The sequence below is a fragment of the Pelophylax lessonae genome (assembly GCF_965119305.1).
Source record: "Pelophylax lessonae genome assembly, chromosome: 2".
Taxonomy (NCBI): Eukaryota; Metazoa; Chordata; class Amphibia; order Anura; family Ranidae; genus Pelophylax; species Pelophylax lessonae.
Window position 1 is genome coordinate 146,743,402 of NC_138769.1, and position 144,179 is coordinate 146,887,580.

Sequence of the window (144,179 nt, forward strand, 5' to 3'; positions counted from 1 at the left end):
TTGGATGTCTTAAAGGCATCCCACATCATAGGCAGAGCGGCAGTGCCCTCATTGAGCTTCCAGAACTCTTTCAAATGTGGGGAAACTGGGCATTCCACTGAGGGCTCTGCCACCCAGCCCAGGTGCAACCACCAAACACCAGAGTTCCTACCCAGCACAAGGGACAGCACAACCTGTAAGGAAGTGTGATCAGAGATCCCGCCAGCCAAATTTGCAGCATTAGAGAGCAAGGAAAATAGAGATGGCGAAGGCTAGATCAATGTGAGATGAAAAAGCCGTTACGTGAGAGAGATAGAAGTAGGCTCGTACCATGGGGTGTTTCCAACGCCACAACTCCACCAATGCCTCAGGTCTAAATTTTGCACTTGGGCTGGGTTTATTGTGTCTAAAATATAGTCTAAGGTATTATTGAAGTCACCAGCCACAAGTAGCTTAAGGGGCTCAAACGTGGCAACTTTCTCCAGGGCTGCATACAGAACCGCACTCTGGAAGGGGGGTGGGACATACATATTCACCACCGCCAACAGTTGGAAATCGATATCCAGAATGACAATGGCAAACCAACCCTGGGGATCCGTGACCACATGTTCAACAGTACAAGCCAGCTTTTAATGCAATAAAATGGCTACAACACTGGCATATGAGGAAAGGGTGGAGTGTATCGAACTCTTTCTGTTAAAATAGAGCGTCCTGTTGCCAACCATTTAAGTATCCTGGAGGGGAACTATGTGAGGACTTTAAATTTAAAATTGAACCCCCTGACATTCAAGAAAACTATTTTAAGATTACTTATATAGTAACATTCTACATATCAACGAGACAGTATTAGTGCATATAAAATAGAAAGGGGGTGGGGGGGGGGGAGGAAACCCAGATACAGAGAACCACACCTCACCAGAGGTAAAATAACTTAACAGTACACATTGTGCTAGACAAATGCCTATCCAGGAAGCAGACCAGAGGAGGACAACCCCAGTAAATGTCTGGACAGCCAGGAGATAAAAAAAGGGGAAAAAAATGAAAAAAATCTGAGAAAAAAAGGCTGTATTCCCAATACCCTGTTTGCTCCGACTAAACAAACCAACAGAATAGAAAAAAATTCCAGACACAATTCAGTTCCATAATTAGTGAAAAAAAAAGAAAACTGTTCCAGGGAGTCATCTGCTCAAACAGAAAGTAGGGAGGCATGCAGGTTAACAACAGTACCCAGTAAAGCATCACATCATCCCGCTTTAACGGGATAACAGCCTCAGTTCCTTCTAAACGGATAACATACATTATATGTATATAAAGAAAAAGAAAAAAAAAATAAATATATATATATATATGACTTTAACCACTTTACCACCGGAGGATTTTGCTGTCTTACGTCTGGGCCACTTTTTGCGATTCGGCACTGTGCGACCTTAACTGACAATTGCGTGGTCATGCAACGCCGTACCCAAACAAAATGTACGTCCTTTTTTTCTCACAAACAGAGCTTTCATTTAGTGGTATTTGATCACCTGTGAAATTTTCACTTTTTGCGCTATAAACAAAAAAAGAGCGAAAATTTTGAAAAAATAACAATATTTTTCACATTTTTTTATATGAAATTCCCCCCAAAAAAATGTAAAAATCTAAATTTTTTATCATTTTTGGCCAATTTGTTTTCTGCTACATATTTTTGGTAAAAAAAAAAAAAATCGCAATAAGCGTATTTTGATTGGTTTGCGCAAAAGTTATTGCGTTTACTAACTTAAGGGCCATACACACTATCAGATTATCTGAAGACTTTTTCCTTCAGATTTACCTTTTCTATGTAGTGCAGGGGCCTGCCGGATTGCATACAAATTGAAAGTGTTTAGGTTTGACCTCATATTATATGGTTTTGGTAAGTCTACAGACAAAAGTGTTCAGATAATCTGATAGTGTGTATGGCCCATAAGGGAAAGATTTCTGTCATTTTTGGTGGTTTTTTTTTTATAGAGTAATGGCGGCGATCTGCGATTCTTTCTTTGCGGGGCTGCGACATTGCGGCGGACAGATCGGACCCTTGACTGACATTTTTGACACTTTTGGGGGTACCAGTGACATTACTACAGTAATCAGTGCTATAAATATGCACTGTTACTGTAAAAATGACACTGGTAGGGAAGGGGTTAATTTTATTGGAGAGGGAGGGGTTAATGTATGCCTGGTGCTTACTGACATGTGTGGGGGGAGGTGACTGAGTGACACAGGGACAGATCGCAGGTTCAGCTATGCTGAACCCTGCAATCTGACTCTGCCTGTCACTTAGGAGATCCGCCCGCTTTGTTTACACAAGCGGGCGGATCTCCAGACTCGATTCCCCGACGATCGGGGAAGAGCGACGGTGATCACCGCCGCTCCTCCCCTGGCCCGACTCCCGCTGTGACTGAAAACAGCAGGTGCGAGCCTCCGGCGGCGCGCGCGCCGCCCACAAGGGGAGGAGTCCAGCGACGTAGGTCTACGCCGCTGGACGATAACGAGCCACATTGCCGCAGTAGCAGCAATGTGAGCGGAGGTAAAGTGGTTAAGGTGGCTAGGATAGAGCATACTATAAACCAGACCTTACTCCCACAGGCAAATGCGAACATCTGTGAAGGAATGTCGTTTCTTCTGTAGGTCAGGAGAGAAATCAAGGTAGAGGTGGACAACCGCGTTCCCATATCTTGGTGCTTGCGGGCCTCTGGAAGGATCATATCCCTATCCCTGTAATTGAGCATGGGGACCAGAAAGGACTGCCAATCTGGCAGGCCTGGGAACCATTGGGGACCCTGTGAGCTCATTCCACCACATACACTAGAGAGAAGTTTTGCAGGCCCAGGAGTGTTTTGAAGAAGTTTTCAGCAAATACGGCAGGCTTGGAGCCTTCCGCATCCTCTGGGAGCCTAACCACCCCAGACATTGTTTCGCTGAAGGCGATTTTCTGCATCTTCTGAGCGGGCCATGAGAAGTTTAGGCTTCTGCTGGAGATCAGACAGTGTTTGAACAGTGGGGGCTGTAGTGTCCTCCACCTCTGATATATAGCTCTAGGCAGCTCCGGGTCTGCTGCAGGAACAGAACTCTCTGGATCTGGGTCCATATCTGCAGCCAGCCAATTCTCTGTCTGTACTGCAATAGAAGCTGCAGGAGGGAAGTGATCAGCAAGATGGCCACCGCATATGTCCGGAAGCCAGAGGAGGCAGATTTCTTGCCTGATGTGCTTCTGTCTGGCATGGGCAGCTCCCTGAACAGGAGGGAGAGGCTTGCTAAGCAGGATGGCAGGTGGGAGCTAGGAGCTGAAGCAAGACACGTCCTCCATCGCTCACATCCTGGCCACCGCTTTTATTCTGCAATCTGATTGCTTAACTAAAGTTTACAACAATAAAAGGAAGATTTTGCAAGACCTGTTGCTTTAAGATGAATTTTTCCTCTGAGAATACTGAATAAGACTTTGTTTAGTAAATATTATAAATTGCCTTGCCTCTTGGCATATCAAAACTTTTTATTAGGAATGTGTTTTTATTGCAGATCTGTACTGAATGTACCAATTATTCGATTTCCCAGGCAGAAATACAATTTCGCCAGAACAAAAGCAGTTTACGTTCTTCATTACTTTCAGGATGTTTATTTGCATTGTTTTTCTTTGACATTTAATGCCAGTGGTTCTTATATTGAATGGTTTAGTTACTGCATTCAATATTCAGTTCAGGTACCATTAAAAAGTTAAGCCTTTTTTAAACCAAATTAGCAGCAGTGATACCTATATAGGGCTGTATTAATACTCAATATTCTAAAACAACATACCTTATAGTAAAGATTTCCACCAACCAGTCACTACATCTGCAAGTGTTCCAAATGTGATGGCGGAGGGCAAAGAGCAAACTATGTTAAATTTTTGGGGACTAACAGGCTTACCTGAAAGTGATTCTGTAGGATACCTATTGACCCTTGGTTCTGTCAAAGTCATAGTCAAGTGGGACTGTACCTGGGCTGTACTTGTAAAACTTAGGTTGGGGGGAAATTTTGTAGGTGGGTAAAAGCCCCTGGCTGGCTTGCTGCAACAAACTTCGTAGATAGTGGAGTTACACAGGTGGCAACATGTGGAGAAAGTTGTGCTCTATGCCAACGACATATTTTTGTTCTTCTATGACACCCACTTCTATCACCAAATTTAGAAGATACTTTGGCTTATGCATACATTTGGAAAAAACTATGCTATTACCTCTGAACCCACTTCTCAAGCCCCTAGACTCAACTCTTTCACATCAACCACTTGCGGACCAACCCACATACATATATTGCGGCCCGGCGGCTCTTCTGCACGAAATCACATACAGGTACGTCATCTTGTGCTTCCAGATTGGACACAACATAGCCAATCAGCAGGTCCAGCGGACCCGATGTCCACCAGGCAGGGCGGGCGTTCTTGCAGGCGAACTAGGCAGCCTCCTAAAGCACTTTTCTGCCTAGTGGGTGCAGCCATGGCCATTGACTTCCACACTAGCCTGGCCAGGGAACACGAGGGGCTGAAGAATGCCACCCTACACAAGGCTGGGGCACTGGCTGAATCTCCAGAGAAAGCAGCAGCCGTGGAAGACATCTTTCATGGTTACTGTAAGAGATGAGAGGAAAAAGCGCCACTGGAGTGCAGTGTAAAAGGATTTTAATGGTTAAGAACAAGCAGGGTTGGATAACTCACATCTGGGATCGAACAATAAGCAAACACTGTGGTGCCCTCCGTGGGATGGTCAGGTGGCTTGTCGCCTTCTCTGTGTCCTGGTGCGGTCCGATCATCCGGGAGGAGTCCGAGGCTGATCTCAGGCGGCTTCCGAGTCGGGACAGCTGAGGAGGTGCAGAGAGCTTTTGGTGGCGGCGGCTGGCAGCGTCTGACGTCACGGGCAGTCCGGGCTTAGTGGGTGTATCCGGTCATCACAACATGTTTCGGAGCATGCGCAACATGCCGTGATAGAGTATGCGCACTCCTTTGTCAAGTGTCCGGATATGGGGAAAGAAGAGGAGTTTATGTAGGAAGCAAGGGGGTGTGAGTCACATTTTAAAGCGGCAATGACTGCAGCAATCTAAAAGCGGCAATGTTCTTTGTGGACAACAAGGGGAAATAAAATACAGGGATAAAATATCCAAAAATAAAAATTAGTATTGTCTCCAAACAATACTGCAACAACCCATACCGTTATTGACCTTCCACTCTAGCCAATAGTATCCTCCACCCGCTATTATTTTCAAATAGGATAACCAATACTTCCATCTCCCATGATTGGTATATGACCACAATAAATTCACATATGCCGCATATTGTCTATTTAAAACATTCACTTATGTGTTTTAAAAGAATGTTTTTTATAAAATTGTTAATAGCTAAATTAATCTTTATTATCTATGCCTATTACACATGCTTCAGATCTTTTTAATAGTGATGCAAAAGATGGTCTCTTTACATCTGCTTTTTATGTCCCCAACGTCCTACATGGACTTTTTTATTTTTGGATATTTTATCCCTGTATTTTATTTCCCCTTGTTGTCCACAAAGAACATTGCCGCTTTTAGATTGCTGCAGTCATTGCCGCTTTAAAATGTGACTCACGCCCCCTTGCTTCCTACATAAACTCCTCTTCTTTCCCCATATCCGGACACTTGACAAAGGAGTGCGCATGCTCTATCACGGCATGTTGCGCATGCTCCGAAACATGTTGTGATGACCGGATACACCCACTAAGCCCGGACTGCCCGTGACGTCAGACGCTGCCAGCCGCCACCACCAAAAGCTCTCTGCACCTCCTCAGCTGTCCCGACTCGGAAGCCGCCTGAGATCAGCCTCGGACTCCTCCCGGACGATCGGACCGCACCAGGACACAGAGAAGGCGACAAGCCACCTGACCATCCCACGGAGGGCACCACAGTGTTTGCTTATTGTTCGATCCCAGATGTGAGTTATCCAACCCTGCTTGTTCTTAACCATTAAAATCCTTTTACACTGCACTCCAGTGGCGCTTTTTCCTCTCATCTCTTATGTACACATCGAGCCGCTTCGCTCAGCCGGATAGCAGCCTTGAGTGCTGCCCAGTATCAAACCCCCCCCCCCCCTTATCCACCCGGACCAGTGGATTTGTACTCCCCACCCCCCTCCCCCCTTGCACCGAGGCCAGCCTAACATTATCCATTAAAGGCACTGGAATTTTTACTCCATCCCAAGGCTCCTCCAGCGTGCAGTCCCTTTATGTGCCAGTATCTCATTGACTCTCACCTGACTGCCAGCCCCCACTATCTGCCACAACAGAGAGTTGCATCCCCTGTGAGCACCAATTTACATACTTTCTATCTTCATGGTTACTGTGGAGGAGGTCAGCTGGGAAGGCTGACGAAGAGAGCACAGCTGGGGAGGAAGGGGAGGACAGTGGGGAGGCGGAGGAGATGGACACCAGGACGGCTGGGGAGGTAGGCACCATCAGGTCTCTGGACATAGTAGAAATGCTACTTCTACTGCCCCAGGAAATCCACTTGCTCTGTTGTAATCATCTGCACCCTAGGTGAGACACACCAACACCCCGCACTTGTTAGTCCTTGCCTAGAGCGCAAAATAGTCAAGCACCGCCCCTGCTGCCAGGGCCCACCAATCGTTTCAGAGAGAGGCAGAATGGCGGTCTGCCTATGTAAACAAGGCAGATCGCTGTTTTGTGACAAGGAAAGATAGAGATCCTGTGTTTCTGCTAAGCAGGAACATGGATCTCTGTCATCCCACATTTAGAGCACCCCCCACAGTTAGAAAGCACTTCCCAGGGACACATTTAACCCTTTGATCGCTAAAGCTAGCCCCTTCCCTGCTAGTGTCATTAGTACAGTGACAGTGCATATTTTTTTAGCACTGATCACTGTAATAATGTCAATGGTCCCCAAAAAAGTGTAATTTACTGTCCGATTTGTCTGCCACAATATCGCAGTCCCTACTATAAATCGCTGATCACCGCCATTACTAGTAAAATAAATAAATATAAATTCTATTAAAATATCCCATAGTTTGTAGACTTGATAACTTTTACGCAAACCAATCAATATACGCTTATTGGGATCTCTATTACCAAAAAGATGTAGCAGAAAACATATTGGCCTAAATTTATGAAGAAATAAGATTTTTTACATTTGTTTATTAAATGTGTTTTATAGCAGAAAGTAAAAAAATACAGGTTTTTTTTTTTTTTCAAAACGTCAGTCGTTTTTTGTTTATAGCGCAAAATCAAAACTACAGAGGTGATCAAACAGCACCAAAAGAAAGCTCTATTTGTGGTAGAAAAAGGACATCAGTTTTTATTTAGGTACAAAGTCGCACAGCCGCGCAATTGTCAGGTAAAGTAACGCAGTGCCGTATCGCAAAAAATGACCTGGTCATGAAGGGGGGAAACCTTCCGGTGCGGAAGTGGTCCCTTTAAATTAAATACCTGGGACTAAATATTTCTAAACAGCTGTGCTACTATGCCCCCTAAATCTTCTTTCCTTACTCACTAGATTTCACTCTCAATGTAAAACCTTGTGTAAACTGACTCTTTCTTTGGCAGGCGTTAGAAATTTACTTAAAGTGGTTCTAAAGGCAAAACATTTTTACCTTAATGCATATCCTGTATCGGACCAGCGCTTTACCCATCTTCAGGTCTTCTCTCTTCCCTCTATGCATGGCTGAGAGCAACAGAAGTCATTGGCTCCTGTTGCTGTCAATCAAATCATGTGAACCGAGAGTGAGGGGTGGGTCCAAGCTGCACTGTGTGTGTTGGTCCATTGACGCACACAGCCCGGCTCAGAATCAAGCCTGCGCATCTGCCTCCATAGCAAGCTTTTGCTATGGGGACAGACAGAGAAGAGAAGGAGCTAAGAGTGCTGGCGGGGGACCCCAGAAGAGGTGGTTTGGGACACCATTGAACAGAGCAGATAAGTATAACATTTTATTTTTTTAAAAATGTGCCTTTAAAGCTACTTTATGTCTCAGTTGTTTTATTTTTTTGTTGGATTCCCCTGAACAACACACTGCTGTCTTTTGAGATCTGAGAAACAAACCCATTAGGATTAGAATAGATTATTTGTAGTATCTTAAAACTCCCAGCAGGTTTGCGGCCCTGAACTGATGGCTTTACTTTATAGCAGCACAGCTACATTACATGGCTGGCTTGGAGTGATGACACCTGCACATCCTCATATTGCAAACTTTAGGGTTTATAGCTGCTTTAGGGTAGGAAAACACATTGCATGATCCTTGCCTGTTTCAGTGCCATCTTAAAAGCATTAAAGGGCCCCAAGCAATGCCGTGCACTGGGGCCCACCTACACAATCACCCACGAGAATAAAAATGGAAATTATCGATAAGGTGATATTTATTGGTGCAGCAGTGCCAGGCTAATGCATACCTCCCAACAGTCCCGGATTCCGCGGGACTGTCCCGCAATTCTAAGTAAGTCCCGGGGTCCCGCGGATCTGGGCTGAAGTCCCAGATTCCCAGCACCTCACAGCTATGCCCCCCGCCTCCGATGGACAGCTCCGCCCCCCGCCTTCGGCTCCGGTTTCCTGCCTGTCGTGTCGGGTAGTAAGAGTGGTGGACAGCTCTGCACCTACCTCTGGCTTCAGTGCAGGACAGCTCCGGCTCCATCACAGGATGGCTCCGCCCCAGCCTCTAACACGGGACAGCTCAGGCCCCCGCCTCCGGCTCCAGGGAACAGCTTCGCCCCCGCCTCCAGCATGGGACAGCTCCACCCCCGCCTCCGGCTCCATCACGGGATAGCATCCGCCCCCGCCTCCAGCATAGGACAGCTCTGCCCCCCGCCTCCATCACTGGATAGCTCCGCCCCCGCCTCCAACACGGGACAGCTCAGCCCCCGCCTCCGGCTCCAGGGAACAACTTTGCCCCCGCCTCCAGATCCAGCAAAGGACAGCTCCACCCTCCGGCTCCAGTGAAAGAGAACTCTGTACCCTGCCACCAGTTCCTGCATCATGCCTGTCAGTGGCTCCTACTTGGTAAGAAGAGCCATGTAGTAGCTTGGCACACTGACAAGGAAGTGGAGTGAGGGGGGACTCAGTGACAAGGAGGAGCACAATGACAGGAGGCTACACAGAAGAGGGGGGGGCACAGTGGCAGGGGGAACAGAGTGGGGGAGGGAAATTCTGCTAGAAATGGAGATTGGGGGACTTGTGCTTAAAGAAGGAGGAGAGAGATTGGGTTGGAAGGGGGAAAGGAGGAAATGAGGATTGGTGCTGGGCAGTGGCGGCTGGTGCGTTGAGGGCACCGCCCCCCTATCCATGCGTCCGACCCCCTAATCTACATGCGGGGCGCCGGACGCATAGAGTTCAATGGGGTTTTTTTTTCTGAAGCACCTGATTAGAGCCAGAGGCTCTAATAGGCTTCAGGAAAGGGTGTGTCCGGGGCACAGAGCACTGCGCCCTAGCCCACCCATTTGTGTGACAATAGCGAATGAAAATTTGCTATTGTCACACGGATCCTCCTCCTGGCCAATCAGGAAGCGGGTCCGAGACCCGTTTCGTGATTGGCCAAAAGGCGAACCCAGGACTTGAGGAGATGCAGGGAGATGCGGGGGACTGAGGAGAAGCCGCCGCTGCAAATCAGGTAAGTGCATTGGGCACGCTGGTCTCTCTGCATTGAAAGGGGGCATGCTGGTCTCTCTGCATTGAAAGGGGGCACGATGATCTCTCTGCATTGAAGGGGGGCACGGCGTGCTGGTCATTCTGCATTGAAAGGGGACACGCTGGTCATTCTGCATTGAAAGGGGGCACACTGGCCATTCTGCATTAAATGGGGGCACGCTGGTCTCTCTGCATTGAAGGGGGGGCTGCTGGTCACTCTGCATTGAAGGGGGCACACTCTACCTTCATTACTGAAGGCCCCTTTCACACTTTTGTGACCTCAAAGTCACGCAATTTTTAACAGCGTTTTTTGCCGCAAAGCAATGCCTATTACATTATTCTGTTCGCGCCCCCCAAAAGGGGGCATTTGGGTTGGATGGAGCTGGGGTGGGCATATGGGGTGAATAGAGCTGGGGTGGGCATTTCAAGTGTTTGGAGGTTGGATGGGTGTTTGGGATAGATAGTGCTAGGGTGGGCATTTGGGTTGGATGGAGCTAGGGGGGGGGCATTTGAGGTGGATAGAGCTGCTGGGGGCATTTGGGGTGGATGGGGAGGGGGGGTGTATGGAGCTGGGTGGGCATTTGGGGTGTATAGAGCTGGGGGGTGGATGGTGCAGAGTCCGACCCCTGCATTCTGTACATTACATTCTCCTGCCTCCTGCATTTTGTACATTACACTCTCCTGCACTATATACACAATACTGTACATTATATACTTCTCACCAAAGTCTTCATTGTCTCAACAGTTGCTGGTTGTTATGCAGTCTCTGACTATTTTAATGAAGTTCTTCTTTAAGGTAGGCTGAGCAATCAAAGCATATTTTATGAGTACTAGGACGTCTGGGTTTTGTTTACCCTATCCCTTAAGCCCCTCCCACTGCTAAGCAATTGGCCACACCCACTATTTGCCGGTTTTATTTCTCTTTTAGTGTCCCTCATTGTGAAGTTCAAAAATTGGGAGGTATGCTAATGACAGCTTTCAAGTGCAGCGGCTGGGTCCAGTTAACACACACACGGATGGGAGTCAGACTCGACATGGCTTGTGAAATGACCACAGGGACCTGTGATCCTATATAGAAGGATCACAGGCACTCTGGGATCATTGCAGAGAGAACAAAGGTCAGCTGTGTTTACAACAGCTGACCATCCTCCTCTCTCAGCGGGGGAGCAATCGCGGGTGCCCGGTGGCAATAGCGGCTGGCAGTCCCATGGATCGGCATCTCTGCTGCCTAGTGGGGGCGGGAGCGTGCCGCCGGCGGTGCACGATGGCCCCTCAGCACCACGTGCGCTGACCGACGTAGGGCTACGTCATTTCGCGCAGCCGAGCCCGCCGCAGTATATCTGCTGTGGGTGGTCAGCGAGTGGTTAAAATCCTTTTTTTTATTGGTCTTATGTAATATTCTAATTTTCTGAGATACTGAATTTTGGGTTTTCACTAGCTGTAAGCCATATTCATCCAAATTAAAAGAAAGAAATGCTTGAAATATATCACTCTGTATGTAATAAATCTATATAATATATGAGTTTCAGTTTTTGAATTGAATTACTGAAAAAAAAAAAACTTTGAGGATATTCTAGTTTTACGAGATGCACCTGTAAGTTAACACAGCTTTTCATCTTCCATAGAAGGTATGTAATTCCTACCCAGGATTGGTTTGCATGAAACACGCTAGCTCTGAAATGGATTTTACCAAATACACCCTGCATGAAATATTGAAAATCCAAACTAACATGCATAACATTTTGCAATGCATAAAACTGACTGACTATCTGGTTCCAATGGGCAGAGATTATGTGCTCCCTGCTAAAAATGGCGTAGCCTGGTCACTTAGTTGATGGTTATTGTAATATGTCATACTCTATGCAATTGTAATACATTCTGTATTCAGTGAAGTTAAATGCCCATCTATTGAGCTTTATTTAATCTTTTCTTCTTTGCTTTCCTGTGTAACAGTTTGTCTTTTGTATCTTACAAAATGTTTTATTTAACCACTTTACCGCTGCTCACTGAGCCTCTACTGCGGCAAAGTGGTTCGTTATCGTCTGGCGGCGTAGACCTACGTCGCCAGACACTCCCCTTTCTCGGCGGCGCGCTCGCGCCGCTGGAGGCTCGCTCCCGCTGTATTCAGTCACAGCGGGAGTCGGGCCAGGGGAGGAGCGGCGGTGATCGTTTACTAAGTGACAGGCAGGGTCAGATTGCAGGGTTCAGCGTAGCTGAACCTGCGATCTGTCCCTGTGTCACTCAGTCACCTCCCCCCACACATGTCAGTAAACACCAGGCATACATTACCCCTCCCTCTCCAATAAAATGAATCCCTTCCCTGCCAGTGTCATTTTTACAGTAACGGTGCATATTTATAGCACTGATTACTGTAGTAATGTCACTGGTACCCCCAAAAGTGTCAAAAATGTCAGTCAAGGGTCCGATCTGTCCACCGCAATGTCCCATTCCTGCAAAAAAAATAAAAATAAAATCGCAGATGGCCGCCATTACTCGTTATAAAAAAAATAAAAAAAACACCAAAAATGACAGAAATCTTTCCCTTAGTAAACGCAATAACTTTTGCGCAAACCAATCAAAATACGCTTATTGTGATTTTTTTTACCAAAAATATGTAGCAGAAAACAAATTGGCCTAAAATGATAAAAAATTTTGATTTTTACATTTTTTTGGGGGGAATTTCATATAAAAAAATGTGAAAAATATTGGTATTTTTTTCAAAAGTGTCGATCTTTTTTTGTTTATAGCACAAAAAGTAAAAATCGCACAGGTGATCAAATACCACCAAAAGAAAGCTCTGTTTGTGGGAAAAAAAATACGTAAATTTCTTTTGGGTACGCCGTTGCATGACCGCGCAATTGTCAGTTAAATTTGCACAGTGCCGAATCGCAAAAAGTGGCCCACACGTAAGACAGCAAAATCCTCCGATGGTAAAGTGGTTAATTAAATTTGTTTAAAAAAAAAAAAGTGAATCTCCGGGCGCTTGCTCACACTAGAGGTTTATCATCATATCATCAGAGGACGGGATCCCCAAAACCTAGGGCCTCCATTGTGTACAAAAAAGCAATTACAGTAACTTTTTTTTCTGTTTGGGAAAAAGGCATTTTGGTTTTGGGTTAAATACCTCTTTATGACATACGGCTATCAAATGCCATACAATCTATACAGCTCAGTTGTGCAAGTATTACTGGGACAAAAACACATAGCTTTACACAATTGCAGCTGAACCTGATAAAATAAGAGACCATCTTCTGTATTCAAGAGAAAGGAACCTGTATAGGAAAATAGTTACTTGATGTAAAGTGGTGCTGTGTATAACACTTCATGCACCCCTGACAGTGGGTTAAAGAATAGGTAACAACAGAGCAAGGGCTAGTAAGAAGGTTGTAGGTGACAGTGTAAACAGGTTGGTAAAACAGTATCTTGGTTTTTTTCACTTCTGTAAAAAAAAAAAAAATCTTATTTTTTAGATTCTCCCACTAGATGGCAGCAAAGAAACATCACTGTAATCCTCTGCTATAATCACTGTATCAGCAGGACAAATTCACCAACTGCATACTATAGAATGTCATACAGTCCTGTTCCTGACCAAACTTAATTCAGCCGGTTCTGCTCCCTATCTTCCATCAGTCTATACAAGCATTTATCAGTTGTCAACACCTTTGCAATATGATGTCATATGCGAGAGTCTGCAGCAAAAAAAAAAAAAATTTTTTTTGGATAGAATGGGGAAGGTTAGAATTTCCACTAGTATTTTGCTGTCGTTATGAATGCCAACAGAAGGTCATCTCGCTTCCTGTCTAGGTAATGGGTATCATACCCTAAACAGTGGTCAGCAACCTCTCAGAGCTCATAGACTACTAACATGAATTTTACATGCCTTATACACATAATGCTCTGCCCCCCTCCCCCCTTCTGCATCACACTGCTGCCTTACACAGAGTTATCATTGGATCTCACCTCTTTATCCAGCCATGTGCTCGAGCTTCGTGCTCCCTCCCACAGTCTGATCAGCCCTGCCATTGTAAGCCCCCCGCCTTTACCTTCCGCTTTCTGAACTACTCCTGGTGCCTCCCTCTCTCACGGGAGCCAGAACTACAGGAGGCATTGTGTATCAATGCGTGCTGACAGTCAATGAGAACACTGAAAACAACATTGGGCAGTATACATCCACCACAATGTGCGCCGCCCACCCTATCAATGTGTCCGGCCCCCTAATCTGCATGCAGGGGCACCGGACGCATGGAGCTCAATGGGGCTTTTTTTTTTTGCATCACCTGATTAGAGCCAGATGCTCTAATAGGCTTCAGCAAAGGGTGGACCTGGGGCACAGAGCAGTGCGCCCCGAGCCCACCCATTGTGTGACAATAGTGAATGAAAATTCGCTATTGTCACACGGATCCTCCTCCTGGCCAATCAGGGAGCGGATCTAATACCTGATTGGCCGCAAGACAAAACTGAATGCCATTGGCCGAGGAGGCGGTGGCGGGAGGACTCGAGGAGACGCGCCGGGGGACTGAGGAGAAGGCGCCCCCGCCACTGCTGATCCAGGCAAGTGCACTGGTCTCGGGGCCACACTGCATTGAAGGGGGCACGTACACTGGTCACTGCATTGAAGGGGGCACGTACACTGGTCACTGTGCATTGAAAGGGGGCACGTACGCTGGTCACTGTGCATTGAAAGGGGCACGTACGCTGGTCACTGTGCATTGAAAGGGGCACATACGCTGGTCACTGTGCATTGAAAGGGGCACATACGCTGGTCTCTGCATTGAAGGGGGCACGTACGCTGGTCTCTGCATTGAAGGGGGCACGCACGCTGGTCACTGTGCATTGAAAGGGGGCACGTACGCTGGTCACTGTGCATTGAAAGGGGGCACGTACGCTGGTCACTGTGCATTGAAAGGGGCCACGTACGCTGGTCACTGTGCATTGAAAGGGGCACATACGCTGGTCTCTGCATTGAAGGGGGCACGCACGCTGGTCACTGCATTGAAGGGGGCATGTACGCTGGTCACTGTGCATTGAAAGGGGGCACGCTGGTCACTGTGCATTGAAAGGGGGCACACTATATCTTAATTACTGAAGGCCCCTTTCACACTTTTGCGACCTCAAAGTAACAATTTTTTACCGCGAAGCAATGCCTATTACTTTTTTCTGTTTGCGCCCCCCCCCCCCAAAAAAAAAAATTTTGAGCACCAGCTGCCACTGTTGTGGACCATCAGTGGTCCCCATTCCACTGGTTGGCAACCACTGCCCTAAAGAAATCAAGGAACAATCTTCCCTGAAGAGGACAAATGCAGCATCAAAGACCTGATTAAGGACTCGTTAACACCAACCAGCATGCTAAAATGCACAAGCACTGGTGTGTAAGGGCTTTAACTTTATTGAAGTATCACAAAATTACATTTCATTTAATTATATGTACCATTCAGCCCATATGCATTATCTCCTTAGTGCTTAGTCCCAGGCATGTTAACCAATACCGTACATGTATGTTAACCTCTCAGCACTCAGTACCCAATGTATTTGCTTTAACCTAGACTTATAGCCCCTGTTCTTTTCTGTGCATCTGTGAAAATTAAAAAAAAAAAAAAAAAAACTTTTAGTCGATGTTTGCTTGCTCCACAATTCAGTGAAATCTTCATCCATCGACCCCTGCTATCCTTGCTGCCATAATCTTCCAATGTTGTAGGGGATATTAGAGCTGAGGGAACTGCGAAAGGCACTCAAGAGTGTCCGACTATGCCGACTCTTTCCACCTACCTCCTCCATTCATAGAAGCTGTACTATAGTTTCTATAAATGAAACCCAAATCGATGAATGGGATTGGGATCCTTTTAATCATCCACCTGTCCTCCATTCATAGAAACAAAAGTAAGGCTTCTATAGATAGGAGGTGGGCAGAAAGGGCAGCCATAGTCGGGCAATCTTGATTAGTGCCTGTTACAGCCCCCTCAGCTCTATTAACCCCCACCACACTAGAAGATTACAGCAGTGGGGGGAGGGGTGGGTCGATGCAAGATTATAATGAATGCAGGTGCATGCAGCACAAGCAACACTTTCAGGCTTCTAGAAAGTCATGTCCCTTGTGCTGATTTTATTTTCATAATTGTGACTAAATTTTGGCCTTTAACATTCTCTGGTAACAAAGCCCAGCCCCATCTCCCATGTCCCAGTTCCTCGATCACAGATTCAGAACTCCATGAGTCTCTGCTAAAACCCAATACTATTTTTGATGTATCCTTTTCGACCTGAATTGTCCCCAATGCCACTAAAAACACTCCTCCTGTTTAAGTATCCTCCCCAACACCTTCACAGTTTGCCATTGTGCTGCTGACACAATCACTGCGACCTCCACTGTCCCAGAATAACCTACTACAACTTTAGTGCGCCCATTTCCCAGACACTAATTTTAACCTCTATTCATCTTCTGAATAACCCTCTGGGTTAACAACTTGGCTCCCATGCTGCTGCTCTATAATTCTTCAGTTTTTGTAATAAGGTGCCAAATGCATTTATTTTTAGAGATTCTGTTGTTCTTTACAGAGAGATCAGTAACCATCATTTGTTAACCAAAAGATTACCTGCACAGTGGCCTAGTGGTTAGCACTTCTGCATTGCAGCACTGGGGTCCCTGGTTAAAAATAACAGCCAGGACACTATCTTCATGGTGTTTGCATGTTCTCCCTGTGCCTGTATGGGTTTCCTCCAGGTGCACTGGTTTCCTGCAACACGCTAAAGATAAGCTGGTAAGTTAATGGGCTGCTGTCTAAATTGGGCCTAGTGTGTGTATAGGAGAGAGAGACCTTAGATTGATGTAAGGTACAGTATTGTAAAGCTCCTGTGCATACTGCCCGCTGTCATACCTTCCATACATTATTTCAGGACTTTAGATTTTAGGCAAATCTGCCGCTACAAGTCCCAGCACAACATGAACGGGTCTGGTGAGCAGTAGGCTCATCCTCATTACTACAGGAAGAGCACAAAGCACCTAGAAGTTTTTATTCCTAAAAATAAATGTTTTGCTAATATGCTTTACATATTACACATAGTTACTTAAAGTGGAGTTCCACCCTAAATTTATACTTACCTCCATCTTTTCGCTCCGGGTCACCTGAAAAACAAATGGATAATCGCTTTTTTTTTTTTTTACTTACCTCGTATAGAAGATAATATACTCACCTTACTTCCTTCTTCCTCCCCTCGGCGGCCACGGCCGTCGTCACTTCCTGGCTTTGCAATGATTCCTGGGAGCTGAACGTCATCGCTCCCAGGAATCATTGCTTCTGCACCGGCCCCAACGTCAGTTCCGGTGCGAGCACGTCATTCCCTTCTAAACAGCTTCTGGGCATTCCCAGAAGCTGTGGAGGGATGACGCGCGCGCACCGGAACTGACGGCGGGGCCGGTGCAGTGCATCGTGGGACTGAAGAAGACGGAAGAGGACACAGAAGAGGATCGCGCTGGCTTCAAGCTGCCCACACCTGAGATGGCAGCGCTGGACAATACTTTTTCAAGGTAAGTATTTGTCCTAAAAGGTAAGTGCAACCCGGGACAGATCAGAGGCTAGCCATTGTGGAATGTACTAGCCCTGACTGTCCCGGGTGTATTTTTATTAAAAAAAGTATTCCCAGGGTGGAACTCCGCTTTAACTGGAAAAAACAAAAAAACAAAAAACACACACACAAAAGTATTTCTAATAATGATTTTTATTCTCAATAACAAGTTAGTGTTTAATTTTTCCAGTTCAAATTCTCAAAAAATTACAGGAATAATTCTATGGTTAAATAAGTTAAAAGACAAAAACAGTTGCATAAAATTCTTAATTCGGAATAATGAAATGATATCAACAATGAACATATTGGTTAATACTGATCTTTATCGGACTTAAAAAAGTTAAAAAAAAACGCATTTTCATTTAACCTACAAAATGCAATCTGTAGTGTAAATGTTAACATCTCGAAGCTCAATTTAAACGTTAAAACTAATGTCTTAAAACAGCAAATAGGTCTGACATTTTCCATCGCAACCTTTAAGGAACAAGGCTCTTCTCGTGAAACTGTCAAGAGTCTCAATGGCATGAAATTTGTGTAGTGTGGGGTTATGCGACATTGGATTACTTCCTTGATATAGGCCAATCACATGAATTAGGTCAATGTATTTTACCAGTGGCAACTTGTCTTTGGGATATGCACTACTGCTAACAGAGCAACCTGCCAGTGCTTCACCACACAGATAACTGCCATGTAAACGCAACACTGAACATCTGTCCTCCAAAGCGCTGTGGGTGACTCATTTACTACAGATAGGGGTGATCATCAACAGGTCATTGGTAATGTCATGCACTATATAAGACATTTAAAATTGGCCTTCTGAAAGGGAGTATATGCTCTGGTATGCAGAATCAGATGATATTTTACATTTTCAGCTTTGCAAAAAATGTATACTTCTATCCTTTTATTTTTTTCAAAAAGGGAGTGGCTTAAAAATAAAATTGAACGTAAATACAATGCTCCATTTAGCAATCAACGTGTTTCTAAATTCTATAGTGCAATCTAGAACATCAATGCAGGCAGCTGATCGTCTGTTATGAGTAATGCCAAGTTTCATTTTTTGCTTTGCAAATAAACTCCTAGAAGAGAAAATTGACATACTTCGTACACAGATTTCCCATTTATTACTAGTTTACCGTTACTTGCTTTTGTAGAACACTGTAGTTCATCAGCTCACCAGTTTTAGCATGCCATGATTGAAGGATTAAAAAAAATAAAAAACTAAAACAAACCAAAAGCAAATGGAAAGACACTGACAGAAGGTACAGAACACACTCGAAAAGGAGTTGGTACAAACTCCCAAAGGATAGACCTCCAACAAGTAGAAGGTAGTGTGTGAGATCCATTGGAAGGGTAAGACCAGGGGCCTTCTTAGCCCCATAATCCAGGCATTATCAAAGATAATCGCAAAAATTACTGCTGTACATGTTACATAAAAATAAACATGTTCATTTTTTATATTAACATGCATTCATTTTAACACAGCAATAATGAAGCAGCATTCAAAAAAATGTCCCACAGGGCAAACCTTATGTACTAGCTTGTAAGAAAAAAGCCTCAAAAGCAAGAGATGATTGATAAAAATGCATTTTAAGTTGAATACCCATTATTATGTGGCTAGTTCACATCTATGTGCTGCAGCTTTTTTAAATATAAATAGGACATGTAGAATGAAGTTTATGAACATAGCTGGATAGCTGACTCCTTGAAATGGATGGCAAAAAAAATCGACTTCTAGGCAAAAAAAAAAAAAAAGCCGATGTACTGTGCTCATGATGGTAATGGAGCCCCAAAAGCAAAAGTGCTTCACACTGGGACTTCTCCATCTTATGCTGCAGCTAGGCAGGCTCCATATGTTCCACAGATCCATCCTTGCATAAATAACTTGTTAAATCGTTTTTACTGCCTTTTAACCATGATGACAGGGTCTGGATCCCAACAAACATTTTGTTTTGTATTGCGCCAGTGTTTAAAAAAAAGTTTATAAAGCAGACAAATTCACAACAATTGTGTACATTACACAGCACAGCTACAGAAAACAAACAATGAGACTGGAGCAAAAAAAAGTGTAAGCTGGCGCTGCACCAACCAGAATCTAACTGGATGCCAAGGGTAAGGAGCTCAGTTTTTTTGTACTAGTTTTTCTGCATCAGCCTTAACATAGTACTGCGGCTGGCCTATGTACATTTAAATGTTTACAAATTCTTGAAGACGACCCAATAACACTATCTGCAATGCCGGACGCAGCTAGGCGCATGGACACGTGACACCACCACTAACAAGGAGACTGCTGCTTTGTTAGCAAGTGTCTGTCTCTGGCTCCCAGCACTTGCCTGGGTCAAGAGGAATGAGGAGGAAGGTGAGTCTGACATACTGGGAGGGGGGAGAGGGGGTAGACACCCAGGAGGAAAGGACAAAGTACTATATGTACCTTGTCCCCTCAGGAACTGGATATAAAAAAAAAATTACTTCTTTAACAGGCTTCGACTGACCTCTATAGCTTGAGCCACTGTGGAATAATTCATCACTAAAGTGGGCAGCAGAAGCTGTTCAGTTTTACTTTCATTTCCTTCTGTGATCCAGCTCCTCCTTCCAGCAGTGATTTGGCTGCCTGTAAGCCCCTTTAATTTCAAATTAAGCCTTTCTTAACCTTTTTACTGTAGAGGAACCCTTAAAGTAATTTTCAAGACTCAGGGAACACCTGCTAAAAATAATTATATCTACAGCTTACATTATAGTAGCCACACCACACTGGTGGTCATTGGAAGCCTAATCCCTTACCCTGTGGGTAAGTGAATAGAATGCCCCGTTTTGTTGGTCAATGGAAAGAATGCTCTTAAATTGGTGGTCGGCAGTAAGAATGCCACCCTTACAGACAGCTAGCATAATCACTGATGTTAGTGGTGACTTACACAACAAACAAGAGAAGCTCAACCGAGGTCCCATGCTGCTGGCTTTGTGCCAAAACTATGCAGCTATAATAATGCAGAACAAGAACTGCTACTGCTCAAGGAATTCCTAGCAACCTCTTGAGGAACCCCGGTTGAGAAGGATCGCTCCAAGTAAAACACAGAGAAGGTGCAAAACAGGAAGAGGAGCAGAGTGAAGTGCTAATACCCTACATGGAACAACTTCACTGTTTCTATTGTGAATTTTTAGAATTAAATTCTCCACAGTCTGTAACTACATGAGGGCTAGTTTAAAAGTTCATATACTACTGGGTAAAGTGGAACTTTAGGTAATAAATAAAAATGGATGAACAGGCAGGATTTTTAATGCAGGAGAGACATGCTTTGCCTCTTCTGCATTAAAAATGACCTACCTGCCTGTCTGCCCCTTTACAGTGAGTTGCGCGCATAGAGCTCTGTAGAAATTCAGCAATGCTGAAGCCCGACGTCATTCCGCACATCCCCTCCCAGCCAATGAAAGCGGTTGATACCTGGAAGTTGGCTGTTAAAAGATGTTGGGGGCCGGTGAAGAAGCTCCAGGAGGTCACATTGCTGGAGCCTAGTATAGTTCCTAGTTCCCCTTTAAAGTGGTAGTAAATTGCCAGAAAAATACAAAAAAAAACTGGGCCCTCCTGCAAAATTAAGTCAAAATGTACTAGTATGCACTGCATACTAGCACATTATGACAGATTTACCTGGACATGAAGCCCTCCAGTGCAACACCCCGACGCTTTCATCTTCACTTGGTATTTCTTCCGGGTTCGCAGGCTCCAGCTCTATGAATAAGGCTCTATGCCATCCCTTCAGAGCTCATGCATCAATGAGGTCACAGTCTGCATGCTGTGTGAATATCTCCTGAACAGCGCAAGTTTAGGAGATATTCACTGTACCTACGGGTAAGACTTATTATAGGCGTACCTGTAGGAACAAGTTTAAAAAGTGAACTTTACTTCCACTTTCAGGTTTTTGTAAACATTTGGATGTCCTTAGCTTAGCTACAGTTCTACTTTAATGTGAAACAATGCAGTTTAGAAGAAAAACAGGAACAGAGGTCGCCATTGCTGACATGTGACAGTATTTAATAAAAACAACCTACCTTTGGAACCATTTTTTTCCCCCTTACAATACCTAGACTGTGATGCCAATCGTTCTCAATACCAGGCAACTTTGTCACCTTAACTGATGTTTTGTCTTCAGGGAGATGGTAGAGGTTTAAACCATACAACAAATTTATGTCAGACACCAGTGACAAGCTCCCTTGAGTGCCCATGTTGCTGAACTAGCTATAGCAATTACAATGGTATTCCCCCCCTGCTAGTCAAGTTTAAATGCTAAAATCACCTATGCAGTCCAGGGGCCACAGTAGATCTCTCTCTCTCTCTATTATATATATATAAAAAATGTACAGCCAGGTAAAATTCTCATGAATTTTATTGTTGTACCTGTAGGTCATATGGGCACCCATGGAAGCGTGGCCAATAAACCTACTATTAGCAATCTCCACGTCTTGCCTTTTGGTAGGCTGAGAAAGCTGTTGTTTTTTTTTATTGCTGTAATGCTGGGAGTGAGCATCCAACAAGTTTTACATCCCAGCAACAAGGCAGGATATAGGGATTGCTACCTGGGTTTTTTTGGCCATAGGGATTGCTACCTGGGTTTTTTTGGCCAATCTCTTCTCTCAATAAAACGAAGGAACATTTTTTTTTTTTTTTTTTTTTTATATATTCCTGGGGCCCCATGACTGCACGTGCCATTTTTTGGAAAAAGTGAACTTTAAATTAACCACTATAGAGAATGCCATACTTGAAATTCCAAGGTCCCTTTCACACATGCGGTCCATTTGTTTCATCAGTTCAGTCAATTTTTTTCAAAGAAAAAACATATAATGTGTACATCAGTTTGTCATCCATTTTTACATCTGCCAGATAGAGTCCTTAACCACTTAAGTACCAGAGAAGGATGTTGACCAAAGCGGATGTAAATGGATGATCAATCAGTTTACTTCCATTTCTCCATTGAAAAGCACAAAATGTCTTTTTTCATCCGTCAACGGATGGATGAAAAAAGGGATAAATGGTCCGTATGTGTGAAAGGGGTCTAAGGCAGGCGATAACTCGTTACAAGAGTTTCCAAAAGACCACCAGAGTAAATCCGTAAGGAAAACAGCCCTTTAAAGTGGACTGACAAATTCCATGAAATGGTCAATAACCCTTAAGAATAGCATAAAACTAGAAAAGTGAATAAAAACATTCGATCATTTTCTTATTTAAATATGCCTAAAACAACGTTCATCAGAAAGGTTTAGGTTTCCAATCCTAACTATATACTAAAGCATTAAAGTAAAACAATATATAAATATAGATTTTAGCTAGCTGTTTTTCTTTTAAGTGGCCTTAAAACATATCAAGCAGGCCAACTAAAAGAAGTGGTCTTTTCCTACTGCATTAAACCTAGTTTTTAATATTAACACTTTCAACCTTAAAATACTAAAAAAGGCAGAAAAAAAAAGTGTCAAGGATAAACAATAGAAGCCAAGATTTGCATGGCTGCTGCATTCTTCATTTGCTCCAGACTGAGGCAAAAAACAAAATACTTTGAAAATGTACAGAGTGCAGTTATCGGCCACTACCAATTCGATTTTAGTTTACTGTATGAGACCAGCGAAAAGGTATGAAATGTAATTGCCTGAAAATCTCTGGCTTCAATACTTTGCAGTCACTGGCCTAGACATTGTCTATTTTATTTAAAAAAAGGGTAACCTTAGCCTTTAAATAAGCTTGATGGAGTCTTGTCATTTCTCCAATAACAGACTGCATCTCATATATGTCAGTAGTAGATGATAGTTGCAGAATTGAAGTAAATAGTTCATGTCTTAGGTTGCTGTCAAACAGACAATTTCAAAGCTGCAGTACTGCTGCTGCCTTTTTTTCAAACGTTGAGTTATGTAGTAATGTACTGAATCAAGAAACAGTCAAAAAAAAAAAATCATCTGATGTGTGTCACACAGTGAGATATGCAGCAATGTAACCGTATACGAAATTCAATAGCCTAGTCACATGAAAAAGAATATAATCTTCATAGAAAACAAGAGAACTACTTGCCCAAAGCTACAGAAACCTTTCAATCGTTTTGGGCATGGACAGTTCCCATCTGATCTCATCCTGTCAGCAGGGGGTTACTAAAACTTCACTTATGTCTTCTATGTGTGCCCTTCACTAAAGTGAGCTAAGGGACAATGTCATGATAGAATAACAGAGGCTGCCATTACAAGCCCTCCTTTGAGAATGCCGGTTCCTAGGCTGGTAATCCAAGTCTTTGAATTCAATGATTGATAAGTGGTTGATCCAGAATGAGTATACAAGGATAGGTAGCTCTGACACTTATTTAAAGCATGCATGTTCCGAGCTGTAACTGAAACATATCAACGTCAGACACAGCCAGGAATCTGGCAGTTTCAGAAGGAAGACTGAGGTCAACCCCCATACTGCTCTTATGCAAGAATCACTTTAATAAGACAATGCAAGCAGTAACGAAAATAATTCTGAGCAGTTGTTCTGGATCACTGTGTTTCACTTAGCCTTAATAGGCCTTGGAGTGTTTTACGTCTTCAAATGTGCATTCAGTGTGAAAAGGCACAACTGGTTTGAAACTGTCATTACGTCCTACTAAAAAAGCAAGTCTGCACATTTCTGTGTTGTTTCCAAATGCTAAACTATCACTTAAAACTTAAAAGTTAGAAGCTCCCATGTGCACCATACAAAATAGAAATCACTACTGTCAGAATATGGGCTAAATCTCCCAGTAAGAGGCAGATATAAATCGTTTTGTCAGTACTCTACATAGGTAAAGAGATCGGGAGAAATGCTCAATGACATGGTACTTCCATGTATCCACTAAAGCCACAATGTGACCATAGTTGGGCCGTGCAAAAAAGACAAGCCTTAAAGAGACAAAGTAAGGGTCTTTCCTCAATCAAAATGTGGAGGAGGGCATCAGTTCTTCTGTGTCTCATATTGTGCTAGAACGGAGTCTAATGCCACTGTCCAGAAAAAATTATAGTCATCCATATGATGCTGATGACTTATGCATATTATTGGAGATGCAGTGAACTGAAGACTACGGCTATAACATTCTCTAGGCAAAGAGGTCTTCACTGCATTCGTATGCAACATCTTTTCTGTACTTAGTCAGTCCCTGTAAGCAGACTGGTGACCAAGTTGTCTGTCATCATATGTGCTGTATCTCTTAACGTGAATGCGCCTAACCCGGTCACGAAGCTCAAAACCATCATCATCTTCGCTATGAGATGCTTGACTGCGTGTACGGCTTGTGGCTTCCAACAAAGAGTTGTCAGGTACTCGTGGTGTTTCATAGAGTAAAACATTTAACGTCTCTTCATAAATTCGTGCTTCAGGAAATTCAACCTGAGAGGTGATACAAAGAAAACAATCTTTTATTTTTAAATTATTACGGCAAATTAAACCTCAATATACAACTAAAGGAAAGCATTTGCCAACAACTAAAGTCAGAAGACTACCTAAAATTAATTTAAAAAAAACTTTGGACCTAAATTTAATTCCTGTAAAAAATAAAAACAAACACACACATTCCAATGTGGTTTTATATCACTCCTGCACGACTGAAAAAATAAAGTAGGATGTAACCAATTTGTAGGGCATTGCCCAATGCTCTCAAACAACTTGCTGATAAAATGAAGCTGGCCTTAGTTTGATTGGTTCTTTTAAAACAGTCAGCGGATTTAAAAACAAAAAAACAAAGCATGAGCAGATTCTCCCCACATTAAGACCCCGTTCACACTGGGGCGACCTGTCAGGCGACCTGGTCACCTGCCATAGAGAAGCTGTGGATCCGTTCTAATAGGAGCGACATAAGTCGCTCCGACTTAGAAAAAGGGTCCGGAGCTTCTTTGGGGCGACCTGCATTGACTTCAATGTTATGAAGTCCGTGCCGGCCACTCCGAGGTCGCGATGCGAGCTGCGAACCGCGACCTGTGAGGTCGCCCCGGCAAGTCGTATCATTCCAGTGTGAACGGGGTCTCAAGGTGCATAGGGAAATCCCTCTGCTGCACTACTGTATTTTGGCCGCAAGAATCCTCCTCTGCCAGAATACACTGATCAGTGCTGCAGCCAATTGGCAGCAAGCACTGATCAAGCAAAAATGTACTGACAGTCCTGTTCGGTAGGAGTCGATCACTAGACCGCCTCTCAAACAGGAACAGACATATAGGGATCAAAATTTGTCCAGTTCCTGCTGAACAGCCACATTTCAATCTACGTATGGCCAGCTTTAGTGCGTCCCTTTTCCTTTAGTGTTCTTTGATAGGATAACACAATTCCAAGACCAAACTGCAGTGAAAAAAATGAAGGCATGGACTTGGCTAAGCCATGCGAACAGTGCTTTCAATTTTATACAACTGACTGCAATCAGTTTTTAGATCTTTTTTTTTTTTTTATTGGGCAGCCTAGAATATTGAAGAAAGGCTCAATAATGAAAATGCTGACCAGGAATTATAAAAAGTTCTGTCAAGAAAAGCAATGATCAAATGGGCTTTACCAGAGAGTAAGCAATAAAAAACAAGCTGAAGATTTAGTAAATGGGATCCAGTACATACAAAGAGTAGGCATACAACTTTTATTTCTATGAAGAAAGGCATCATTAGTGAAGAATAAAAACATTTAAATTACAAATTGTAGAATGGGCAAAACAGACATTTTTATTTCACCATAAAAATACCTAAAGAAATAAAAACTGGTAAAGGGGGTTTGATAGATTACCAATTATTACAGTTGCATGAAACAGCATGTGGAAAGATTGGATCAATATTCACATTCACAGGATATACAAAGCGGAAGTCTGGTAACCGCTGCAATAAATCAGGATATTTGGTTTACCTCTTCAATCCCTTTCTTTCTTGGAGTACATCACAGGACACAGAGGACTTCACATTCATGACTACTTGGGTTATGCCGCCAGCTTCAGGTACAGTGACACTGGCAAAAATAGACAGGAAACCCAGCCCAGACATAACCCCTCCTGTCTCAGCTAAACCTCAGGTTTGTAACAAGCAATGGAGGAACTGGCAGGAGGGTAGGGATTTCTGAGTCCTGCAATGTACTCCAAGAAAAGGATTTTACGCTTAAAGTGGTTGTAAACCCAGTGAAGTGAACAGCCTCAGATGATACACAGATTAAACCAATCTCCCTACATATGTTTTATTTGTATGTTTGCTATCTTCAGCTTTTAATATGCTTTAGAAAAGTGCAGCTCGTGTTAGAAATCTTGTTTCCTCATTCAGCAGGGGAAGGGGAGTCTGGGCTTACACTGTGTGAGAGCTGATTGGAGGAAAGGCCCACACCCCCACTCCACATAGGCAAAGGAATGAAGAATGCAGAGCTGTTATCGGAATAGACCATCTCTCCACTAATCTCCCTCTAAGCTCCCACCTTGACACAAATTTTCAGATGCTTTTATCTCGTGTCGGAGAACTTGTCAGATGTTATCACGCTGATGACATAGAATGGAGCAGCAGAAAGACATGAAACTTTTTTTCCCCAAAAAATCATGTTTGAAAAATTGCTTGGCAAATACCATGTGACATAAAAAGTTATGACCGCCATTTTATTCCCTGCTAAAAAAAAAAAAAAAAACATATGTTTGGGGGTTCTGAGTAATTTTCTAGCAAAAAAATAAATAAAAATTATGTTTTTTTCCCATGTAGGAGCGAAGTGTCAGAATTGGCTTGAGCTGGTTAACCACTATCGGGGTCTATAGAATGTAGGACAATAAAAAAAGGATAAAAGAAAATTACCTTTGTTTGCTTCTTCTCAGTGGCATAAACAATAGAAGTACAGCAAACTTCTGCCAGTTTTCTCCCTTGACCATAAAAAGACCAGCAGCAGATTTCATCTCCGATCACATCCTTTATGAATAAGACTCGTCCGTTGAATCTGAGGGAGAGCTTATCAAAAAGCTCAATGTTTTTCAGAAGGTGGTCATCAGAGTTGCTGAAATAACCAACATAGATCACTTCATTACAATTCTTTGTACTTTTTGTACATACCAAATAATTTATTTCCCATGAAAAAAAAAAAAAATCAGAAAATGTTTTCTTTGCGTCTTTATAGCCCATTCATAAGTATGCCCTGCATATACACTGCTGTCACACCAACTTGCATTAGGCCATGCTGGTTGCTGCTTATCCGGTGGGGGTAAGCGGTGTCTTGAGAATCAGAGTTGGCTGGAATGATTGTATAGAATTGAGGAGCAGAACAGAGACCAGGGGAGTCAGCAGTAGCATGCGTTAGTTACTCCCTCTCTCCAGTTTGTTTGCTTAGTTCCTATTCTCACTCTATGCACTCAGGTTTAAGAAAACAAGTAGCTGAAAACTGATGACATTACATCCTTGTTAAAACTTTATTGCGCCAGCCAAACATACCCTGACATACTCGCCTGAAGACGATCCCTCCTCTAATGTGTTTCACTCTTCTGAGCTTAATCATAGAGCTACTTTAAAAGGGTGAAATGCATCAGTGGACGGGTGTTCAGTTGGGATATCAGTGTAGGTTTGGTAGACTCTGATAAAGTTCCCAAAAAGGTGCTAAACAACAAAAACACAACACACTATGGTTTTAGTATGCTGCAACACACAGTGCACTGGGTTAAGGCTCACGTGCGATTTTAGTTACTTTAGGGTGCCTTGGCAGCCAATTAATTTTAGCAAAAAAGTAAATAGTCCATTAATATTGGAGCAGGGAATGTTTTGGAAGAAAAATAACCCTACCCTGGTCTCACTAAAGGTTGAGAACCACTAGCCTAGACAACCTAATCTGATGGCTAACAATCTCCACCACTGCAGATGCCATGCTGGATACATGCAAGGCAAGATAAAATTATAAAATATATAGTTACTGCACTTCAAGTACCTCCATACTTTTTGTGAGAGCCATCAGTTTAAATTTTTAACATCCCACTCTCACAGCAACCATTAGTATTGAATTTAGGACAAGTGCAGGCATTGAGAAACACTTTGAACTCTGATCTGCTGGAAAAAGAATTCAGTGGCAAAGCTTGATTGTTAAACCTATATAAATTTTAATTGCAGTGTACATTTGTTTCTTCGCTACAGGATTAAACTCTGTGATTGGGCCTGCGATCCTCTTTTTCTTTACACCATTTGCAACTAAGAATAGTGCTCTCAAAGTCCTTCTCGAGAGACTCTGCAAGTGCTCCTTTCGGATGACAGGTGGCGCAACGTAATCTTTCTGCACTCTGAACAACTTTAGTGCCTAAACTTCCTTTTGGCTCATAGCCTCAAGTGGCGATGATTCACCAGGTTTCTGTTTGGGGATCAAGCACACCACAGTTGGGGTGGTGCTGTGCGGAGGGCAGGGGAGGGGATGTTTGGAACAGTTTCTCTTTTATTGTTCTGGTACATATGGCTTAACTCCTGTTAAACAGCACCTTTGGGAACTTGTCTATGTCTGGTGGATGCAGAGCTCTGGCATCTCCTTGGGGTTAAACAGAAGCAGTAGAAAGGTCCACTATTTCAACTTTCTTGTATAGCGCCAGTGACGTTATTCTCCTGGAATGTCCGGGGATTAAATGCAGAATCTAGTGTACCGTAAAACATACAAACCCCACATTGTCATCCCACAGTAAACCCACCTGATTGGGAGCAGCAGCCTTGAGACCCTGGGTGGGTCAATATTACGCAACCTTCTCCTCTTATGCGAGAGGTGTTAGTATCTGCAAACATAAAGCCCTTAATTTTCACCTGTTAGACCTCCATCTGGACCACGAGGGTAAATAAATTATGCATGCTATGATTGATACAATTCAAATGGTCGTTGTGGGACTTTATTTGCCTCCCCCTGCCAGTATTTCCATGCTTGCAAAAAAAAAAAAAAAAAAAAAAAAAAAAAAAAAAAAAAAAAAAGTACAAATTGTAGCACTTTATCCTACGGATCGTATACTCCTTGCAGGGGACTTTAATATACCCCTGTCCAAGGCTGGATAAGCTTACATCAGACACCACTACTGACTACTTTGTCTTGGTGAGCAGACGCAATTGAATATTATATGTTAGTGCAACTATTTTACCTTACAAGCGGTATCTATCCTCCTGTGAGGAAGTTCAGACAACACTCCTGCATTTCTCTGCTGGTGTGGATTACTCACAGGTACTGATATTATGGCGTCTAGATACTGGATTTCTGATGAAAAGGTTGATTCTTAGATGGTTAATGCTCTCTCTAAATATTGGTCACCCAATCTAGAAACTGCCTCTCCTGAAGTGGTTTGGGACGAGTTTAGAGCTTTCACTAGGGGACAATATCAGTTCCATATGGTGTGGCTCGCCATGACTCTCAAGCTGCCCTGACCAAAGCGGAATCCTGGGCTCAAGATCTTGAAACCCGATATTCCGCCTCTCCAGATCAGATTATCTATCAGGACATGCTTCTGGCCTATAGAGGTGTCCCTGTTCTGGGCAGAGGCCTCCTGTAAGATCCTACTGCATCAGTCTCAGCGGGTATTTGATCAGGGGTACAAACTATGGGCATGGCTCTCTAAGGTCCAAACTACTGTCGCCCATATTAAGGGTATACAGTGTGACGATGGACAATTCTTAACGGAACAGGCCCATATTAATGCCCGCTTTGTCTCCTATTATAGTCAGCTATACTCCTCTAGAGCTCCGTATTCCCTAGAACAATTAAACCAGTATCTTGATATAGTATTTCCAGTGCTTAGAAAAAGAGCCTGTCAGAAGCTGGATGCTCCCATAAAACCGGATGAAATTAAATGAGCGTTAGCTACCCTACAAGCAGTGAAGACCCCAGGCATAGATGGCCTGCCTGCAGACTTTTGCTCACACGGACCTTCTCCTCTCGCATTTGTATGAAATGTTTAAAGTGGCGCTCACTGAAAATAGACTCCCGCCTTCAATGCCGTAAGCAGTAATAGTAGTGGTCCCCAAACAAGGTAAGGACCCAACCCTTTACTCCTCTTACCACCCAATCTCCCTACGTACGAATGTAGATGCCAAAATATTGACTAGGGTGTTGGCCAATCTCTTAAACTTGGTCATTCTTAAGTTTGTTCATGGAGATCAATCAAGGTTTATGCCGGGCAAGGGGACTGACATCAACTTGCATCGCCTCTATACTGTAATGCCAGTCTTGATTGCAATCCTGGGGTAGTGGCCTCCCTTGATGCAGAAAAGGCATTCAACTATGTCGATCTTTGGTTGGCCCTGCGGAAATTTGGGTTTAGGCTTAAATTTGTAGACTGGGTTAAGCTTTATGCCCACCCCATGGCCAGGGTGCAAACCAATATATTGCTTTTCCTTTTTTTCCCGCTAAATAGGGGGACGAGGCAGGGGTGCCCCCTTTCCCCTGGGCTATTTCACCTGGCTATTGAACCAATAGTGTTCTCTTTCCGCAGCTCAGAGAGAGTACTGAGCATTGAGGTCAGATCTATGTCGGAAAAAATATATCTTTAGACGCCGATGAAACCCTGCTGTTTTTAAAGGACACCCGGCCCTGTCTCTCATTGACGGATTCAGGGAGTTCTCTGGTGTACGCGTAAACTGGAATAAATCGGTTTTGTTTCTGTTGAAACCGGGGCTCCCATCTCAATTACGAATTTCCCACTTATACTTAGTTACCCAATATAAGTATGGGAATCCAAACAACATATGATTTCAACTGATTCTTGGCAAACAACCTTCAACCGGTTGTGAATCAATTTACTCATAAAATAAGGGATATGGAAATCCCCGCCATTAACTCCACTGGGCTGTGTTAATTTGATCAAAATTACCTTTTTGCCGAAATTTCTCTGTGTTTTGGTCCCTAGGGATTTTTTTTTTTATAGAACTGACCCAACTGCTTACCCAGGTTTTCTGGTCTGGGAAGATTCCCCGCTTAGCAAAAACTACTCTGCAGCTCCCAATGTCAATGAGGGGTCTGGCCCTTCCTTACTTTAGGCATTACTACTGGGCAGCGAGAGGCAACCCAGTTGTCAACTCTGGAGCGGCACTTTTGGCTCCTATGCGGAATTTGGTTTTTCGAGGGCTTAAAGCGGAGTTCCACCCTGGATTTTTTTTTTTTTTTTTTAATACCCCCGGGACAGTCAGGGCTAGTGCATTCCACAATGGCTAGCCTCTGATCTGTCCCGGGTTGCACTTACCTGTTAGGACAAATACTTACCTTGCAAACGTCTTGTCCAGCGCTGCCATCTCAGATGTGGGCAGCTTGAAGCCAGCGCGTCCTCTTCGGCGTCTTCTTCCGCCTTCTTTGGTCCCACGATGCTCTGCGCCGGCCCCGACGTCACTTCCGGGTCGCGCGCGTCATCCCTCCACAGCTTCTGGGCATGCCCAGAAGCTGTTTAGAAGGGGATGACGCGCGCGACCCGGAACTGACGTCGGGGCCGGTGCAGGCGCAATGATTCCTGGGAGCTATGACGTCCAGCTCCCAGGAATCATTGCAGAGCCAGGAAGTGACGACGGGCCGCGGCCGAGGAAGGAGGAAGAAGGAAGTAAGGTAAGTATATTTTCTTCGCTACGAGGTAAGTAAAAAAAAAAAAAATATGCGATTATCCATTTCTTTTTCAGGTGACCCGGAGCGAGAAGATGGAGGTAAGTATAAAAATAGGGTGGAACTCCACTTTAAGTCTAACCCTGGTATCACGACTCCGATACCAATAGGTGACCAGATTTCTGAATGAGCCTAACACTATTTCACCATCTATACCACTGTGAGGTAATCCCTCCCTCTCACATCTTCAGTCGATTCTGGATCCTGTAGTGTGGGCGAAATTTGGCATTACCACTTTTTAAACAAATTATTATTCCTAATGGCTCCCTTTTGACCTTTGGCAACTTAAAGACAAAGATTCCCCTCCCCAAAGGAATGTTCTTTAGATACCTTCAACTAAGACTTGCGGCTAGAGCACAATCCCCACCTCTATTACCCTAACGTCACATTCAGTTGAGCGCTTCTTGATTTGTAAAAATGCAGACAGGATAATTTCTTCTCTCTATCTTCGAATTTCCTTAAGGAGACAACTATAGTCACCCCACTGTGCCCTACCTAATAGGAGGGACTTATCCAGCCTTTACGGACGAGGGCTGGGGGGGATATACAACAAATTTATCCCAATGATTTTGGCTAGGGGCAAGTTCATTCAGTTGAAGTCTTTACATTGTGCAGATCATACCCCTCAGAGGCTCTCTTTTTTGAACCCACAACTGATCAATACTGCCCTAGATGTAGGTCGGAGGTGGGCACTTTTATTCCTATTGTCTGCACTTGTCCCAGTCTTCAAACATTTTGGAAGGAGGTGGAGTTTAGTGCTCTTCTAAATCAGCGAGTCCCCTCCCCTGGGAACCAGCTAACTTTTGCTTAGAGTGGGTACAAATTTGTAGATCTCTTTTCACCAAAATGTGCTTACTGCGACATTTTATGAGTAGAAGCTTATTCTCCTTAAATGGAAAATGGCTGCAGTGCCCAAAGCTTGGCAGTGGAGAACAGCAGTGAACCCATGTGCTTCCATTATATAGGTTAACCTATATGGGTTGCAATTGTCCGCTAAATCTTATAAAACATTTTTGGACTGTCTTTGTGATTCTTTGCTTTTCCCTTCTCTTGCTTTTGTTGCCCCCACCCCCCTCCCCTAATTATTTTCCCTCCTCCTTACCCTCTAAAATGGTTAACTGCTGGATGAATATCCTGTATACAAGATCTGTGTTAGGGAAGGCAAATTGTTTTTCCTTCTGGACCACTCCTAGGAGCTATGCTCACAACTGTATTTGATACCCTACCAGTATTAGATCATGTTGAATTGTAACTTTTTTCTGTACCAACCGTGATTTTGTCTTTTTTTTTTACTTTATGAAAAATGAAAGTACATTGGTTAAAAAAATAAGAAAAAAAAAAAAAAAAAAAAGAAGAAATAGAAGGGAGGGTGGCCTGTGTTCTGTACTGCACTCAAGATATGGAATTTATAGGCAAGCCTAGCTTCTGCTTATCCCAGTCATACAATATAGAACACAGGCTGAGCAATAACAGGCTATGAGGCATCCCTAAACAATGGATGAGATGGGTGGGCAACAACTAAGCAAGCAGAACTGTTCCAACAGGCCTACCAACAAGGGTTAAAAAACCCAAAGTCAAGGTTCTGCTGCGAGAACCTTGCAGCCAAAATCTGCATCCGTAAAAGACTGGATGTCCACCTGGTAAGACATTGAAAAGAGGTATGAACAGGCAGCCAGGCTTTTAGTACCAGAATGCCAGGAAAACACCCATTGACTTGATGGAGTGGGCGTATGAAAGCATAGGAAGAGTGTTTTATTCTAGGGTTGCATCGGTAACAAGCATTTGCACGAGTATGGGTACTCGTGAAAATTCCAAATACTAAAAGCCGATGCCGTCAAGCTCGCTTCTTTCAGCTGTCAGCAGATTCCCCTGCTGACAGCTGAAATGTAAACAAAAGAATGCCGGCAATTATTTGCCTTTAGGGTCCTTTCACACGGCCGCTCCGCTGCTTTCCGTGTGTCCGCAAATCATCCTATTTTTTTGCGGATGATTTGCGGACATCAATGTAAGTGAATGGCACTGCGGATGTCAGCAGAATACCATCCGCTGACATCCGATTTTCCTCCTTTCAGTTCTGTTCCGTTTTTTGGAACGGAACAGAACCCCATTTTTCCATCCGTGTAAAAAATGGAAAGGAAGGAAAATCGGGATGTCAGCGGTGTCATCCGCTGACATCCGCAGTGCCATATACTTACATTAGGTCCGCATATCATCCGCAAACGGATGGGATGATATGCGGGCACACGGAGCGGATGACAGAAATGTCATCCGCTGCGTGGAAAAAAAAAAAAAAAAAGTCCCGCAGCGGACCTTTCACACGGAGCGGCCGTGTGAAAGGAGCCTTAGGGAGAAGGCCTGCCATGTCCTTAACCACTGATGTGGGGTTTCCCTGCTGACATGTAACAAAATCAGGGGCAGCTTTCGCTGTAGCAGTCAGTGTGTCTGGAGACAAATCTTCACATGTTGAGTCTGCCATGCATGGAGGAACAGCCTGAATGTACCATCCAGGAGAGAGCAGGTATCCAGGAACGTCTTTTAGAAAAGCTGAAATTCTTCATCAGCCTTGCTCAGCCCACCAGGTGAAGATGTGGCTCCTCCAGACCTGACCTGCACTCTTCTTTTTTAGGGCTCAGGGCTCTCCTCCTGCCTCCATTGTTTCTGCTGTGTGTGCGCAGGCAAAACACCTTTGCTGGGGCCTGGCATCATACAGACTCCCTGAGTGGCTTGCTGGGAGAAGAGCCCGCTGCTGACTGGCTAAAGAGGAACTCAAAGTTTAACCCTGTGCTGCCTGTGTAAGAGCTGGCTGAGGCTCTAATTAGGGGTCGAGTTAACCTTGTACTGCCTTTGTGCTACCTGTAGGGAGAGGAGACACACTGGTTAGGCAGGATCCCAGTGTTAACTCCAGAGCTGCCTGCGGGGGGGAGAGAAGCCCCTGGTTAGCTATTTAGGAGCCTATTGTTTAACCCTGTATTGCCCGTGTGCTATAAAGCCCATCTGTTAGGCTAGACAGTAACCCATAGTTTACCCTGTTCTGCCCTGTGAGTGTGGACTAGGACACAGCTGTACTATAATTAGGACCATATTGTTAACCCTGTGCTGCCCATATAAAAACACACACACCAGGCACTTTATTATTAGGTATACATTGCTAGTGCCAGAACTGCTTTAAATCTTCGTGATTTAGATTCAATAAGGTGTGAGAAACATTCCACAGAGATTTTGGTCCATATTGACATGATAGCATCATGCAGTTGTTGCACATCAATGATTCCAATCTCTCGTTCCACCACATCCCAAAGGTGCTCTGTTGGACAGAGATATGATGACTGAAGGCCATTGGAGTACAATGAACTCATGGTTATGTTCAAGAAAACAGTTTGAGATGATCTGAGCTTTGTGACATGGTGCATTATCCTGCTGGAAGTAGCCATCAGAAGATGGGTACACAGTAGTCATAAAGTGGTGGACATGGTCAGCAACAATACTCTGGTAAGCCTTTAAATGATGCTCAATTGGTACTAAGGGGCCCAAAGTGTGCCAAGAAAATATTCCTCACACCATTACACCACCACCACCAGCCTGAACTGTTGATACAAGGCAGGATCCATGCGTTCATATTGTTTATGCCCAATTCTAACCCTACCATCTGAATGTCGCAGCTGAATTTGAGACTCATCAGATTAGGCAACAATTTTTTATTGTTCAATTTTGGTTAATTAGCAAATTGTGTTACCAAGCAATTGAAGAAATGTACCTAAGTGGCCGGTGAGAGTATATACATATAGGGGGGAAAGGCTGACGGCCTGCAGTGACCCCCTTTGGTGGACATCTCCTTGTGCTGTGTGAGCTGAGAAATGGGAGTCGGTCATGCTGGGATTTGTAGTGCCATAGAGAATCTCTCCCTCTCGCTTTGTCCCCCCTCTCCCCCCACACTCTTTTCCCCCTTTCTCTCTCACTACACCCACACCTTCTGCACTCAATACACTGTATTTTAGGTTACTTACTCCTGCACTCAAACATGTTGTATGGACTGCAGGAGGAGGGGGATGCGAGATGGAGGAGATGGGACTGGGGGAGGACGATGTGTGATGACAGCATGGTCCCCCTAGCTGTGGGGCTGGCAGGGCTGTGTTGGGGAGTGCTGTGTTTTTTCATCACTTGGTCTCATCCAGATGGTAATATTACACAGCACACTGATAGATGATGGAGACCCCCCCTCTCCCTGCTCCTCCTCGTCATCTTGATTTCCCCTAAATGCCGGAAATAGGTATCGGTAATTGGAATCAGCGAGTACTTAAAAAAAAAAAAAAAATTAATGTATCAGTACTTATATGTATGGGTGGTTCCTGCGCTATCCGAGGTCGTATATGTTTCCCTTCCTGCTGCTGCACCACAATACTGGTACCAGGAACCAGTCAATACAATAGTGCAATTTGGGTGGGTGGTGCGCTTCAGAAGTGGAAATGTAACTTATAAGGGTGTGGCTTAAAACATGGCTTAAAATGGTGAATATATAAAATAAAGACGTGTTCCTGTGATAAAATTGTGTATTCGTTAAATTATGCCGTGGTGATCAAACAAATTAAAATGTAAATAAACCATTACAATATATCTTCTATACAAAAAAAGTGCTGAGTACTTCAATTTCATAAAAAATCAGTAAATAAATAATCCGTTAATAAAGTATAAATATATAGATGGAGTTTCAAAACCAATTAAAGGTGCTTTGTGCTTTCTGAAATAAATAAATAAAGTGCACTGTTCAAGGTGTCCATTTATAAAAATCCAAAAATCAGGTACAATTCCCTTCAATAGCTTCAAAGAATAGTAAACGTGCTCTCATGCAAGAAATAAGGGTGTTGTGACTTGCTGCCTCCACCAGGTGTCACATCTAGGTGTTCTATATTCTCACCTCAATAAGGTGTATATTGCGCCTGTATGTAAAGCTTAGCCTCCGGGTAACATGTAGGCTTTTGCTAATTCCAGTCTCCTGTTTCGACCTCCGGGTGTTTTCCTGTCCTGTCCTTTCAGCTTTTGGGGTGTAATCTGTAATCTGGCTATCCCGGGCCGGGCTGCTCCTAAGCCTACAGCACCTGGTATTCCCAGGCGGTCTCCCATCCAGGTACTAACCAGGCCCGACCCTGCTTAGCTTCCGAGATCAGACGAGATCGGGCGTGTTCAGGGTGATGTGGCCGTAGGAGCAGCCCGGCCCGGGATAGCCAGATTACAGATTACACCCCAAAAGCTGAAAGGACAGGACAGGAAAACACCCGGAGGTCGAAACAGGAGACTGGAATTAGCAAAAGCCTACATGTTACCCGGAGGCTAAGCTTTACATACAGGCGCAATATACACCTTATTGAGGTGAGAATATAGAACACCTAGATGTGACACCTGGTGGAGGCAGCAAGTCACAACACCCTTATTTCTTGCATGAGAGCACGTTTACTATTCTTTGAAGCTATTGAAGGGAATTGTACCTGATTTTTGGATTTTTATAAATGGACACCTTGAACAGTGCACTTTATTTATTTATTTCAGAAAGCACAAAGCACCTTTAATTGGTTTTGAAACTCCATCTATATATTTATACTTTATTAACGGATTATTTATTTACTGATTTTTTATGAAATTGAAGTACTCAGCACTTTTTTTGTATAGAAGATATATTGTAATGGTTTATTTACATTTTAATTTGTTTGATCACCACGGCATAATTTAACGAATACACAATTTTATCACAGGAACACGTCTTTATTTTATATATTCACCATTTTAAGCCATGTTTTAAGCCACACCCTTATAAGTTACATTTCCACTTCTGAAGCGCACCACCCACCCAAATTGCACTAATGTATCAGTACTCGTACTCATTGGCAAAAAAGTGGTATCGGTGCATCCCTAGTTTTTTCCTTTACAGTGTAAGTTCTAGCAATGAGCTGTCTTAGAAATAGATGTCTCTTGCAAGGTCCAGAGGATATGGCAAGCAGGGAGTCGGTCTTCTTCAGGCTGTTGATTCGAGGTAGACAGATGGCTCTGACTACATCCAGGCAATGGGTGCTTTGAAGCAGGGCACACGGATAAAAGGACTATGGGGGGCGATTTACTAAAGGTAAATAGACTGTGCTCTCTGCAAGTGCAGTTACTCCAGAGCTTAGTAAATGAGCATAAGCTCTGCTAACTTCCATAATCCAATCATGTGCAAGCAAAAACTGGATTTTTGTCTTACCATAAAATCCTTTTCTCGGATGGTCATTGACGGACACAGCGACATATCTTCATTAGTTGAATAAGATATGCTGTGCTTCTTAGGAGTAGGACACTAGGCGGAAAAAGGTTAACAAAGTTAACAAAAACTTTTAGTGTCCTACTCCTAGGAAGCACAGCATAACCCATTCGACTAATGAAGATATGTCGCTGTGTCCGTCAATGAACGAAAGAGAAATTGCTATTTCTTTTTTATTTTCTTTGCATGTGATCGGGTATTCTTTGCAAAGTGAAGCTTTACCTCATGTACTAAGCTTTGGAGCAACTGCACTTACTACTGACCTATAGTGAATAATCCCCTAGATCTTCATTTTTTCTTCCTAAACCTCAATGACCTCGGGCATAGGACTTCCTTTTCTTTGTGAAGACTGAGGATCAGCTCAGAGACACATATGAAAGATGTGATAGCAAATCAAAAAGGGACATTTGCAGGAGAGGTTACCTAAAGGGATATCCCTGAAAGGTTCAAAAGGGGATTGCTGCATGGCAGGTAAAACCAAGTTGGGGTCCCTAGGAAGCATAGGGTGCTGTAAGAGCATAGGGTGCTGTAAGGGGGGGGGGGGGCTGAACTGGTTCTTTTAGGGTGCTTAAAGTGTAAGAAAAGCATAACTATTCTTAAAAGTGTTCCCTCCCATCTTCTCCTAACTATCCTGCCTAACCAGTATAAAAAAAAAAAAAAAGGGATGTGTGTACTTTTTAATCCATTCAGCTCTGGCTCTTGGTGTCAGAAAAGGTCTATCATCTTAGTACACTAGCAAAGAATTGAGGACTCAAAGTGTGAAAGGGTGGCTCCCAAGGTGCATGTCCTCGAAAGTCCAGTCACCTGAACAAGCCTATAACGCAGGGTCTATGAATACTCAACTCAGTTGTATCTTGTACTGTAGGATTAACATTAAAAAGGTTTTTTTTTTTTTTCGCTTTCAAATAAAAAACAGGTTATGCTTACCTGCTCTGTGCATTGGTTTAGCACAGAGCAGCCCAAAGCCTCTTCTTCTTTGGTCCCCCCGCAGGTGCTCCTGGCTCCTCCCTTTCAGCGAGTGCCCCATAGGAAGCTGCTTACTATAGGGGCACTCGAGCAGGCTTGCTCCTGTGCTGCAATGTATTTTCCCATTGACAAAAGACAGTGTTGCTTGGCCCCGCCCCCTCATCACAAAATATAGTTGACAGCAGCAGGAGCCAGTGGCTTCTGCTGCTATCAGTCTGTCCAATAAGGTGAGCGAGAGTCGCTGCTTTTGTGCACATGGATTGGGTTCGGGCAAGTATAATTGGGGGGGGGGGGGGGGAGCACATGCAGCACAAAAGTTTTTTTTAACTTCATGCATAGAACGCATGAAGGCAAAAAAACCCAAGGCTTTAAAATCACAAATATAAAAAGGTGTATAGTGGTTATGATCTCCAGCCAAAGAACCTTGCAGGTCCCTCAAGATATACAAGAAATCAGCTGCACTTTTTTTAAAAAGCCAGTATGCACTCAACAATTTATTGCAGTATGGATCTGTTTGTCATAGCTTTTCTAAAACCAATCTTTTATGTATTGACTTATATAAACCATTGCCCCGAATAGCACTTTCCCAAAAAAAAAAAAAATTCTGTGTCAACAATAAGGCTTATTTTGAACAATAATGTGCTGCGTAAAATATAGTGAATACTGAAATCACCAAAAATATATATACAAGAAATATATAATACAAAAAATTTTATATACCACTCAAAGTGTGTGTGAGGAAAAAAGATAACAAGAAATTAATCAGTGTTCCTTAAAAATGTGAATATCACCAATGTAAATCAATAATTAAATAAACATAAATCATCAAGTGCAAATTATAATGAAGTGAAAAGATAAGGATATTAATTAAATTCAATCCCAATAAAGTCCATACAGAAATTTGAAGAAAATCCAAGAAGGTGTGCCACAGGGTCCCAAAAAAGTGCATCCACACAATTCCTTGTGAAAATATAGTAGACACCGATGTGCAAATCACCCAGGGAAAACAGATGGCTGCTTACCAGAACGGGTAGGTCTCTCAAATTAATGAGTAGACCACAGAAAGCATAAGTGTAATGCCAAGGATGGCCACAGGATGTCTCCTTTATATTCTCAATGGCGATGTCCACATAGTAGGAAATAAATTAGGACAGGGACATAGTGTAACTCCGTATATAAGGCATTTATTAATGATAAAAGGCAGATAAAAACACTCACATTTGCGATGTGAATTCAAGGCATCTATAAGTTACAGGTACGCTGGAAACGAACGATCTAGACGTGACGAGACCACGCCCCCAACAAGCCGGCTCCTTAGACACTAACAGCGAGGGAGATGTTCGTTCGTTTCCAGCGTACCTGTAACTTATAGATGCCTTGAATTCACATCGCAAATGTGAGTGTTTTTATCTGCCTTTTATCATTAATAAATGCCTTATATACGGAGTTACACTATGTCCCTGTCCTAATTTATTTCCTACTATGTGGACATCGCCATTGAGAATATAAAGGAGACATCCTGTGGCCATCCTTGGCATTACACTTATGCTTTCTGTGGTCTACTCATTAATTTGAGAGACCTACCCGTTCTGGTAAGCAGCCATCTGTTTTCCCTGGGTGATTTGCACATCGGTGTCTACTATATTTTCACAAGGAATTGTGTGGATGCACTTTTTTGGGACCCTGTGGCACACCTTCTTGGATTTTCTTCAAATTTCTGTATGGACTTTATTGGGATTGAATTTAATTAATATCCTTATCTTTTCACTTCATTATAATTTGCACTTGATGATTTATGTTTATTTAATTATTGATTTACATTGGTGATATTCACATTTTTAAAGGAACACTGATTAATTTCTTGTTATCTTTTTTCCTCACACACACTTTGAGTGGTATATAAAGTTTTTTGTATTATATATTTCTTGTATATATATTTTTGGTGATTTCAGTATTCACTATATTTTAGCGCAGCACATTATTGTTCAATATTCACTTGGGGTTTTTTCTATGATTCCTTTGTGCAGCAGCTCACCCTACAATACTAATTTTTCACTTAATTATACTAGCGCAGAAATATCCACTTTTACAATAAGGCTTATTTCCCCCCTAGATCAATTCAGCAGCCTGGAATTTAAAGTGCTTACAGACAGAGAACTTTCTACAAAAAATGAAGGAACGGTCATATGTCTATATGCTCTTTCCATGCCCTTCTGCAAAGGAGTTATCAGCAAAGATGGATTTTCTCAGTTGATCGATATTCCACTCCGGATAAATGAAAAAAAAAAAAAAAATGCACTTACCTGATTCAAAACAAGTAAGTTAAAGTGTATGTCTGGGCAAAATAAAAAAACTGTAGCAACAAAAACATGTTTTGCAGAGATGTAATCAATATATATTTTTAAATTACTTTCCAGACTTTTAAGATAGTAAAGAGATCAAACATTAATGTACATACTGGCATGTATTTGATGAGAGTACATACCTGGTGTATGAATACTTGTTGTTGCTTCTGTTATACAGGAGTTTGACAACAGGCTGTTGGCAAAACACAAACGTTACCTAGGGCTTTATAATGAATTATTCACAGGAAAGATGCTATCTACTGCCTTCAGGTGACTGAAGTGCTTGTATATTTTTCCTTACTTTCAGTCCCGGTGAAAGTGGTCACCAATTAAGAGGGTGAATCTCCCTAATCCCGACAGATTGCATTAAAAAAAAACTGGACAGGGAATCTAACCACTCACCATTCTATCCAAAATATATATTAAAAAAAAAAAAAAAAAAAAAAGTTAGACTTTAGGACTTTAGATACACTAAAAGCAATTTTTGTTTTGTCTCTACTGTTGATATTGTAACTCTAATGCAAATATCAAGTAGACCTATGCAACCCCATCCCTCCACAAAAAAAAACAAAAAAAAAAAAACCAAATAAATTTATAGAGATAGAGACAGGATATCAACCAAAAAGCCAGAAAAACGTGATAAAAAAAAAAGTGTATAAATTGAGTCGCAGTTCAGTAAGTAAAATAAGTATTTGATCCCCTACCAACCAACAAGAATTCTGGCTCCCACAGACTGGCTACAGTATGTGCTCATGTGGAACAAGGATTAGTCCTGTCAGTTTAGGAAGGTGCACCTCATGACAACTCATTATGTGTATAAAAGACACCCATCCACAGAATGTGTATAAAAGACACCTATCCCACAGAATGTGTATAAAAGACACCTATCCACAGAATGTGTATAAAAAGACACCTATCCACAGAATGTGTATAAAAGACACCTATCCACAGAATGTGTATAAAAGACACCTATCCACAGAATGTGTATAAAAGACACCTATCCACAGAATGTGTATAAAAGACTCCTATCCACAGAATGTGTATAAAAGACACCTATCCACAGAATGTGTATAAAAGACACCTATCCACAGAATGTGTATAAAAGACACCTATCCACAGAATGTGTATAAAAGACACCTATCCACAGAATGTGTATAAAAGACTCCTATCCACAGAATGTGTATAAAAGACACCTATCCCACAGAATGTGTATAAAAGACACCTATCCCACAGAATGTGTATAAAAGACACCTATCCACAGAATGTGTATAAAAGACACCTATCCACAGAATGTGTATAAAAGACACCTATCCCACAGAATGTGTATAAAAGACACCTATCCACAGAATGTGTATAAAAGACACCTATCCACAGAATGTGTATAAAAGACTCCTATCCACAGAATGTGTATAAAAGACACCTATCCCACAGAATGTGTATAAAAGACACCTATCCCACAGAATGTGTATAAAAGACACCTATCCCACAGAATGTGTATAAAAGACACCTATCCCACAGAATGTGTATAAAAGACACCTATCCCACAGAATGTGTATAAAAGACACCTATCCACAGAATGTGTATAAAAGACACCTATCCCACAGAATGTGTATAAAAGACACCTATCCACAGAATGTGTATAAAAGACACCTATCCACAGAATGTGTATAAAAGACACCCATCCACAGAATGTGTATAAAAGACACCTATCCACAGAATGTGTATAAAAGACTCCTATCCACAGAATGTGTATAAAAGACACCTATCCCACAGAATGTGTATAAAAGACACCTATCCCACAGAATGTGTATAAAAGACACCCATCCACAGAATGTGTATAAAAGACACCTATCCACAGAATGTGTATAAAAGACACCTATCCACAGAATGTGTATAAAAGACACCTATCCACAGAATGTGTATAAAAGACACCTATCCACAGAATGTGTATAAAAGACACCTATCCACAGAATGTGTATAAAAGACTCCTATCCACAGAATGTGTATAAAAGACACCTATCCCACAGAATGTGTATAAAAGACACCTATCCCACAGAATGTGTATAAAAGACACCTATCCACAGAATGTGTATAAAAGACACCTATCCACAGAATGTGTATAAAAGACACCTATCCCACAGAATGTGTATAAAAGACACCTATCCACAGAATGTGTATAAAAGACACCTATCCACAGAATGTGTATAAAAGACTCCTATCCACAGAATGTGTATAAAAGACACCTATCCCACAGAATGTGTATAAAAGACACCTATCCCACAGAATGTGTATAAAAGACACCTATCCCACAGAATGTGTATAAAAGACACCTATCCCACAGAATGTGTATAAAAGACACCTATCCCACAGAATGTGTATAAAAGACACCTATCCACAGAATGTGTATAAAAGACACCTATCCCACAGAATGTGTATAAAAGACACCTATCCACAGAATGTGTATAAAAGACACCTATCCACAGAATGTGTATAAAAGACACCCATCCACAGAATGTGTATAAAAGACACCTATCCACAGAATGTGTATAAAAGACTCCTATCCACAGAATGTGTATAAAAGACACCTATCCCACAGAATGTGTATAAAAGACACCTATCCCACAGAATGTGTATAAAAGACTCCTATCCACAGAATGTGTATAAAAGACTCCTATCCACAGAATGTGTATAAAAAGACACCTATCCATTGAATGTGTATAAAAAAAAGACTTCTATCCACAGAATGTGTATAAAAGACTCCTATCCACAGAATGTGTATAAAAGACTCCTATCCACAGAATGTGTATAAAAGACACCTATCCCACAGAATGTGTATAAAAGACACCTATCCCACAGAATGTGTATAAAAGACTCCTATCCACAGAGTCTCTGTCTTCCATTCAAACCCACCATCATGGGCAAGACCAAAGAGCTGTCAAAAGGACATCAGGGATAAGATTGTACACCTACACAAGGCTGGAATAGGCTACAAGACCATCAGCAATAAACTTGGAGAGAAGGAAACAAACTGTATTACACCGCACATACACACATTTTATATATATTTTACACATACATACATACACACACACATACACACACACGTATACACACAAACATACATACATACTTATTTCAATAAACATTGAATTCAGACCCCCAAATAAAAGATATTTTCTGTTTTTTTATTCTTAAGCTGCAATATGTCAATGATAATTTACATTTAATATGCAAACTCCCACTGGATTCAGATTCGAACCATTACAAAAGGCTTACTAACCCCTTATTATTCTAAAGGTGAATGACAGACAAGCCTTTGTTCAATGATGAAAACAATCACGAGATCTAGACACATTTCTATGGGACCAGCAGCAGCAAGCTAACCTAATTGCTGGCTGGGACAATGCATAAGTGAAGTATGTACCTTGGCAGAGGATTCAATCAGCTTCTCTTCTTCTTTTGGAGATGTGATGATGGGGATATTACATACAGCTTCGTATGACTCATTTTTATCCTGACAGTAAGAGAAATGGAGACAATCAGTGAATAAAATCTGCAGCATTATTTGCAGCCACATACTCTGAACTGCAGTCTTATGATGTGCTAAACAAAGCTAAAGGGAAATGGGGTCGTAGCAGAATAAAACTTTGCTGAGAACAGCTGGTGGTCTTTTATTGGCTTTCTATGGAAAATAGATTACTGATATTTAAAATGAACATAAGCTATGTATATGCTTTTCAATGTGGAAGGTTTGTATTCTTTGTGAAATAAAGTCATGCTTTAATAAATAAACAGTGTTTTATTATTTCAAAATCTGCTTTTAAAAAAATAGGCAAGTAAAATCATTTTTTAAACAGCCAATACTTTCCAGGAAACATTGCAAATGCACCAAAATCAGATGTCTAGTTAGTTATTTCACCTTAATCTGATCTATACACATTAGATGCCCTGCAGTTTTAGCAGGGTTTCACAGAGTGTATTTTCAGGACTACAGCCTATTGTCCCCTTTCAGACCATGGGTTTACCTAAAACTGGAGAGTGCAAAGTCTAGTGTAGCTGTGCATGGCAGCCAATCAAGCCTTGACCAAAAAAAAAAAAAAAAGTAACTCTTACCGGTAACATCTTTTTCAGGAGTTCTTTAGGACAGCCACCTCTGAGAGGATAGGCGTGTATATATACAAAAAGCAATACAAAATACCTTTTTTTTTTTTGATTTGTGATTTTTTTGTTTTAGGTGTGATCACAAACTCTGTTCTGTGGGAGGAAAAACAGCAACACGTTGTTCTTCCCAGTGAACGGCTGTGCGGGATGTGTGTCAGTACAAGTCTGATCATTGCAGGAGAGTACATGGAGTTGCCAGCACAGCCAGTAAACTGACCAATGTACTCTCAGGCCTAGTGTGGTCAGTTTTTAATAGGAAAGCAGAGGGACTGGCAGGATCACCAAGTATTTGTCACAAGGCAAGTAATATAAAGAACAGGATATTTTTCATACAAGTACATGGTACAGCGTGTAAATATAGGAAATGTGAAATTTTGGGGTAACATTCTTTAAGTCATTGCATACAAACATCATATACAGTACATCAATTTTAGTATCTGAGGAAGCAAAAGTGCATCACTTCTACAACTAGCCCATAGAAGGCTCCTTTCATGTGCATCCTTAGTTACAAATTAAGGGTCTATGCCATCTCAGGTCAGGGGTTCCAAACTAGATGATATTTTTTTTAAGGGAGCCCCTCTGTTTATACGTGAGTCTTTCAAACCGTATTCATTTGTTAAGTTCAGAGATCCAGTCACAGAGTAGGAGCAACATCTAAGCACAATAACTCTGCATGCTATGAATAACAACCTTTATACCAAAGTAATGGTGAAAGCATCAAGGTTGAGAGAGTCAAAGTGACCAACAGAAAAAGGTGAGTGAGTGATTGTGAATGGAAGTATCATACTTCATTCGTCATCATACTTTCATTCATTTTGAGGATCACTGAATCCCAGTATCTTGTTCATTTTGGGCACAGCCAAAAGATGTATCAGCCTAGCCAAGACCCAAATTTGACACATGTTGGAGAGATTCCCTATGGCCAACGACATGCAAGAGCTGGGGTTGTGTCGGCCTGGTGAAAAATAAAAAAATAGTCAATTAATGAGAGGGAGACCATGAGACTGTGGGGAGATCTTAAAGAACTCCTTCACAAATTTCTCCACAAATCTCCTCCAGATCTTCCTCCCATTTGACCCTGCACCTAAGAGGGAAATCCCCAGAAATTTTCTTCAGCAGATAGGTTTTTTTGAATATATAATTGAATTCAAATTCGTTTTCTTCTAATTTACATGACTTTCTACTTGAATAAAAAACACAACAACAACATGTGCAGTAGGCATAGCAAACTAAATGGCCATACTAACCTGTAACGCTGCCTGACACTTGTCTACCAACCCCTGAATAAGGTAATATTTAGCTTCTGCCATTAGTTCTTTGATCTCATGCCGGTTCTTGGGAAGTACAATAGTGTCATCTCGCAAATAGTTCAGTATGGTTCCAAAATGCTTTCCACATCGGTCAATGAGAATCCAGCCTGTGAAGAAGAGACAGTTGTGGAAGTTGTTTAGGCAAGGATAACGTAAAAACAAAAATGTCCAGCGCACCAAAAACGGATCTCCCAGTTATGAAGTGTGGTGACCTGAATCACCCACTGGCATCTTACAGCTTCAGAACTCCCCACTGTAGTTCCCTGATTTCCCCACGGAGAGAAGATTTCAAGCAGCTAGAGGGGACGCTAGTGATAGAGAGAAGAGAATCCGGCAGGCTGTTTGTACCCATCAACTTGATACATTTAACCTGCCCATTAATGGTTCCAATCTCAGCTGGTTCCTGCTGAACCAGCCGAAATTTGAACCGTGTATAGCCAGCCTAATGCCTCATACACACGTAATGATTATCGGCCGACCGATCATCCGACTTGTGTCCAGAGTGGTGTTTTGTTGGTTGGAATGTGCCTAGACTGCACACGAATTTTCTCGGCCAACAAAAATCTACTTCAGAAGTGATGTCATGTTCTGGTTTACTTTCCGTGTGTTTTTTCTTCTCTGAGCATGCCCAGTCTTGCTCATCAGATTTTTGTCTGCCAAAATCTGTACTGACTGATGGAAAATCGGCCGTTGCGTTGACGGCCAACAAAAATTTTATAGCCTGCACACCATATTTTTTTCGGCCGAAAAGTCGGAGTCGGTTGTATCATACTAACAAGCCGAAAATCGGCCGATCAAACGTTGGCCGAAAATTCACAGCCAATAATCGATGCCTGTGTACGAGGCTTTAGTTTCTGCGTACTTTATTATTCCACTACCAATTCTAAGAGGAAATTTATTAAAAAAAAAAAAAAACGTGGAGGAGAGTCCCATTTATGTGCTAAACCCTAACAACCTATCTCTAACAGTTAGACACTCCAGGGTGAATTTTGTCACAATTTGCCCCAGGGCAGAATAATCGTTAAAAGATATTTACCTACATTACAAAAGATTTAATAATTTGCTAGAAAGCAAAGTTAAAAAAAACAAAAAAAACAAACAATCATAAGTATGAATTTCACATTATCGGAGAAGGATAGTTTTACCATCCACTGCATCAAAAGCCATATTTTATGTATTATTGGGGCCTCTTGCTCACTGTACTGATGTATGCGCATCAGACATTCCTGGCAGAAAAATTGCAAGGACGAGCTGTATATCACTCAGGAGTATGCATGTGACATTTGAGCATATTTGTGAGCATACACCACAAATACCGACCGGCACTCAGATTTCTGTATTTTTTTTTTATGATCAATACACAGTGCATGTTTACACGCCTGTGTGTCCAGGCACATTGAACAGTAGGCTGCATTTAGATCAGTAAAAAAAATGCCTGTATGCCTGAAAACTGAGCATTTTCAGGCAGCAATGTACAAAAGGCCTTAGGCTTAGGCCTTCGAGCTTAAAAATACTGTTGTAACAGGCAGAGTGTTTTTTTTTTTTTTTTTTTTTGCCTGCAAAAGCACCTCTGTGTAAGCCTGTGTGTCCACGCACACATGGGCGTTTACAGGCGTATTAGAAGAGGAGCGTTTACAGGCAGAAAAACAAAAGACACTTTCAGGGGAGGCGCTGAAGGCCAAAAAATTGTTGAACATGCCTAGATGCTTTTAGGTGTATCTAGTGTTTGAGTGTTAAAAGTAAAACTACAACCAAAACTATTTTTTCATTTTGGATATAATAAGGGAGGGCTATAACCTGTCAGATTTTGTTTTTTTGCCACCTGTGTCCCATTGCAGGGATTTACCTTTACTTCCTGTACCACAGCCAAACAGGAAGGGAGATGAAATCCCTGCAAATTAAATCCATTGGGCCCCCCCAAGGTCTCCAAGACTAGTGTTCCCATTGGAAGATTTCACCTCTATTACTTTTCTGGGGACAACCCAAAATTTGGGATTTTCTTTTACTTTCAATGCGAACGGTAAACAGGACAAAGAGAGGGTGAATCTCCTTAATGGGGGCACAGACAGCAAAAAAAACTGACAACTGTTCTAATTTAGTTATACTTTAAAGTATTAGTTCAGTCAAAAACTAACTCTAAATCTACTGGAAGCCACATTCTAAGACTAACTTTGTAAAGAAAAAATTGCTATACATACCTTTTCGGCAGCCAGTCTGGTCTGGTCGAGTTAGTTTTTGGCTGAAATTCTACTTTAAGTCTACTGACAACAGCAGCAAACATTGGCTGCATTGAAAAGTTTCAACCAACCATTATTGTTTTTCCTGGGATTAAGCCAACACTATGGCCCCTTTAAGAGGGGGGGTCCAATTGGGACTGGCTGTCCGTTCTTCAGCTGGATCCAATCAGACTCTCCACTCTCCTCTATGGGCAGTCAGATTTAAATGGACTTGTGTCCAAACTGAAGGGGATCCGTTCTTCTATGTCTGGATGGATGGATCGAAGGGCAGCCGGCCCGTTTACATCCGACTGCCCATAGAGCAGAGCAGGCTGTGTCCGTGTTCGCTCTACATAAGCGGAGCGGCATGGACCCATCATCTGGCCGCTCCACTCAGCAGGGGGAACAGGGGATGTATATCTTGCTGAAAAACCCGGGCTCCAGCCGGTGTAAAAGGAGCCCAAAGATGATAGATTATGCCCATGAATCTAACCACGTCTCATGACAATGTTAAAAATAGGAACTGTATTCCTAGGATAAATTTGGTCCAGTATCCAAGACCTGTGAGAGTCACATAAAAGGAATGTACTAGGAAACATCTACTGATAATACAATTACCTCTCTTAGAACCTTTGTAAAATCTACATAAACACAGAATGCAAATATTTGCAAATCTCAAACTCATATTTTATTCACAATAGGAAATATAGAACAGAACAAATGTTTTAACTGAGAAAATGTACCATTTTAGGAAAAAATAAAGTCATTTGCATGCACCTGATCTTCTTTCAAGATGTGGGAGGTAGCAGAGGGGAACTTACACCAAGCAAGTTTCAGAAAGACAAGGATGAGCAAGTTTGGGGTGGAGGAACTTGACTGGCCTGCACAGAGTCCTAACCCTCAACCTGATAGAACACCTTTGGGATGAATTAGAGCTGAGACTACAAGCCAGGCCTTCTTGTCCAACATCAGTGACTGACCTCACAAATGTGCTTCTGGAAGAATGGTCAAACATTCCCATAGACCCATTCCTAAACCTTATGGACAGCCTTCCCAGACGAGTTGAAGCTGTTATTGCTGCAAAGGGTGGGCCAACTCAATATTGAACCCTACGGACTAAGAGGGATGCCAATAAAAGTCATGTACATATAAAGGCAGGCATCCCAATACTTTTGACAAAATAGTGTACATACGAAAAGACAACACTGGACTCCATAGACAAGTGAGTATGTTTTTTTTTTTTTTTTTTTACATACAGGGACAGGTAAATTTAATTTAGGATGATAGGTAGGGTGCAGTTCCCCTTTAATGGCCCTTTCATACCAGTGTGCTTTGGTAATGCATGTGTTCCTCATACATTTACGGTGTTGGCAAATAGAGGTGCCATTGTGAATAGCCCCCCACCATACCTACGTTGAAGCTTGGTAATGCACTATTGTACGTCACACTGCGCTGACCAAACTTGGCGCAAATCCAATTTTTGGGAGGAATGGGACCACCATACATAAATGGTCTACATAGTAAATCTGATGCAAAATGCTTTACTTTGAGGTCATTGCAAATTACAAGTGGGAACACTTTGCTTCTGCCAGAAAAGCCTCCACAGATGGAAGGACCTTTTCACAGCAAGAGCTCTGTACATGTGGAATATGCTTCCAGGTGAGCTCGTTTTTGCCAACTCTGTAGATTTGGATGTCTTTCTTTGCTATTTTTATTGATAAATATAAATTTCCTAATTATATAAATTATTATTTATAAGCAGTGATCGTAAATTGTTGATCCAGGGAATATCAAATTGCCTTTAGGGGACAAGGAAGGATATTATTTTTTTTTTTTTTTTACAAGAATTGGGCTTTAAAGCAACTCTGCTACCCTTTGATGGATGCAGTGTAATATAACCTTTGTTAACCGCCTTAGCGGTATCCCCGAGCGTGACTCGGGGTAGGAATTTTCTGCTATTAGCGGTATCCCCGAGTCACGCTCGGGGTGAATGGCAGAGCATGCAGACAGCGCAGCGGAGCGTCTCTTACCTTATCCTGGCGATCCAGCGATGAGCTCTCATTGCTGTGACCGCCAGTGAGATCTCCGCTGCTCGTCTGTCGGTAGGAGGACTTCCTAGTTCCGTTCCCTGCAGCAGCAATGCTGCATGGGAGCGGAACTAGGGAGGGAAATTCAAAAAAAAAAAAAAAAAACGTTGCACAAAACACATAACACATTTTAGATTATATATATATATATATATACCTATATACACACACACACATATATATAAAATTATATTATTGATTCGATTATAATTCATGCGTATATATATATATATATATATATATATATATATATATATATATATATATATATATATACACACACACACACACACACACACATATATATATATATATATATAATATATAACGCATGAATTATAATCTAATCAATAATATAATTTTATTATATATATTAAATAGTAAAATAATATTATTGATTCGATTATAATTCACTTGTTTGTGTTTCAAATTTATCACATCTGGGATGTCTACTAGACTCTTGTTTTGGTCAGGTTTAAGTCAGTAATTACTAAGAATTGTAGGCCTATAATACATAGCGCCAAATTTCCATGAAAAGAATTGTACCGCTTTTGGAACAGAATTCCTGACAGAATCATACCGCCAGGGAGGTTAATGTATATTTACTAATGTTTTTCTAAATTAGTATAGTATTGACAAACTGGGAACCATATATTTATAATATATATATATTTATTAAAAAAATTATTATTTTTTTTTTTTTTTTTAAATAAAAAGGAAAAGAGAGTAATAACCTCATTTCCCAACATGCAGAATGTCACTTTCCCGAGTGACTTCACCAAAAAAGGTCAGATGAATTTATTAGGGTATTTGTAACACCCACAGAGCAGAAAGTTACTACGACACAGAATAATCTGGCTCCACCATTACATATGAAAACAGATACAGTACTGAGTACAGACCATCCCAGATTCCTTATACTATTGAAACATTTCCAAAGAGAAGAGAAATCTCACCTTCTTTATCAGTGAGGACCTCCATACGACCACTGAACATTGCCTTAAGCATGGTGTCATGTCTTGTCAGGACCTGCACTGTGGTGTAGTGCAATGAACCGCCCACATTCAGCCGGATATACTTGTTTCCCAGACAGCCCCCTTTAAAACTATAGGTTTTAGGCTTGGCCCCAGAGGCAGGGCACATTGCTGTCAGGCAAGTGTCACCAGACATCTCTCGCTGCAAGTAGACGATAACTCTGCACACAGTGGGCTTCACGTGTGCCGCCGTGGTGGGAGGGTACAAAAGGAAGACCAGTCCTAGTTAGCAGGAGTTGGGGGCCTGCTAACCTTTTAAAATACCTGCAAATAGGAGAAAAAAAATATATATCAACAGGATAGAACAATATATCCTCTATAACAATTTTGATTGAGTTTGACAACGCAAAAACTAAACCATATTGGTGTAATAAAGTGAGAAATTTACAGAGATGGACTACCCTTCATAATGGCCACAGAATTAGAGAAGGCTTGAGAATCCAAGGGCACGGATTTTCCTGACACATATACAGTGCCTTGAAAAAGTATTCATATTCCTTAAAATTTTCCACATTTTGTCATGTTACAACCAAAAACGTAAATGTATTTTATTGAGTTTTTATGTGATAAACCAACACAAAGCGGCGCATAATTGTGAAGTGGAAGGAAAATGATAGTAAAATGAATATTCCTCATTTTAGGATAGTGGTTGGATGCATGTAAATCATTGCTTTATACCCCCCATATATCCAGAACAGCAGATTTACAGCCTAATATTATAAACCCATCTATTTCAAATTGCATACAGCTGTTTCAGGCTTGTTGGTCATACTCCGTGCAATGCATGAACATTTTGGGTTTCGTGGGCCACCTTACATTATTTTATTTGTTTATGCTTTGTAATCATTTTTCTAATAATTCTATCTTTTATACTATGTGACCATCTAAGTCAGCACAACTGGTTAAAAGATACACATACAGTACATAAACTTCTCCATATATTCCCCCACCAGACTCCAGGACTTTCATTCAAAGTAATAAAGAGACATTTGTAGGCCAAGTGTCAAGGCTTAACAATCTGTACAGAAGAAGCAATGTAATCTGCCTTTCTGTAACCACATTTCCTCCATATTCTTGTGGGAGGGATCTTAATCTAAAATTAAGTTCTGGACATTCCCGTTGAGTTTAACCGCTCATCCTGTTTCCGACAATTTTAGATGAGTAACTGAGATTAAACCAGCCAGAGAGAGGGATGATGTGTATTAATGTCACTGTGCTCCAAGATTATTGCTTCAAATATTAGTACTTCTTTTCTTTGCTTTCCAGCAATTACACAACTAAAATATACAGTATCTCTCAAAAGTGAGTACACCCCTCACAATTTAAAAAGTGACAACACTGAAGAAATGACACTTTACTTAAATGTAAAGTAGTGAGTGTACAGCTTGTATAACCGTGTAAATTTGCTGTCCCCCTCAAAATTACTCATTACACAGCCATTAATGTCTAAACCGCTGTCAACAAAAGTGAGTACACCCCTAAGTGAACATGTCTAAATTGGGCCCAATTAGCCATCTTCCCTCCCCGGTGTCATGTGACTTTAGTGTTAGAATGTCTCAGGTGTAAATGGGGAGTAGGTGTGTTAAATTTGGTGTTATCGCTCTCACTCTCTCATACTGGTCACTGGAAGTTCAACATGGCACCTCATGGCAAAGAACTCTGAGGATCTGAAAAAAAGAATTGTTGTTCTACATAAAGATGGCCTAGGCTATAAGAAGATTGCCAAGACCCTAAGCCTGAGCTGCAGCACATTGGCCAAGACCATATAGCGGTTTAAAAGGACGCTCGCCATGGTCGACCAACGAAGTTGAGTGCACAGGCTCAGCGTCCTATCCAGAGGTTGTCTTTGGGAAATAGGCATATGAGCGCTGCCAGCATTGCAGAGGTTGAAAAGGTGGGGGGGGGGGGGGGGGGTGTCAGCTTTAAGACCAGGCCTTTTCTGACACTTGTTTACATGTAGAAATCAAAAACATCAAAAATTGTTTCTAAAAAATGACTTGGAACCCCCAATCATTATACAGAAAAACCTTGGTTTACAAGCGTTTTGAAAGACGAGCAACGTTATTTTTAAAATATTGCCTTGATTTGTGAGCGCTGCTTTGATAAACGAGCAATATACAAGCAGTAGTTTTAATGTCAAAAAAAGAATTACACTCACAATGTTAAGGAGTGTGGTGCAATTCCAAAGCCGCTAGTGTATATGTATTGTACAGTAAAGCCGCTGGTGTACAGTATACAGTTCTGTATATGGCCAGAGGTCCGAGGGCATTGGTGGCTCCCAGCACTTCCTGCAGAACTCAGAGACACTCCCAGCTGGGTGGGCGGACGTAACGCACGTTCGGAGCACCCAGAACTGACGTCAACAGTTCCCAAGTGTCTCCAAGTTCTGCAGGAAGCGCTGGGAGCCACCAACACCTTCGGACCTCTGGCCATATACAGAACTGTATACTGTACACCAGCGGCTTTACTGTACAATACATATACACCAACAGCTTTGGAAATGCACCACACTCCTTAATGTGAGTGTATTGTGTTTTTTTTTTTTTTTTTTAAATACAAAAAGGAACTGTGGGGAGTCTGGTCATAATGATATATGGAGGGGGTGCCGCAAAGTGCAGGTTAATTGGTTTTATTTTTACAGTACACTTTATGCCAGGGCTTGACAAATTTGCTTGGAATGTAGGAGCCAGCTAAAGAAGTTAGGAGCCAGTTTTTTTTCCAGCATGCCGAACAGTCGGCTTCTGTCGGACCGGCTGCCATACACACGGGCCGAATGGCGAGCAGTTTTTATTGAACCAGCCGAAGTTACCAGGCGTTCGGCCCGTGTGTACTTGGCTTGATGGTGTGATTGCAGCGGCTCACTAGGGAAGGACACTGCACCAAGGTGGAGGCGACAGGAGATCCAGTAACTAATGCCACCTTAGGCCTCTTTCACATGGGCACCTCAGCTAAGCAGAATCCGCTTGCTCAGCGGGGATTTCTCCCCTAATCCAAACTGAGCAGGCGGATGACTGGTCATGTCCGCTCCACTATGCAGAGTGAACACGGACACAGTCCTGCTCTCCTCTATCGGGAAATTGGATGAAAATGGACCGCCTGTCCATTTCCATCCGATTCGCTGGACGGATGGAAAATAGGACCACCAGCCTTCCGTTTTTTGGCGGACAGGATCGGATAGCGGAGCGTGTCAGCGGACATTTGTCCGCCTATATTCACCGTTCCATAGAGGAGACTGGAGGGTCAGATCAGGTTTGCCTGAAAAACTGACAGGCGGAACTGATCGGACAGCCAATGTGAAAGGGGCCTTCGGCTTTCGTGTGGTCGTTCCAACCAGCTGCCCCACACTCCCTGTGCACTCACCATTAAGGACAGGGTGCCAGATCAAGCCCGCAACACCTTCAACCTCTTCTCTTCTTAGGAAGGAGATCCGCGAGCAGTGAGAACAGGCAGGGGAAATCCTCAGTGCAGTCAGTGACTGCTTGTCACAGCCCCGGCCACCGCAAGAGAGCGCACAACGTATCTCCCAGCCTTGGCAATGTAGATAAACATTTGCCAGAGGCTCTTTTTTTTACAGCTGTGAGCGGGCAGTGAAAAGCTCTGTATGAATCAAGGAAAAGCCGTTTTAAGATTGTGAGGGGGGGGGGGGGGGGGTTAATCAAGATTGTGATTTTTTTTTTTTAACGATTAATCGTGCAGCTCCAACCACTTGAAAACCGCAAGTGTGCGGCCGCAGGCCGGTATTTGTGGGAGGAGCTAGCGGGCTTTATAGCGCCGCCCCTCCCCTTGACCGGCCTGCTGCCTCGGATCGTCACTCGGCTTGGTCAGGTGTTCTGGGTGATCACCTGACGTCGGCCGAATACCGCCTCCTCGTGGACCGGACGTCCGGTCGGGTGCTGTACCAGGAAGCGCTGCGTGTGGCGCGGATCTCGGCTGTTCCTGAGCAACCTCTGACGGTGCTGTGTCTCACCCTCCGCTGCCATCCAGCCCAGCCTCTCTGCCGTGTCTACCAGCTTCGCCGCTGCTTCTCCTGCTGTTCAGTAGGGGATCAGGTACTTGTCATCATGGGGGGGGGGAGGGGGGGAGGAGGCATCTTCCTGCACACACTGCCTGCCTCTGTGGGCCACGGCTATTTTTTCACACTCAGTCCTGCACACACTGCCTGCCTTCCAGAAGGCCACGGCTACCCCTGTACACAGGCTCATGCACACACTGCCTGCCTTCCAGAAAGGCCACGGCTACCCCCGTACACAGGCTCTTGCACACACTGCCTGCCTTTCTAGGCCACGGCTACCTGTTTTATGTTCTCCTGCTCTTATCGGCCTCTGTCAGGTTGGGTACATCATCCCTTGTTCCCCTGCTTGTCCCTGCTTGTCCATGGCTGCCTTGGTTGGGGGGGGGGTCGCCCGGCCTTTTCAGAGGGAGGGGGCGGGGGGGGTTTTGGTACCTAAGGGTTGGTGGGGGGGGTCTCTTTGCATTATGGGTATGTGTGGTTTTCCATTCCAGGTTCAGGTATGTATCTCTAGTGGGGGGTCACTGCACCCCCCCCCCCTTTTTTTGACCGTTTGCCTTTTTTCCCTTCAGGTTCTCTCCATGTCTTTCAATGCCGGCACCAGGTACTACTTCAGGTTCAGGTTCCTTCATGTACCTCACGGCTCAGCTTATTTAATTTTCACAGACGCTTCTCTAGGCATCGCCCGTAGTCACTTAAACCTGGTCTGTCACTTGGCCCCACACTCTTAGTCACCTTGTCTGGCTGCCCGGTGGCCACCCCCTTTTATGTACACTTCAGGCCCGTATACTCCTCATGTTATTCACCTGCGGTTTTTTTGGGTTCCTGTGCTCCGTCACGGCTTCATCACCTCTGTGCACTTACCGCTCTTCATGTCGTCTGTCCTTCTCGTTACTCTGTTGTGGCTCTCCAGCTTATACACTGAACAAAAATCATAAAACTCAACACTTGCTTTTGTCCCCATTTTTCATGAGCTGAAATCAAAGATCTACGACTTTTTCTATGTACACATTCGGCCAGCCTACGGCACATCTGTGCAATAATCATGCCGTCTAATCAGCATCTTAAAAAGCCACACCTGTGAGGTGGATGGATTATCTTGGCAAAGAAGAAGTGCTCACCAACACCGATTTGTGAACAATATTTTAGAGAAATAGGCCTTTTGTGTACATAGAAAAAGTTTCAGCTCTTGAAAAACGGGGGCAAAAACAAAAGTGTTGCGTTTATAATTTTGTTCAGTGTATATATGTTAGGCGGTCTTTAAGTAGTTCAATTGACGGTCGGGGACCTGTTCTGACATTTTAAAAACATCCTTTTTGCCACACACTATCTGTGATCACCTTTTTTTATAAGACAGCGCAGATTACGTGAAAAAACGAAAGATCCAATAAGAGTGGCTCTGTGCCATCTGACCATTGTGAACTAATCACAATAGTACAGGGCTCAACAAATACCAGGCACTAGGTCGCAATGGCGATAAGAAGCTTCATCCTTGCGCCTGGGCTGCTGGCAGACAGGCGCTACACACGTCCGCTCTCCTCCCTTTTTTGTTGACCCGATCCCTGTTAACCGTGCCAGGCACCATGGAGCTCAAACGGCATTTGCCATTGAACACCAGAATTGGCAAGTCCGCCACTGGTGCCCTGTGCTTTTCAGATGAGAGCAGGTTCACAGAGAGCACATGTGACAGATGTGAAAGGGTCTGGAGAAGCCATGGAGAACGTTATGCTGCCTGTAACATTGTTCAGCATGACCGATTTGGTGGTGGGTGAGTGATGGTCTAGGGGCATATCCATGGAGGGACGCGCAGATCTCTACAGGTTAGACAATGGCACCCTAACTGCCATTAGGTATTGGGATGAAATCTTTGGACCCATGGTCAGACCCTATGCTGGTGCGTGACAATGTGGCGAGAGTATGCAGCCATTTCCTGGAGGATGAAGAATTGATACCATTAAATTACCTCGTCTGACCTAAATCCAATAGAACACCTCGGAGTCATTAGGTTTTGGTCAATCTGACAGGTTTCACCTCGGTCTGTTCAGGAGCTCAGGGATGCCCTGGTCCAGATTTGGGAGGAAATACCCAAGGACACCATCTATTGTTTTAGAAGGAACATGTCCTGATGTTGTCAGGCATGCATACAAGCACGTAGGGGCCATACAAACTACTGAGTACCATTTTGAGTTGCTGCAATTAAATTTCAGCAAAATGGACTAGCCTGCTGCATTATGTTTTCACTTTGATTTTTGGGGTGTCTTTGAATCCAGCCCTCTGTAGGTTGACCAATTTCATTTCAATTAAATAATGTGGCATCCTTTCATTTCTAACACATTACCCATTAGTCCATATCGGTATAGATAACCAGCATGATATTTTTCCTCCTTGAGATCGAATGCGTTTTAAAAAAGTGTACCTTTATTTTTTTGAGCAGTGTATAATGTTTGGGGATTTTATGTAATCTTCAGGCCTAAAATTATTTTTTAAACGTGTGCAAAAAAAATTAAAGAGATGCAAAAAACTGCTCTAGCTGTGAAAGTGTTAAAGTATAAGTTCACCTTTGGGAACATGTTACATTTTCTACCCATAAGCTTTGTTATTTAAAAAAAAAAAAAAAAACCTGTCTCCTAACTTTTTAGCTACTATAAACAAATTTGTGAAGCCCTGCAGTAGCAAATACTGTAATAGTAAATAAATATCAAGCTCCGCCTAAAAAAATATCAAGCCCCGCCTAAAAATATATCAAGCCCCACCCTGATGTTTGTGCTTTGTTTTCAGCTCCTAGGAAGTGACAAAGATACTGCTTTTCTTGCACGATCAACCAGTATTTTCTGTACTTGCTGAAAATGTTCTTAGCTTGAAAAAAGAAATCTAATGCAGCCACCACATCAGGGACTGGTAAATTGCAATATATTTCATTGCTGTTTTTTTTGTTTAGATTGGCTTTAATTTGTTGACATGTCTTTAAGGCCCCTTTCACACTTGTACGACCTGAAAGCCACGCGACTCTGATGTGACTTGAAGCAATGCCTGTGTAATCTTGAGATCTATGGACCTCAAGTCACATCAAAGTCAGACCAAAGTAGTGAAGGGACTGCTTTGAAGTCACAGATATGAACGGTACTCATTGGAAATCATTGAGTACGACTTGTCATGCAACTTTGCAGTCACAGGACAAGTCGCACAAGTGTGAAATGGGCCTTACTGGAGTTTACATACAGGCAGTGTTCAATAGAATAATGTAAAAAGAGGTAACGTGCAAGTTTCAGACATGATAAAATACAGACATATCCCTCACAGGTTGTGATCATCTTCTCCCTGCAGGGTTTTGGGGCCTCTTGATTGGCCAGTGTGGGAGAATGTAATCCCGAACATGCGTACAGGAATCAGTCTTTCCAACACAGCCAAAGTGTGCCGGTGTAACGTTAAAAAACCATACCCCGTGGAGAAACCATACCGTCGTCACTTCCGGTCTGAAACAGCTGAGCAGCGCAGCAGTGCGCATGCTCAGAGCCCCGGATACGTAAATGAACATGAAAGAATTTGACAAGTGCGCATGCTCGGTGGGCATGAAATTCTCACGGCACTGTGTCTAATGTAATACTTGCGGCGGGTACATTAAAACACTTCGGCTGCAACATCAATCATCTCCTCTGCTATCGCTGTAATTTCCCTCATCTCCGGTAATAAATATAAAAGCGGCGGCGGGAGTATGAGATGTAAATGTGACGGCGATCGCGGCTCCGTGATCCGCTTTTATATTTATTATCGGAGATGAGGGCAGTGACAGGGCGAAGAGCGGAAATGATTTATGTTGCAGATAAGCTGTTTTAATGTAAGCGCCGCAAGTTTAACTACCGTGAGAAATCCATACCCTCCGTAGCTGAACCGGAAGTGACGAGGGTATGGTTTTCTCACGGGTATGGTTTTTTCACGGAACACCTGGAATGCATGCTGGGCTGTGTATGTACAGCACAGTGCACACTGGGTAGAGATCTGCAAGCAGGCAGTTAGGTGTATTATTGCAGAGGCCAGAGAGCATGTCTTTTCTGCAATTAAAAGCTGCCTGCTTCATCTTGCTAAGTGCGGTCTAATGGTGGTCATACACCCAAAGATGTGATCAAACAATTCTTCAGATGACATAATCCAATCTATGAATTATTGGAAATAAACACAGTGCCATCAATCATTCTTGAACAAAACTGATCAATTTCATTTAAGTTATTCTGACCGATTTAGACGGAAGATCCGGTTGAAGGGAAGAAGATAGATCATTATATCTGTAGGTGTATGGAAGATTGGGCGTTTTTTCTAGCTTCCATTTGCACTTTTCCCCCCAGAGAGTAAACTGATTGACAATACAATTTTATATGAAATAATTCTGTGTATGGCTAGCTGTGTTGTCCCTCCTTTCTCCACAGCTGTCCGATAACACAGCTAGAAAGGAGATAGGTGGCTTTGACAGATGGCACTTTTCTCCATTTCCAAGTGCTTGTCAGACAAACCTCCCACGAGGAATTCCAGGGGAGGGGGGTCTTGTAGGTAAGCAGAAAACTGCTTGGAGACAAGAAAAGCACCGTCTGTGAAAACAGCCATCTCCTTGCTAGCTGCATAAATTGGACAGCTATGGAGGGAGCTCACAGCTAGCCCTACACCAGGGCTTGACAAACCCCAAGTCGCAATGGCAACAAGAAATTTCGTCCTGGCCTCTAGACTGCTGCCCAAATGCTGCACACACCCCGCTATATATCCCAGGCTCCGCTTGCCCATCTGCAGGCCTGGGGCATAGTGGGTGTCGCTGGGTAGAGGGGAGGAAAGTGTACAATCCCCAGGCACCAGATCACAATGGCAACAGGAAATTTTGTCCTGGAGCCTTGGCTGCTGCGCCCCCTCCCCCCCCCCCCCGCTATGTATCACGGGCTTTACTTGCCTGGGCCTGGGACAGGCATAGCAGTTGCTGTGGTTAGAGGGGAAGAGAGAAGAGTGGACAATATCATGTCCCCAGTCGCCCGGCCGCCGCCTCCTGCATCACGTTCCCGTCGCCCCAGCCGCCTCCTGCACCACGTTCCCCTGTCGCCTGGCCGCCTCCTGCACCACGTTCCCGTTGCCCGGCCGCCTCCTGCACCACGTTCCCCTGTTGCCCAGCCGCCTCCTGCACCACATTCCCCTGTCCTGCGCCATGTTCCCCTGTCGCCTCCTGCACCACGTTGCCCTGTCCCCCGGCCGCCTCCTGCACCACCTTGCCCTGTCCCCCGGCCGCCTCCTGCACCACCTTGCCCTGTCCCCCGGCCGCCTCCTGCACCACCTTGCCCTGTCCCCCGGCCGCCTCCTGCACCACCTTGCCCTGTCCCCCGGCCGCACCACGTTCCCGTTGCCCGGCCGCCTCCTGCACCACATTCCCCTGTTGCCCGGCCGCCTCCTGCACCACATTCCCCTGTCCTGCGCCATGTTCCCCTGTCGCCCGGCCGCCTCCTGCACCACGTTGCCCTGTCCCCCGGCCACCTCCTGCACCACGTTGCCCTGTCCCCCGGCCGCCTCCTGCACCACCTTGCTCTGTCCCCCGGCCGCCTCCTGCACCACCTTGCCCTGTCCCCCGGCCGCCTCCTGCACCACCTTGCCCTGTCGCCCGGCCGCCTCCTGCACCACCTTGCCCTGTCGCCCGGCCGCCTCCTGCACCACCTTGCCCTGTCGCCCGGCCGCCTCCTGCACCACCTTGCCCTGTCGCCCGGCCGCCTCCTGCACCACCTTGCCCTGTCGCCCGGCCGCCTCCTGCACCACCTTGCCCTGTCGCCCGGCCGCCTCCTGCACCACCTTGCCCTGTCGCCCGGCCGCCTCCTGCACCATGTTCCCCTGTCGCCCGGCCGCCTCCTGCACCACCTTGCCCTGTCGCCGGGCCACCTCCTGCACCATGTTCCCCTGTCGCCCAGCCGCCTCCTGCACAACGTTGCCCTGTCACCTCCTGCACAACATTGCCCTGTCGCCCGGCCGCCTCCTGCACAACATTGCCCTGTCGCCCGGCCGCCTCCTGCACAACATTGCCCTGTCGCCCGGCCGCCTCCTGCATCACGTTCCCCTGTCCTGCACCACGTTCCCCTGACGCCCGGCCGCCTCCTGCACAACATTGCCCTGTCGCCCGGGCCGCCTCCTGCACAACATTGCCCTGTCGCCCGGCCGCTTCCTGCATCACGTTCCCCTGTCCTGCACCGCGTTCCCCTGACGCCCGGCCGCCTCCTGCACCATGTTCCCCTGTCGCCTGGCCGCCTCCTGCACCACGTTCTCCTATTGCTGACCGCCTCCTGCGCCATGTTCCCCTGTCACCGACTGCCTCCTGCACCACGTTCCCCTGTCACCAACCTCTGACCGTCTCTTGTATTATGTCCAAAGGCTCTGATTATATCCTGTTGTGTGTCTGCGGTCTCTGATTATGAATAATTACTAAATTTGGGGATGTTGAGGGCCGCACCTAAAGCCCTCCATATTAGAAGACTGACCATCACTTTTCTAGCCCGTATCTGATCTGTGAGAATATCAGGACATCCAAAGTAAATGCTACCAATACAAAGAGAACAAACTCCATGCAGCCCTCATAGTTGGAACTGACACCAGAGCTCCAGTGCTGGCCTGAAGTGAACCCATATGATGAGAAGAAGGTACACTGATCTGATCTGTACACTGTGCTCTCTATCAGTGTAAGGCCATGGAATGTACTGCACACTGCCAGGGTTACCTCCATCCGCTCTGAAATAAACAGGAACACAGCAAACCAACATCTCCCCCTTGTCTACCCCCCATCCCTTCCAGCCATCTCACCTGTCTCCAGTTCCTCAGCAGCCAACACCAGGAATCCTACTCAGCTCCCCTCAGTCTCGCCCATGTTTCCCAGGCGCACTGACATCACTTCCTCACCCGTTTCCTCAGTAACTAACCTGCGCATGCTTTGGACTGCCGCTTACACCGCAATGCTCCATGGGACTTGTAGTCCGAACCTCTCAGCATCCTCCGTCATCCTCTGCATGGGTCGTTCCCAAGGAACCACGACTCCCAGAAGCCCTTGCTACCGCCATAAGTGGGTGGGCACAGCATAGCTATCTCTCCTTCACCTCTCCGCCTTACTTTTGCAAATCCCGGTGTATCGCACAATTTACTGTTCCTAGAAATTACTACAGTATTGTTCCAGTCAAGAAAAAATAAACGTATGGGCAGTGTTCCCTTCTTAAAAATGGCTGCCGAGTAGCTCGTCTTCCGCATTGTCTCTATGGTAGCCTGGTGGCATTACGGGAAGTGATGTAAGTAAACACTAGCCGGCTGTCTCCGTGGCAGCCGGGGTTGGAGAAGTGGGAGAGGAGGTCGGAGGCTGCGGCTACAGGTAAGGTGAGGGCAGTGCGGGGGTGTCGAGGCCTGTCTGTGGTAGAGGGGACACAGAGTGCTATGGTGGGGAGAGGCTGACGTGTCACCAGCTAGTATGGGGCTTCTCCTTCAATGGAACCTTGTCAGGGGACTGGAGGGTTTACAGCAAGAGTTTTTAAATCCTGAAGAATAACTGACCACTTCAGCATCGGAAGATTTACCCCCCTACATGCGATACGGCACTGCGTTACTTTAACTGGCAATTGCGCGGTCTTGCGACGCTGTACCCAAATAAAATGTCCCCCCCACACACAAATAGAGCTTTCTTTTGGTGGTATTTGATCACTTCTGTTTTTTAATTTTTGCACTATCAACAAAAAAATAAAAAATTTTGAAAAAAAAAAAAACATTTTATAATTTCTGCTATAAAACATATCCAATATAAAAATGTAATTTCTTCATCAATTTAGGCCAATATGTATTCTGCCACATAGCTTTAGTAAATAAAATCCCGGTAAGCATATATTAATTGGGGTTTCCCAAAAGTTATAACGTCTATAAATGTTGGGATATATTTATGGAATTTATTTTATTTTTTTTTATTAGTAATGGTGGCAATCAGCAACTTATAGTGGGACTGCGATATTGCGGTGGACAAATCGGACACTTTTTTTTTGGGGACCAGTGACACTAATACTAATAATACTAATAATCAGTGCTAAAAATATGCAATGTCACTGTACTAATGACACTGGCTGGGAAGGGGTTAATATCCGAGGGCAATCAAAGGGTTAACTGTGTGACTAACTGGTGTTTTACTACAGTGTGGGAGGTGCTTTTACTAGGGGAAGACATGAATCCATGTCCCTGCTTTGCAGATACACAGGATCCATGCCTTCCCTCCTGTCAGAGCAGCGATCTGCCTTGTTTACAGAGACAGACCACAGTTCCACCTCTCTGCGGCTGCCGGTGGACATCAAGTCTGTTGTACCCACTGATTGGCTCCCGCTGGGTATAATCACATCAGGAATTAGGCGGCATGCATTCTCCCCTACCTGGAAGTACAGAATCATGTAATAAGACCTGATCATGCACACAGCAGTCACCCAGTAGCAGTAAAGCTTCTATAGGGTGGTCGGCAAGTAGTGAAAGTGCATGTTACCCCAGAATTGAGGAATCCGTATACGTGTGTATACAAGTAGTTCCTCTTACATCTGTTATCATTGATTGTGTTGGTGGGAAATACCTGGCCATCCTGACCGTTCCCATTCAGACTGGCCACACTAAGCACTGAGGCAGATCCATGCTGGGGTGGTCAGTTGCGTTCCTGGAACCAATGCTGAGAGCTACAGGTTACCATGGAAACGCATAGGGGTATATTTACTAAAGGCCACTGTGCACTACAAGGGCACTTGGAAGTGCAGTCGCTGTAGATCTGAGGGGGACATGCAATGAAAATAAAAAACTGTATTTTTGCTTGCACATGATTGGATGTTAGAAATCTGCAGAGCTTCCCCTCAGATTTGAAGCTACTGCACTCCCAAGTACACAGTGGATTTTCCTTTAGTAAATCCACCCCATAGTCTACCTGTATTCAGGGATGCTGTTAGAAATCAGAGAGCCGCTGATAGCACTTGCCAAAATAGGACGTTCGTTTATTAGCTGCGTTGCCATAGAGTAAGCCTCTGTTGCCATCTATGTTGGGAATGCGCACAAAATCGCATGCTTTCCCGACATGCACAGAAATGTGTTGCCATTAATTAGTAATGGTACCTCAATGCGTCTGCATATGCTCATGTTTAAGCATGCACCAAAACACATGGTGCCGCAGCAACGCTCAGTTCGGTGTGTGTTCGGAAAAGAGTCAGGAACTTCTTATCTGTTTCTTGTGTGTAGGGCAGCCCATTGAAATGAATGATTAGTCTTACACTCAGACGCCTGCAAACACACCTGTGCTTGGTCACACCCGTAGGTTGGAACCAAGCCTATCAGATGGCTTCTTCTGCATGAACTAACCACTCAGTTACATTGTCAGAGAACCTGTAAGAATAAACCCTTAATTATATTTTCTTAAAATTATTTTTAACAATTTTTTATTTTTCTTCTGTTTTTTTTTTTTTCTTACTTGTGGTGAATATTATGGATCTAAACAGACCCCTAATGTTTAACTTTTGAGACAGAGAAGAAGATTGACACAGATCCCCCAATCTCTTTCTCTGCAGCCTTAGCTACACTGCAGAATTAATGCACAGGAGGTGCTCTATACAGAGGCTTCCTGTCCATTCAACAACTGAAGTATAGTAGTAATCACAATTTACTAGTGATGCATCGAAATCTATTGGCTGAAAATAGGCTTTTCAGTGCTGTCCCCAAAACGGAAAAGATGCCGATAATGGCTGCCCAAAACGTCCACTATTTTGCCACGATTTTACCATGCTTGTGGTGTGTTTTTCATAGGTCATGTGACTCAAAAACAAAACATAGTTGCATTTTTGATGCGTTCTTGCTGTGTTTTCGATGCATTTTAATGGAGAGGTGCTGACCAAATATGCAGCGAGCAGGATTTTTAACACCGCTCAAAAAAGTGCCAATAAAGACTGACAATAAATTCATATTAATTTAAAATTATGATATTATTAAAAAGTCAAATATATTGCAATCATTTCTAAATATATATATATATATATATATATAGTTACTTTAAAAACCATCAACTTCGATTTATCCTGAATTTTTTGGTTTTGTACTGGAACTTTCATTTCGGTGCAGCACTACAATTTACTATGCTTTGTTTATGAATGTACACAGGAGCGATTGGTACATGATATGTTTACTTGCCCTGTTCTCTCCATCCTGACATCGATCCCCCTGTTCTCTGCAGCAGCTGGAGAGAGTGGAGATGAAGCCAGAAGTGATGCAGGGGGAAAACAAACAGGGGGATCAGAGCTGCAGAATGGAAGGGGGGTCTAATCGTGGGGAAAGGGGGGCAACTACTGAAAACTATCCCCATGTGGTTCCCCCTGCAGCAGTTGAAACCTGTTGGGAGGGGGAGAAGCAAGCTCTGCTTTTTGAAGGGCCACAGGGAGATTGGTTCCAGTAATTGCACCCCCCCCCCCACGATGCTCCGGTCCCCCCTGTTGAACTTATGGGGCCCGGGGCCTATACAGGAAGGCCAGTGATACCCCCCTAATCGGCAGCCAGGTCTATATTTACTGTGGTCATTTGTGTGCAGCCCCTAGCCCTGGTGTTGTCAGTTATAAGAGGCTTCCAGCTGAAGTCAAAACTGCAGCTGCTTATTGAATGTACACATGCATGTAAAATCTTCTTTTTTTTTTTTTTACATTTAAGTGTAACAACCCAAAATAAATTCTCCTGCTCCTGACGATTGCAGAGATACCACATATGTGTATACTATTTGTTTGTACCTGTAGTACAGCCCAGAAACAATAGTGCAAAGTTTGCATTTTTTTTCCCTTTACTTAAAGCGGTAGTATCCCGCTTTTTGACACTTTTACCTACAGGTAAGCCTATAATAAGGCTTACCTGTAGGTACAAATAATATCTCCTAAACCGGCACGGTTTAGGAGATATTTACAGTACATGCAGCCGCTCGCGCGAGCGGCGCATGCGCTCTGAAGGTCCGGGGAGACCTTCAATTTATTTGCCGGGAGCTTGCCGGAAAATCACTCATGACGTCATCGCGGCTCCGGCCAATCATCGCGCCGGAGCCGTCTCTTCCGGCCAATCACCGCGCCGGAGCCGCCGAACCCGGAAGAGACGGCGAGGGATCATGGCAGCGCCTGCAGCGATGTCCGGGGGTCCGTGTCGGGGCTTCGTTCTAAGGTAAGTTACACATAATGGGCTAGTATGCGATGCATACTAGCTCATTATGCCTTTGTCTTGCAGGTTTTTTTACTTTTTTTTTTTTTATTTTTTAGGGTTTACAACCGCTTTAAGGGCCCTTTCACACACGGAGTCCATCAGGCAGACTCAGTTTTCCCCCGCTGAGCAGGAGGATGACAGCTGTGTCTCCGTGCTGTGTGCGGAGACACAGCTGTCAGGTCCACATGCATCTCTATGGGGGAATCGAATGGGAACGGACCGTCTGTCCGTTCTCATCCGATCCGCCAGACGGATGGAAAATAGGGTTTCCATCCGTCCGGTTTTGACAGATCGGATGTCAGTGGACATGTCTCCGCTGACATCCGATGCCCCATAGAGATGCATGGGGCGTCCGTTCAGATCCGCCAAAAAAACTGACAGGCTGATCTGAACGGACTCTGTGTGTGAAAGGGGCCTATAACATACTGACAGTCTAACTTACACTGAATGTCATTTGAAAAAAAAAAAAAAAAAACTGCCCAAAATATATTGACCTTGACCCTTACTTGACCCAAACACTAACCCTGGCACTAACGTAGATCAAACCTTGATCTAGGTATTTTTTCTTTATTTTATTTTTAACACACACTTTTTTGTCCCCTCTCTGCAACAAAAGAGAGATACATTGTAATGATTCTTCTCCATTCACAGAGAGAGAAACACAGGGGCAGGCTTCACAGTGACTGATCACTACGATAGCCTATCAGAGGCTACCACAGCGATCAGGTGACCCAGAATCAGAAGTTCAAGGTCCTGATTGTTAGTACGGGGAACGCAGCTCTTGGTGAGACCCCGGTCCCTGTGCTAGGACCGTGCTGTGTGGCACAATCCCAGCACAAAGGGGGGTACCCAAATATGTGGCCCCATGGAAAAATTGCCATTTTAACCTGTGTGTGTTACCTTGCGTTACTGTACCGAGGGCAAACATCCCAGGGTATGTAAACTTATGATCAGGGCCATTTTGGGCAATGTCTGTTATCGTTATGATTTATGATTTAAATGGCTTCATATGAGCATTATGCTTAAATAAAACAGAGATTTTTGACATGATCAGTCATATTTTCAATATCAATGACAAAATGTAATTTCTTTCAGGGTATGCAAACTTTTTAGCACAACTGTATAATACTATTTGCTGTTATACAATAGCTTTAAGGCTCCATTCATATTAGCGTGTCTTCAAAGTCGCTTGATTTCCAGTGCGACTTTGGAGCAACTTTCGGTGCGACTTTGTTCTGATTTTACACTCAATGGATCTAAGTCATGGCAAAGTTGGGCAGGCACCTTTTCAATGCTGTGCGACTTTAAGTTGCACCAATTTAAACGTGTGCCATTGAAAAGAATGGGCTGCGATTTGTCATGCGACTTTGGAGCACTAATGTAGTGTGTTCACAAATGATATAAAGTGTATTAAAAGTGATGTTTTGAATGGAGTGGGGAAAAATTAGAATCCCTGTCAGATTTTATGGCCATCCAGGGTTCCCTTAAAAAAAAAAAAAAAGTTTTTTCCTCAATTCCTGCTCTGGTGGCATAGACAGGAAGTGAGTGACGCTCTCCAACAGCAACACAGTAACTAAAAATCCTTTTGTTAACCGCTTCTGGACCAACCGCCACACATTTACTGCAGCAGGCTGGCCCTCCGCGTGCTTCGTGCTGGGGGGTGAGCGCGCACTGCCGGCAGTTTGCTCCAGCCCCCACTAGGCAGCAGGGATGCCGATACATGGGACCGGTGGCCACGATTGGCGCCGTGCACCCACCATCACTGCCCGCTGAGAGAGAAGAACGGTCAAGCTGCTGTAAACACAGCTGACCGTTCTTTTCTCTGAAATGACCACAGAGCTCCTGTGATCTTTCTATTCAGGATCACAGGTCTCTATGGTCTTTTAACAAGCCTCCCCCCCCCCCCCCTACGGTTAGTAAACACTCCCCTTAACCCTTTGATCACCCACTAGGTTAACCCCCTTCCCTGCCAGTGTCATTATTACAGTAGCAGTGCATTATTTTAGCACTGATTACTGTAGTAATGTCTCTGGTCCCCCCAAAAGTTTCAAAAATGTCAGTTAGGGGTCCGATCTGTCCACCGCAATGTCGCAGCCATTACTAGTAAAATAAATAAAAATGCCAAAATCTTTCCCCTAGTTTGTAGATGTGATTACTTTTGCGCAAACCAATCAAAATACGCTTATTGCGATTTTTTTTTTTTTTTTTTTTAACCAAAAATATGTAGCAGAATACAAATTGGTCTAAAAGGATGAAATATTTGATTTTTACATTTTTTTTTTTCTGGGATGTTGTATAGCAGAATGTGAAAAAATATTTTTTTTTTTTCTGAATTGTCGCTCCTTCTTTTTTGTTTATAGTGCAAAAAATAAAAATCACACAGGTGATCAAATACCACCAAAAGAAATCTCTATTTGTGGGGAAAAAAATACATACATTTTATGTGGGTACAGTGTTGCACGACTGCGCAATTTTCCGTTAAAATAACACAATGCCGAATCATAAAAAAGGGCCTGGTCATTAGGGGGACAAATCCTTCTGGTCCAGTGGTTAAATTTAGGTAGGGGAATGCTAGAACCTCTGTCAACCTTTTATTGGTGGTTGTCTGTTTTCCTGTTGCAGAGTTGCCCTCATTTTCTGCCTGGTAAAAAAAAAAAAAAAAAGTGTCACCAGGACAGGAGCTAAAGGAAAATCTATCTAAATGAGTCTTAGTTGGCAGTAAACCTAACGGGTTCTGCCCTTTCCCCACGTAAAAAACATTTTGAATATATACATATCCTTTAAAGCCCAACAAAGAAGAAGAACTCTATGGGAATTTTACTAGAATTTGTCCAATTTTATTAATAATCATATGAAAACCGGATAGAACACTTCTCAGTATTGATCACTTCTGTATACTTCCTGATTTATGTATCTGAATATATCAATCTTATTTACAATAATCTGAAAAGAGAATTCTGTGGAATAAAGAAAGCAGTCCAGGTGTATGAAGCTGTGATGGGAAGACAATAGAATTCCAACTCGTTTCATGAACCAAAAGTCCGCTTCATCAGGAGAGCGTGGGGAGGTAAGTATCTATAACCCTCTAAGAGCTCTTCTTATTGTTTGTTCTATGTATTGGGGATGTTGGTACATCCCATATGGATAGGATTTTTTGGAATCCAGTTACAAATTGTCTGTTCTCCCCGCTTTTCTATTTGACTTTTGGCTCTGGTGAGCAGATTGCATGCACTTTGTGGGGAAGGTTTTACATAGTTTTCACTGTCATTGCGAAAGGAGCCCTTTGAAAAGCACATGTGTTTGGCCAATTACATAATTGGTATTTTACATAGAAAAGGAAGTCAAAAAGTCCATCCAGTTCAACCAATAAAAGGGGGGGAGGGGGGAGATTTTATCCTATATACACAATCCTATACCCACAGTTGAAAGGCAAAAAAACCCCCCCCAGCAAAGCATGATCCAATTTTCTCCAGCAGGGGAAAAAAATCTCCTTTCTGATTCCCTAAGAGGCGATTGAATATTTGCTGTATAAACTTTACCTATAAATGTTAATATCCAGTTATATTTTGTACATTTAGGAAAGAATCCAGGCCTTTTTTAAAGAATTCTACTGAGCTGGACAGAACCACCTCTTGAGGGAGTCTATTCCACATTTTCGCAGCTCTTACTGTGAAGAAGTCTTTTCTAAATTTGGAGATTAAATCTCTTTTCCTCCAGAGGAAAAAAGTGCGCCCTTGTCCTCTGTGATGACCTTTAAAGTTAATAACTTACCAACAAGTTCACTATATGGACCACTTATGTATTTATACATGTTGATCATTTCTCCTGTTAATTTCCTCTTCTCAAGAGAGAATAAATTCAGTTTCTCTAATATTTTCTCATGGCTGAGCTCCTCCATGCCTCTTATCAGTTTGGTTGCTCTTCTCTGCACTTTCTCCAGTTCCCCGATATCCTTTTGTGAACTGGTGACCAAAATCGAACTGCATATTTCAGATCAGGTCTTACTGATGATTTGTACAAGGGCAAAAATATATAGCTGGAAAGAATGTAAGAAAGAGGGATAGGTGGCGCTGCCTATAACATGTATATAAAGATGTGTCAAGTATATACATTAATAATAATAAAGGTGCTATTTCCATAAACCCATGCATACATAAAAGCATAAGTAATCTATAACATAGGTAATGCAATAATAATCATACACTGTATCCTATGAATCCAATGGTACACAATGATATAGTTGCAAAAAATTAAAATAGGCAAATTATCATATACATGTATAACACACTGTGTCACATGAATCCAATTAGGTAAAAAGTGCTCTCGGTGCAAAAAAAAGTGCAATATATAGAGTACAGTAAACCCCCCTCCATTGCGGGGGTTACGTTCCGGACCCAGCCGCGAAAAGTGAAAATCCGCGAAATGGAAAAACCCTATTAAAATGCATTGTAGGCATGTTTTTTTTTTATTGTCACTGTACGTGTAAAAGCATTTTAAGGTCTTTAAACACACTTTTAAAACAATAGAAACTCATTTAAACACATAAAAGATACTGAGAGACATAGCAAGAGCTATGGAAAACACAAAAATATTTCATTTTTAATGATTTATCTAGTAAAATAACATTACAAAAAAAAACGCAATATATCGGGACCGCAAAAACTGAACCGCGATGGAGAGGGGGTTTACTGTACAACTAAATGTAGTTAACAAAAAATTCATAAGTCCATATAGGATGTTTAAAGTGATAAGTGCAAAAAGACCGTCTCTGGTGGTGAACTGCAAAGGTGAATCCACTCGTGCTCCCCCCTCTCTGGTCTGCACTCACCAGAGGATAAAAACCCCTGCAAGGGTCACCGACACCAACAGATAACCGGAAAGACGGTATGTCTCCTTCTCCACCTCAATATACCAAGTCACTGGGGGTATATAGATGAAAAGAAGCATCTCATAGTGTAATTCCGTAAATAATACCTTTATTTAGTACAAAATAAATGCACTTACAAAGGGACAATAGATACAAGCCTTATGTCCAAAGCCGTCCCTCTGTTTGCTGAATCCTGGAACGCAATGCGTTCCACGGACCAGAAACACGAGGCCGGAAGTGACACAAAGACGTCATTCACCTTTGCAGTTCACCACCAGAGACTGTCTTTTTGCACTGGTTTTGCACTTATCACTTTAGCATCCTATATGGACTTATTCATTTTTGGATTACTATATTTATTTATACTCTATGTATTGCAGTCTTTTACACTTTTTTTGCACTGAGAGCACTTTTTACCTGATTGGATTCATATGACACACAGTGTGTTATACATTTATATGATAATTTGCCTATTTGAATTTTTTGCAACTATATTTTTTTGCACTGAGAGCACTTTGTGTATCATTAGATTCATATGATACAGTGTATGATTATTATTGCATTATGTATGTTATATATTACTTATGCTTTTATGTATGCATAGGATTAAGGAAATAGCACCTTTATTATTTTATTGATTTATATACTTGACACGTTTTTATATACATGTTATAGGCAGCGCCACCTATCCCTCTTTCTTAAAACCTTTCCATTTTCACATCCCATATACTGGGATATGTGAGGTAGGCTGCAGCCTCGTTGCACACACCCTAGCGCGGAATTAATTTATCTCAAAATTATATATCCCACTCTGAAGTCTATACCTCTCAATACAAGAAAGGATTTTGCTTGCTTTGTAAACCGCAGCTTGGCATTGCATGCTATTATTAAGCTTATGATCTAGCAAAATCCCCAGATTCTTCTCCAATATGGATTCCCCCAGTTTTACTCCCCTTAGTATGTATGATCCATTCTTGGCCCCCAAGTACATAACTTTACATATATCAACATTTAACCTCATTTGTCAAATAGTTGCCCAATGAAACAGTACAGACCCTATATTATTTATAAATATATTAAAAAGTAAGGGTCCCAACACTGAACCTTCGGGTACACGACCAACAACCCTAGGCCATTCACTTTAATTTATCGAACTATTGTGGGATGTTATGTGTTTATGCTTACGATAATGTGTAATGTACTTTGTGTATCCAGGGTTGTAGGCTTGGTGCCGAACGGTGTGGGCACCTAGGCTTGTTTAAAGTTTTACTAAACCCAGAAATATAAAAAATGTTCATCAGCCCCCTCCCCCCCGCACTGCCCACAGCTTATAAATAATCTTTTTACATTAAAATACTGCAGCTATATACCTTGTTAGGTGATCTGTATACTGCAGTCACGTGATACTCTTCAGGGTCTGCTCGAGTCCAGAGTGTTCATGTAGGAGGAGATTTCACTGCCTCTTGAAATCTTTTATAGCAGGGGTCTTCAAACTATGGCCCTCCAGTTGTACAGGAACTACAATTCCCATCATGCCTAGTCATGTCTGTGAATGTCAGAGTTTTACAATGCCTCATGGGAGGTGTAGTTCCGCAACAGCTGGAGGGCCGTAGTTTGAGGATCCTTGCTCTATAGCCTGTGTCCTCATGCTTTTATGGGAGGCGGATCATCCATGAATCAAGATGTGACATCCCACCCACTGTGTTCTTTTTTCGTTACTAGGCACTAGGAGGAGGGAGGGACTGGGCTGCCGTTTAGGATTTGTAGACACGCCCGCATGTGTGATGTTAATACCATGTGACCTGAAAAGCTCAGCTAAAACCAGAAAATGTCCTCTCTGGCAATGAAGACCAAGCTGAGCATGTGCAGCTGAATTATGCTTACTGTGGCTTATCTGAACTTGCTCAGAGTGAATGTGCAAGGGAGGGGGTGATCTGTACATACAGAATTACACAGCCTTTTTACACAATGCAGAGGATTAACCACCTAAGTTACACATTGAGTATAACAAGCATGCTATTCTGCATCTATAGACAGATTTTACTGTTGTGGGTTTAGTAACACTTTGAGTGAGTAGTTAATTATCTTAATGTTTATGTTTATGTTGGCTGTTCCTTAGCTATGTTATGTTAATTATATTCCTGTTTACAGTTTGCATTGTTAGGGTAATGTGATCAGACTCACCTGATCTTGTGTGCTTTATATTCTTATTCTTATTATATTACAATAAAAAGTTCCATTTCCAGTTTGCACCTAAAGCTAGTGTCCTCTAGTCCTTGGGTGCTCTTCCATTATACCTGGTTCCTGGGTCCAGACTGGAGGGAGCTGTATCTTGACAGAGGCACCTAAGCTTGGTGCTGGACATTCCGTCACAATATCCATTTACAAACTGATTTTTCCAAGCCTGTAGACTTTACCTTCTACATTAGCCATGGGCGGGAAACTGTTGCAAACGATTAGGCAAAATCCAAGTATACCTATGCCCACAGCCACTCCTTTGTCTAAGGTTTTACTTACCTCCTCAAGAAATCCAATTTGTTTGACAACTTCTGTCTTTCGTGAATCTATGCTGTCTATTGTTTAAAATATTTTTTCCCAGCAAGAACTCATCTGTGTTGTCTTTTTTTTTAAACTCTCCAGTATCTTCCCAACTATAGAAGTTAAACTAACAGGTCTATAGTTACTCGGTAAAGGCTTTGATCCCTTTTTAAATATAGGCACCAAATTGCCTTACGCCAGTCTGATGGTACTATGCAAATCATTAAAGAGTCTCTAAAAATTAAAAACAAAGGCTTTGAAATGACAGAGCTCATTTATTTTAGGGTACGTGGGTGTATACCATCTGGGCCAGGGGCTTTATTTACATTTATTCTGTCTAAATATTTCTGGACCAATTTTATCAATTTAGAGCGATTGTGGAACATTTGGGGCTGTGTCAATACCATCCCCATTATGGACATGAGCTCCCCCATGCTCCTTTGTATACACAGAGCTGAAGAAAGTATTTAATACATTTTGCCTTCTCTTTGTTCCCAGTCACCCACTCTAGATTATTGTGTAAAGGGCCTACATGCTTAGACCTGACCTTTTTTTTTTACTATATTATATTCGAGGAGTTTTTTTTTGGGGGGGGGGGGTTTGTTCTACTATCTTTTGCAATCTGTCATTCATTTTAAATTTTTGCAGCCTTAATTTTTTTTTTACATATTAATTTATATTCTTTGTACAATTTAAACGAGGATAGTGTTTCTTCATTTTTATATTTTTTAAAAGCTCTCTTATTGTTTATAGCTTTTCCGTGAGCCACATAGGTTTTATTTTTAGCATTTTAAACTTATTGCCCATGGGAATATACTTTGCAATGTGTTCACATGCCATCTTTTTTGAAGAATTCCCATTTCTGTTCTGTGTTCATCAATGCCAATATTCCCTCTCAGTCTAAGTCTTGGAGAGCAGCCCTCATCATTGGAAAATGTTCTCTTTTAAAGTGAAGTGTTTTTATCTTTCCAGTAGAGCTGCACGATTCTGGATAAAATGAGAATCAAAATTTTTTTTGCTTTGAATAAAGATTACTATTCTCTCACGATTCTCGGCCCAACATCCTCTTTCACATTATACAAAAAAATTGGGCTAACTTTACTGTTTTTCATTTTTTTTTTTTAATTAATTGAAGTGTATTTTTTTCCCACAAAATTGCCTTTTAAAGACTGCTGCGCAAATACAGTGTGAAATAAAATATTGCAACGACCGCAATTTTATTCTCTAGGGTCTAGGGAACTTGTAAGCAACAAATGTCAGAAAAAGGCTTAGTCTTTAAATTGTTAAAGTCTCGTTTTTTTCTTTCCTATAAAAATAACTACTATGTTATACTTACCTGCTCTGTTGCAATGGATTTGCACAGAGCAGCCCGGAGCCACCTCTTCTGTGATCCTGGCCCCTCCCCCCTCCTGTTCAGTGCCCCCACAACAAGCAGCTCGGGGCACCCAAGCCGAGTCACAGATCCCTGTGTCCATTCAGAAACGGAGACTCAGACCTGTCCCCTCTCTCTTCTGATTGGCACCCAATGGCACCGCTTCTGTGGCTCAGCCAATCAGGAGGGAGGATCTCAGATGGCTGAGACACTCGTGGACATCGCTGGACAGAGAGGGACCTCAGGTAAGTGTTAGGAAGGCTGAGGGGGGTTGCTGCACACAGAAGGCTTTTTATCCTAATGCATAGATTGCATTAAAGAGGTTGTAAACCCACTTCACAAACTTTTACCTATAGGTAAGCCTATATTAAGGCTTACCTATAGGTGCTATAAATATCTCCCAAACTTGCACCGTTTAGGAGATATTTAGAGTGCATACTGCCGATGACGTCATTGGCGCAGGCGCTCTGAAGGAACGGCCACCCGTGCCGTTCCTTCAGAGCTCAGTGCCGTGAACGGCGGCTCCCGCGCGCAGGCGCGGGAGTGATGTAATTGCGCCTCCGGCCAATCAGATGGCCGGAGGACGCGAACCCGGAAGCAGGACGGCCGGACATGTCGCCTTCCTGTCGCTGAGGTGGCGGCACGGCGGTGCTTCGTTTTAAGGTAAGTACTACATAATGAGCTAGTATGCGATGCATACTAGCTCATTATGCCTTTCTCTTTACAGGGCTTTATTTTTCTCGTTTTTTTGGGGGGACTTTACTTCCTCTTTAAGATAAAAAAAACTTCTGACTTTACAACCCCTTTAAATTGACCTTATTTACAGATGGAAGTTCATCCCTTTGATCTAAAAGAAACAAATAATATAATGTTTATTTTATCTCTCTGCGCTGAGCAATATTGTGATAAACTTTGCCGGCTCTGCACTGAATCGTGAAAATGCCGGATTTCAATTGTAAGGGGGGTTGAAGCAAGATCGCTATTTTTAACGATTAATCATGCAGCTCTACTTTCCAGTATGTGTTTGTTGCTTACAGCTAACATTAAATAAAATCATGGTATGGTCACTGCTATCCAGATGTTCTTTTTATATGAACATTAGTAATAAGCTCTGCATGGTTTGAGATTACCAGGTCCAGCAGAGCATCATTTCTAGTCGAGGCCTATATGAACTGGACCAAAAAATTGTCTTGTAATAGGTTTATACATTTTTGCCCTTTAACTTTACTAGCAGTGCCATTGCTCCAGTTAATTCATGGGTAGTTATAAACCCCCATTATTATCACTGTCTCAGCCCTTGCACCCCTTTTTATCTGTGCAAATGCTTTTGCAAAATCCAAGTATACTACAGCCTCAGCCACTCCTTTTGTCTAAAGTTTTACTTATCTCGTCATAAAAAGAAATCAGATATGTCTGACAACTTCTGTCTATCATTATGCTGTCTGTTGATTAAAGTATTTAAAGGAGCACCATCCTTTGTTGCAAACTGAGTGATTTTCATAGCTGTGCAAATGTTTAAATTCACAGTGGGCACTATGATATGTTTTTCCCTCTTCTGAGCTACTCTGGGTATACGAGATGAGATGCTGGATCGAATCCATTCATGTACATGAATTACTATGATGACTGAAACTAAAAGTGCAATACTACAAGCTTTTAACACTCTCAATTACATATACTAAAAACACACACCAGCTATGTTGTGCCTCCGATCAATGATAGCACATCATTGGTGTTTTGAAGTTCAATTCAACACACCAATGGTTAATTTTAAAGATTAACTTAGTGTATTTAAATGTGAGTACACAATATATTGTACTTTATCACTTTTTTTCTTTTATAACAATCTGCACGATGATGGGTTTATTATGATTTTTTTAGTACAAATTATATTGGAAGAAGCTTACTTAGAAGTAATAACACCAATTGGGATCTATCCAAATACTTACTATCATTTAGGGTGTATACCAGGAGGAAAAAGGTTCAAGCTTATGTTGATCCCAGTTTAAAGGGGAAATGCGCTTTTGACCAATATAACTTAAATGTATTTTATTGGGATTTTATGTGATAGACCAACACAAAGTGGCACATAATTGTGAAGTTGAAGGAAAGTGATGATAAATGGTTTTCAAATACCTGAAAAGTGTGGCATGCATTTGTATTTTGCCCCCTTTACTCTGATACCCCTAACTAAAATCTAGCAGAACCAATTGCCTTCAGAAGTCACCTAATTAGTAAAAAGAGTTCACCTGTGTGTAATTTAATCTCAGTATAGATACTGCTGTTCTGTGAAGCCCTCAGAGGTTTGTTAGAGAACCTTAGTGAACAAACCACATCATGAAGGCCAATGAACACACCAGACAAGTCAGGGATAAAGTTGTGGAGAAGTTTAAAGCAGGGTTAGGTTATAAAAAAAAAAAATACCAAGCTTTGAACATATCACTGAGCACTGTTCAATCCATCATCTGAAAATGGAAAGAGTATGGCACAACTGAAAACCTACCAAGACATGGCCGTCCACCTAAACTGACATGCCAGGCAAGAAGATCATTAATCAGAGAAGCAGGCAAGAGGCCTATGGTGACACTGCAGGAGCTGCAGCGACCCACAGCTCAGGTGAGAGAATGTGTCCACAGGTTACACAAAATTGGAAATGGCAAACATGTTTGCTAAATTAGACCTATCTTTGAAGACCGATATCGCAGTGCTACACAGCAATTGAAATCAGTTATTGACAAGAGTAGAGGACACAGAAAAGAGACTAGACACTCACGCGCAGGAGATGAGGGAATTAAAAGAAGAGCTAAATAGCTTACAAACTTAACAAAGGAATATGGAGTATAAATTAGAAGACCAGGAAAATCGAGATAGAAGAAAAAAATCTGCGAATTAGAGGTCTACTAGAGACGGCACAAGAAGAGGATCTAGTAGAAATAATAAAAATATTTAACCCACTCTTAGGCAGGCCATCAACTGAAATCTTAAAGAAAGAAAGAGTCCAAAGGGTCAGGAGACCCCCTAAAATATAGCAAGGGATATCCCAAGAGACATAATGGTAAGATTCCACAATTATGAAGAAAAAGTGCAAATACGGGGAAAAAAATCTATAGAGTAACACCATTAAAATATATGAAGAGGCAAATTTACAGATCTTTGCGGATCTTTCTGAGAACCCTGGACGGAAGAAGGACTTTCAAACCACTTTTGAACAAAATGCGTGAATATAATTTTCAATAAAACTGGAGATTCCCAGCATGTCTAGTGGGCCCGGAAGAACAGACATGTAGCAAAACTGAGATTCCCAGAAGAATTACAAGATTTCTGCAAGTAATTAGAGTTTCCGGTGATAGAAATACCTGGATGGTCAAAGAAAAAGAAAGAAGGCCCACCATTAGAGGAGGAACAATGGCGATTAGTCCCAAAGAAGAAAAAGACGTGAAACTACAAGACGTGTAGCAAAACTGAGATTCCCAGAGGAATTTAAAGGATTTCTGCAAGAAATTAGAGTTTCCGATGATAGAAATACCTGGATGGTCAAAGAAAAAGAAAGAAGGCCCACCATTAGAGGAGGAACAATGGCAATTAGTCCCAAAGAAGAACAAGACGTGAAACTAAAAAAGAGAGAAGATAAAGGACAGTTAACATTAGAAAGTATAGAAAAAACTAAAATAGGGAAGGGGAAAGGGAATATTATAAATTAATAGGTGGGGTACCTGGTGTTCCTAGCTGTCTCTGAGTAGTCTTAACCTGTTGGGGAAGGGAGGGCACATGGCAGGAGCTAAAGTTAGTGTGTCCACCCTAGCTAAGGAGCAGGTTGGTAGAGAAGATCTATCTACCTAATGACCAGGTAAAGATCAAAATCCCTATGTCTTCTAAACAGTAGTAGCGGGGAGGGAAGGGTGGTAAGGGGGTGAGGAAGGGGTAGGAGGTGGCATGGGGGGGGTTAAATAGGTTTTGCCACAATCCTAAGAGCCTCTCCATTAGTAATATATTCTCTCTTTCTCCATTCGAATTACCTATACCCTAAGATTTTTAAGCATCCGAGCCCAGGGGCTCAAATGGAAAAGAAAGCAGAGAGATGCAGGGTGGTAGGAGAGAAGAGAAGGAGGAAGAATATGATGTCAATAAATATTCTTACATATAACGTTCGAGGAATAAATACCCCAGTAAAGAGACACAAGGTCCTTAAGGAAATTAAACAATACTCCGCAAGTATTATTTATTTATTTTTTTACAAGAAACACATATAACACACGACACAAATGTTAGTCTGTATTCAAAAGCCTATCCGACTTAGTTATATGGAGACACCACAACTAAATGAGCCAAAGAAGTAGCAATAAGATTAGCTAAAGAGGTACAATTTTTTTCCTGGAAGAGAGAGTATTGGACACGGAAGGGCGATATCTGTTCCTACGGGCAAAGCTACAGGAGAGGGAGTGCACCCTGGTGAACATAAACTGTCCAAATTAACCTGTCGGTTTTATTTGAAGAAAGTGGTAGAGAAATTATTGGACTTTAAAAAAGGTATGGTGATACTGGCGGGAGACTTACATTTTTGCATGAATTCACAAATGGATAGTATGTCACGTGCACTGGATAAGGACACTTATCAACTTAGGCTTAAAATATCTTGGGATAATACTAACATACCCTCAAAAAATGTATATAAAGCAAATTTATATACCATTACTGAATGAAAGGAAGCTATAAAAAAATAAAAAATGAAACCACTCTTATTGTTGGGATGAATTAATTCGGGAAAAATGGTGATATTACCGAAAATCCTGTATAAGTTTCAGATGCTACCAATATCAATCCCACACCATCAGGAAAATGGAAACATCCATCAGGTGCACAGGCTGCAGTGATCTCTCCAAACACCACAGGATACAATACCAAGCAACAGACGGCAAGCAACAGACGGCCAGCAACTCTGTTTAAATCTTCCAATTCTTACTGTCACCCCTCAGTGAGTAAAAACAAGGTGGCTAATGCATTTCGGCGATGAGCCTTGATCACAGCACACCTGATGATCAAGGTTTATCACCGAAATGCATTAGCCACCTTGTTTTTACTCACTGAGGGGTGACAATAGAGAATTGGAAGATTTAAACAGAGTTGCTAGCTGTCTTTTGCTTGCTTTTTTGCACACAGTTAAGGTGAGCTTAGGATAGTTTTGCATTTTTTTTCTGCCAAAAAGCTCCAATGAGAAAAGCAAACCAGAAGGGTTTTTTTTTTTTCCTGCCTTTAAACGTTGGGCTTAAAATATGCCTCTAAGGCTGACCATACATGTTTAATCTTCTTGTATAATTTTCTGTTAGTTTTACCAAAAACCATATAATATGAGGTCAAAACGAAACAACACTTTCAATTGTATCCAATTAGGCAGGCCCTTGTACTACATAGTTGAAGGTAAATCTGAAAAAAATTGTGTAATGTATGGCCAGCCTTAGACATTTAGGAGCATTTTGGGCATTTTTTTTCAGCAGCCCCTGAACTCTCCTCTTTGTTATCTTATGTATACATGTACACTCTGTCGTTTATAGTAGATAACAGGCAGTTGAGGTTACAGGCATTATTTTAAAGCAGAAAAATTGCCTTCAGGACTGTAATTTAGGCCCCTTTCACACACGGAGTCCGTCAGGCGGACTCCGTTTTTCTCAGCGGGGGATTGATGCACTGATCCCCCGCTGAGCAGGCGGATGACAGCTGTGTCTCCACACTGTGTGCGGAGACACAGCTGTCAGGTCCCCATTCTTCTATATGGGGGAATTGGATGGGAATGGACCGTCTGTCCATTCTCATCTGATCCAATCCGCCAGACGGATGGAAAATAGGGTTTCCATCCGTCCGGTTTTGACGGATCGGATGTCAGCGGACATGTCTCCGCTGACATCCGATGCCCCATAGAGATGCATGGGTCGTCCGTTCAGATCCGCCAAAAAAACTGACAGGAGGATCTGAATGGACTCCCAAAAAAAACCCACAAATTTCACCACATGCTGTTGCCTGCATCAATAGATGAGTCCAGTAGCAATGAACTCTAGTCCACTTATCCAATTTTCTACGTCTTCGGAGCCTCAGCAACATCTGGAGCATTTCCTCACACATGCTCATGATGGGATCCATAGTGAAAACACAAAAAATAATACACGCACACTGCTCTCTGCTGCTCTCTCTCTTCTCTCACAGAATGGCTGAAATAGTTTATAATGTACTTGTTTTTTATGCAGTGTGGGCATTTAGAAGAATCTCCTGAGGTTATCTTTAAAAAATGCTTCTAACCTTAAATGCTCATAGGTGCTGCTAAACGTGGTATGTAAAAGCTGTAAAACGGACGTTTTCACTGTCAGTTTCCAGCATTCAGAAAAGGTTTTCAACTGCCCTGTGTACATGAGCCCTAAGGCCCCTTTCACACTTGTGAGACTTGGGACTGCAAAGTCACATGACAAGTCTTACTCCATGATTTCCAATGAGAATCGTTCATATCTGTGTGACTTCAAGTCACAGCCACTTCAAAGTAGTCCCTGCACTACTTTGGTCTGACTTTGATGCGTTTTGAGGTCCATAGACCACAAGATTACACAGGCAATGCTTCAAATCCAGTCAAAATCGCACAACCTTTAGGTTGCACAAGTGTGAAAGGGGCCTAAAGGCCCGTAAACACGAGTCGAAATTTGGCCGGAAATTTTCGTCCGACGACGATCTGCCGATTTTCGGCTTGTTAGTATGGTGCTCTCGACAACCGACTCCGACTTTTCGGCCTACAAAATCCTGGTGTGCAGGCTATAAAATTTTTGTCCACCGTCAAAACACGTCCGATTTTCGTGCAGTCAGTACAGATTTGGTCAGGGAAAAATCTTATGAGCAAGACTGGGCATGCTCAGAGGTAAAAGAATACAAAGAAAGCAATCCAACACATGACATCACTTCTGAAGTAGAATTCTGTCGGACGATAAAATGTGTGTGCAGTCTAGAGCACATTCCAACCAACAGACACCACTCTGGACAAAAGACGGACGACCGGTCGGCGGAAATTCGTTGCGTGTGTACTAGGCTTTATTGTCCAAATGTGTATGGACACATAGGATAACACTGAGCTGCTTCTATAGCAAAAACTCAAAACTCCTGTAGTAGCAGAGATTTTTAAGCCAGTGTGCATGAAGCCTTAAAGTGTATCTATTCTCTTTACATTGGTTGTTAGGCCTCATCCACACTGGACATTTTTTACGGCTGCTGTTTTTGGCTTCAGACAGTAAACTCCCCAGCATGGTATCCTATGTGTCCATGCACACATAGGCTGATATCAGCAGTTTTTGGCAGTGAGGTTTTCTTGCTGGAAGAAAACCCAGAACTAGTGAGTTTTGCAAGGAGTTTTTCAGCTGTAAAAACGCTCTAACTCATGTAAAAGCTGAAAACGCTGAAAAATACCACTATTCGGCGTTGATCAGCTTTATTGAGTTGAGACATAAGCTTTTATGGGAGTATAGTTTTTCTATAAAAAAAAAAAAAAAACTCCTACAGCTTTCTACTGGCATTTTGAGAACGTCCAGGTCACATGAGGCCTTAGCTTTTATAAATACAGTATAACGTGGCACAGAGATCAGTGAGGTGCATTTACCCTTACAGACAAATAATAGATCAGCATTTTCTCACTTGCAAAATGCCATCTTTGTTTACTGTGTTAAGTTATAGCCTTCTATTAGATTTATACTCTTTAAAGTTGTGTTTATTTTAAGCTAAGTGATGGACCTCCAGGATAAGCAAATATTGTTTAAGAGGCACATAAATTCTTAATTAAAGCGAAATTAAACCGAAACGCAAACAGTTATATTGCAGCTTACCAATTCTTAGATGTGATGGATGCATTTGTTTCCTTTTTAGGCTTTCTTCTATTTTCCCTCTGGTGATTCAGCCAGAAAATCTGTTTTTCACAGCTCAAGCTCTCCAGCAGAATGTATCCGTTTACACAGATGATATAAACTACTAAACACTGGCAAGGGTGATTAAAATGATCAGCTTTTATTTATTCATGCAAAACTAGAGATGCACCAAATGGAAATTTTGGTACCGAAAATGTAGGATGCACTTAGTCGAAAACCAAAAATTTGTTAAAAAAAAAATACATAACAAATTTTTGGTTTTCGACTAAGTGCATCCTACATTTTAGGTACCAAAATTTCTATTTGGTGCATCTCTAGTTTTCAATGAATAAATAAAAGCCGATCATTTTAATAACCCCTGCCAGTGTTTAGTATATATAACCTAATATCATAAATTTAAATAAATATGAGTTTGTCGGCCATTATCGGCACCTTTTAGTGCAAGAAAAGCTCAAGAAAAATGCATTCACTAAAATTCTATGTCACAGCACCAATAACACATCTCCCTGTTGAAATGCATTAAAAATGCAGCAAGAACACATAAAAAACGCACCTGTGGCTTTTGGGTCACATGACCTATGAAAAACACACCATAAGCACAGTAAAATCGCATCAAAATCACAAGCGTTTTTGACGCCATTATTGGCACCTTTTTTCTTGGCAAAATGCCAACATATTTCGGCCGCTGAAATTTCGGTACATATCTATGCAAAGCCTTTATCCCAAGAGAAAAATACTGTTTGCTGTAATGGATTATAAGGTGTGAGATGGAATTTGGCTTCAATTGTCCGTGGTGCTAAATCTGCTTATACATTTAAAACTCCCCTCCCCCAGAGGGACACCAGATCACTAGTGCCTCGTTTCCACTGAGCGGAACGGTTCGGGTCGGTACAGTTTGGGAGGGTTAGAATGGTCTGGTCTATTCAGGTGAGCGTTTCCACTGCAAGTCGGGCCACCAGGGACCATGCAGGGTTTACACCAAATGAGGTGTTTGTTTTGCTCTTTCATTTGACGTGAGCATTGAAGTTTTCCTGTCCGCCAATCAGTGGAATCTATCGTGTGACGCCAGTAGCTCCGCCCTAACCGTACCGTACCATTTCCTATGGCCCTACATCTGAAGCAGGACCAGGAATGGTGCGGTTTGGTTCAGTTGTATGGGCCACTTTCATAATGGAAACACCCAAAATAGCGTACCGTACCGAACCGACCCGAACCGATCCGCTCAGTGGAAACGAGGCATAGGTGAGAACAGAGGGAAAAAAAGCCAAAGAAAAGAAAACGAAAGCAGCCACCACCTCTAATGTTTGGTAATCTGCAGCTTTTTTGGTAAGTTGTAATAGAGTACATTTTTGGTTTTGGGTTTACTACCACTTTAAAGCAAAACTTTCTTTTAAAACAGGAAGTTCCCCTTCTCCTACTCCTTCCCCCATCCTCCTCTACCACTTTTGTACGTTTTTTTTTTTTTTTCCTGGGAGTGGGTACCTATTTCTGACAGGTTCCAGCTCCCAATGTTGCCCTCCACCAAACCTGCCCGCAACCTCCTGGAACACATCACATGTCCCAGAAGGCTGCAGGACTAGTCTGTATATGCAGTGGGAAGCCAGCAGGAAGTCAAAGCCTGCTTTCCACAAGCAAGATGACGCCACTGGGGACCCGATACTGGTGAAGAACTGGTCCAGGTGATAACAGCGCTGGACCAGTAACTGTCAGCAGCTACAGTATTTTTTTTTGCAAAAAACTTCCCTTAAAGGCCCGTTACACACAGGACTGGCTCCGCTGGAGTCTGCCTGCTCAGCGGGGAAGCTGTCTGCTGATCCCTGCTGAGGAGGCGGATAGCTGGTTCGTGTCCGCTTCACTTATGCAGAGCAGAGACAGCCTGCTCTCCTCTATAGGCGTTTGGATATAAATGGACCACCTACTCCGCTTACTCCTGACTGTCATCTGATCCGATCCCCATCCGTCTGTTTTTAGTGGATAGAATTGGAATGGATGTCGGCAGGTGTCTACAGACATATGTCTGTAGATACCCACCACTCCATAAAGAAGACTGGAGAATCCGATCGGGTCCTCCTGAAAAACTGACGGGTCGACCGATTGGTTCTCCCGTGTGAAAGGGTTCTAAGCCTTGTTATACGTTGGTATTTTTGGTGTATTTTTGTTCCAGATCTTCCTGTAATAAAGACCGGTCACTGCTGCTCTCTCTCCTTGTGCAGGGTGACTGGTCTTGTATCCACCCCCTCCTGTAGTTTTCTGTAGGCAGCTTCTGCGCAGGCTATGTACGGCACAGTGATGATGTCACCACTACTCTTACAAGGTAATGTATGGATTTGCAAAGGCATTTGGTGCACAATGTTGATTTATAACGTTTGTGGCTATTGAGGAATACTTCATATTTCAATGAAAGTCTTGTACCAGGAGTCTAGCTTTAACCTACACTTTGTTTTTCCTGTGCGTGGTTCAACTTGCCAGTACAAATTTAAAATGTCTTTTAAAACACAGCTGTCTCCAAGGTCATATATTTCCATAGTTTGTTTTCCCTTTGTACAGCAGATGCATGACCCCAGCTGCTTTCAGTACTACATTCATTGTTTGTATGCTTAGGCAAACAGCCAACGTGAAAACAAAAATGGAAGCTGCAGATGACATGCATCGTTGTATAACCTATACAGACCCAATTCCAAAAAAAGTTGGAATGTTATGTAAAATCTGCATAAAAAAAAAAAATGCAATGATTTGCAAATCTCAAAAACCCATATTTTATTCACAATAGAAAATAGGAAACATATCAAATGTTTACACTGAGAAAATGTACTATTTTAATAAAAAAAAAGTATAATTTTGAAATTTATGCCAGCAACAAGTCTCATAAAAGTTGAAACGGGGCAATGTAAAGCTGACAAAGTAATTCTAGCCATACACTAGCCGGAAAATGGTTCGAAAATCTGTCATTTGGTTCGGTCGTTTTTCGTCCAGTTAATGGGCACAAATAGAAAATCTTTTTTAACTTTTCAGAGCCGAAAAATCCAAGGAACAGTTTGAAAAGTTTTGCCGAACAAACGATAAATTGAAAGGTTAATGTGTTTCTCACCCAAACAGTTTGCACTAGGCATATGTGACAAACTGAACGAAAAACGGATTAATGTATGTCCATTGAACGATTTATCACTTGAAATTCGGTCATTACATGATGGCACGATCGTCTGCTCTCACGGCCGATATTTGGTTTTTCCAAAATGAGTTTGAACGATTGTTTGGCTAGTGTATGGCCAGCTTAAGTTCTACTAACAAGGAAGGGCTGGAAGAGCATTTGCAACTAATTGGGTAATTGGCAACGGGTTAGTAGCATTATTGGGTACAAAAAGGGCATTTTAGAGAGTGTCTCAAAAGTAAAGATGAGCAGAGGTTCACCAATCTTTGAAAAGCTCGGTCTAAAAAATTGTTTGAGATCATTGTATTCTGTTTTTATGTAGAATTATATTGTAATCCTTTCTTTGTATTTAAATGATATTGTAACATTCTTTCTTTCTTTGTAGTTAAAGTATAACAATCTCACTATTCTCCTATATTATATTTAATAGCAATGGCTAAAGACTCACTATCAGAAGCTGGACTGCACTTTGATGAGCTTAACAAGCTGCGCATCTTGGATCCGGATGTCTCCCAGCAAACCACAGAGCTCAAAGAGGAATGCAGGGAGTTTGTAGACAGTAAGTCACTTGTGCACCTCACCAGAAAGTAATAAAAGAATTGATCTCCCAAAACTGTCACTCTAATACTATACATTGCAGCAGAATAAAAAAAAGTCTTCACATGTTCTTTGAAACCGCTATTAGGGGGGCTTCTCCAGTTTTTAATGTATAATGCCTACCTGCCCAGTCACAACCATTGGGTAGACCTCCTTCCTATTATTTACAGAGCTTGCTTGACTGACATAAAAGTAAATTTAGCCTGGGTTCGCATTGCATCACATGCGATGTCTGTCCAAATGCACATACGGCTGAACTCGCATTGGATTCGCATGAAAAAGAGGCGGTAGCCTTTTTGTTCCCCGCACTGGAATCGGATCGCATGGGTGTTCGAATCACACAGGTTCCCGCATCGCATATGTGTGAACCCAGGCTTAAGCTCTCAGATTTTTTAAACCGTTTCAGCAGCTGATTTAATCACTTCCTAAGTATGCAGCAGCTTTATCTTTTAATACATGCCTATGTTCCAGTTTAAGCTGTGCCATGACCACTGGCCCAAGTTACCAGTTTCAGAGTGGCTCCTTTTCTTACAGAATCCTATGGAGCTATCCTAGCATGTCTCCCTATACTGTGTCATCAGTAGAAACACACAGCTGCAAACTCTAGAACAGAGTTTCTCAACTTTCTTTTAGTCCAGGCACTCTTTAAAATTAAAATTATACACAATCTCGAGGCACTCCATTCAATGTAAAAGAAATGAATAGTTTTACATAATGCAGCGGCAACAACACACTTAGGACATCCAGCTTTAGAAATTATTTATTTTAAAACACCTTTGCACACTGGTACTGACTAGTATTCTAGTGTTTCTCCTCTCACTCCTTCAACCAATGTGACCCCAGTGTAGACGAAGAAGGGCGAACAAGGACATCCTCAGGTGCTCAATGTCTTCCTTATCAATTGATGACATCTTTATTTATTAGAATCCCAGCACCTGGCTCGCATGGTGTCCAAGATTGTAATGCTGAACAAATTAAAACCTGTGGCTTTGTGTAACAATAAAATGCAGACGAGATCCACCTGCCAGCATGCTGACAACTTTGGACAATTTATGGCAATTTGTTGTATTTTACCAAGGCACCCTGGTTGAAAAAAAAGCAGCCCTAGAACGGCAAGGCACTCCCATGCTCTTCCCTTATTTTCTACCTTCCCCAAGCCTGGCTTTTGAGGTTGCACTGGCCACTGTTACCTCTTCCCCGTGACACTGGAAGTTCAGGAAGTAGCATTGAGGGAGCAGGAGCCAGCAGCAGGGAAAGTTGTGAACTGAAAGTGCTGGGGTTAGAACTGTAACACATAGTTTACTGGGGAATATGTATTATTTTGTGCTCAATGTGTTAACCACTTTACCACCGGAGGATTTTGCTGTCTTACGTCTGGGCCACTTTTTGCGATTCGGCACTGTATGACTATAACTGACAATAGCGCGGTCATGCAACACCGTATCCAAACAAAATTTACGTCCTTTTTTTCCCACAAACGGAGCTTTCTTTTGGTGGTATTTGATCACCTGTGCAATTTTTTACTTTTTGCACTATAAACAAAAAAATGAGCGACAATTTTGAAAAAATAACAATATTTTTCACATTTTTTTTATATGAAATCCCCCCCCCCCCCCCCCCCCAAAAAATGTAAAAATCTAAATTTTTTTATCATTTTAGGCCAATTTGTTTTCTGCTACCTATTTTTGGTAATATTTTGATTGGTTTGCGCAAAAGTTATTGCGTTTACTAACTAAGGGAAAGATTTCTGTCGTTTTTGGTGTTTTTTTTTTAACGAGTAATGGCGGCGATCTGCATTTTTTTTTTTTGCGGGACTGCGACATTGCGGCGGACAGATCGGACCCTTGACTGACATTTTTGACACTTTTGGGGGTACCAGTGACATTACTACAGTAATGGGTGCTATAAATATGCACTGTTACTGTAAAAATGACACTGGCAGGGAAGGGGTTAATTTTTATTGGTGATCAAGGGTTTAATGTATGCCTGGTGCTTACTAACGTGTGTGGGGGGAGATGACTGAGTGACACAGGGACAGATCGCAGGTTCAGCTATGCTGAACCCTGCAATCTGACCCTGCCAGTCACTTAGGAGATCCGCCCGCTTTGTTTACACAAGCGGGCGGATCTCCACACTCGATTCCCCGATGATCGGGGAAGAGCGGCGGTAATCACCGCCGCTCCTCCCCTGGCCCGGCTCTCGCTGTGACTGAATACAGCGGGAGCGAGTCTCCGGCGGCGCGCGCGCGCCGCCGAGAGAGGGGAATGTCTGGCGACGTAGGTCTACGTCGCCAGACGTTATCGAGCCACTTTGACGCAGTACAGCTCTAGTGAGCAGCGATAAAGTGGTTAAACTAAAAAAAATGTTGAGGATTTAATACTACTTTAAATCAATTTAGAATAACATATTGATGTTTTTGCACTTTAAAATCACAACAAAAATGTATGTAGTTAATATAAAAACATGATGAATTGTTTGGAAAATAATTTAAAATATCGGGTGAGTCGTGGCAATAAACTCATCAAACATTATATAAAGAAGTGGATTATTTAAAGTGGAAGAAAAGCCTAAAGCCTATTATGCACTACTATTTTTTTTTTTCGTACAACCCAGCAGGGCTGAATGAAAAAAAAACCTGACAGCTCAGGAGGAGTGGCTGTAATAACTATGCAATGTTAGTACAGCGATCTCGCCTGCTGTGCTATTGTGTTCTGGAAGGGGGCCCCCCGCCGGAACACTCCAGTCAGCGCTCTCAGCCATTGGCTGGCTTCTGTCGGACCGGCTGCAGCACACACAGAACAAATGTGCTGCCCGACATTCAGCCCATGTGTACTAGGCCTAAGTCTAACTATTCTTAAAAAATGCCCCCTTCCTCCTTCCTATCCTGCCTAACCTGTATAAAAGAAATTGTGTGCACTTGCCTATTTGAGCGGCTGCTGCAGGGTAGAGGAGGGAGCACCGGGGCTGTGAGTGGATGAAATATAGATAAGAACGAACATAATTTTTTATTTTTTGCAAACTCACTGAAAAGCTTTTCCTCCTGGCAGCAGCGTTTTGAGAGGAAAAAAGCCTTGACACTTGTAAAACACTTGTAAAGCTTTTACAGGCGTCAAGCTCTAACTCGTTTAATCGGCCAGAATAAATAATGTATTGTGGCCATTAAAGCTAATTAATGCTCAAGTGCTAAACACGCTTAGCTTGTTTTACCTTGTAAACTGCTTCCCCCCCCCCCCCCCCCCCACACACACACACACACACACACACACACACACACACACTCACTCTCCCCTACCAGAACCATCTGCAGTATACACCAGTCCTCCCACTAAGTTTGGGAGGAGATATAACAAGCTTGGAGCCTCTCCTCAAAGGGTTATTTCACCCTAAAAAATTGCCCTTGCAGATAAGGGGTTTCTGTAGATAAAAATAAATTTGTGCAGGTCTGACTAAATTTTGAAAAATGCCCTTGCTATAGGCCATTAGAACGTTGCTAGGTGAGGCCTAGTCATTATTGCTCACTTACAACTTGACAGGAGCGAGCTCTCAAACTCTGAGCTCAGAGATACTGCATCAGAGGAAAAGAGCATGTGTGGGGGTGAGCAGTAACGACTAGCAACGTTCTGGAAGTATTCCAGTCCGAAAGGGCGTTAGTCAACTTTAGTCAGAGCTACATAGTTTGTGTTTACCTACAGACGCCTCATATCTGCATAGACAGTTTTTTGGTCAAGGTGAACTATCCTCAACACACCTTTATGCATTTTAAACAAACCCTTTTTTATTTATTACCATGTGTATAAGCTAACTCTGTTAGAAATTATTTGTATTTCATACTTAAAATTTAACTAAAGTCAAAACATTTTTTTCCAAGTCATCTTCCAGAATGGCTTACAGAGCGAGAGAGGTTCCTCCCACCTAGCACCGGAAACACATGACCCACATTTCAAAAAGTCTGCCACAGTTGACAGCCTCTCAGCCAACCTGGGGTTACAAGGGGCTTGGGCCATCCAGGATCCCCCTGTAGTGGGCGGCCCTGATGCTGATAACAGGGACCCCCACTCCCTATTCTGGAATGTATACAGCGTATCTCCAGTGGGTGACACTCCAAGACAGGGGTCCCTTCCCAGTACCTCCAGTGCCATTGCCAGTCCAGCAGTTATTGCTCCAGTACCCACTCAGGTGACACAGGAGCAGGGTACTCTAGAGGAATTACAGCAGAGCTTTGGTTCAGCTTTAGAGTCAGAAGATGGAAACTTGAGGAGAAAGTGAGTAAGGTCCAGAGACTTTTGTTCCTGTCCGAGGAGAGGGAAGAGTTGCCGAAGGCCATCTATGACACTTTAGAAGAGGAAGAGAGCAAGCTGCCAGTCCATGGCCTGCTGTATGCGGGTCTACAGACTAAACAAGCTAGAACCTTTCCTATTTATACTGCCTGAAAGGAGATGGTTCTCCAAGAGTGGAAACGAACCAGAAAGGAGAGTCTCCTTATCCAAGAATTTAAAGAGGATGTTCCCTTTTAAGGAACAAGACACAGGCCTTTGGAAAAAAGTGTCCTAATTTGGATGCTTACTTTTGAAACTTATCAAGTTTTGAAAAAATCTGAACGTTTCTTTTGAGGGTGCAGGCTCACTAAAATACCCGATGGACAGGAAAGCTGAAGGTAATCTAAGGTGAGCCTGGGAAGCCTGTTCCTTGAATTTAAAACCGACTCTGGCTACTACCTGTGTAGCACGTACCTTCGATCTTTGGCTTAAACAGTTTTGCTCTCTGATGGAAGGAGACACTCAAAAAGAAGAAATCTTGGATGCCCTACCAACTCAAAACAAAGCTCTGGCAAACATCGACGATGCCTCCACCGAATCTGAAAAAAATTACCGCCAGGTCCACAGCCCTTATTAACAAAGCCAGAAGGGCGACCGGATTGAAGTAGTGGAATGCGAACACAGCTTCAAAATCCAGACTTTGTGCCCTTCTTTTTATGGGAGAATTACTCTTTGGAAAAAATTGGAATCAGTGTTGGAGAGATCCGCAGGAAAAAAAAAAAAGGGATTTCCTATCCCAAGGAAGCAGCAATTGAAGAAGAATTTTAATTTCTTCAGGCATCAGTAAAATAAAGATTCGGACAAGTAAGACCAGAAGAAGACATGGCAATACAGGAAAGGGAGGCTTCCTTTTCAAACCCTCCCAGTCTAAAGAAAACCCTCAATGGCTCAGTCTGTCAGTTAAGGGGGAAGACTGGGGTCCTTCCTCTCACAATGACAGGCTATAACCAGCAAAAGCTTTATCCTAGCTTTATCCTAGACTTAATCAAGTCAGGGTACAGGATAGAGTTCAAGGGCAGATCCCCAGAAAAATTCCTGGCAATGGCCCTACCAAGAGATGAAGAAAAAGTGACTGCACTGTAAATTCTTCTTCAAGATATGCTGCATTTCACTGATTCAGAAAAAGGGTGAGTTATTTGCTCATATTCCTGAGAAGAAAGCCGTCCAGGAAATATTGGCTCATACTGAATCTGAAACAGGTTAATGCATTTGTAAGATACAAAAGATTCAAGATGGAATTGATCTATACCACAAGGGAGCTCCTGCCCCGGGGAGCTTTTAAGGCTTTACTAGATTTGAGGAATGCATACCTGCTCATCTCAGTACCGCCAGAGTCCAGGAAGTACCTCAGATTTGCAGTAAAGAACTGGGGGAAAATTCACCAAGGTGCTTGTAGAGGCCTTTCAAGTCCTCAGATCAGCAGGGATTCAGATAAACCCTTTTTTAGATGATCTTCTACTGTTTGCAGAAGAAAAGTAGAACAATATTTAGGATCATCTGACACCTTCAAAACCTGGGGTGGCTAAAAAAACAGAGTAGTCACATCTCATCCTGTCACAGAGAGTGGTTTTCTTGGGGTACATCATAAATCGACCTCTGTTCAGAAACCTCAATCCAAAATCTATTGAGAAATCTAGGTCTGATGACAGCATCCATCCCAGGAGTCAAATGGGCTCAGTTTCTTCAAAGCTTCATGTTGTCAGTCTGGGATGGTCAGAAGGAATCCCTTCTCCGGTAAAGATCCCTCAGGAAGTAAAACTGTCAATCATATAGTGGTCGAGGCAAGAAAACTTTTCAAGGGGCCGACTCTGGTCATAACACGCAGTGATCATCACTAAAGATGCAAGCTCACGAGGGTGGGGAGCCCACATGACTGGACAAATGGTTCAGGGGACTTGGTATAGTCGGTGAGCCAGCGACACATCCAATGCGAGAGAACTAAGGGTCATTCTTGGCATTCAGTCTAGCCCTAAAAGAGAAGCATGGGCACATCCTCTCGGACAACATACCTGCAGTGAGTTATATCAACAAGTAGCGCAGCACAAGAGCGGCAGGGCTTATGAGGATTGCAGAATATCTCCTAAAATGGGCAGAGGGAACCCTAGCACCCTTATCAGCGATACACTTGAAGGGTGAACTGAACACCCTGGCAAACTTTCTAAGCAGGAAGACGCTTTCTCAAACTAAATGGTGTCCGAATCAGACCCTATTCAATCAAATCACTGCTAAATGGGGAAAACTACAGGTAGACCTATTCGCTACGTGAGAAAACAGAAAGGTAAATATTTTCACTACAGAAAGACACGCTCAGTATGGGTCTGGACTGCCTGTCCCAGCCGTGGGGAGAGGATCTTGTGTATGCTTTTTTCCTGTTTGCTCTCATTCTGAAAATCATTAAAAAAATAAGGTTCTCAGCAGCAAAGGTCATTCTGATTACCCCCTACTGGCCAAAAGAGGTCTTGGTTCACAGGTTTGCTCAAACTCAGCTTGGCAGATCCTCAGAGGCTGCCCTGCACACCAGATCTCCTCCACCAGGGGGCTGCGAGGCATCCTGCAGTGAATCAACTTTCTCTGACAGCCTGGCTTCTGAAAGGGTATTGCAGTACTAGTGCAAGAAAGGTCTATCAAACAAAGTGATTAGAACAGTCCTCAGTAGCAGGAAGACTTCTACTAACATTATAATAATAACAATAACAATAAAATATGAAAAAGATTCTGTGGATGGCGGAAAGGTGACAGGATAACGGGCCCAATTATTCCAACAGTTGGATTTTCAACGGGCTAGGATGGATCTAAGGTTGGCACTCAATATGCCTAAAGCTCATGTGGCGGCCCTTTCGAATTCCTTGAGCAGTCTTAGGTTTGTGGAAGAGCTGTTAATTAAAAGGTCCCTAATGGCAATAGGACTAAAGAGAACCCCAAATAGTAGGTTTCCATCTTGTGATTTATCAACGGTGTTGCAAAGTTTCTGTAAAGAACCCTTTGAGCCTCTTGAAAACTGCTCAACTAGGTTGCTGACCCTAAAAACTGTTCTCTTGGTAGCTCTAGTTTCTGCTAGAAGAGTCAGTGAAATTTAGGCTCTATCTATAGCAGAACCATTTTTGTATTATCTTGCAAGACAAGGTTATTCTTTCACTGGACCCAGCCTTCCTTCCTAAGGTGGCGTTCAACTTTAATTGGATGGAGGAGATCAAAATCCCTTCTTTTTGTGGGGATCCTAAAAATGCAAGAGAGATGGAATTAAAAACTGGATGTTAGGGGATGTAGGATTGCATACATTGAACACACAAAAGACTGGAGATTCAACTATAGTTTGTTTGTACTCTTCTCTGGACCCAACAAAGACAGGAGAGTGTAAAAAAAATTATATTAGGTTGATGAAGTCAGCGATCATCAAGGCATATCAAGCATCTTCTCTGGCACCGCCATCAAAAATTAAAGCTCACTCAATTAGAGCGGTGGCTCTCATCATGGGCTGAAAGGGCCGTAGCTTTGCCCCTCCAAAGCTGCAAGGCAACAACCTGCTCCAGTTTCCAGAGATTCATGAAACATTACCAGTTGGACCTGCTCTCTAATCCAGACCTTCGTAAGGAAGTTGCTGCAAGCAGTGGTCCTGCCCTAATCAGGTAGTTTTATTTTGTCCTCTCTGTAAGCTGTCCTGGAAGATGACTTGGGAAAATAGTTATTACCTGTTAACTCACATTACAGGAATCTTCCGGGACGGCACCCGTTCCCTTCCTTTGGTTTCTGAGGACATTTGTTTAAATATATCATTTTCAAAGTTGTCGAGGCCTTTGGGTATTTCTTATGAGTGAGGGGCTTAAGGCTGTGGCAGGCTTTTGTTATGTGAGTCATGTATTTCCGGTGCTAGGTGGGAAGAGCCTCTCACTCTGTAAGCCATCCTGGAAGATTCCTGGAAAGTGAGTTAACAGGAAATACGTTTTTTTTTAAAGTTTTGGATAGAGTGGAGAGATAGTTGAGAGAAATTAGAACGCCTGTCAGTATTTTGCTTTCTGCACCTGTTAGATTCACTCTCGCTGTTTGTCCTGTTTAATGGTATCATTGAAAGTGAATGTAAAAGACAATCCCAAATTTTGGGTTGACATCATGACACTAATAGAGGGGACATTTTCCATTGAAAATGCTAGTTCTGGTGACCCTGGTGATTTCAACCAAATATTTCCTTTCACTTCTTGTTTTGACTACAGGACAGGACGTAAAGGGAAATCTCCCCAATGGCAAAAAACAAAAAAAAAAAACAAAACAAAAAAAAAAAAACTGATGGGTTATAACCCTCCCTTACTCTTCAAAATGAAGAAAAAGTTTGCCTTCAGTTACACTTCAATGTTACTGCATTGTACATTACTATAAATCGAGAATTTTTTTAAAATAAGCCTTACATTGTAAAGATAAATCTAAAAAATTGGATCCCTTCTAAATACCCTCTGGGGATTGGCTGTGTTGTGGGGCCACCTATGGGATTGTGCATCATGCTTTGCATGCTTGTGTAAAAAGCAGCACATATATTACACACATCAACACATTGTTAGGCACACATTTAACCACTTGATTACGCTAATATGTCAATCTCTTCCCAGCCAGTGACCGTGTATAGTATTACAACTGATCACTGTATTGGTGTCACTAGTGATGTCAGTTAATCAGTTCCCACTCTGTGTCAGATTGCCCGCCGTACTATCACAGCCCCATTATAAGTCACTTATCACTGCCATTCGTAGTATAAAAACATAAATAAATTAAAAATTCCAGTATATATAGTTTGTAAACTCTATAACTTTCACACAAGCCAATCACTATACGCTTATTTGGATTTTTTTTTTTTTACCAAAGACTGTGTAGCAGAATACATATTGGCCTAAATATAAGAATTTAGATTTTTTTTTTACATTTTTTTTTTTAATGGATATGTTTTATTGCAAAAAGTAAAAGCAAAATTTTCTCTTTCGTTCGTTGACGGACACAGCTCCTGATATTCTTAACCATTGGTTTATACTGTCTTCTACAGGACTAGGACACTAGGCAGAAAAAAAAAAATGGCTACGCCTATGGGCAGTCCCAGGGGATATACTCCCTATCTCTGCTATAGGTTTTACGGTCTATTCAGGTTTAAGGACCTAGTTCCTTGCTAGGATCTCTGGTCCTGGTAATTTTTTCTTCTTGGATAGGAAATTTTCTCCAGTTTTTTTCCTGTGAGTTCTATAATCAACTGCCGGACTGGGCATCAGGCTGGTTAATCAAGATCCAGTGGTCACCCTAGTCTACCCAGTGAGCGCACGCAGACCTCAGCTCCGCGCTAGGTCCACCGCGACATAGCCCCACCAATGGGGGCTGGACTGCGAGTTAAAGCCTCGTGAGATCGCATACGACCTGGTCTCGGCTCAAGTCGCAGGACCCCATTTTGATGGCAAGGGTTCTGTCTGGAGCGGTGCCCACCTGATTCCTGGTATGGTGAGTAGCTGTCCCCCCCTCTCCCCCTGGAAGGTTTTGAGGTGGACGTGGGCCCCTCCTTGGGACGGTTGGACCTGGGTTCCCCCCCTTCCTCTGTCCCCCTGTCCTCCACCCCCCACCTATGCTGGTGATGTGTGGGTGTTTTGGTCAACGTCCTGGGGTGGGGGCAGGGCGCTATGCTGGCGATGGGGGGGTTGTACCTGGTAGGGGCTCCTGTCAGGGCCCTCCATCCTGCCTAGGCTTTGAGGCCCAGGGATCCCTCCTGGGAGCCTCCTGGTACCGCCATTTTGATGTAGCCTGTGTGCTCAATGCAGAGCCGCCTTGTTTTTGTAGTCCGCCATTTTGCGGTGGTTTGGCATTGAAAATAGCGGCGGTCATGACTGTGGAGCCCTGTGGGCAGGGAGTTTGCCAGTGGGATCCCCTCTTCATCCCCTAGATCTTTTTACTTCCTGATCGCCACATGTGAAGTGCAGATTATCGTGGTGGCTGCGGGTGCATGTTTCTGCTGGGTGGTGAGTCTGGTGGGGTCCCCTCCCTCTCTGCTGAGGATGGCTCAGGGACTCTGTACACTGGAAGAGTCCAGACTACCGATCAATGTCTTGAAACTCTGAGCAATCAGACTGTGCCTGGCCATTGGACAGATCATCTTCAGGGATGTCCATTGTGCATTCAATTGCACAATGCCACGGCCGTAGCTTATGTCAATCACCAGGGGGGCACAAGAAGTGTCCTGGCGGCTCTGAAGGTAGCCGGCATTCTAAGGTGTGCAGAACGGGTTTTGTCCAGCGCTCTTCGCCGTACACATTCCCAGGGTGGAAAACTGTCAGGCAGATTACCTCAGTTGGCAGGCGTTGGACCAAGGGGAGTGGTCCCTTCATCCGGAGGTGTTTCATCAGTTGTATCTCCGGTGGGGCATCCCCGAGGTGGATCTGTTGGCGTCTCGGCTGAACAGAAAGGTGCAGAGGTTTGGGGCTTGTTCACGGGATCCTCTTGTGGACGCCACAGACTGGCTGGTGGCCCCGTGGGGTCAGCCTTCCTTCCTCTCAAGCTTCTGCTTTGAGGCAGAAGGGATTCCAGTCATCTTAGTGGCTCCGGACTGGCCTCGCTGGGCTTGGTACGCCGATCTGGTGCGGCTGGTCATCAACGTTACTTGGAAGCTTCCTTTCAGGGAGGATCTACTGTCCCAAGGACCAATCTTCCATCCTACTTTACAGTCGCTGGCTTTGACAGCTTGGCTGTTGAACACCAGGTGCTGAGGGATAGAGGTTTGTCTGCGTTGCTGATTCCAATGCTGTTAAAAGCTAGGAAATCTACAATCATTCGGTAGAAGTCGTACATTGCATGGTGTGAATCTCTTGGGGTTCATCCTCGCTCTTTCTCTGTGGCATGGATCTTTACTTTTCCTCAATGGGGGGTTGAGCAGAAACTCGAGGGTCAGGTATCTACCTTACGGTCTTCTTTCAACGTCCTTTGGCCACACACTCCCTGGTGCATTCTTTTCTTCAGGGAGTTAGGCACCTGGCTCCAGTCTCCGTTGCCGCCTTGGGACCTCAATTTGGTGCTCAGCCCTTCAGAAGCCTCCTTTTGAGAATCTTCAGGAGGTTCCCCTGCTTACGCTGTCCCAGAAGGTGGCCTTCTTGGTGGCTATCACTTCTACGTGCAGGGTGTCAGAATTGGCGGCATTCTCCTGTCATTCACCTTACTTGGTGGTTGACAGAGATAAGGTGGTTCTTCATCCCTGTCCGTTGTTCCTTCCAAAGGTTGTCTCTGATTTTCATTTGAATGAAGAAGAAGAATGTGTTCCCTGAGCCCCAGGCCAAAACATCCGAAGGAAATTGCTTTGCATACCTTGGATGTGGTTCGGGCAATTAGGGTGTAGCAGGCAGCTATGGAGTCTTTTAGGAAGTCTGACTCGCTATTTGTGCTTATGGATGGGCCTCGGAAAGGGTTGTCCGTTTCCTCTGCGACCATTTCTAGATGGATCAGACAGACAGTGATTCAGACCTATGCCATCAAGGGTCAAGTCCCTCTTTCCCTGTCACGGCACACTCTACTCATCCGCTCAGTGCCTCCTGGACCTTCCATCATCAGGCGTCAGTGACGCAGGTTTGCAAGGCGGCCACCTTGTCATCAGTGCACACTTTCACAAAGTTCTATAAAGTGGATGTGTTGGCATCTACGGATGCTTCCTTTGGCCACAAGGTTTTGCAGGCTGCTGTTTAGAGGACCTGGTCCTCTGTGAGGGTGAATTGTTTATTTCAGGTGATCTGCAGTTGTTTTGGTTGAGCTCCTGTTTACCTGGTTGGCTATAGTTAGCTTTGGGAATTTCTTTTGCTGTTCCCACCCCTCATGTTTAACACTGCTTTGGGATGGCCCAATGGTTAAGAATATCTGGAGCTGTGTCCGTTAATGAACGAAAGAGAAAATGGGAGTTTTGACTTACCGTAAAATCCATTTCTCTGGTGTTCATTGGCGGACTACCCCTCTGTGTAGTTGTGTTCTTCTGACACTGCTTGTAACAAAACTAAGTGCCTATAGCAGAGAGAGAGGGAGTATACCCCCTGGGACTGCCCATAGGTGTAGCCAGACTGTTTTTTTTTTTGCCTAGTGTCCTACTCCTGTAGGGGGCAGTATAACCCAGTGGTTAAGAACATCAGGTGCTGTGTCCATCAATGAAACTCAGAGAAATGGAAATTTACGGTGAGTCAAAAATCCCATTTTTTTATTTTTTATTTTTTCAAAATTTTCAGTCTGTTTTTCTTTTATATAATAATAAATAAACCTTGTGGTGATCAAATACCACCAAAAGAAAGCTCTATTTGTGCATAAAAAAAAAAATATAAATTTAATTTGTGTACATCGTTGCCTGACCACGCAATTACTAGTACAGTGCTGAAAAGCAAAAAATGGCCTGGTCATGAAAGGGGTAGAATCTTGGGGGGCTCAATTTTAAACCCGTAAATTTTAAGGAAAACTGCTATATGTGTTGTGGTGTGTATGATGTAGTGACATGCATGTTTCACAGTCCTCTGTGTTGGGGTGCCGTTTATTTTAAGGACTGTTTTTTCCAGTGCACCTCAAAAAAAAGCATTTCACGATGGTAACCATCTCTGCATTGTGGCAGTCCTTTCAAAATGGTGCCCTAAAAACAACGCACTTTAGCACTTTGAAACATCACATGTTAACGTGTGTGTGGTATGCAAAGGGTCTTAATGTCAAAGAATCTATGTTGTGAATTTATTTTAGTATGGTTAGTAAAAGTTTCTAAATGATTTTTGTTGTGCTTTCAGAAATTGGTGATTTTCAGAAAATAGTGGGTGGATTAATCGATATGGTGGATCAGCTGGCTAAAGAAACAGAAAACGAGAAGATGAAGGTGTGGTGACTGAATATTGTTACATGGACCCAAATAATCGTAGTAGAAAAAAACTCTTCATTTATGTAAAAAATGTACCTTTATTACATATTTTCAGTCTGATAACTTATTATATTTGTGTGTGTGTGTGTCTGCTGTATGAAGTGTGCACAGGGATAAAGGTTACCTGATGCATGTTAACATTTCACCCAAATATTTTATTTTTTTTCTCCCTGAGCTTTTTTGAGCTTTGAGATCCAAAACCGTATGAATGGGGCCTAAAAGTCATACCACATTCTGCAGTTCTAATGTTAAAAACCTTTTATGGAATCCTTACTATTCTCTATGGTGGTTCACATCTCCACTCCAAAACACCTGAAGCTCAAAAAAGTTTTGGAGCTTCTTTTGTGTTTGCTCGATTCTAGCTGATTTGTGCAATTCTGAAGCAGCTGAAAGCAGACACACATGGCAACAAATTATGTAACTGATGATGATAGTTTTTTTTCTATTAGATTAGCTAATACAAAAATGCCAAAGCTCCAAAACGCTTAGAAAATGCACTAGAAAAATGCTCACATATGCGCATAGAAACACACGACAAAAATCCCCCAAAAACATGACGCACAGGTGTGAATGAAGCTTTTTTTTTTTTTTTTCATATCAGTGTATAGATACTGGAGTGGCAGGCAAACCATTCAAAGCAGAACTGCATTTAATTAGCAAACATATGCTATGAAGGGAGGATAAGCCAACGCTGCTTAAACTCCCTTCCTGTCCTCATGGAACACTGTAACACGTTTGAATGACTTTGAATGACATTGGAGCCGGTATGTGCAGTGTCAGCAGTTCCTGGCTGGAAACGTATGAAAACACGTCATTCCTCTGATTTCAGCTTGTGTAAACTCCTCTTGTGCTAATATTACATTAGGGTTTCGTCCCATGTATTAATGGATTATAAGTTAGTGCACATGTCTACCTGTGTAGTAATGTGAAACAGGGGGCTTTACATTTTTGGGCTTTACTTTTTTGTAGGAGGGGGGGGGGCAATATTTTTTGCTATTTTCCCTACATTGTTTTATTTACCACTATAAAAAACTATAAATGCAAAATGATATAGCGCAAAATCAATGTGTCTATGAAAAATCGTTGCGGAAAGGAAGAGGTAAAACGCCTGTGACTATGACATGGGTGTACAGCATGAGCAAAAGAAAATGTACTGGGGGAAGTAGTACTAAAGCCACATTGTTTTTACCTAAAACACCTTGCTTTTGATGAATGTAGCACAGGTTAATAAATCATTCCTTGCCAAAAAGTGCAGAAAGACTTGCATTAATGCTGTGCATAGCTGCATTATCCTCAGTATACCTCCTTGCTGTTTAAATAAATATATGGGCGGGGGGGGGGGGGGTGATCTCTCTAAACCTAATCTCAAGTCACCTGATCACAATATTTATCACATCAGTTATTGTGCTAGCACACTGGTGTGAGGATGCTGCCTACGCTGAGGAGGAGAAGCAGAGGTGTGTCTTCTGTTTGTTTTCATCTTAGGCCGGCCATACACTGTGTAAATTTCTTTCCTGCAACCACGGGTTGCAGGAAAGAAATTTGTATGACTTCCCTATTAACACAGACCGTGTTGACAAGGGAAGCGGTCCCCACAGGGAGAAGACTGTGATTACCGCTAGTGGCTATAGCAGCCACTAGCGGTAGTCGTAAGAGAATCTGGCAGGCTGGTTGTACCCAAGTTGATTAACTTGGTGCATTCAGCCTGCCCATTACCGGTACAAATCATGGCTGGTTCCTGCTGAAAGGGCTGAGATTCCAACTGTGTATGGCCGGCCCAAGGCTGCCTGTGTGTGTGTATGCAAAGGCAATGTCCTCACTTCGGCGTATCGTCCTGTTTTCTGGGACTGCACATGATAGGGTGGCAAGGGAAAGGAGCCACCCTAAAACAAGAAAGGGGGGCAGAGATGAGGAAATCTAGACAAAACTGTAGAAAAGGCAAAGTATAAAACATAAAGAAGAGGGTTGCTAAGTAATCAATTGTCACTCAAAGAGAGACTGCAATATTCAGGAGGTGATACTGATGGCTCCTGAATGCCTGTTTTTTCTTTTTCTTTTTGTTTCTTTTTCTTTTTGTTTCAACAAAAAGGTATTTTTGCATTTAACTACTGCGCTGCAACTCCAAGCCAAAGGTTTGGTTCACAGTTGCGTCCGGGGTCCCATTGACTTCATTTAGCGAGTGTGGCAAGCAGTGCCACTTGTAAAACTCGACATGCCAAGGTAAATTTGTTGTGGCATGTGTATGAATCCCTCTGTCTGCCATGGTAGGTTTTAGGTCAGCAGTTGGAGGACACTAAAAAAGGCAGATCAACAGCCTGTTTTTCCCCACCCATTTTCTGTCTGTGTAAACGAGGTCTAAGTGTTTACATAGCAGCTGAAATAGTGAAAAAAATTGAAGGCCTAATCTCACTTTAATATCTGTATGCTTTTCGTAAGCACATCAGCGTTGTAATAAGAATACAAACAATAATTATTTTTGACAATCCACTATAAGATTACTTGAAAAATCTCCTTTCATGTGAGTTCTGCCTGTCTGCTTGCCATTTCTTTCCACAACTTCTTTAATTCTCTACTTTATACTTTTTACTCTTCTTTACTTTCAATTTCTAAGGACTACACATCCCATGGTATATTGCTGCCTGTAAGTAGTAATTCCTGTACTGACTCCGCCTCCTAAAACTCCTTAGCACCTCTATAGTTCAGAAAGCAGGCTCTGTGAAATGTGTGACACAGCAGTGCCTACTCACAGAGCATAGTGACTATGTGTCACTAAAGTCAATGTGTAAACTGGTAGGATTTTTCAAAAAGCACGTTTTCAAACTTCACGGTCATTCAGACAAATAACAGTAGGCTACAAATAATTGAAATTCAATGTGGAAATTAATATGGTTATCCATTTTGACCATAGACACTTTACCTGCAGTAAATACAAGTCAGGTCACCTGGCAGATATAATACCTTTGCAGTATACTGTATATGTGTTTTGACACATAATAGAATCCTATCTTTTTTGTTTCTCTAGGCTATTGGTGCTCGCAATTTATTGAAATCCATCGCTAAACAACGAGAAGCACAGCAACAGCAACTGCACGCATTAATAGCAGAAAAGAAGATGCAACTAGAAAGGTGACATATTGGAGTTTTTTTTATCACTAGTTTTGTTGTAATGATGTACTGTAAGTGCCAGGTGAGCACCACAATGGTGTGGTGTTGTTGATCAGTATATTTTACCAGTTATTGTGTTTCTTCCAGTTATAACAGCAAATAGTATGTTGCTAGGTAGCGGCAACGTCTTCCACAATTGATCTATGTCAAAGCAAATGTTCACTTTAAAAAAAAAAAATGCCCATTTTTCTTTCTATTATTTTGGTAGGAGTCTGGAAAGCATTGCACCAGCAATCAGCAGATCATTGGTGCCATGCAGGACTCCTACAGACTGTCAATGTGAGCTGTCTGCTTGTACCTCATATGGCCAAGCAGTTTCACACTGACTGGAAGAATCAATGAACTACTTAAGCGCTCAACAGCGCCCTGGTAGTTCATTGAGAACTACAAGTCGACAGCCGATTCACAGAAATCTCCACCCATAAAGCCGTGCTTTTCTCACATAGTGACAGGGAAAAGATACCCGACCTGCTGTCATAGAGAGTGCGGGGAGCGGCTGCAGGATTGGGTACAGATAACATGTTCCCAAAGGGTGAACTTATCCTTTAAGGGTGAATATTCACCTTCCAGCCTTTTCAGTCTGCTAAAGACTCTAATGGCTGATCAGAATAATTGTGTTATTTCAAAGCCAAGTAGCACTCTGCTGGAGTCCACCTAAAATAAGTGAATTGCTAAAAAAAAAAAAACAGCTGTGACAGTGTACATTTTTGTTTATTAAAAATCTTACATAATAAAAACATATTTACATATATACAAAATCCAAATGTGTCTCAAAAGATCCGTACAACCACTCCGCATAACTCAAGCAGGAAAGGAAAGGGATACCCAGAGCCCCACCCATCTGCTTTTAGACTTCTATTTTGAAGGGGCACTGAAGCAAGAAATGGTCATAGTCTCCTCCACACCGCCACACTCCACTCTTGGACAACCACGATTCTCCACAGAGCGATGCTTCATGTTGCCCTTCACATAGTCTGCCATGGAATGAGAGCCAGGCCAAATTCCGAAACTTTAAAGGGATTCTCTCCAGATTAATCAAACGCAGACCCTTCCTCATAACAGGGCCTGGGCAATCCCTCATATCCAGTGGCTCGCTAAAGGCAGTTTCAACAACCCTTCTCTAAGGGTCTTTCCTAGGAAGAGACTTAATTTCCTCCCCCATCACTCGCCACTGCCGAAGCATTTTCAGGCACAGAGCAATGTAAGCTGGGAGCTTACCATGTCTGACCCTCACACTTTTTACTGGCCCACCATTCTCCAAGCTTCGTAGAAAAGGCCTAAACCAGGACTGAAAAATACCAGCCCACCAAGGCGGTTCCTCTGCCAGCATGTTACCAAAATTATGTTTCAAAAACATCAGAGAAAAAATTACAGAGTTGACCATACTTAGGCCACCCATCCGCCTGGGAAGGTAGATTACAGACCTCCTAATGAGGTTTAGTTTGTTCCCCCATAAGGGTTCTTTCACACGGGCTTTTAGCCCGGCAGACTCCGTTTTTGCTCAGCGGGCATCGATCCGCCGATCCCCGCTGAGCAGGTGGATGACAGCTCCATCTCCGCTTACTTTGCAGAGACAGAGCTGTCAGATCCCTGCTCTCCTCTATAGGAGATCGGATGTATACAGACCACCTGTCCATTTTCATTCGATCCTCCAGACAGATGGAAAAAAGGGTTTCCATCCATCTGCAGTTCATGGACCACATCGGATCGGAGAGCAGCGGGTGTCAACGGACATGTCACTGCTGCCATCCGCTGCTCCATAGAGGTACATGGAGCATCCGATCAGGTCCGCCTGAAAAAAAAAACTGACAGGTGGACCTGATCGGAAAGCCCGTGTGAAGAAACAGCTGTAGATCTTCGCATAGAGAAACACTGGCAAAACACAGACAAAGCTGACATACAGAAATACCGGGATAAGGTAAGTTTTATTCAGGTCAATCCTTTCCCTGTAAGACAGTTTCCATTCCCTTCCAGCTGGCAACCTTGGCATCGGCATCTTGTAGTCTGCTTTCCCAATTTGCAAGGGCGTAATCGCCGGAACCAAATCTGATGCCTAAAACGTTAATTTCGTGCCGGGGCTCTGGGAAGGTGTCCGGAAGCTCAAAGTCATCGCCTTCCTCTCCGATCCAGAAAACTTCACTCTTATCCTCATTGATCTTTGAGCCTGATGCCTCAGCATTCAGCTCCATCACCAAGACCACCTCCTCTGCCTCCACTGTCCCAGAGACAAAAACAAACATGTCATCAGCATAGGCCACAACCCTCACAGGGGGCTCACCAGGAATGCCCAAAAGGCACCCTGCACAATGGTCCGCTCTCTAATCTTCTGATGAAGGAATCAATTGCGAAGGCGTGTAGCAGAGGACTCCCCTGATGCACACCCGAGCCAATTTCAAAGGGCTGTCCGATCCAATCATTCACAAGCATGAAGCTTTCAGCCCCTCTGTACAAAGGCTTCCGCCAATCGATAAAGCCCCCCTCCAGGCCATACTTGCCAAGAAGCAGCCATAGGTACTCATGATTGACATGAATAAAAGATTTAGCCTGATCCAATGCCAGCAGGTATTTTCTCCAGCCTGCAGCCCTGCACCGTTTCAGGGCCTCCCGGACAGCTAACACCACTGAAAAAGTGCTTCAACCCTGAACTAAACAGTGCTGATGGTGAGAAAGTAGATTGCCCGCTACAGACGATAAACACCAGAAAATGTTTTTGCCAGTATCTTCCTATCAACATTGAGAAGGCTAATGGGCCACCAATTCTCAATCATTAAAGAATCTTTACCCTTTCACAAAAGAATCACCACAGATTGTTGTATGGAGGGAGAGAGAGAACCCTCTCTGCGACAGCCATTAAAAACCTCCACCAAATACGGGGCCAGAGTAACCTTAAAGCTGTAACAGTGTAACATCCACATGTTGCTTTTTCTGCTTCTAATCATTGAGAAGGTATCTTGCAGCCCAGTTTCCATAGTGCTATTATGTATTTCATTATAATGTATATAAAAGTGAAGTAAGGTGCACTTCGCTCTTTAGTAAGTTAGGCCTTATACCTTTGGAAGCAGGAGTTGCGCATTATCTCCTAGGCCTTTCAAACACTGGAAAAACTTAAATTTAAAAAATCTTACCACTCCCCCCAAAATAAAAAATTCTAAATTTAATATATCCCAGCTTAACAGTCCTTAGATGCTGTTGATTAGTTTTCTTTCCTTTATTTTCCTCTGGGTAATAACTCCCACTTACTCTACTGTATCAGGACAACAGAAGGTACCGCCCTCTTTCTTTTTCTCCATAACAAAGAGGGGAGTCTCAGAGATAGCTGAAATAATATCACTGATAAAAATGCAGCAGAGAGCACATGACGTTGTCAACTGATATGTTGTTATTTTTTTGCACTCATCAAATATAAAATATATCAAATAAAATACTTTCAATAGTATATTTTAAAGTGGAACTCACCCAAAAGGTGACTTTCTGATTTAAGTCCACCCCCCCCCCACCTGCTATAGTTGGCATATCATTTTGGGGGGCAATGGGAACCTAGTTTTGACAGGTACCTGCTCCCACTTCTGCTCAGATTGCCTAGCTCAGCCGGCTGCCCACAGTAAGAATGCTGGCGCCTGGACCCGAAGCTGATTGCAGAACCGGCTTGTGTGAGGTTGGCGCTGGATCCCTGCACAGGTGTGTCCTTTTATTAAAAGTGAGCAGCTACAGGATTTGTAGCTGCTGACTTTTTTTTTTTTTTTTATCCTAAGTGAACAACTGCTTAACAGACCAAAAGGGACAAAATAAGGGAATTTCATTGTTGGGATTTAAATACCCTTTAAGAGGGAACCTGTTTTTGAAAGAAATCTGTTGGCTGTCATTGCTGACCTCCTGAAACTGCTAGTAGCCTGCCTCCCGTTTCCTTCAGTAATTTTCGAGCTCCTGGACAGAAACAAGCAAGTTAGTGATATCAGCAATTCCAAACTGCATATACAGGTCTTGCAGCTGTGATCAGAGGGGTTACTCAGGCAACTGTTGTTTTCTGAAGAAGGCAGCTATGGCAGCCCACATATTTCTAGGCTTACCTAGATGATACGTGTGTGACGATACGGGTAAGGCTGACCCATCACCTGGGCATTCGGATGACTAGCACGCTTTCTGTACCGCAGTGTTTACTCTGCTTATATACCTTCACTATTCCTGCTTATGTGAGTGTAACCCTTTTAATAAATTTACTATTTACTGGACATACTGCACTATTTGGAATCCTTTTTTTCTGAGGTGGAGTTCTTGCTATTAAGGAAGAGGAGGGTTCTTAGTTCCCTGTATGCCTATTGCCTTTCCTGCTGCTTCTGACCCATCTGCCCAGGGAGGTTCAGATTTTCTGGAGATGTTTGTGCGAAGGAGGAGGAAGGTTCTATCAGTTTTGTTGCCAGTCACTTTTTCCAAGTGTTACCCCTGCTACTTCTGACCGCTCTGTGAAAGGAGGGTCAGAGTTTCTGGTAAGCAGCTTTTTTGAATTGTCACGTGGTGGTTTTGAGTATCTTCTTCCACTTCTGTACACCGGTGATTGGAGGACCTTATTTTCATCCTACCTTTTACAAAGACTCTCATTTGGGACTGCGTTGTCATTTTTAACATTTTTGGTGCTGCTCTTTTGTTTTGATTTGTTATTGGGTGTCTAATCTACCTATATAGCTGGCTGCCTATTGGTGCTAGTGATTTATATTTATTTTTATGTCTAGATTCTGAGTGCAGCTATCCCTACCTTCACTTTTACCTATAGGTACAACTGCTAAAGGGAAGTTTATAACCACTTTAAGTCTGCACACTGCAGTGTGGTGCAATGCACCGCTGTGCGGAGACCTGTTGTGCCATTCGATGACCCGTGTTAAAATTCAGCAAATCTTAGCATTGACATGCGTGTTCTGTGCAGAAAAATGCAGTGTATATAATGTGAACATTAGTTTCTAACTGGCATAAGTCTCTTGTTACAGGTTATCAAAAACTTAGGGTACAATGTTTAATCTTACTATTGGTAAGGGCCATTTAAGTGTTCTATTATGGCTCGCCAGCACCTGTAATTTGGGAGCAAGGTTCATAATACTGGAAAAATAAATAAATAAATCAGGCTCTGTACTGTGCACATCCACTACTACTATTATACTTTCCTGATCAGCCCCCATAGCCTTTGATGTGTGACACACAGTACTGATCCAAAGTAAAGCTCAAAAGGGCAGAAGGTGGAAGAGTGAGATAACCTTGTAGTAAATGCTGACCTAGTATTATTTCTGTAATCTGAAAAAGTTTTAAGCGCTGTTTGGTGATTTAAATGAGAGAGAAATGATCACGCTTGTGGTGTAAAAACTAAGCAAGCACCCTTACAGACATTTAGCAAATTAAAGTAACTGGAAGATTATTATTTTAATTGGACTTATCCTTGCTATTTAAGGCTGTGGGAAACTTGTGTCAGTCACAGGTGAAGAGTAGTAGACGAGAGTATTTGGTGATATTTAAAGGGGTTGTCTTTTTCTATGCATTAAGATAAACCTTCAGTGTGCAGCAGCCCCCCCCCCCCCCCCCAATGCTTACCTGAGCCACCTATCGATCCAGCGATGTCCGCAAATGTCTCAGCCCTTCTGGACTCCCCTTCTCACTGGCTAAGACACAGCAGCGGCGCCATTGGCTCCCACTGCTGTCAGTCAGTTAGCAAATGAGAAATGTCTGAATGGATACGTGGAGTGGATTTGTTTTATGCTGTTGCCTTACAGCAGTAATGTAAGGGCGTAGTGCACCCTTAGAAGACCTTCTCTCCCTGCATCCTTTTTTGTTGCCTGGTGTTGGGATTCATTTACTTCACACCCTAAAAGTTCATCGGGTGTTCCATTGTCTATATCCCAGGATCTATAGGATGTAATTCACTTTCTGGATTGATAACCTTACATGCCATATGGACACTTTATTATTTTACACAGTTTGTTTTCACATTTCATTGGTCATGTGATTTTTCACATATTATTTTATATTTAAGGGTCACTTATTGTTTCACCTTCACCTGTTCATCACCTTTACTTTTTAAGTCGTTCTTATGGATACTCTATGATTATTCTTTTTTATCTTCATGTAATATATCACTTAGAGCCAATTTATTTGCCTATTTGAGTCACCTGTCATTATCACTCTAAATTTGAAGACTTTTTATACACATCTATTTGATTTACATTGCTTTCCACGTCTATGCTATTTATTGGGGTATATCACTTATCAGATCCTGTTGTTTATTTAGCGCAGCACCATATCCCCTCTTTTCATGTCTTTCTTCTCAGCCTAGGATGGGCTGACTGGTGGTTGCAGCTTTAATATTCCTTTTATTATTCCTTTACTTTTCTCAAGATAGCGCAGGGGACATTCTCTCAATATTATAGGTCGTCTGTTCATACATTCACCAAGTTTTACAAGGTGGATGTACTTGCATCTGCGGATGCTGCGTTCGGCCGAAAAGTTTTGCACGCTGCTGTTGCAGAGGCTCAGGCTTCTTTAAGAGTTTTTTCTTTCTGGTTGGTGAGCTCCAGTTATTCCTGGTTGAGCTCCTGGTTTACCTGGTTGGCCATGTTTATCCCTTTTTGGGAGGTATGTGCATTGCTGTGTTTTTCCCACCACTCATGTTGGGACTTCCCGAGGATCAAAGAAGATATGAAGTTGTGTCCCTCAATGAACGAAAGAGAAAACTGGATTTTTGTCTTACCGTAAAATTATTTTCTCTGATGTTTATTGACGGACACGGCACCCACCCCTCTTTTGAGTTGTGTTATGTATTCTTCTAACACTACTTGTTACAAACTGAAGTCCTATAGCAGGAAAGTATACCCCCTAGGGGCGTAGTTAAATTTGTTTCCACCTAGTCCTACTCCTATGGAGAGCAGCATAACCCCAAGGGTCAAAGAAGATATGGAGCTGTGTCCGTCAATGAACGAAAGAGAAAATTAGAATTTACAATCACTTTAATCCCAGTTAGACAGCCCATATATTCAATCACTTCTTGTTTCCTTTAGCCTGCAAAAAATGATCAGATTCCCTCATTCACACACTCGCTGTGGATGGGGGAGCCTTCCCTGCAGTCAGAATACAATTATTGGTGCTGCCATCTATAGCCGGCGGAACTGATCGATTGGGAATAACCTGACAGGCTCGACTGCCCTGAACTAGCATGTGACACATAGGTCAGAAAATGGCTGTTCCATCACAACAGTATTTTGCGGTGACTAATTTTCCTTCCCTGTATTTTTAGAGTCCTGTATTTTTCCATTTAATATAATACGTATCAATTTCTTTTCAATAGATCTTTATTGGGTTTTGTATTAAAAAAACGAGCATAGAAAAAAGAGCAACAATGCTTACAAAGTTCTAAAAACCAACATTGTGGCAGTGATGCAAATACAACATCAGTACAAACATTTGAAACCTCACAACAGAATAGAGTTTATTGAATAAACTAATTTAAACAGGAGAAATACAGTCAAGATTATTGTTTGATGACCATAAATTTGGCTACACATACAAATACGGAAACTAAAAAGAGAAGGCAGGTAGGAAGTATGTAACATTATCTATAAGTCACAATGGACTATCAGTCTTAGTCAACTAAAACCGGATTCATTATACCACTCTAAGCAAGGTTTCCAGATGGTCAAGGCAGTAGCATAACTCCAAATTGGAAGTAGCAAATAGTAGTTCGTAGTAGGCATAAATATGTCTCGGTTTGTATTACCTCAGTTAAGCTAGGGGGGTATTAGGATCTTTCTAGTATCTGGTTTAATGTAAGACGAGCCAAAAGAAAGATATGGCTACCCAACTTCCTAAGGTTAGAAGGAACCATGTCTATCTCCAACAAGAATAGAGCCATGCTTGCGGTCATAGGGATAAATAACTGCATCATCTGGCAATATCTTTAATAGTTATTTACTGAAGTTAACTTTTGTTTTATTGCGTGTTGTTTTTTTTGTAATACAGATAAGATTCTCTTCTAATTTCATATTTGGAATATTTTTTTTTTTCTTTTTCGATTTACCACATAATTGTTTTTCAAGGCTTAGTTGCCCTAGTTAACAATATTTTTATAGAGGCAGTACAAACCCTAGATTAAAGAGACACTATCACCTTGGCCGTGCTGGGCACAATGACATTGTCTCTGCAAAGGGGCCTCCTGACCACCCCGATACTTACCTCACCTGCGCTCCTTCACTGCTCCTTCTTTCTTCACAGCTGGCACTGAGATCAGCAGTGTCAGCAAACAGGGGGTGCAGTGATGTTGCTCCCTTGGTCCTATGACAGTGCCTGGGCATAGCAGTCGACCGCCAGGCCTGAGCATTGTCACAGGGGAGGGGTTTCAGTGCTTCCCCCATACACATAAGCACCAGATAACTTTACTGGCTGCAACATAGGAAGTAGCACTGGAGGAGCATTGGCAAGGTGAATTAAAGGATAAGTCCACTCTAAAACCAGAATCCCTGCATCTATAGACCTCCATGTTCTAACACTAACCTATCTAGCCCTGTAAAGAAGAAACTTGTACTTTCCTTTTTTGAAGCCGATCCGACCTGATCTCCAGTGGCGGAAGTTTTGCAGAGGACACGGCCGACAACAGCTGTGAAATAAATGGGATGTGAGGTCACCCATAGGGTTACTATGGGGCTTCCGTTGTCGGCAGTTTCCTCTGCACCCGCCTCTACAGTGAAGACGTAGCTGACAGGTCGGCTTTTAAAAAGGTATGTATACTGACTTCTTTACAGGACTAGATAGGTTAGTGTTCGAACGTGGAGATCTATAGATGCAGGGATGGAAGTTTTAGGGTGGACTTATCCTTTAAGGGAGTTGGCTAGGACTGGAGCTTTAAGGCTCTTACTTTCTTCTGTCTGGAGAGAATTGTTGGGGTTTTATAGAGATGGAAGGAAAAGGAGCTATGTTGGGTAAAGTGCATATCTATTTATGTCCAAAACAATACTGTGAACTGAATATTCAAGGATTCTTTCTCCACTTTAAACATTCTGTATTGTTTTCCTCTAGGTATCAGATAGAATATGAAGCTCTTTGTAAAGTAGAAGCCGAGCAGAACGAATTTATCGACCAATTTATCCTGCAGAAATAACAGTTACTCCTAACGGACTGGGAATTTGAATGGAATATTTTTCAGAAACTTGCATCATTTCCACTTCTTTCATCTAACGGGACCCTAAATAATTTCTCAAAGCAGACCTGATTATGAGACTCTTATTCCTGTGACTTTCAAACACTTGTCATAACCAGTTTGTACATTTTAACACACACAACCCTATTCCTGTGAAGAAATATATTACAGACCCTGTTGTAAGGTAAATTCACACGCATTTTTGCACAGTGTTTTAAAAAAATTGTTACATTTTTGGTGCCTGTTCTAGCAGAACTCACCCAAGAACCATGAGCATGTAGCAACAACCCGCTCCCATGCAGAGGTGTGAATGTAGCCTTCATTTCAGGGGTAACTGACCTCTATAGGGTACATTCATACTTGTGTAGATGGATACATGTTAATTGGGCATTTTAACATGTGTCTTCCAAAGTTACTTCCTCCATTTTGTGCGTAATCTGAAGAAATTATAATGCATGTACATTTGAATTTACATACAGTACTATTCATCCAACTCCAAGAGGCATATACTGGAAGCCACACCTAAACTGCACCAAGTAGGAACAGAAATGCGGTGCAGGTGGCCTACTGAAATCCGGTACAGAAGATTGGTGCACTTTAGGGGCAGCTGAAGGTGCATTAAACCAGCCTAAGCTCAGAACTGTTTTAAGAAATGTCTGTTTTTAGACATAATTATGTTTTTTTCTTTAGTAATGCAAGATACATTAACTCATAGTAACCAATCAGAATGCAACTTTTATTAATCTTAAATCCTATTGGTTGTTATGCGTTTCTGTGTTTAGTGGTGTTATCCACAGTAAGTATCTAAGTACATTTTAGTGTGTTTACATTTTTTTTAACCAATATGCTTTGATGTAAGTAAATTTGAGGTCAGGGGGTATATACCAGTTTAATTGCTACCCATAGTAAGGCAGGTATTGTGTTTACATATTTTTTTACATTTCATATCCGAAACAACTCTTATCATTTCAAATATTTAATGAGGCTTTTCTCCAGTTAACATATTTTTTTAATAATTTGTAAAACCATCCACTGGTTACCTGCGCCAAGCTCTATCAAAAGGGCACCAGCCCCGGTGTGACTCCACTTACATCTTCTTCAGGGGCCTTCTACACATTTTGGTCTCGAGATGGATCCATACAGCATGCCTGGTTGTTTAAGACATTGCTTGCATTGAAAAACAGGCCCCGGGGCAGCCTTCTAAATAGTGGTTCAAAACACTGCTACACGAGAGGCAAAGTGGTGTGCCATATGTCAAGAAAACAAACTGCAAAGCAGGAACATCTCCATGTCCATTGTTTAGGAACTTCTGACATGAGTAAAAAAAAAATAGGTTCTATGAAGAACCTTAACAAGGAGAGGAGTTTTCATCTGATTGTCATGATTGATATCTCACATTTCTGGTATATTTTATTGGAACCTTGTCCAAGAGCCCTGCTGAGAGCTCTTTTCAGTCTTAAATGGGTTTCCAAAAAGATGGAAATGAAATCTGCTCTCTAATTGGGTCTTTTCCTTATAGCTTCAGTTTGAGTAGGCAGTGCTCAATTGCCACATGAGCTATTTTAAAGCCGAGTTCCAGTCATTTTAAAGAATTACCCACATTAAAATGTGCACCTCTAGTGGATTAAGGTTTGGATATTGATATTTTGAAATTTCTGCAGAACGTACCTTTTTTTTTTTTTTTTAAAGTAGTGTACCCTGCAACTTTTTGTCATGGCAGCTTAGACGATTATTCCAACTGCCCCTCCCGTTGACTCTTGGGATATCTCGGTCATTTCCAGAAGTCTTCAGGCATCTAATGCGGGTACACAAAGCGCGCTGCAGTGTCATTACTGTACAGGCTGAAGATACGGAGCTGCATGCTGGGTAGCCAGCTGCATGAAATCCAGGAAATGAAGCCAGGCCAGCTTCAGCTGCCTAAATCCTGTATGGTTGCAGCCAGAATCGAGGGGGGCAAAAAAAAAAATAAGCCGTTTGTAAGTATTAGTGTACATGGGCAACATTATCCATTATGCTTATGAGGAATTACAATGATCTCTGCAATGCTATGAATGCAGTATTGGCTAGGAGACTGGAACTCCGCTTTAAGTGTATGTTAAATTAAAAAAAACATATTTTGTATATCTCCGAAGTACATGCACATTTCCCTATATTTTATCTCTTTAAACACACTGCAAGTACAAAAAATAACGGTTAGCCTAAGTTCACACTAATGTGTTTCAGGAAACCCGGCGATTTGTGTTCGTTTACCGCACCACATTTAAATTACACTGCCCTTGTATTCTGCAGTGGGTGTCAGTGCAATCTTAACAACAACCCCAAACACAGATTGCATGGTACAAAAAAAACATGCAATCCAGTTGCAGTTTGGTTCCAAAATTGCTGCATGCTTGACTTTGGTGCGATGCAGTGCGATATGAGCCCATTTAAAATTAATGGCCTTAAATTGCACCGCACTGAATCGCATGTGAATTGAACAGGAATGCGGTTCCTATGTGACTCGCATGCTGTTCATAGTGTGACTAGAGGCTTAGTGTGCTAGAAATATAGTGTGCTCCTACCTTCCTCTGACATGACAACACAACTCTGGACACCTAAGCACATGGTGTCAGCCTTGCCTACTTCATTGCTGATGAATTACAAAGAACATAGACCTCTCCTCACCGCTATAACTGCTCCTTGTGCATAGACAGAGAGCACAGGACGTCATCCACTAACAAGATTTCTGAGAAAGTCATCAGGCATTGTTTCCTCCTATTGAGCAGCTATACGCAAAACTCTTTCAATGATATATTTAGTAGACCTAAAGGAAACAAATGAGAAAAGTTCATTGTTGGGGTTTATATACGTTAATTCCTATTTGATTACCTTTCTTATTAATTTAGCCATAAAACCCCTTTACAACGGCCCAACACACGTATGACCACACACTGCACATATGTGTTGTTGGGCAGCTGTTTTTGGGCCGAGAGCATGCTCGCTGTGCACTCCCAGAACGGAGGATGAGCTGTTGAAGATGGCTCCTAGTCTGGGCTAAAGATCGCTAGCTGGAAGGACAGGCTTCCGATCATGTGACCACTGTGACAGTCGCATGATCGCCGATCCTTCCCAGCCCTCGAACGTTCAAAACAATTTAAAGGGATTCCAGGAAAGGGTTAAAATGAGTGAAAATTAGGTGATTGGAGTTTATTATTCACCAAAGAGAAAAGGTATTGTGCTGTAATCAACAGCAACCAGAAATACGTTTGTGATAACCGCTTTCGCTTTACTATTGCTAGCTGAACTGTGATTAGTTGCTTTAGATTACTGTCAACTACCACTGTCTCCATCACATAGTCTTGTGTATTAGCAGAGTTGTAGTGACAATATTTTTAGTTTGCTTTTTGTGCATAACTGTCTTGTTAGTAACCTATATATGTACATTTCATCATCCGTTTTCATTAGTTTGAACAGTATTGTGTTACAGTTAATAATTATATAAAGTTGAAATAATATCTTGTTTCTTGTATATATTTTTCTCTGGGAAAAATATAACTGGATATCAAGAACACACACACACACACACACACACACACACACACACACACACATTTAGGCCCCTTTCACACTTGTACAACTTTTCATGCAACTTTGGACATCAGAGATGCACAACATGTCGTTCCCCATGTTTTCCATGGACACCAATTCATATATGCACAACCTAAAGTTGCAGCAACTTCATAGTAGTTCATGCACTACTTTGGTCCGACTTTCATGCAACTTGAGGACGGCATGAGGGTCATACCTGAATGTTATACAATGCAACTTGTGTGCAACAGTTGTCCATTAAAACTGGTCAGAGCCAAAGTCATATCCAAGTTGCAGCCTTCCAGAGTTGCACTCCAAAGTCGGCACAAATTTGGAGTCCTACAAGTGTGAAAGGGGCCTTACTAAAACTGGTGCACACTGAATCCGGTGCAGGCGAGCATGGTAACCAATCAGCTTCTAATGTCAGCTTGTTCAATTAAGCTTTGATAATAAAATATAGAAGCTGATTGGTTACCATGCACAGCTGCACCAGATTATGTGTGCACCAGTTTTAGTAAATCTCCCACTATGTGTGTATTCACATATATTAGTTTATCATTTACAAAAATTAATGAAAAGAATAAAAACGGAAAGTAACATCTAGACAAAGTCAGTCCAATGATGGCATAAAAATATACTTACCCTGATTCTGTTCAGTTGTTCTGTGTGAGTGGTTGCATTTTCTAATAGAGTGCCTTAAGTATTTTATTTGCATGGATTTTTAAAAGTGCATCAATTAAAAAAAACAAAAAAAAAATAATAATTTTGGCTAATGTGGATTTTTAAAATTAATTTAACCACTTAAGTTCCAGCCTGTATATACCCCTATAATTCCAAGCCATTTTTTAGTCTTCAGCTCTGTAAAAGTTTGACAATTACTTGATCATTCAATCCTGTACCCAAATTATTTTTTTTATAATAATATTATTTTTTTTTTGTAAATAAATTTTTATTGAAGAAATAAAATAGGATAAGAATACATGAAAACATGTGAGAAGTAGAAGTACACGTAAATTGTCAATTGAAGGACAAGCAGTAAATGGTACAACTTTTCAGTTAACACATCCATGCACAAACAATTATAAAGACATATGCAGTGCACTCACCTGAGCCTGATCTCAAAGTAGGGATTAGTGCAACATTCATGGTTTCCGGACCCTCACCCCGATTGGGTGCACACTGTGAGGGTGCCGTTACCACCTACGTAAATTCTCAAAACACAGGTGTCGCCACTACCTGTGTGTGGTTTCCTAGCTTGAGTCCTAAAGACATGCTAAAGAGGGGTAGCGATAGAAAACAGAAAACCAGAAACAGGGAATGGGGGAAGGGGTAGGGAAGGGAATGGGGATCTGCCACCAGAGCAATGTGATATGCGGATGGAAATAGGGAGCTAAAGCATCATATCATAAGGGGTAAATTCACATCAGGTCAGGGGATTGTTTAATCCAGGATTGCCACTGTTTCTTGAATGTATCTGCTTTCCTGAGTTTGAAAGCGAGCATCCTTTCCATTTCATACTGGTTGGCTACGCTATGTTTGATAGCGGACAGGATCGGGGGGCGGTAGCCCTCCACTTGGCTGCTATCGTGATTCTTGTGGCAAATAAAATATGCGCCAACACCTTCCGGGGGACAGGTGGAAAGGAATCCAGGCCTAGCCCCAGCAAGGCTAATGCCGGCGAAGGTTCACAGGTTGATCCCAATAGTTGAGATGCCCAGTTAAAAACTTCCCTCAAAAGTGGTTGGACCACTGGACAACTCCAGAACACTATATATTACCTGGCTCTTGGCACTCACGCCAGCAGAGGGGGGAGCATTTCTTATCCATAGCATGGAGCCTAGCTGGTGTCATATAGTATCTATGAAACAGCTTCTGGGAGTTGTCCCAGTGGTCCACACACGCCGAAGATGAGCAACTAGACTGGAATGCTCTCGTCCACTGAATAACAGAGAAGGACTGGCCTAGCTCGCCCTCCCATTTAAGGATAGTGGGGGATTTACGTAGCGGAGGTTGATAATTGTAATATTTATAGCAGAGTGAGATACCTTTAGTACTAGGACGTGTCTTGGCAGTAAGGCATTCCCAAAGTCTTTTTGGCATAGGGGGGGATTACTGAAGCATGGGCTTTCTTATAAGCTGCAATTTGGAAGTTAGGTAACATGTCAAGGGCAGATTGGGACTGGATTGATAGATTGGAGTAGTGGTAACCACGTCTCCTCCAGTTCAGGGTTGAGACTCCTGGTATGAGCATATCGTACACTGCTAGTGGGGTAGCGAGAGTGACACATTCCTCGTCTTGGAATTTCTGTCCGAGGAGATGGGTCCACGCTTGTAATGTAGCTTGAATGGTAGGGTAATTGGGGATCTTAATTTTACGGAGCAAAGTAGCCGCAAAGGTTAAAGCATGCAGGTTTTGTCCAGGGGAGACTTGTCTCTCAATCTGGTTCCACAAGTTATCTTCTTGGTGTACAAACCAATAGCGAGCTTGTGATAGGACCGCTGCTCGGTAGTAAGCTTGCGCATTAGGGAGTCCCACCCCTCCTAATTTGTGGGGTTTATATAGAGTGGAGAGTGCTATTCTAGGGGGTCTCCCATCCCAGATAAACTTTCTCAACTGGGAAGCCAGTTTATTGAAGAATAACTGGTTAATGGGGATGGGGAGCGTCCTGAAAAAGTACAATAGTTTCGGAAGGACCTGCATTCTGTATGCCGCAATTCTGCCCAGCCAAGAAAGGTGAACCTTCCTGATTTGGGAGAACTTCTCCTCTATACGATCTAATAATGGCAACATATTACACTCATATAGCTTTGCAACCGGTGAGGTGAGTTGGATACCCAGGTAAGTTATCGAGGGAGCCTCCCAATTGCACGGAAAAACATCTTTAAGGGTAGTTATTTCAGCAGACGGGATAGAGATCAGAAGAGCATAGCACTTGGAGGTGTTAACTTTATGGAATGATATTCGGCCGAATAGTTGAATAACGGATTGCAGTTCATGTAACGAGGCAGTCGGGTCAGTCAGGGTCATAATGATGTCGTCAGCAAAAAGTCCTAGTTTGTGCTCAGTTTGGCCAACTTGTATACCCCTAATGTGAGCATTGGATCAAATAGCTTCCGCAAGTGGTTCTATTGCTAATGAAAAAACGATTGGGGAAAGGGGACACCCCTGGCGAGTGCCATTTGTTAGGGCAAAGGAGTCTGGCAGGATCCCATCCGTGAGGACTTTCGCCGAGGGGTTAGTATAGAGGGCCATAATGGCTGAGTGAATGAATCCACGAAATCCAAACTTGGCGAGAGCTTTGGACAGGTAACCCCAATGGACCCTATCAAAGGCCTTTTCGGCATCCAGTGCCAAAAAGACCGTTGGAGTAGGGTGTTCCTCAACATATTTTAAAAGGTCAATCATGCGACGGGTACCATCTGTCGCTTGCCTGCCTTTCACAAATCCCACTTGGTCCAATCCTAGCAAATAGGGTGTACAAAGTAAAAGTCTGTTTGCTATCACCTTCACATAGATCTTCAGGTCCACGTTAAGTAGGGAAATAGGTCTGAAGTTAAGGGGGGAGTCAGTTGCTTTTCCCGGTTTAGGTATAGTAACTACTGTGGCCTGGAGCATTTCCTGTGGAAAATTGCTAGTCATGGGAGCCGAATTAAAAAGAGGAACAAGATGGGGAACGATCATGGGGGCCATCAGTTTGTAATATTTTGCTGAAAATCCGTCTGTCCCTGGGGATTTATGTAATGGAAGGGAGTCAATTACCGTTTGTATTTCTTCCTGGGAAAAGGGTGTGTTCAGGATTTCTAGAGAGGCCTCATCTATTGAGGGCAAAGAAAGTGAGGACAGAAAATTGTCAATGTCGAGGTCAGTGGGAGCGTGGCGGGGTCGTCTTTTAGGTTGTACAATGAGCTATAGTAGTCCCTAAAGACGTTAGCTACATCTTTAGGATTTTTGAACACCTCACCCGTGCTATGATGTTTAATCAGGGGGATGTTTGATTTAACCCGTTTCTTTTTAAATTGGGAAGCTAGAAGTTTACTCGCTTTATTGCTTTGAGAGTACCAGTTCATTTTTAACCGCTTAAAAAATACATCATGGTCACGTAAAAGGGTAGTCCTGAGGTCGTTCCGTAAATTAGTAATATTGGTCAAAATATTAGGAGAGGTCACCCTCCCTGATTTATGGAGTTGTTCCAGTTTTGCTATTTGAGACTGCAACTTGGTGATGTGTGCTGCTCTTTTCTTCCTATCCCTAGCCGTCTGCTGAATCAGGAGACCACTAGCTACCGCCTTGTGGGCACACCAAACCACTTCAGGGGAGGTCATACCATTAGCATTAATATCAAAATATTCTGCAATTTTACTTTTGAGTTCCGCACTGTACTCCGGGTGGGCTAAAACAAAACTATCATTGCGCCAGATGGGAGCATGGTGTCTGTTGGAGCCATCCATTATATCCATAGTGATGGGAGCATGGTCCGACCATGTGATAGAATGAATGTCTGCTTTAACAACCTGCTGTAGTAGATATTTGTCCGTCAAAAACAAGTCAATCCTAGAATAGCTGCCATGGACAGCTGAGAAAAATGAGGAAGATAGCCCCATTGTCGGAGGAGTTCCAAGCCTTTTGCTAGTGACGAAATGGTATGGGGTACGTTGTCAACTGTGACGGTGATTTTAGCAGGGAAACCCCATTTATACAGGATTTTGTGGTTCCTGAGTATTTTGGTAATAGGTACTAAGTTGTGTCTAGCTGAGAGGGTGGCCTGTGAGAGATCTGTAAACAGTGATATACCAGCATACGGATCTGGGAGAGCAGGATGTTGTCTTGAGAAGTGCATTAACTGATCCATTACATGGAGGAAATGTATGCGGGCAATTACATCCCTGGGAACTGCAGGTATATGAGACGGCTTTGGCAATCTGTGAGCCCTGTCAATAAGGAGGTCTGCAGGAGTAAGAGTGGGGAGAGAGCAGCATGCATAAGTCGTTGAAGGAAGGAGGAGAGCTCCGCCGGCTTCACTGATTCTGGGATCCCTCCTCCAACTCAAAATGAGCATCAACTAGATCATTGTGCGCTCCTGTAAATTCACCCAGCTTATGCTCTGTATAGTTCACTCTTTCACCAAGTGAAGCAATTTCTCTGTTGGTTGATCTCATAAAAGCTACCATATCTTGCTGTAAGGCCCCTCTCAGTGTCCTCATCATATCCTTCATGGCTGTGTCTGTAATAGCCTGTCCAGTAGTGGGGTAGGCATCTAGTTGCTGGCCATAGGAAATTGTTTGCTCCATGGACTCCCCCTCCTCAGTGTCATGGCCATCCAGCTCCCTGTCCTCACTGTCCCCTGTCAGCCTTCTCCTTTGCTTAAGTGGGCTTGTGAAAGGGGAGGTTGGCTGGGGATGGGGGTAGTCATGAGACTCACCGGCCTCCTGGAGCGATGCTGCAGAGCGGCTCATTCTTCCTCTGTGTATGGCGGGAGTGCAGGACCCGGCGCCATCTTCGCTGGCGCGGCCTGATGCAGGGCTGAAGAACTCCGTCAGATTTTTCGGCTTGTACCATTGTTTTCTTTTCCCCATGTTGGACATATCGGTTCCTGCCACCGTTAGGAAGGATCCCGACCGGGTGGAGATGCTGTGGTGTCGCTCGGTAAGGCTTAGTGTGACCCGTTGTAGCAGAGCGGTGAAATCACTCAGCCATCCGCTCCGGCTGTCGGCTCCGCCCCCCTATAATATTATTTTTAAAGAGATAGAGATTGCTGTTGGTGATATTTAATGGAGAACTTTTTAAAAAATTGTGAGTAGACAGATTGTTTATTGCAGAAGAGAAATGAAATCTCTCTTCTGCAATAAAATAAATCACCCTGCCGGCTCGCAGTCTTCCTTGAAATGTGCACTGAGCTACACATGCACAGCTTAGTATACATGCCGGCACTGTACATGAACTCCAGTGCATGTGTGGGATATACACTATATTACCAAAAGTATTGGACGCCTGCCTTTACAAGCACATTAACTTTAATGTCATCCCAGTCTTAGTTCGTAAGGTTCAATATTGAGATGGCCCACCCTTTGCAGCTGACCATTCTTCCAGAAGTGTATTTGTGAGGTCAGGCACTGATGTTGCAGAGAAGCCCTGGCTCGCAGTCTTGGCTCTGATTCATCCCAAAGGTGTTCTATTGGGTTGCGATCAGGACTCTGTGCAGGCCAGTCTAGTTCCCGCACCCCAAACTCGCTCATCCATGTCTTTATGGACCTCGTGTGTGAACCGGTGCTCAGTCATGTTGGAACAGGAAGGGCCATCCACAAACTGTTCCCACAAAGTTGGGAGCATGAAATTGTCCAAAATGTCTTGGTATCAGAGTCCTAACTTCTACCCGATAGAACACCTTTGGGATGATTTAGAGCAGAGACTGTGAGCTAGGCCTTCTTATCCAACATCAGCGGCTGACCTCACTAATGCGCTTCTGTTAGAATGATCAAACATTCCCATAGACACACTCCTAAACCTTGTGGATACCTTTCCTAGAAGAGTTGAAGCGGTTATTGTTGCAAAGTGTGGGCCAACTCAATATTGAACCCTACAGAATAAGACTGGGATACTATTAAAGTTCACATGCGTGTAAAGGCAGGCGCCCCAATACTTCTGGTAATATAGTGTATGCTATCCCATGCCAGCCAATCAAGATGGCCTACCACTGCATCAGGAAGAAGCTGGGGAGAAGAGGACAGTGTCAGTGATGGACCTCACGCGTCGGACCATTGGGGCTAAGGTTAGTACTGCGGACTTCCATTTTTTTTTTTCTCCATATTTTAATATATAAAAACAAAAAAACTTTTGAAAAAAGGATGTTGACTGTATATGGCTCTAAAATGCCAGAAGAAGAAGAGTATACATTCTATCAAAATAGTTAAGTTCAGGACATACACAGTTCAGCAGTCTAAATGCAGAGGTCACCACTATGTATTGCACAGAAATGTTTGCAGATTTCATTGGTCAAGAGTTAGGTGATGGTTGGTGGTAAGTAAATGTGGATGATTAATGGTGAGCGCCCCATAACTGTAGGTGGACGGAGGTGTGTTTTTCCCTGTAATATATGTGGTCAGTTTCCCTCCTCCGCTCCTCTATGGTTATTCTGCCCTCTGTGTGCCCTCTTTTTGGTTAGTAGGCCCCTCTTTGGTTGGTGATCAGTGGGAGCAGTGATATGTGCAAAGAAAGAAGCAAATCAGTGGGAAGGGAAGGCTGTGTTTACATTTGTGATTGCTGTGATCAGTTCACAATAATCACAAAGCACAAATCCACTCTGATTGGCTCCACGCATTTTGCCTGCGATCTTCACTGTCTAATGACAAGCATTTGCAATGCTCACTAGCCATGCATGCATATTTTCTGCAACAACATTTATAAACTTTGCTCTACAAACCCATCTTTTCTTTTCACAATGGTGCAGCACTGAGTTGTTTGAAGCTCAACTTCAATTAAAAAGTTGAAATAAAGCTGCCAGAATTAAAAGTATTTACAAATACTCACCACCTCTTTGGAGCTGCCCCTGTTTTGTAGTCCAGCACTGGTCCTCTTCTGGTTTGAAAGACATGCAGAATAATTGAACCTTTTTTCTTGTGAGCCCAGGGAATCTTGCACACCCTCGGGAGGTGCAATATCCTATAAACCTGGTCTCACAATACGATGCTGCAGAGAACAGCACGAACGTCATGATGACATTTTCCCAATAGTAAATTTACCAGATCATTGTTTGTGTCCCTGGAAGTCAGGAGTAACCGGACCCCTGCACAGCTCTCTGGGTTCAACTTCAATCGTGGTATTTAAATCTATCTGCCAACCAAATGCGTCCCCCCCCCCCCCCCCACACTGGGTGCCACCAAGTTCCCCTTCTGTTAGATTAAAGTGGAGTTCCACCCATTTTTGGAACTTTAGATCTTTGTAATCCCCTTTAAAATGGCTTTTACCAATGGAAACTTTTTTTTTTTTTTTTTTGCTAGTAAATACCTTAATTTCGGATTTATTCCTCCTCTCCTCACTTCCTGGTCCGATCGGCGATGACGTCATTCGGCGATCCGCAGTGTCTGCTGGGATGTATTCTATTCCAGAAATCTCAGTAGCTGTATCTGTACTGAGCCGTGCCTGCCCCGCCTCCGCCCTGCCTCCTCTCAATGAATTGCATTGTATGAATGTATTAAGGCTGTTCTCTGCCCAGCCTCCGCCCCGCCTCCTCTCAATACAACTCAATGAGAGGAGGCGGGGTGGAGGCGGGGCAGAGAACGGCCTTAATACATTCATACAATGCAACTGAATGAGAGGAGGTGGGGCGGAGGCGGGGCAGGCACGGCTCAGTACAGATACAGCTACTGAGATTTCTGGAATAGAATACATCCCAGCAGACACTGCGGATCGCCGAATGACGTCATCGCCGATCGGACCAGGAAGTGAGGAGAGGAGGAATAAAGCCGAAATTAAGGTATTTACTAGCAAAAAAAAAAAAAAAAAGTTTCCATTGGTAAAAGCCGTTTTAAAGGGGATTACAAAGATCTATGTATTCCAACCTATTAAAAATGGGTGGAACTCCGCTTTAAAAGTAACCAAGATAGCTGTGCGTGATGAAGTTTAAGAGCAGCCCCAGAGTGGCGGGATGACTATCTGTCTCAAATGGTTGAATAATGAAATCCCACAATGGTACACTCACTGATTGATACCCCTACGAATAAAAGCCAACCTGACCAGCTGTAGTCCCCTCAGTTTCTCCTTCAGTTGCTGACATTTGGGCGCTCTACCAGTTGGATCTATACATTATTATATACATACTAACTGCATCTCTTCAAGAAACAGGCTCTACCATTTGTGCAGCACCTCGAGATGAACGCACTGGCCACTCTCTACCAGACCAATTATTGGCCTAAGAAAAAGTGCTGTCCTTAGTAATATTGAATAAGTCGTGTGTGTGTCTCATATACAAGTGAGGTGTTGACTACAGTGTGTAAAGTGGCTTCAGATTGAATATAATGTAATTTTTCTAATTGGTCTTGACTGGTCATGATCTTTTAACAAAAAACATTTTGTTTTAATAAAATTAATTTGTTTTTAATAATTATATTGTCATCATTGTAGCACCTAAAAGGTCCCTTTAAAACAAACCTTATGATTAGAATATATGGGAAATAGGAGGTATCGTTTATCCCCAAGGACTACCTTGGTCGAAAATGTAAACATTACTGCACTTCATGTTCTTCTTTATGTATCTAACAACAATGTAACACTTCCAAAGTTGATTTCTCTAGCGCTCATTGACAGACGTAGTCCTCGGTGATACACCACCTTCGGGTTATGTTGCCTCCACAGGAGCAGGACTAGACAGGAAATTAAAAAGCTCTGGCCACACCCTAGGGGCAGTCCCAGAGGGTATATCCTCTCTCTCTCTGCCTCAGCAAATCAGTTATTTTCTGTCTAGTTAGGAGTAAGGACCTAGATACCTTGCTGGGATCTTAGGTCCTGGCAAGAATTTTTTCTTAAAGGATTTTTTAGACAGCTTTTTTTCTCCAGTGTTCCTGTGAGATCTTCAAGCAAGAAAGCTGAACTGGGCGACGGGCTGGATGTTGAGATCCGGTGGTCACCCCAGTTCAGCCTACGAGCGCGTGCAGGCCATAGCTCCGCGCTGGGTCGGCCGCGACAAAGTCCCATTAAAGGACTGTCCACGCGAGTTAAACGTCTCGCTGAAACGCCAAAGACCATGAGTCACGGCGTCCGTATCGGTCGACAGCCCTCCCGCCCCGGTGGAGAGGGGTACTGTCAGGAGTTGGTGCCCGCCTGGTTCCGGTATGGTGAGTAGTATGTTCCCCCTTTTCCCCTGACGGGTCTTGTGGTGAACGCGGGCCCCTCTCTGTATGGTAAGATAGAGTCCCTCTCTATCCTATAACATGACACAGATCCTCCTACTTTGAGTGTGATTTTATGTGCAAAAAGCCAGGAGGCTTGGTTTGGGGGCTAACAATCTAATTGTATACATGTTAAAAAGATGTAATCTGTGGCATTCTGGGAATCTTACGGTGTTAAGAATAAGCTACCTACCAGTCAGAAGCCACGGACATGTAGACTGCCTTCCTAATCAGATCTCCAGCTATTAGCAGGCCTCCCGAATGGCCATGCGGTCCGCCAGGGCCGGTACCGCCAACCACGCCATATCCCCATGCAGAGAGAGTGTTGTGTGCCCTGCAGCACACCGCTATTCAGTACAGGCCGCCGCCATTTTTTTTGCTGGATCGCACGAGCCGCCATTTTGGCGTAGCCTCGTGTCTCCAGCATGGGGGCGGCCATGTTTGAGGTGATCCAAACACCTCGTGGAGCTTGGGGGAGGCGCCGGAAGGCGTGCAGAGGGGCGGAGCCGCCTCCTTTCTTCCTGGGCAGCCAGCCAAAAGACTTCCTGTTTGTCAAGACAGCGCTGTAACCTGTTGCAGTTAAACTCTGAGCATCAAGTGGTGAGCCTGGGGGTCTATCTCTCTCTCTCTCTCTCGATCAATAGGGATCCCTAGCAGGTAACACTAAGGGGCTTTTGTGGCGCTGGAGGTCTGAAAAAAAAAAAAAAAAAAAGTTTTTTATTTTTGAATTATATTATCCAGGAAGTGACTGGAATTATCATGGACCCTGCCACACATATTCCCCCACCTGTTTCCCTCGAGGGGGCCACGGGACCCGCCGGTGCACAGAGTATAGAGTCATTTACAGCAATTTTGGAGTCTATGGTGGCTCGGGTGGAGGCGGCCTGTCAGGGACGGGGGTCAAGGAAGCGACCCCGCCTACCCCTATACTATCTGACATCTCTGACTCTGATTCAGAGATGGTCACTGCAGTTGCAGGTCCCTCTGCAAGGGCTGTTATCCCAGGTAAAGCCCCCTCAGACAGTGAGGAGGACGCTTCTTCTCCTGCTATAATTCAGGAAGAAGCATTGGTGGACGCACTAGTTGTGGCAGTGCAGGAAACCTTAAAACTTGAGGCTTTACCGGCAGAGGCAACTGAAACAGAGATTCCTTTTGGTACTAATAAGCCCATCAAAACGGTGAAGGTTTTTCCTGTACCTAAATGTTTCGGTAATCAGATTAAAGGAGAATGGGAGCATTCTAAACGTACCTTTACTATTTCCAAGCGTATTGCTAGACGCTATCCGTTTGAGGAATCCATCATTAAGAAATGGACGGTACCACCAGTGGTGGATCCACCTATTTCCAGGCTGAATAAAGCCACGGTTATTCCAGTGGAGGACACTTCGTCCTTTAAGGATCCGGTGGATCGAAAGATGGAAGCAGAGTCCCGCACCATCTTCTCTCTGATAGGGTCAGCATTTAGACCAGTAATTGTTATTGGTCTAGTTTCCCAGACACTTACGGAATGGGCGAAAATGGTACGCCAAGATCTTAGGGGAAAAGATATTCCCCAGGAGACATCTGATTTGATGGAACAGATTATACAAGGGCTACAGTTTATCTGTGACGCAGCCTTGGACACTACTCCCTTATTAGGGCATGCATCTAAGTCAGCGGTGATCCTCAGACGTGTGCTGTGGTTAAAATGCTGGTCAGCTGACCTAGGTTCCAAAAAGACCTTGACAAATCTCCCCTTTCAGGGGAATCGTCTATTTGGGGCCAACCTAGATGAAATCATTAAGGATGCCACTGGGGGCAAGAGCACTTTTTTGCCACAGGCTGCTAAAGCTAAGGGACCTCGCAACAAGCGAGGACCTTTCTTTACCGCCCATAAAGGGCGCCCAGCTGGTACTAGCGGGAAAGGCAAGACTCCTCCAGGAGGGTTCAAGAAGGGCTGGTCGGACAAGCAAAGGACCAACCCAGCCAAACCCGAAGCAAAGGAGTACACAGCCTGAAGGTGCGCCCCCACCCGGTTTCAGGGTGGGGGGACGTTTTCACCGGTATTCAGGACATTAGATCGAGCATCAACCACTACTACCGGTGCGATTCTTCCCTTCCAACATTTAAGTACTACAGGAAGCGGTAGTTACCGTTCCCTGAATAGATCTTTTCCTTTACCTTTTCCTAAGATTAGTCCCGATACCTCACAGGAATCGGATCTGGTTGACCAGATAGGCCAAGTAGCCTCTAGTCGGGTGACTTCGGTCCCTGAGGTTCAACCAGAAAAGATCACCTTTCCTGATAACTATCAGGTATCTGATAAATGTGTGGGAACAGAAAACGACCAGACTTTCTCGGATGGTCGGGTCCAGATACCTCTAGGGACGCCTGGTTCAGATTCTATCAGCGCCAGTGGTCCTAGAAATTCTAGGCTGGCCTCCTCAAGCCGGCCTGGCCGACTTGGACATGTTAGTCGTAGACGTTCCGTGGGAACTTCGTCTCAGGGAGTGTCTGTGGTCTCAAGGACCAATTTACCATCATGCTTTACAGTCGCTGGGTTTAATGGCCTGGCCATTGAGACCCAAGTACTGAAGGACAGAGGTTTGTCTACTTCAGTCATTCCTACCCTTATTAAAGCAAGGAAAGCGACTTCCAGCAAAGTCTATTATCACACATGGAAGACTTATATTGCGTGGTGCGAATCTTTAGGATTTCCTCCACGTACCTATTCGGTGACTCGAATATTGGCCTTTTTGCAACAAGGGGTTGAGCAGAAGCTAGCCTTGAGCACCATCAAGGGTCAAGTTTCAGCATTAGCAATCTTCTTTCAGAAGCCTTTAGCTACCAAATCCTTGGTGCGGAATTTCATCCAGGGGGTGCGGCACCTGGCTCCTCCAGTCCGCGCGCCCTTACCGCCCTGGGATCTTAATTTGGTTTTGTCGGTTCTACAGAAACCTCCCTTTGAAAACATCAGGGAGATTCCCTTGCTTACTTTATCCCAGAAGGTGGCCTTCTTGGTGGCTATTACTTCTGCTCGCAGGGTGTCAGAACTGGCTGCATTATCATGCCAGTCCCCTTACCTAGTGATTCATAGGGATAAGGTAGTACTTCATCCTAAGCCATCTTTTCTTCCTAAGGTGGTTTCAGATTTTCATCTGAATGAAGATATTGTACTACCTTCCTTGTGTCCTCAGCCCAAGCATCATCGGGAACATGCGTTGCATTCCTTAGATGTGGTTCGGGCAATCAGGGTATACCTGAAAGCTACGGAATCTTTCCGCAAGACGGATTCACTTTTTGTGATCACGGATGGCCCCAGAAAGGGTTTGCCTGCATCTGCCGCGACCATTGCCAAATGGATTAGACAAACGGTGGTACAGGCTTATTCTATTAAGGGTCAGAGTCCTCCGTTCCCTGTTAGGGCGCACTCCACTCGAGCGCTCAGTACTTCCTGGGCCTTTCGCCATCAGGCGTCAGTGGTCCAGGTATGTAAGGCGGCCACCTGGTCGTCGGTACATACCTTTACAAAATTCTATAAAATTGATGTGACGGCATCGGCGGATGCCTCATTTGGCCGCAAGGTTTTGCAGGCCGCAATTTGAGGAGACCGGTGGTCTACCTCAAGGGTTTTTTCTGTTTGGAAAAAAAAAAAAAAAAAATTTTTCTCTTTTTTGTTGAGTCTCATCATTAAAGATGAGCATTGTAAACTTCTAGTTGGCACCGGTTGGGCCTTCTAGATTGGGATTTGATTTCATTTTCCCACCCCTCAGTTGTGATACTGCTCTGGGACGTCCCGAAGGTGGTGTATCACCGAGGACTACGTCTGTCAATGAGCGCTAGAGAAAAATGGATTTTTGTAAAATCTTACCGTAAAATCCTTTTCTCTTAGCTCATTGACAGACGTAGTCCCCGCCCCTCTGTTTTTTGAGTTGGGTTAAAATCTCTAAAGACTGCTTTTTCACATAACTGATTTGCTGAGGCAGAGAGAGAGAGGATATACCCTCTGGGACTGCCCCTAGGGTGTGGCCAGAGCTTTTTAATTTCCTGTCTAGTCCTGCTCCTGTGGAGGCAACATAACCCGAAGGTGGTGTATCACCGAGGACTACGTCTGTCAATGAGCTAAGAGAAAAGGATTTTACGGTAAGATTTTACAAAAATCCATTTTTTTTGCATTTTCCTAATTGTATCTGGACCTATGTATGTCCCTATGTGATTATCAGCACCCAAAAAGGAACAAACCCAAAATGCATGGACATGTTTTTGAAGCACAAAAATAGGAGACAACTGCGCTAGTCCAAAAAAGAAGAAAAAAGCAGCAACTTCAAGTGTAACCGACACCCCAAAAGAACAATAATATAAATAAGTTGCGCTAAAAATGAAACATATAATATAATTTATATGGTATAGAAATGTCCATATAAATGTCCAATAATGGAAACGTGAAGTGAGGTAACTGTGCAGGTACCGCTTACCGGAAACAAAATATGTGAAGGCCAAAATATGACAAACAACTCCAACTGCCCTCAGGAAGTAGACCACGGTGGACCTCGCGGTTCCCACGTAGATCTCCTCAGTAGGATATTAGCATATGGAATACAAAAATGCAAAACGCCATAGCATAAAACCAAAATAACAAATGTAGAAAAATAACACCCAAAGTGATTGGGAACGCCAAAGTTCAAGTGCTGAAGTATGAATCTAGTGAGTAGGCGTGAATATAGATGGAAAAAACAATCCCCACTAGAACTCAATAGGTACTTCTTACCAGAGTGTAAAAAGGTAGTAGCCAAACAAGGTAAAGTCAGACACCTCCCCCAGTAGGACTGCAGCTTACCAAATAGACAAATGTGAAGAGCATAGAAACAGATAGAGGGTCCCAACCATGCAAACCAGAGAGGGCAACACCGATTATGAATACCCTTACCGACTCCAGGTAAGTAATAGGCAGGTAGATATGTTCAATAAGACCAATCCACTATGACCTCCGCTGGGGGCTCCACTGGGGACTCAGGATGCAGATGAAGGGCATCAACCATAGAACACAGAAGAGGACGCCATAGCATAAAACCCACGGATAATTTATTGAATATGACGCGTTTCATCAAAGATGATGTTCTCAAAGGTTTTGATGAAACGCGTCAGTTCACGACGTGCTGATGTCACCTTCACGTATTGTCCACGAAGGACGGGCGAGCGGAGCCATCCGGCTGACGGCTGTTACTTCTCCCCTTTGGCATATGCAATCCGATGTTTGTAAGTGTTTTTCTTTATATTCAATAAATTATCCGTGGGTTTTATGCTATGGCGTCCTCTTCTGTGTTCTATGGTTGATGCCCTTCATCTGCATCCTGAGTCCCCAGTGGAGCCCCCAGCGGAGGTCATAGTGGATTGGTCTTATTGAACAGATCTACCTGCCTATTACTTACCTGGAGTCGGTAAGGGTATTCATAATCGGTGTTGCCCTCTCTGGTTTGCATGGTTGGGACCCTCTATCTGTTTCTATGCTCTTCACATTTGTCTATTTGGTAAGCTGCAGTCCTACTGGGGGAGGTGTCTGACTTTACCTTGTTTGGCTACTACCTTTTTACACTCTGGTAAGAAGTACCTATTGAGTTCTAGTGGGGATTGTTTTTTCCATCTATATTCACGCCTACTCACTAGATTCATCCTTCAGCACTTGAACTTTGGCGTTCCCAATCACTTTGGGTGTTATTTTTCTACATTTGTTATTTTGGTTTTACGCTATGGCGTTTTGCATTTTTGTATTCCATATGCTAATATCCTACTGAGGAGATCTACGTGGGAACCGCGAGGTCCACCGTGGTCTACTTCCTGAGGGCAGTTGGAGTTGTTTGTCATATTTTGGCCTTCACATATTTTGTTTCCGGTAAGCGGTACCTGCACAGTTACCTCACTTCACGTTTCCATTATTGGACATTTATACGGACATTTCTATACCATATAAATTATATTATATGTTTCATGTTTTTGAAGCGTCTGAAAATTCACTGTGGTTAGTCCTGGCATCCAACTAAAATACACACACTTTTTTAATCCAGGAGAAAATTTGTAATTCTTGTCAGCCAGTCTTGTGATTTACATACTGTCATCACACTACATAGACAGGCAGGGGTTGTATCTTAATGAGCAGACAATACAAGTACCTGTGTCAGTCCTATACCTCCAGTCTGCTTGTTGAACAATGAATCATAAACATGGATCTGTCCAAAGAGCTGGGAGAAAAGGCTGGCTATACACTAGTAGAACTTTGAAATGTATTTTAAGAACATTTACTTGATTTTCTAATCATTAGTGGGATGAAATCAACTTTCATTTTTTGACTGCAGGATGGAACATTTTCCTTGAATGGCCAAATCTCTAACAGTGTATGTAATTCTTGTTCTGTAAAGTCCATTTATTCCAAAATCAAATGTTAAAAGCAAAGTAAATTATGAACATTTGTCAAGTCATCAAATGTACTGAGAATTGTCAATATATTTTGTACAATTTTTTCTTCAAAAATATATTAGTGTATAGACTAAGAAAAAGAATGCACATTAAACTTCATGGCTATCCAATGTAGCAGAAGCGTGTAAAGTACAAAAAAGACCAAAAAAAAAAAAAAAAGTACCAGAGTTGCATATTGGAGATGCAACAAGCATACAGTACATACATATGATCTGACCACTATCCTTTTTTTTGCCATCCATGTCTCATTGGGGAAATTTCTTTTCATGACCCAATACAAATAATCCTCTTGTATTCAATTTGTATTGTCTCCCTTTATATTGTAAAGCGTTGTCACTATATAAATCCCGTATAATAATAATAATAATAATAATAATAATGATAAAGAGTGTTCCCACTGGAAGATTTGCTGACAACTCCTGTTCTGGTGGCACCTCAGAATTTGGATTTACCTCACTTTCATTGCAGGCGACTTTGGCGATCAGGACAAGTAAAGCAAATCACCTCCCTATCCAAATAAAGGTTTTTCCTTTAGTTATACTTTAACTAATAGGCCAGGAGCCAACGTCTGTTCCTTTTTTCAAACATGACGAAAACGCCTTGGAACAGCACTGAAAACAAGCTGGGATGAAATACAGGCCGAAGGCCGGCGATACTTGGGATGAATTTGGAAAGAATATTCTTTTGAAAATCAAGAATTTTCGTTTGAATTTCGCACCATTGGTGGGCTGCAGCAACGGCCGATTTTCGTGTGGCCATCGAATTTGAGTGATCGGGCATGTTGGAAATTTTCTGAAAAACAATTTTCTAATCAATGATGGGAGAATCGTGTTTGAAATATAATAAAAAAGAAAGAAATGCTCACGAGCGCAAGGAAAGAAAATTCCCAGAAAGAAAAGATTTTCGGCCACAAATTCTTTGGAGAAATTGAAGGCTTGGTTGGTCGAATCTGGAAATCAATGGTGGCACCATCGGATCAAAGCGCAAGAAATTTCTGATAATCGAAAGAAAATTTGTTCGGAATTCAACCCATGTATTGCCTGCATAAGTGTTTATAATACTTGTGAACCATTTATAAAAACTTGTTTCCTATAAAATGTGATCAGTTGGTGGTATGATGCTAAAAGGCCCAGTGTCTGGCTGTAACTCATCAATGATCACAACGGTTAGTACTGGAAAAATAGATTTATTTAGTGAATCATATGAAAGAGGCTCTGATTATTAGAACTGTACTGAGCAGTACAAAAAGAAAGAGAACAGACCAAATAACAACAACAACTGTAAGTGAAATAAAGATAAAAGAAACAAAACAGCTTACTGTTAAAACACGTCACATTACAAAAGTTGGCATTTGTGCATTGTATATACTGTATCTTGGCTTTTACTGTTGACTTTTATGAGACTCTGTCACAAGACCGGTAATTTCAAACTTACAAGAAGATTATAATGATGTATTTTATGCGTGTTATTTACCGGTTTGACATCCAAAGCCCAGAAACTGTTGCTGGATGCCGCCATCTTGGATGTGATGTCAGCAGCCTCAGAGCTGTCACTCCTCTTCCCCAGCTACTACATATAAAGTTATTGGAGGGGGGCTGGGGGTGGAGGAGGAGCTGAGTAATTAGACGCTTCAAGAAAAGGAGAGAGTTACACCGTGCAAGGAGTGGGGAGGCTGTGCCAGACATCTGACTCTTCCTGAGTAGTTCAGAGGCACGACGTTGCAAGCAAATAAAAAAAATTATAGAAGAGAAAAAAAATCGCTGCAATTAAGCATTTAAAATACTTGATTTTTCTGTGCTTCTACCTGCAATTGGTTACGTTGGTGACAGGGTCTCGGGGTCGGATGCAGTATTTTAGGAGATAGTATAAAAAGTACCATAGTCGACAATACTGTTTAAGGAAAATCTCTGGCTCAAGAAAAGGAAATCCTTCCTGATGAATGTAATGGGGGGAAAGGTAGTAATACTCTGTAGTACAGGCTGTGGAATGAAGCTGGCCCAGGAGGAAGTTTCATGACAGCCTGGGCTCAGAGGAAGTAAGTTAAATGACACTGGTCAAACCAGGAAGATTGAGGACATCTAGTGGTGGAGAAACAGTAATGCAATGGATAGCTCTAGACTGAAGGCGAGTATTGAAACAAATTCTGTTATTGTATCTTTTAATGCGCTACTATTATTTTTTTATATAGAGAGACATCCATGTTATAGTGAGACTAATATTCCAACAGGTTCACAAAGGACAAACTACAGGACATTAGCTGCAGGTACATGAAAGACTATTTTACCATCAGTATAGGAATGTGTTGTTTACAGTAGGAGTGGTAATTCTGTGAAATGCCCTCCCTCAGGAGGTATCCATGACAAAAAAATGAAACATAAAAGTAATATATTAGTAGCAACAATTTTACTGGCCAATGTATCCAACAGTCACAGTTGCAAAGGAGACTTTCCTTTCTACTTGACCAAACCTACTTTAGATTGTGAAAAACTTGGTTCTTTCAACTAAGGCCCCTTTCACACAGGTGGACCGTTCAGATCCGCCTGTCCGTTTTTTTGGCGGATTTTAACCATTTCCCCAATGCATCTCTACAAAGCATCGGATGTCAGCGGAGACATGTCTGCTGACATCTGATCCGTCAAATCTGGACGAATGGAAACCCTATTTTCCATCCATCCAGTGGATCGGATGAGAACGGACAGACAGTCCGTTCTCATCCAATTCCCCCATAGAGAACAGTGGGGACCTGACAGCTCTGTCTCCGCACACAGCACAGAGATAGAGCTGCCATCCGCCTGCTCAGCAGGGGATCGGCGGATCGATCCCCCGCTAAGAAAAACAAAGTCTACAGAGTGAAAGGGGCCTTATACATCAAATGTTGAACGTTGGACCGGCTTCTGTTGGATGTGCATGCTGGAAAACCAGCAGCCGGCTGGCTCCTGATCAGCACTCTCAGCTAATGGCAGAGATCACTGAATGAAGTGCTCTGGTGGCAGTGGCAGGGCTGTCCCCCTGTCAGAACACAATAGCACAGCAGGGGAGATCGCTGTACTAACATTAGATAGTTAGTACAGTGACTCCAATCTGAGCTTTTTTTTTTTTTGTTCAACCCAATGGGTTGAACAAAAAGAAAACTAGTGGTGTGTACCAGGCTTAAGGCTAGCCAGACACGCACAGATTTCTTAATACACACTAAACGGTTTGGATAGAAGAATGCCCCCTGCTGGCTATTGTATTCAGACAGCTGGTATTCATGGACAGACAATCTGACAGGCTGGCAATTTTCTATCTGGCTCCTTTGATTATTCAATCACAGTTTATTAATCTGGATGGTGCAGGTAAGGCCACATGCAGTTTAAAATTTTGGACAATTTAGCAGAATTCAGCCACATTTTGAGCCATGTATGGCAGGCTTAAAATTGGGAGGCTGTCTGTGTGAACCAGTCAGGTGCTATTGGATTACATGGGGCTGCCAATCAGTTTTGGGTACCCAAAGATGGAGAAGTATTTACGCAGCTGGGGGGGGGTAGAGCACACAGCAGACCTGCAACAGAATTAGAAGCAATACATGGCAATGTTCTAATGAGCAGGCAGGTGACACAGGAGGTAGAGGTACCAAAAAGAAATATTGGAGTCACCGAAGTGGGCATACACTGTGCCACAGCTATGAAATGATAAGAACGGCTGAACAGGCAAGGGGGCTGCTGATGTCACAATCTCCAACTTGGCGAACAATCAGAGTAGGTTTTGTAGTCATTGACCAAATAAAAAGCTGCCTATGAATGGCTGAATGCTGCTCAGCCCAACACTATTTTGTTCCGGGTATGAGACAGGAAAATCTCATCTCACAACCAGAACTTAGGGTACATACAGCTTATACAGCACACCTAGTGGCCACACGTTAGCAAACAAAATAGTTAATTTGGGCCATCTATATAAAGTGAAAGTAAACCTGGACATCAGCTTTAACTCAGTAATTTGGAGGGATGTCCGCATACTTTTGGCTATGTAGGGTAGCATGGAAAGAGTGTTAAAAAAAAAAAAAGAGAAGCACTTAGGGACTCTTCATAAACTTCCCCTATTGTTAAGGTGACCATAGATGGATTTAAATTCATCCAGTTCAGCAGGGACCGGATGAATTTTGATCCATGTGTGGCCATTTGCGCCCGATATAGGTCTAACTATGGCCAGCCTTAATCATCACTCCCCTTCAACACACAGGTTCTCATTAATTCTGAATGTCCCGGCTGATATAGGTGTCTGAAAGGCCAAATGTGGTCATCACAAGCTACAATACTTTATCCTTCAATCGGTAAATATGAATTGTCTTTATTTTAGATGTTTCCAATCACAGGAACAACTGAGACAAGGGCAGGCCATAGATGGTGCGAATTTAATGGTTGCAGGAAATAAATTTGCACGATTCCTCCATCAACACAGATAGTGCTGAAAGAGGAATCCCTCCTGCTGAGACATTTTCATTCTCCTGGCAAGGGAAACCTGGGATTATTGCGAGTAGCTATGGCAGCCGCTAGCGATAATCGCAAGTAAATCGAGCAGGCTGGTTGTACCAGAGTTGATCGATTGTTTAACTGGGTACATTCAGCCTGCCCATACAGGGTTCAAATCTTGGACGGTTCGAAACGTCTATGGCCGGCCTTAGGCTGCTCATAAATTATCCTGCTGGTTTACCAAAAAAAAAAGACCCAATTCCCCCATCCACATCCAATCCTTCCCACTGGGCTACTGTGTTCTGACAGCTGGAAGCCTTCCCCGTCATCAGAATACAGTGATCAGTGCTGCCGGCTATGGCCAGCATCACTGATCAATCAAGAAAAATCTGACCTATCGACTTCTGTACAACCAGCCTGCCCATACATAGATTGAAATTCCACCAGTCCCTGCTGAACTAGCTGATTTTCGATCCATGTATGGCCACTTTAAAACAACTTTCTGTGGGTTATTACCATATTTCCTATGCAAGATATATTAATATTAAAGGCAGAGGTTTGCATATCATTGGCATACAGTATATCTGAATATCTATTGGTCTGTCTTCCCATGATAGAGAAAAATCTTATAAAGACACAATTAACATAGATTTCTTTTCCAGTAAATGGCTAAATTATTTTGTATTGTAGTAAACGTTGCTTGTTGTTCCTGGCACGTAGTCGCGGCCCACGGTTATGTAAAAAGTCTTTTACCCGGTAATATTACTTCCTTTTCCGCTTCTCCTCTTTACAGTATCTAGGACTGAAGAGCATGGTGAGCAGGATCAGTACCGGGATCACCAGGTAGGGAGCGTATATGGCCACCAGAGTAAGGCGCTCCTGCTGTGTTGGAGAATCCAGCTCTTTGGTCTTTGGAAAATCACCAAAGAGAAGATGTGCGAGGATGGCCAGTACTGTGGTGGCGACATGGGACGAATAGACGATGGCAGGAACTCTGATCCACCGGCAACCACCTGAAATATGAGATGAAGTATTCAATAGAGTTCACTAATTCATACAACTTTTACAAGTCAAAGACTATTAACTAGGAATAAACTAAAGAGATCAATGTACAAAAAGAGTAATCAATAGTGTATAAACCCACTCCATAATCAAAGCAGAAAAATGTACAAAATATGTTCCTGGGACTGTAGAAAAAACGTACTGCAATCAAACACAGGATTACAATAGTACATTAGAAAGCTAGTAACCTCATTTTCAAAGACCCCGTGGCTCTTTCAAAGCCAGCCATAGATGGATTAAGTTTTGATCCATCTATGGGCAGGCTGGCTGTACTGAAGTTGATTTATTGATTGACTTCAGTACAATCAGCTTGTCAGGTTTTTTGTTTGATCACTGCTAAGGGTGATTATTGTACTCCGACCGGTTGGAAACCTCCCGCTTTCAGACTATAGTGCATAGGGAGGGATTCCTCCATCAGCACTGACTGTGTTGATGGGGGAATCAAGCTAATTTTCTTACTGCATATTCTATAGTCTATCTTAGTCTTTATGGAAGGGGAGGTGGAAATATTTAATCGCTTTTCTTCCTCAGAGATACCCCTTAGTGTGCAGTAGATGTTTGATTCATGGCACTGCTTTTCAGATGTTTGACAGGTGGTTAGGAAGAAATATGGGGCCTCCTCACTGCCTGTTTTACCCTCATAAACGCTGCCCCACCGCAAGATTGCAGCGCTGCCCCATTTACTTCAAGAGATCAGCTTCAGCGAGTGGTAACAAGGACAAAGACCAGAACCATAAAGAAATAAAAGCTTTCAAAAAATTCTTGGTAGAAACCATGTTTCCACCAAGGACCACAAGAGGATTACCCAAAGGACAAAGACGGCTCTGTTGACCAAGCAGAAGTGGATGGGTTCATGCAGAGATCAGGTACAAGTCTGTCCAATCCATGCTCAAAGAGGAGCCAGGGAAAATTGACTCCCACAAAAAAAAAATACCCCCAACAAATAGGTCAGTTGTAGTTTTTGGGGCATTTGCTAACTGACCCGGGTGGTAAAATATCCACATCAAATAAGCAGTGCACATGTCCAATTCTCACAGGTAAGTCATTATGGTTCCCACACAACCAGTGGTGTATTTTGGTTTTGTGCTGTCCTAGGCAAGACTCAAATTGGGCGCCCCCCTCCCCCTCCTTTGCCCCACTCCTTTTTTAACTGATGTGGCTCCCTCCAAAATGTAAGGACTATAAGTCCCAGCATGAACCCCTGAGATCTCATGGGGGGGGGGGGGTAAAGGAGAGAGAGAGGGGGGTGGGTGAGGGGGGGATGAGAGAGAGAGGAGGGTGAGAGGGGGAATGAGGGATGAGAGAGAGAGCGAGAGGGGGGATAAGAGAGGAGGGTAAGAGAGAGAGAGGAGGGGGTGAGAGAGAGGGAGGAGGGGTAAGATAGAGAGAGAAAGAGGGGGATGAGAGAGAGGGGGGAATGATTGAGGTGGCTCTAGCAACGAGTAGCTAATAGAGTCTCAGGTGGAGGGTGGGCGGCTTTTTTGCTGCCCCCCTGCAAAGTGCCGCCCTAGGCCTGGGCCTTGTTGGCCTAGGCCAAAATACAGCACTGCACACAACCCAATGCAAATGTAAGCCTGCAGTGTGTAGAACTGCCGTCAGTGACATCAGAGTCACCTTGGGGGTTTCCAGAATTACCATTACTGGCGCCTATGAATTCCACTGAAGACTCTTACAATAATATCTATTATATCATCTTCATTATTTCCCCCCCCCCCAAAAAAAAAAAAAATGTACTGCTATACATATGGTATCAAAAAATACCTGCAAATAATACCCACCTTTTAAAAAAGCATAGGCAGCCACAGGGAAAAAGGGGAGCTGTACGATGGCTTCACAATACACAAAGCTCATAAACCAGGGCGGAGGGTTCCTCATAAGATGATCCTTGAAGGTGACTGTGTACCATTTCATCAAGTCCAGCAACTGAAGACACAAATTACCAAGATTTATTCATCTGCATAAGAGTAGGAGCAAGCAAATATTTCATCTTTTCTCACAAAGCAGAATTATGAATCATGAGAATTCTAAAATGATAATACTGGATGGGATTGTTGAGGTACTACTCAATACGCAACTCGTAAAAAACTTTTTTTCTTCTTTGTTATAAGAATGAATAAAAAGCTTATCAGGACTGAAATATGTCACAAAATCACCCTTCATGTGTCAGAACATAAATACTAATAAACTTTCATATAATCGATACCTAAATCCTATAAACTAGTTATGTTTATTGCCACCATAAAGTATTATTAGAGTCAAACAACAAAAATATTATATTGCTAATCTTCAAAGCTCAACTCGGCTTAGAAAAAAAAAAAAAAAAAAAAAGTTTTTCACATACTGCTACACAACATTGCCAAAAAAAATAAAATGTAAAAATCACATTTTTTTTAACATTTCAGGCCAATTTGTTTTCTGCTACATATTTTTGGTAAAAAGAAAAAAAAAAATCGCAATAAGCGTATTTTGATTGGTTTGCGCAAACGTTATCGCGTCTACAAACTACGGGAAAGATTTATGTCATTTTTATTGCTTTTTTTTACTAGTAATTTGCGGGACTGCAACATTGCAGTGGACAGATCGGGCCCCTAACTGACCTTTTTGACACTTTTGGGGGGACCATTGACATTACTACAGTAATCAGTGCTAAAAATATGCACTGTTACTGTAATGACACTGGCCAGGTAGAGGTTAACAGTGTGGGTGATCAAGGGGTTAAATGTTTACCTAGGGGTGGGTTTCTAACTGTGGGGGGTGTGGCTTGTGAAATAATCATTGAGACCTATGTTCCTATATAGAAGAATCACAGGGGCTCTATGATCATTCCAGGAAGAAGAACGGTCGGCTGTGTTTACAACAGCTGACCGATCTTCTCTCTCAGCGGGAAGCGATCGCGGGTGTCAGGCAGCAATCGGAGCCACCTGCCCCGTGCATCGGCTTCCCTGCTGAAGAGCGGGGGTGGGAGGCGCGCTCGCTCCCTAGCTCCCTGCACGCTATCGATGTATACCTACGGCGGTTTGCGCGGGAGCGGCTACCTGCTGCAGTATAACTGCGATGGCTGGTCATAAAGTGGTCAAGTGACCAGAGCTTGCGAACCTGGAGCCCTCAGTCACACTGGAGGTGGGTTTGAAATGGTGCGAGTTCAGCTAAACTTGCATTTCATTGCGAATTTGTGGGCCGATTTGAAAGACCTCTGTGTGGGTTCATGCACAGATGTCTATTGAAATCGCCCCTGAAGTCGCCAAAAGTTGTGCAGGAAATACTTTTGGAAATTGGGACGGTCCTGTTGCCGGCAATAGGCTGCGATTTGACATATCAGATCTCTCCAGTGTGAACGGGGGCGGAAGGAAGACCGGGAGAAGATGCAAGCCCCGTCAGTGGTGACAGCACGCCGCTGGAGGGATTTGTTTCAAGGCAAGTCTCTCATAATGTGCTAGTATGTGATTGTATTTTTTTTTTCTAAACATAACTACTGCTTTAAAAGAAGTTAAAAATTAACAAACTAACTGGCTGGATCACCAGGTGAAAAAAAAGAAATCCTAAAAAAAATTGTTAAAAAAAAAAAAAACGAATGCAGCCATCACATCTAAGAACTGGCAAGCTGCAATAGAATACATTTTTGATTTTGGGTTTAATATGGCTTTATTGGCAGCTAATTATCCGGTACAGCTAGTGCAGAGAGTGATTGGCTATACAGAACGCATACAGTGCTGCGCACCTTAGGTGATGCGTTCCTGATCTGTGAAGGGTGTCCGTCCTGTAAACCTGTACACCGTCATTACACTGTCCCTGGTGAGTAGAGGAATCTCCATACACTTTGTACAGTGCAGAGGTCTCATTCCAATCACTTGGATCCCTGCACAAAGCATGTTATCACACAGCGAACTGCGTTGACACGTGTGCGTTACCACACTGCAGATTTGAGGACCCAACCTCCATGGGCATGTACAATGTGAATAGAGTCTTAAGGCCCGTACACACGTACCGATTGTCGGCCATAAAGATTCGGCCGATGACCGATCGGCCGATTGTAGGCTTGTTAGTATGATGCCTCCGACAGCCGACAGCGCACTTTCGGCCGAAAAGAATCTGTCGTGCAAGCATTAAAATTTTTGTTGGCCAACACCAGAACGGCCGATTGTTCGCCAGTCAGTACAGAATTCGGCCGACAGACAGCAGATTTGCAAGACTGGGCATGCTCAGAAAAGAAAAAAAGACAAGGAAAGTTAACCATCACATGACATCACTTCTGCAGTCGGCTGTTGTTGGCCGACAAAATTCGTGTGCAGTCTTTTTCAGTTTTCAACAGACAAGACAGCCCTCAGACAAAAGACGGCCGATCGTTCGGCCAACGATCGGTACATGTGTACGGGGCTTTAGGCCTGGTTCACACCTATGCGTTTTTTAGTGCTTTTTGCAGAAACGCACTACATACTTTCCTATGGGACGTGTTCACCTGTATGCTTTTTTTTCAGCCGCTTTGTTTTTGAAAAGGGTTTTAAACACAAAACGGTGCGTTTTTGGATTAATAGCCATGAATGGAGAAGCTTCAGAAAAGCATGTAGTGCCTTATTGCCTCAATTTTTTAATCCACCCTACAATAAATTGGACAAAAAAAAATGCAAAGCGCAGCAAAGACGCGCAGAAACAGATCAAAAGCAAACTGCACTGGTGTGAACTAAGCCTTAAGCCTCGTACACACGCATCGATAGTTGGCCGACCGATCGGCCATCTTTTGTCTAGTGTTGTTGTGTTGGTTGAAATGTGCTCTAGACTGCACACGAATTTTCTCGGCCAACAAAAACCAACTTCAGAAGTGATGTCATGTGTTGGTCTACTTTCCGTGTGTTTTTTCTTCTCTGAGCATGCCCAGTCTTGCTCATCTGATTTTTGTCTGCTGAAATTTGTACTGACTGACGGAAAATCGGCCGTTCTGTTGACGGCCAACAAAAATTTTATAGCCTGCACACCAGATTTTGTTCGGCCGAAAAGTCGCAGTCGGTTGTCGGAAGCATCATACTAACAAGCCGAAAATCGGCTGTTTGGACGTTGGCCGAAAATTCACGGCCAACTATCGATGCGTGTGTACAGGGCTTTAGGCTCCCTTCACACCTACGCATGTTACTTTTGAGAGTTTCTGCAGTGCTTTTTGTGTTTTTTTTACTGCGCTTTTGCAGCGATTTGCATTTTTTTTTTTTTTTTTTAAGTAAATTTGTTGTTGGGCAGATTTAAAAACGCAAAACATGGCAAAAACGCACTACGTTCTTCTGCAGCTTCTCCATTGAAGTCTATTAAGCCAAAAAAGCTATAAAAGCACCGTTTTGCATTTAAAAAAGTCCCTGATCCTTTCCTAAAAATGCAGAGGCACAAAAATGCACTGATGTGAACGTGTTTCTATGTTAAAGATTTCCTGCATTTCTGCAAAAAGCATTAAAAAGCGC

General features: G+C 42.9%; 3 protein-coding genes across 3 annotated transcripts in view; 1 reads left to right on the forward strand and 2 right to left on the reverse strand.

Annotated features, from left to right (window-relative positions):
• Window positions 1-23,136: 23,136 nt before the first annotated feature.
• Window positions 23,137-63,052, reverse strand: TNFAIP1 (TNF alpha induced protein 1). Its single transcript, XM_082244703.1, has 7 exons — window positions 62,969-63,052; window positions 52,072-52,413; window positions 46,750-46,919; window positions 44,766-44,855; window positions 41,482-41,534; window positions 26,956-27,151; window positions 23,137-24,550 (listed from the first exon to the last, which is right to left on the reverse strand). The coding sequence occupies exons 2-7, from the start codon at window positions 52,283-52,285 to the stop codon at window positions 24,314-24,316; spliced, it is 960 nt and encodes a 319-aa protein (XP_082100829.1). The 5' UTR covers window positions 52,286-52,413; window positions 62,969-63,052; the 3' UTR covers window positions 23,137-24,313.
• Window positions 63,053-63,391: 339 nt separating this feature from the next.
• Window positions 63,392-113,430, forward strand: IFT20 (intraflagellar transport 20). Its single transcript, XM_082244704.1, has 5 exons — window positions 63,392-63,524; window positions 87,629-87,757; window positions 100,871-100,956; window positions 104,021-104,124; window positions 113,209-113,430. The coding sequence occupies exons 2-5, from the start codon at window positions 87,631-87,633 to the stop codon at window positions 113,288-113,290; spliced, it is 399 nt and encodes a 132-aa protein (XP_082100830.1). The 5' UTR covers window positions 63,392-63,524; window positions 87,629-87,630; the 3' UTR covers window positions 113,291-113,430.
• Window positions 113,431-137,937: 24,507 nt separating this feature from the next.
• The window catches only part of TMEM97 (transmembrane protein 97), a 10,295-nt gene continuing 4,053 nt past the window's right edge, over window positions 137,938-144,179 (reverse strand). The window contains exons 2-3 of the mRNA XM_082244312.1: window positions 140,517-140,661; window positions 137,938-138,689 (exon numbers count right to left, since the gene is read on the reverse strand). Coding sequence (XP_082100438.1) covers window positions 138,439-138,689; window positions 140,517-140,661 — 396 coding nt within the window. The 3' untranslated portion in view covers window positions 137,938-138,438. The remainder of the gene's footprint in view (window positions 138,690-140,516; window positions 140,662-144,179) is intronic.

Excerpts from the sequence above, each read along its gene's own strand:
- TNFAIP1 (XM_082244703.1), bottom strand. The coding sequence starts at position 52,285 with ATGTCTGGTGACACTTGCCTGACAGCAATGTGCCCTGCCTCTGGGGCC. Across the intron at positions 27,152-41,481 it reads AACAAGTATTCATACACCAG|CAACTCTGATGACCACCTTC; the intron begins GTATGTACTCTC and ends TGGTTATTTCAG. Across the intron at positions 24,551-26,955 it reads CTGAGAAGAAGCAAACAAAG|GTTGAATTTCCTGAAGCACG; the intron begins GTAATTTTCTTT and ends ATCACCTCTCAG.
- IFT20 (XM_082244704.1), top strand. The coding sequence starts at position 87,631 with ATGGCTAAAGACTCACTATCAGAAGCTGGACTGCACTTTGATGAGCTT. Across the intron at positions 87,758-100,870 it reads ATGCAGGGAGTTTGTAGACA|AAATTGGTGATTTTCAGAAA; the intron begins GTAAGTCACTTG and ends TTGTGCTTTCAG. Across the intron at positions 104,125-113,208 it reads AAGAAGATGCAACTAGAAAG|GTATCAGATAGAATATGAAG; the intron begins GTGACATATTGG and ends GTTTTCCTCTAG.